The 134546-nt window shown below is 57.6% G+C and overlaps 14 protein-coding genes across 19 annotated transcripts; 11 read left to right on the forward strand and 3 right to left on the reverse strand.

The window, feature by feature from the left end:
- Window positions 1-780: 780 nt before the first annotated feature.
- On the forward strand, window positions 781-7238 carry NOTUM (notum, palmitoleoyl-protein carboxylesterase; the record flags this gene model as incomplete). The annotated part of the gene is made up of 11 exons (XM_079724819.1): window positions 781-1112; window positions 2236-2288; window positions 2370-2465; window positions 2992-3052; window positions 3302-3360; window positions 3758-3860; window positions 4531-4722; window positions 4837-4937; window positions 5480-5627; window positions 6654-6701; window positions 6932-7238. 11 exons carry the CDS (start codon window positions 781-783, stop codon window positions 7236-7238), a joined length of 1500 nt encoding a protein of 499 aa, XP_079580945.1.
- Window positions 7239-15460: 8222 nt separating this feature from the next.
- Window positions 15461-16384, forward strand: MYADML2 (myeloid associated differentiation marker like 2; the record flags this gene model as incomplete). Its single annotated transcript, XM_079724833.1, has 1 exon — window positions 15461-16384. The coding sequence occupies one exon, from the start codon at window positions 15461-15463 to the stop codon at window positions 16382-16384; it is 924 nt and encodes a 307-aa protein (XP_079580959.1).
- A 4073-nt stretch (window positions 16385-20457) lies between these two features.
- Window positions 20458-24477, forward strand: PYCR1 (pyrroline-5-carboxylate reductase 1; the record flags this gene model as incomplete). Of its 3 annotated transcripts, XM_079724830.1 has the most annotated exons (7): window positions 20458-20524; window positions 20792-20862; window positions 21588-21767; window positions 22005-22226; window positions 22406-22498; window positions 22653-22816; window positions 23650-24477. In XM_079724830.1, the coding sequence occupies 7 exons, from the start codon at window positions 20458-20460 to the stop codon at window positions 23813-23815; spliced, it is 963 nt and encodes a 320-aa protein (XP_079580956.1). In that variant the 3' UTR covers window positions 23816-24477. The 3 variants fall into 3 exon arrangements, with proteins under 3 accessions (XP_079580956.1, XP_079580957.1, XP_079580958.1); XM_079724831.1 differs by lacking the exon at window positions 22406-22498; XM_079724832.1 differs by lacking the exon at window positions 22005-22226.
- Window positions 24478-32280: 7803 nt separating this feature from the next.
- MAFG (MAF bZIP transcription factor G) lies at window positions 32281-34195 on the forward strand. The gene is made up of 2 exons (XM_079724855.1): window positions 32281-32340; window positions 32438-34195. Exons 1-2 carry the CDS (start codon window positions 32305-32307, stop codon window positions 32888-32890), a joined length of 489 nt encoding a protein of 162 aa, XP_079580981.1. The 5' UTR covers window positions 32281-32304; the 3' UTR covers window positions 32891-34195.
- A 3210-nt stretch (window positions 34196-37405) lies between these two features.
- Window positions 37406-43903, forward strand: SIRT7 (sirtuin 7; the record flags this gene model as incomplete). The annotated part of the gene is made up of 10 exons (XM_079724826.1): window positions 37406-37498; window positions 37569-37706; window positions 37788-37892; window positions 39575-39645; window positions 39735-39807; window positions 41185-41283; window positions 41358-41594; window positions 41736-41816; window positions 41994-42100; window positions 43217-43903. The coding sequence occupies 10 exons, from the start codon at window positions 37406-37408 to the stop codon at window positions 43413-43415; spliced, it is 1203 nt and encodes a 400-aa protein (XP_079580952.1). The 3' UTR covers window positions 43416-43903.
- Window positions 43904-44264: 361 nt separating this feature from the next.
- PCYT2 (phosphate cytidylyltransferase 2, ethanolamine) lies at window positions 44265-51559 on the forward strand (the record flags this gene model as incomplete). Its single annotated transcript, XM_079724825.1, is given in 15 exon segments — window positions 44265-44353; window positions 46209-46297; window positions 46880-47041; window positions 47299-47365; window positions 48034-48118; window positions 48288-48332; window positions 48569-48628; window positions 48630-48644; window positions 49056-49194; window positions 49449-49531; window positions 49781-49858; window positions 50036-50101; window positions 50267-50332; window positions 50608-50696; window positions 50782-51559. Coding segments are annotated over 15 exon segments (1245 nt in total). The 3' UTR covers window positions 50894-51559.
- Window positions 51560-53880: 2321 nt separating this feature from the next.
- NPB (neuropeptide B) lies at window positions 53881-54333 on the reverse strand (the record flags this gene model as incomplete). Its single annotated transcript, XM_079724849.1, has 2 exons — window positions 53881-54009; window positions 54091-54333. 2 exons carry the CDS (start codon window positions 54331-54333, stop codon window positions 53881-53883), a joined length of 372 nt encoding a protein of 123 aa, XP_079580975.1.
- A 2264-nt stretch (window positions 54334-56597) lies between these two features.
- Window positions 56598-61490, reverse strand: ANAPC11 (anaphase promoting complex subunit 11). Of its 3 annotated transcripts, none has more exons than XM_079724850.1 (3): window positions 61334-61490; window positions 60716-60836; window positions 56598-56945 (listed from the first exon to the last, which is right to left on the reverse strand). In XM_079724850.1, the coding sequence occupies exons 2-3, from the start codon at window positions 60822-60824 to the stop codon at window positions 56800-56802; spliced, it is 255 nt and encodes an 84-aa protein (XP_079580976.1). In that variant the 5' UTR covers window positions 60825-60836; window positions 61334-61490; the 3' UTR covers window positions 56598-56799. The 3 variants fall into 3 exon arrangements, with proteins under 3 accessions (XP_079580976.1, XP_079580977.1, XP_079580978.1); XM_079724851.1 differs by having other exon boundaries at window positions 61324-61489; XM_079724852.1 differs by having other exon boundaries at window positions 61358-61482.
- A 124-nt stretch (window positions 61491-61614) lies between these two features.
- On the forward strand, window positions 61615-65376 carry ALYREF (Aly/REF export factor; the record flags this gene model as incomplete). The annotated part of the gene is made up of 6 exons (XM_079724840.1): window positions 61615-61851; window positions 62310-62441; window positions 63923-64070; window positions 64640-64703; window positions 64801-64978; window positions 65072-65376. The coding sequence occupies 6 exons, from the start codon at window positions 61615-61617 to the stop codon at window positions 65084-65086; spliced, it is 774 nt and encodes a 257-aa protein (XP_079580966.1). The 3' UTR covers window positions 65087-65376.
- A 16265-nt stretch (window positions 65377-81641) lies between these two features.
- On the forward strand, window positions 81642-85609 carry ARHGDIA (Rho GDP dissociation inhibitor alpha). The gene is made up of 6 exons (XM_079724842.1): window positions 81642-81677; window positions 83208-83424; window positions 83548-83631; window positions 83895-83971; window positions 84052-84115; window positions 84243-85609. Exons 2-6 carry the CDS (start codon window positions 83235-83237, stop codon window positions 84440-84442), a joined length of 615 nt encoding a protein of 204 aa, XP_079580968.1. The 5' UTR covers window positions 81642-81677; window positions 83208-83234; the 3' UTR covers window positions 84443-85609.
- Window positions 85610-91073: 5464 nt separating this feature from the next.
- On the forward strand, window positions 91074-101993 carry P4HB (prolyl 4-hydroxylase subunit beta). The gene is made up of 11 exons (XM_079724813.1): window positions 91074-91261; window positions 92336-92542; window positions 94804-94937; window positions 95072-95209; window positions 98797-98901; window positions 99098-99223; window positions 99404-99604; window positions 99775-99895; window positions 99980-100161; window positions 100260-100346; window positions 101095-101993. Exons 1-11 carry the CDS (start codon window positions 91111-91113, stop codon window positions 101173-101175), a joined length of 1533 nt encoding a protein of 510 aa, XP_079580939.1. The 5' UTR covers window positions 91074-91110; the 3' UTR covers window positions 101176-101993.
- A 5029-nt stretch (window positions 101994-107022) lies between these two features.
- On the forward strand, window positions 107023-108068 carry PPP1R27 (protein phosphatase 1 regulatory subunit 27; the record flags this gene model as incomplete). Its single annotated transcript, XM_079724848.1, has 3 exons — window positions 107023-107212; window positions 107292-107442; window positions 107728-108068. 3 exons carry the CDS (start codon window positions 107023-107025, stop codon window positions 107849-107851), a joined length of 465 nt encoding a protein of 154 aa, XP_079580974.1. The 3' UTR covers window positions 107852-108068.
- Window positions 108069-109046: 978 nt separating this feature from the next.
- On the forward strand, window positions 109047-116593 carry MCRIP1 (MAPK regulated corepressor interacting protein 1). Of its 2 annotated transcripts, XM_079724601.1 has the most exons (5): window positions 109047-109065; window positions 114515-114570; window positions 114650-114768; window positions 115411-115512; window positions 115709-116593. In XM_079724601.1, the coding sequence occupies exons 2-5, from the start codon at window positions 114563-114565 to the stop codon at window positions 115771-115773; spliced, it is 294 nt and encodes a 97-aa protein (XP_079580727.1). In that variant the 5' UTR covers window positions 109047-109065; window positions 114515-114562; the 3' UTR covers window positions 115774-116593. The 2 variants fall into 2 exon arrangements, with proteins under 2 accessions (XP_079580727.1, XP_079580728.1); XM_079724602.1 differs by lacking the exon at window positions 115411-115512.
- A 5445-nt stretch (window positions 116594-122038) lies between these two features.
- GCGR (glucagon receptor) lies at window positions 122039-125915 on the reverse strand (the record flags this gene model as incomplete). The annotated part of the gene is made up of 13 exons (XM_079725502.1): window positions 122039-122260; window positions 122623-122664; window positions 122743-122881; window positions 123031-123119; window positions 123444-123513; window positions 123798-123858; window positions 123931-124090; window positions 124178-124334; window positions 124408-124514; window positions 124600-124721; window positions 124803-124910; window positions 125658-125760; window positions 125856-125915. The coding sequence occupies 13 exons, from the start codon at window positions 125913-125915 to the stop codon at window positions 122039-122041; spliced, it is 1440 nt and encodes a 479-aa protein (XP_079581628.1).
- Window positions 125916-134546: the final 8631 nt, after the last annotated feature.

The following is a 134546-nucleotide window of genomic DNA, read 5'->3' on the forward strand; positions in this document are numbered from 1 at the left end:
GAGCGGGGTCCTGGTCGCCCGTGGGTTGCTGTGGGCCTGGGCGGCGGGGGCGAGGGGACCCCGGCGGCTCAGGTGAGCGCTCCCCCTGTGCCCCCAGCCCGTCGGGCCGACCCGCCCCGTGGCGGACGGAGCTCCCCCCGCTCGGAAAAGCCCCGCTCCTTCCCCACCGGCTCCCCCACTCCGCCCCTTCCAGTCGCCCGGGGGCGGGGGCGGCGGCGCCGGGCTGGCCGCGATGAATGAGCCGCCGGGGCCGCCGGGCCGCGCTGCCCCCCACGGAGCCGGGCCGGGAGCGCCTCCGGCGGCCGCGGCGGGATAGTCCAGGCCCCTCCGTCAGGCTTGCGGTTTGGGAAGAAAAGGCGATGCCTCCGCCAAGAAAAGAGCGAGCGCGGCCCCCTCCCCCTCCGCCGAGCCCGGGCGGCGGCGGCGGCGGCACTTCTAACGCGCGGGCACCCGGGCCGCCGCGGCCCCCGCAAACTACGCCCAGGCTCGGCCCCCGCCGCTCATTGGCGCGGGCCGGAGCCAGCGCACCCAGACCCTGCGCTGCCCTCGGCCGGCCGCGCGCGGAGCCCCAGCTGCCCAGGCCGACGGCGCCCGGCCCGAGAGCCTCGACGCCGAGCCGCCCTCGCCTCCTCTGCCGGGCCCAACGCAGGGAGCGGGGCGAACGAGCAGGCGCGGCTGGCGCCCCGCGGCCCGGGCGCCCCCGGCCCGGCGCCCTCGCCGCCGCGCCGCCTCAAGGCCGCCCGCTCTCCGCAGGTGGCCGCGAGCCCGAGCAGCGCGGCCATGGGCCGAGGGGTGCGCGTGCTGCTGCTGCTGGGCCTGCTGCACTGGGCCGGGGGCGGCGAGGGCAGGAAGACCTGGCGGCGCCGCGGCCAGCAGCCACCCCCGCCGCCGCCCCCGCCGCGGGCCGAGGCGGCGACGGCGGCCGGGCAGCCGGTGGAGAGCTTCCCGCTGGACTTCACGGCCGTGGAAGGCAACATGGACAGCTTCATGGCGCAGGTCAAGAGCCTGGCGCAGTCCCTGTACCCCTGCTCGGCGCAGCAGCTCAACGAGGACCTGCGCCTGCACCTCCTGCTCAACACGTCGGTGACTTGCAACGACGGTAGCTCGGCCGGGTAAGGCCCGCACCCGCCTGCCGCGACCGGCGCGCCCCCGCCGCTGGCCTCGGGGCCGCGGGCCGCCTCGTCGCCGGCGGGTTCGCACCACCCGCCTCCCTGTCCCCGCTCAGACGCACGGAGTCTCTGCACTGGACCCTCCCTGCTGGCCGCAGCGGTGCTCGCCCACAGGGGAAAGGGCTCCCGTCGGGTCTCGGAGGCGCTGGTCCCGGGGAGGGTCCTGCTCGGAGGCTTGCCGCGCGGGGGGTGGGGCAGCGCTGGCAGCGCTGGTCGCGGGCCAGCCCGGGCACTGACCCCTCGGCCACTGGTACCCAGCCCCTGTGCTCGCGTCCTTCGTTCCCTGGGCGGGGAGATGGCAGTCCGCGAGTGGCCCTGGCTCCAGCAGGAGGAGGCGACACAGGGGGCGGGGAGAGTCCTGCCGTACCCCCACCCCCACCCCAGCTCTCCTCGCCCCGTCTGCTCCCTGCTGCTGCCGGGACTGCTAGGGAGCCCAGCCAGCCAGAGGGACAGGCAGGGGGCGCAGGTGGGACAGAAGGACCTGGGGTGCAGCATTCACCCCTCTCCAGACGGAAGCAGATAAAAAAGAATGCGAGGCTGAGGGTTGGGGAGGAGTTGGGGGCGCCCATGCCCTCAGCGACTCCACAGCCCGAGGAACTGGACGTTAGGTCGGGCCTCGGAAGGAAGGGTGCGACCCTGCCTCGGTGGCGCCCTCGCCCCTCCACGCGCGCCTGTCCTACCCCAGTGCCCCTGCCCCACGCACACTCCTCCAGCGAGAGTGCTTTTCACTCTCCAAGCGCCACTGCGCGTCCCAGGAGGATCCCGAGCCCCAGCGAAGACCCCCCACCCCCGCCCGGCCGCCGGCGCCGAGGTTACAGCGGGTCTCTCGCGGGGCGGGCCGTGGGGATTTTCCACGGACCACACAACCCCTCGCCGCCCTTCCCCGCCCCGCGAGCGCCACCTCCCGGGACTGGCTGGCCGGGCCGGGCGCGCTCTGCGGGGGCCTGGCCGCTGGCGCCCCCGTGCGGTCCGCGCGCGCCCGGCGACAGGTGGAATGACCCCTTCCTTCCTGGAGCTGGGCCCTGCAGCCCCAGCTGACCGCCCGCTCCGCCCACTTCCCTTGCAGCTACTACCTGAAGGAATCCAAGGGCAGCCGGCGATGGCTACTGTTTCTGGAAGGTGCGTCCTAGGTGCGGAGGTGGCGGGGTGGGGGTGGGGTCCACTCGGCACTGGACCCTGAGGTGGTGGCTGTGCCCGCAGGAGGCTGGTACTGCTTCAACCGGGAGAACTGCGACTCCCGATATGACACCATGCGGCGCCTCATGAGCTCCAAGGACTGGCCGCTCACTCGAACAGGTCAGCGTGCCAGGAACTGACCAGGAGCCCCCACGAGGCAGGGGGTGGGGGGTGTGGCACGGGAAGGGGCTCACAATTGGAAGTCCTGGAAGAAGCTCCTCCTCTTTCACTCCCTAGAGGCCCAGAGAGGCCCCACTCCATCCATCCCCCCCCCCAAAGTTAGGGATCATTCATTCTCACCTTTCATTCTTCTTCCACAGGTAACTTCCCAGGGCTCACCCTGGCTGTGCAGTACACAGCTGGTCCCTAGGTCAAAGTATCTGGTGGAAGGGGGGAGGTTCAAGGCCATGTCCAGATGTCACAGCCTGGCTGGTCATCCTGGCCATGGGGACTCCGTGGAGTAACTAAACCCATCCATTCATTCCCCACTTCCCCAGCCACCTTGGTTCAGGTGGGTGTCACCACCCACCTCCTTGCTGTGGCCGAGTAGGATGCCCCCACAGCCCCACACCTTCCTGTAGTCCTCACCCCTGCATGCCCCCCTCCCACCAGAAAGACCCACTGCCTCTGTCCTCCCCTGCCACAGGCACGGGGATCCTGTCCTCCCAGCCAGAGGAGAACCCCCACTGGTGGAACGCCAACATGGTGTAAGAGGGAGCCGGAAGGTCTTTCCTTGGGGGTCCTGTCCTTGGGGGTCCTTCCTGGAGGATCCTTCCTAAGAGGTTCTTAGGGGGGAGTCCATCCTTGGGGATCCCATCCTTGAGGGGGTCTGGTCCTGGGAGAGGTCTTCCTAGGGGGTTCCTGTCCTCAGGAGTCCTTCCTGAGGAGGGTGGTCCTTCCTGGGGTCCTCGGGCAACAGAGAAGCATGGCGGGCTCACACCATCCCTGTGTCACAGCTTCATCCCCTACTGCTCCAGCGATGTCTGGAGTGGGGCTTCATCCAAGTCTGAGAAGAGTGAGTCCCCTGCCTTCCCCCAACTCCCCCCCACCCCCGGCAGAGGCAGGGCAGGGAGGACGGAGCTTCTGGAGAAATACAGACTTTCAGCCTTGTAACTCCCTCTAACCCTTTGATAGTGTGTCCCAGGGTGCCTGCCCTCAGCACCCATTGCCTGGCTTGTCCATGGCTGGCCTGGCCCCGGGGGGTCCTCACTCCTGCGTGTTCCCTGCGGGAGGGCCCCCAGCACAGCCTTGTGCACCTAACCCACCTCCCTCTAGTCTACCCAGCCCCTGTTCCCATCCCCTCTAAGACCCTCCAGACCCCCAGCTATACCCCTCCTTCTGCCAAGCTGGGGGTGGGAGGCCTTGCTCTGTGTCCAGGCCCCCACTCGAAGCCACCCTCCTTCTCTGTGCAGACGAGTACGCCTTCATGGGCGCCCTCATCATCCAGGAGGTTGTGCGAGAGCTCCTGGGCAAAGGGTTGAGCGGGGCCAAGGTGCTGCTGCTGGCAGGGAGCAGGTGTGCTGGGCAGGGGCTGGGGTGGGAGTGTGGATGGAAGGGAGAAGATGGGGCTGAGCCAGGGCAGATGCATGACCGGGAGGCTCAGCATCACGGGGCATCTCAGAGGTTCGGCTCCCAGGTGCCATGTAGCTGGAAGCTGTCCAGGGGATGCTTCTGGGTCCATGGTTGTTGGGTGTGAGGGAAGCCTTGGACTGCAGTTACCTAGGCAGTTGGTTAGGGGTTAGCTGTGAACCCATGTACCACCAGGGCTGGGGTCCCTGTAGGCAGGATCACACCTGCTGGTCACTGTATCCCAGCAGGCATGTAGGGGACCCAGGGGACATCCAAGGAATGGACGGAGGGGCCTGGGCCACCTAGTTCATCTTAATTTTCAGATAAGGAAACAGAGAGCGAGAGAGAGGAAGGGAAGGAGGGGTGGGAGGAAGTGGGATGACCTGACACTTAGCGCTGCGTCAGTGCCAGGAGCTCTGCCAGTCCTTCTCTGCCTCCAAGACCTCGAAGGGCCCAGGGGACTTACACATGAACACAAAATGTGTTGGCAGCTCAGAATGCTCTCAGATCCCTGCCCGCTCGGGGAGGGGCTTGGGGATGGGCTTGGGGCTGGGCGGGCCCTGGTGGGTGAGTGTCCTCCTCATCTGCCTGGACTGACATCCCGCCTTCCCTGTAGCGCGGGGGGCACAGGAGTGCTGCTGAACGTGGACCGCGTGGCCGAGCAGCTGGAGGAGCTGGGCTATCCAGCCATCCAGGTGCGGGGCCTGGCTGACTCTGGCTGGTTCCTGGACAACAAGCAGTACCGCCGCACAGACTGCATTGACACCATCACCTGCGCACCCACGGAGGCCATCCGCCGGGGCATCAGGTGCCCTGGGAGGGAGGGCCCATCCTGTGCAGAGGGCCTGGGGTGTGGTGGCATCTGTGGGTGGAGAAGCTCATGGGGGGCCTGGGGCAGCCTAACCTGCAGCATGTGGCCTAGGTACTGGAATGGGGTGGTCCCGGAGCGCTGTAGGCGCCAGTTCAAGGAGGGCGAGGAATGGAACTGCTTCTTTGGCTACAAAGTCTACCCAACCCTGCGCTGTGAGTGGGCATATGGGGCGGCGGGGGGCGGTTTAGACTATCTGCGCCTGCTGGAAACCCAGCCTGGAGTCCAGCCCTCAGGGGCTAGGCCCAGAGACCACTGTCCCACCTGGGATGGGTGACAAAGTCATCTGGGCTTGGCTGGGACTTCCCTGGTCTCAGCACTAGAAGTCCACTTGGCTCGAGGCAAACCAGGATGGCTAGTCATGCTTTCCACGTCCACGGTGAGGAACGTGCTTTGGAGCTGGATCCCAGTGCTGCCCCTGTGTGGGGCCTTGGCTGTTCCCCCCAGCCCCACACTTGAAGGGACATCATCACCATGTTTTGGTCAAAGTGGAGTCCCTGGGAGCCAGGCCAAGGTGCGGGGAGGGAACAAGGCATCTCTTCAAGGAAGGGTGCTGGGGATGCTGGCGGCCGGCACCCTGCACAGAGAGCCCAGTTGGCCTGTGAGCCTGCTATGGAGCTGACTGCGGCCTCGGGCCCCTGAGCCTGGGGTGGGGGGCAGAGCACCGAGGCGAGGCCCATCTGAGCCGTCCCCCCAGGCCCGGTGTTCGTGGTACAGTGGCTGTTTGACGAGGCCCAGCTGACTGTGGACAATGTGCACCTCACGGGGCAGCCGGTGCAGGAGGGCCAGTGGCTGTACATCCAAAACCTGGGCCGTGAGCTGCGGAACACACTCAAGGACGTGCCGTGAGTGTGTTGGGGACCCCACTCAGCCCCCACCCCAAATATACAGTAAACCACTTGACTTAAAAAGAGAGGCCTCAAAGATGGAAAACAGGAAGCAGCCAAGGGGTCCTTGAGTACGTGACAAACTGTGGTCCATGTAGACAAGGGGATTTTACCCAGCGCTAGAAAGAAGTGAGCAATCGAGCTGCAAAAAGACAGGAGGAACCTTAAAGGCGTGTTACCAAGTGAAAGAAGCCAATCTAAAAAGGCTACATGCTGTGTGATTCCAACTCTATGTCATCCTGGGAAAGGCAAAACTACGGACACAGTAAAAAGATCAGTGGTTGCCAGGGGTTGGGGGAGAGAGGTATGAATAGGTGGAGAACAGGATTTTTAGGCCTGAGGAACTACTCTGTATGGTACCATAATGGTGGATACATGGCATTATACATTTGTCCAAACTCATAGAACGTACAACACCAAGAGTGAACCCTGATGTAAGAGTGAACCCTGATGTGAACCCTGATGTACAGACTCTGGGTGGTAATGATGTAAGAGTGAACCCTGATGTACAGACTCTGGGTGGTAATGATGTGTCAGTGTAGGTTCATTGATTGTAACAAATGTACCAACTGGTGGGGGTTGTTGATGATGGGGGAGGCTGTGCGTGTATAAGAGCAGGGGATAGATGGGAGCTCTCTATGCCTTCCATTCAATTTTGATGTGAACCTAAAACTTCGATTAAAAGCTAAAGTATATTAAGAAAAAAAAGAAAGAAAAACAAAATATTCACCTGTCCAGGAGAGCCCCCACTCCGAGCAGGATTTGGAGGCTGGAAGGGACAGGGGCTAGTAGGGAGCATGTGTGCTGGGGGGGACAAGGCCTGGGGGAGCCACTGGCTGGCACAGCGGCAGGAGGGAAGTAGGAGCCAGGCAGGGGACAGCCTCCCAGTAGAGGGGGCTGGAGCTGCTGTGACCTGTGGGCTTTGGGGGTGGGGAAGGGCTGAGGCGGGACATGGTTGCTCACAGGTTGTCTTCTCCCCAACAGGGCCAGCTTTGCCCCTGCCTGCCTCTCCCACGAGATCATCATCCGAAGGTCAGTGTCACCAAGCCCCAGGACAGGTCGCATCTGTGCCTCTCACTCCAAGCATCTGCAGTGCCCCCATCCCCAGCAGGCCTGCCCACCGGCCTCCCCGGCTCTGGCTTCTTTTGGGAGCTTTCAAAATCACTTAGACAACCCACTGTGTGGCAAGAATTCACTGGTAGCAATGCCATCCTCTGCTTTGGCCACACCTGAATGACCCCCACCTGGGTTTCTGTCTGCAGCCACTGGACAGACGTCCAGGTAAAGGGGACCTCACTGCCCCGGGCACTGCACTGCTGGGACAGAAGCCTCCACGACAGCCACAAGGCCAGCAAAGCGCCCCTGAAAGGCTGCCCCATCCACCTGGTGGACAGCTGCCCCTGGCCCCACTGCAACCCCTCTTGCCCCACCATCCGGGACCAGTTCACGGGGCAGGAGATGAACGTGGCCCAGTTCCTGATGCACATGGGCTTCGACGTGCAGACAGTGGCACAGCAGCAGGGCCTGGAGCCCAGTAAACTGCTGGGGATGCTGAGCAGCGGAAGCTAGGGCCCTGCCCACCTCCCCTCCAGGCCCTCCTGCCCTCCTAGGGCTGCAGGGCCCCGGCCATCCCCATCCTCGGTCTGGATGCCCTCCCCTGGCAGCCTTCACTGCCTCTTTCCCACTGCCTCTGGGAGGCCCAGCCTGAGATGGACCCACCGTCAGCCCAGCTGTGGCCCTGGGCCCCCTACCATCCCTCCCTCCTGACTCCCGCCTCCAGCCCACAGTGGGGAGTCAGAAGCACTGGATTCCTCAGCCCCGAGCCCAGAAGGCCCCCCCCAGCCCAGCCCCCAGCCTCGCCTGCCCTTTTGTATTATTTTATAAAGTGACTTTTTTTATTACTTTAATTTTTTAAAAAAGAAAAATAAGCAAGAAATATATAGTGAATGATATTGTTTTGTAACATATTTTTTTTAAATAATGAAGAAAAAAGATAACAAAAGAGCCTCACCCTGTAGATGTGTTTATTTGAGGGGGCACTTTGCCCACTTCACATCCCTCCCCCAACCCCGACTCCCCCCATCCCAGGGCGGCAGAGAGACTGGGGGCGACCACGGGGCCTCTTGCCCTTCAACCCCTGCTCCTCCTGTTCATCGTTTCAGCAAACAGCAGTGATGGGCTTGTTTCAGGCGAGCCCCCAGCAAGGTTTTAAGCTCCCTTTCCTCTTTACTTTGTTCTTGGGGTGACATTCACGCTGCGACCCCGCCATTTCTAAGTGCATGACTCAGCATTTGTACATCCACAATGTTTGTCTCCACCAGCAACCTCCACTTTCAAAACTTTATCACAAAACACTCCCTACCCAGCTAACACTTTCTTAGAAATTTGTGTTGTATTTATTTTCACTACGTCACACATGCACATATTCCAGAATTTGAAAGAAGCAAAGCTTTGGAGGGTGAAAATTCTCCCTCTGGCCAGCCCTTGGCTCTGCATCTGTGGCTAGTCCCAGAGGACCTGGCCTCCCATAAACACGTACACACACACACACACACTACTTTTCCTTCCACATGTGACTGCATGCCATACACTTGTCGCCTGGTTTCTACTTCCCATTGCATCTTGGGGCCGTGGAGAGCTCCATGCTGGCGGGACATTACCAGTGAGCAATGAGCTCTGTGCTTCATACCCTCTTCAGGTACGAAGGGTGCAGCGTGGCTAGCCTGTGTCAGCATCACTGCATGGGGCCGTCGTCTCTGGGGGATGCACCCCGAAGTGGCATGTGGGTCAGAGACAGTAAGCAAGCACCTGTGGTTTCAGTGACACACTGATAAGCTCCCCCCACCAGGTGGCCAGGTCATGACCCTCCATCAGACGTGGCTTCCTCAGCACTCCCTGCATTAAGTGCCCCACGCACATGGCACCGGGCAAGTAGGTCTTATTATAAAACCCCAATTTACAGATAAAGAAACTGAGGCCCAAAGAGGCTATGTGAAGGGTTGAAGGGACAGAGGGAGGATTCATGCCTGGGCTCTGCTCCCAGCCTCCGACCACCCAGCCTCTCTCAGGGAGTCTGCAGCCCCAGTCCCAGAGTGGGGAGAATCACAGAGACCCCATCATCTCACCTGCACCAAGACTGGGGGTGTCCCCTGAGGTCTGGTCAGCTCTGGGCCCACCTGCAGCCCACTCATCACCAATGTCAGCTTCCCCAGGGGGAGCTAAGTGGCCCAATCATGGTTTCCTCTGTGGCCACTCTTGTGGGAAGCCACGGAGTCCCAGTGGCCAAGGGAAACAGTGAGGTCAGGGAGGGGGGTGTCAAAAGGCTGGAGATGGGGCTTCCCTGGTGGCGCAGTGGTTGAGAGTCCGCCTGCCGATGCAGGGGACACGGGTTCGTGCCCTGGTCCGGGAGGATCCCACATGCCGCGGAGCGGCTGGACCCGTGAGCCATGGCCACTGAGCCTGCACGTCCGGAGCCTGTGCTCCACAACGGGAGAGGCCACAACAGTGAGAGGCCCGCGTACAGCAAAAAAAAAAAAAAAAAAAAAAAAGGCTGGAGATGAAAGAAGGGGTACCCAGGGGTAGCTGCTGGTTTGGGGGAGCAGCCCCATCCTTGGCCTCCCTGGAGGGTCATGGACAGGTCTCCCCATGCGACAGTGGGCTCCCAGCAGGAGAGGGGGCTGGGAGGACCTGAAAGGGGCCTGGGCTTCACCTACCTGGGGAGACTTGTTCAGAGGGAGGGGCCCACGCTTTGGTCAGAGCTGGGTGGGGGGCACCCCGGAGGCGCTGGCGCAAGACCAGTTCCTTGTGTGGAGAACGGCGGCAGGCAGTGACATCAGCACAGACAGATGTCTTGCTCTGTTTGAGGTGGGCTGAAAAGAGTCAGAGGGTAGCTTTTTGTGTCTCAGGCATGCCAGGCCCACTGAATGTTATACTTGTGGGTTAGGCCCAGTGGGATTTCACCAAATGAATAAATCCCTTCTCCCCATGTTCCTGACAAAGAAGGAACATGGGGAGAAAGGCCTACCTCCGGCCTCTGCTTTACCGTGGGGACTAGTGGCAAAATGAGCCCAGGACCCGTAAGGACAGTGGGTGATGCCAAACCTTCAGTGCTCAGTGAGCCATCGACATGACACACTGACTTCCTGACTTTTCTTTTTCTATTTTTTGTCCGTGCCACGCGGCATGTGGGATCTAAATTCCCTGACCAGGGATCGAACTTGTGCCCCCTGCAGTGGAAGCTCGAATTCTTAACCACTGGACCACCAGGAAGTTCCCAACTTTTCTCGAAATGTTGCTGCTTTACATTTTCCACATCACAGGCTTCCCGTAGCAGCAAAAATGCTCAGGACAGAAGCAACCAAGATTTCTATTCAGTGGATGAACGGGTAAATAAACTGCAGTCCATCCAGACAATGTACTGTTACTCAGTGCTAAGAAGAAATGAGCTATCAAGCCATGAAGAGACTGGAGGAACCTTAAGTGCATATTATTAAGTGAAGGAAGCCAATCAGAAAAGGCTACATATGGTGTGATTCCAACTCTATGACATTCTAGAAAAGGCAAAACTATGGGGACAGTATAAAGATCACTCGTTGCCACGGGTGAGGATGGGGATGAATAGGTGGAGCACAGAGGACTCTTAGGGCAGAGAAACAACTCTCTGTGTGGCCCCACAATATGGTGGGTACATGTCATTACACATTTGTCCAAACTCATAGAAGGTACAAAACCAAGAGTGAATCCTGATGTAAACTGTAGACTCTGGGTGATGATGACAGATCAGTGTAGGTCCATCGATGGTAAAAAATCAATGGTACATCACTCTGGTGGGGATGTAGATAATGGGGAGGCTGTGCCTGGTTAGGGGCAGGGAGTCTATGGGACTCTCGGTGCTTTCTGCTTGGTTTTGATATGAGCCATGTTGAGAGCACGGACCCTTAACGTGACGTGATGAAAACAGCAGCTCCAAGAGGACAAAGACTCTGGTCTCCCTTGTTCGTTGCTGTTTCTCAGTGCCTAGAACGAGGCCTGGCACTCAGCAGCTACTGCAGAAGAACTTGTTTAGTGAATGAAAACATTAATCAGAAGGAATAGAAAAAAAAGTAATAACACACTCCTGGAAATTTTAAAGCCACAGGGAGACGTGAAGAGAAGAAACCCAGAGGTTTTGGTAAAACCTGATATATGTGTACCACCTAGTTTTAATGACCTTTGCAAGCCCTTTTAGGAAAATTCTTTAAATATATTTTGAATAACACTGTTTTATTTGTACATACAAATACTTGTTACAATGTGTGAAAGTTTACCCCAGCAGCAATGAGCACACCTGGCACCCAGATCTTAGTCTCTTACACCATCTCCAATAACAGGAACCAGGGCTCCTTGGCAAACACCTAGCAGGAAACGTGCAGGATGAGCCCCAGGCATCTTGCAGTGCCTGCAGTGAGGAGGTGCCGAAAAACAAACCCCACCCCCATTGATGGGGGTATGTAAGGGGACACACGGAAGGCTTTGAGCAACAGAACAAAAAAATGTAGTTTGGACTATAACTCAAAGTATAAAATAAATGTCAGGCTTCCCTGGTGGCGCAGTGGTTAAGAATCCGCCTGCCAATACAGGGGACACGGGTTCGAGCCCTGGTCCGGGAAGATCCCACATGCCGCGGAGCAACTAAGCCCGTGCGCCACAACTACTGAGTTTGTGCTCTAGAGCCCGCAAGCCACAACTACTAAGCCCATGTGCTACAACTACTGAAGCCTGTGCGCCTAGAGCCCGTGTTCTGCAACAAGAGAAGCCACCGCAATGAGAAGCCCGCGCACCGCAACAAAGAGTAGCCCCCGCTCGCCACAACTAGAGAAAGCCTGGGCGCAGCAACGAAGACCCAGAGCAGCCAAAAATAAATAAATTAATTAAATAAATTTAAAAATAATAATAAAAATAAAATAAATGTCCTCAAGTCCATACTGATATAACTAAATAATTAAAGAAATTAAGTGGGGGAGAAAAAACAATCTCTTTGCAGAGTTCCAAATAATTTATGTCGATACTGTCCCCTCAAGGAGGTGAAGCATACACCCCCCTTAAGTGTGGGCCACGCATGGTGACATCCCACCCCCAGAGAGAACAGGATGGAAAGGCGGAGAAAGAGGAGCTCTCCAGCGGTGACAACTGACAGACACACCTCGGCCAGGTGACCAAGGGCACAGTCACGGTGAGGAGTCATGTTGAGAGCACAGGCCCTGAAGGGATGTAATGAGAAGGGCACTTTCCCTCTGTGGTCTTCCTCCCCCAAATCCACAAGCCCAGACGAATACCGAGAAAGACATCAGACAAACTAGCAGAGGGACAGTCTGCACATCCCTGCCCAGCCCTCCTTCAAACCGTCGGGGTCGTTCAAACCAGGAAAGTCTGAAAGACCGTCCCAGCCAAGAGCAGCCAGAGGAGAACGTGATGACTAAATGTCCCACGTGGGGTCCAAGACAAGTCCTGGAGCAGCAGGAGGGCACGATGTTAAAACTGAGGAAACCTGAATAAAGTATTATTCACTTTGCTTAATAATAGTCTATTAATAATGATTTATCAGTATTGGCTCATTAATTGTAACAAATGTCCCATAAGATGTTCCCAATAGGGGAATTCCCTGGCGGTCCAGCGGTTAAGACTCCACGCTTCCACTGCAGGGGGCCCAGGTTCAATCCCTGGTCAGGGAACTAAGATTCTGCAGTCTGCGTGGCGCAGCCAAATAAAATAATAAAGAGAATTAAAAAAAAAAAAAAAAGGTGTTCCCAATAGAACACACTGGATATGGGGTATATGGGAGCTCTATCAGTGCAGTTTCTTTTTGTATCTACAGCTGTTCTAGAAAATAAAGTCTATTTAAAAATTTTGTAAAAGGAAGGTTTTTTTTTTTAAATCTTTTTTATTTTTTTGGCCGCGCTGTGCAGCATGCGGGATTTTAGTTCCCCGACCAGGGACTGAACCTGTGCCCCCTGCAGTGGAAACTCAGAGTCTTAACCACTGGACTGCCAGGGAAGTCCTTTTTTCATTTTTTATTTTTATTTTTATTTTTATTTTTATTTTATTATTTATTTATTTATTTTTTGCGGCATGCGGGCCTCTCACTGCTGTGGCCTCTCCCGTTGCAGAGCACAGGCTCCAGACGCGCAGGCTCAGTGGCCATGGCTCACGGGCCCAGCCGCTCCGCGGCATGTGGGATCCTCCCGGACCAGGGCACGAACCTGTGTCCCCTGCATCAGCAAGCGGACTCTCAACCACCGCGCCACCAGGGAAGCCCCAAGCTGATAATTTTTAAATTATTTATTATTTTTTTTAAAGAATCAGTTTTATTTTTTTATTTTTGGTTGCGTTGGGTCTTTGTTGCTGTGCGTGGGCTTTCTCTAGCTGTGGAGAGCGGAGGCTCCTCTTCGTTGCATTGCATGCGCTTCTCATTGCAGTGGCTTCTCTTGCTGCATAGCACGGGCTCTAGGTGCGCGGGCTTCAGTAGCTGTGGCACACGGGCTCAGTAGTTGTGGCTCGCGGGTTCTAGAGGCCGCTGGTTGGGACACTTCAAAAAAATCAGTGTTATGAAATATTAAAAAAGCAGAGACTATTCCAGAATAAAGGAAAATGAGAGACATGACAGCCAAATGCAATGTATAATTCCAATCAGATCCTGGTGCAAAAATTAAAAATGCTATAAAGTGTAGTTTGGGGGCAGGTGGGGGAAACTGCAGGACTGTGTATTAGGTGATCATTCGTCAATTTCCCAAGTGTGGTTGCTGTGTTCAGGTTCTGTAGGAAAACGGCCTTGCTTTTAGGAGGTGTCTGTGGAAGTATCTAGGGGAGAATTGTCATATCTCCAGAATTAATTAATGTTATTATTAATTATTAATGGGGGGAGAGAGAGCACAAACAGGGCAAAGTATTAATAATTCTTTTTTTTTTTTTTTTTTTTTTTGCGGTACGCGGGCCTCTCCCATTGCGGAGCACAGGCTCTGGACGCGCAGGCTCAGCGGCCATGGCTCACGGGCCCAGCCACTCTGCAGCATGTGGGATCTTCCTGGACTGGGGCACGAACCCGCGTCCCCTGCATCGGCAGGCGGACTCTCAACCACTGCGCCACCAGGGAAGCCCCAATAATTCTTTTTTTTTTTTTGGCTGCAACCCGCGGCATGCGGAACTCCCCTGACCAGGGATTGAACCCTGTGCCCTCTGCAGTGGAAGCACGGAGTCTTAACCACTGAACCACCAGGGAAGTCCCAAAATATTAGTAATTCTTAAATCTGGGTGAAAGATATATGAGTGTTCATTGTGCTATTTTGCAACTCTTCTGTAAATTTGAAATTTTCCTAAACGAAAAGTTGGGGGAAATACACATAAGGCTGTATGTATAGTGTCAGAGGGGATTGGTTCCAGGACCCCCTAGGATACCAAAATCCACTGATGCCCAAGTCCCTTGTACAAAATGGCATAGTATTTGTGTATAACTTATGCACATCCTCCCGTACACTTTATTTTATTTTTATTTATTTATTTATTGGTCCAATTGCTTGGCTTGTGGGATCTTAGTCACCCGACCAGGGATTGAACCTAGGGACATGGCAGTGAAAGTCCCAAGTCCTAACCACTGGACTGCCAGGGAATTCCCCTCCCATATACTTTAACTTATCTCTAGGTGACTTATAATACCTAATAGAAAGTCAATGCTATGTAAATAGTTCCTGGCTCATGCCAAATTCAAGTTTTGGTTTTTGGAATTTTCTGGAATTTTTTCCCCCAACATTTTCAATCTGCTGTTGGTTGAATCCGTGGATAGGGAACCTGTGGATACAGAGGGCCAACTGTATACACGGGATGTTCATAGGGGTTGAATCTAGGAGATAGAATTACAGGCAAATTAATTACAGGCAGATTAATTACTGGCAATCTTTCTTTCTCTTTTTCTGTACTGATTGGGCCTGAGCACGTACTACTTTTACAGTCAGAAAAATTTCTTTTCCTTTTCAAAAACATTTCATATATTTTTAATTTTTAATATTTTAGACTAAAAATGGGAGAGTTGAGTTTTTCCTCAGTGTTTACATGTCTAGGAGGGACAAGTCAAGTGCTCCTTTATGACCCCCCCCAAATAATAACTAAAACTTAACTCCCCCAGGTCAGGCTGGGGGCTGTGAGAAGAATGAGGGTGGCCACCTTTGGGAGTGGGGCACAAGATCTCCACTGCCCTTTCCTACCACCTCCCAGGAATCAGAGCTGAGTGTGGGCCAAGGGACAATGCCAGTGGGGTCCTGAAACCATCTCAGCTCTGAACCGAGCCCTGCAGGCCTCCCAGATCCCCCACTGCCGCCCTCTCCTCCCTGTGCCCCTCCCCCAGCAAGGCCAACCTTGAAGCTGCTGGAGCTGGGTTGCCTGGTCCTCTCTGCTCTTCTCCCTCCCCCTCCCCCATGGGCAGTGGCACCCACTGACCGACAGAAGCAGGTGCTTTGGAGGTGGGGGCGGTGCCAGCAGCCAAGGGGTTAATGGTCCTGGCAGGGGCTCGGTGGATCACAAGGGTCAGATGTCCCTCCTGGATAGGGACAGGCACAGGCACGCAAGCTGCTATTCCGGGGCTCTGATCACGGTCACCTATTTATAGAGCTGGGGGGGCCTCGGCCCTCCCCACACAGGCAGTGGAGAGGCTGCTCTGCTGCAATGTCACCAGCGTCACTGCCACTGCAGGCTGCTGGCATATGCTGCTGCCGCAGGCTCCGGAGCCACTAGGCACTGTGTGAAGCAGAGACGCGGCCGGCCACATGGGCAGCACCATGGAGCCCCCCGGGGGTGGGTACCTGCACCTGGGCGCTGTGACATCGCCTGTGGGCACAGCCCGCGTGCTGCAGCTGGCCTTTGGCTGCACCACCTTCAGCCTGGTGGCCCACCGGGGCGGCTTCGATGGCGTCCAGGGCACCTTCTGCATGGCCGCCTGGGGCTTCTGCTTCGCACTCTCGGTCCTGGTGGTGGCTTGTGAGTTCACCCGGCTGCACAGCTGCCTGCGCCTGTCCTGGGGAAACTTCACAGCAGCCTTTGCCATGCTGGCCACGCTGCTGTCCGCCACAGCTGCGGTCATCTACCCACTGTACTTCGCCCAGCTGGAGTGCCCACCCGAGCCCGCGGGCTGCACAGCCAGGGACTTCCGCATAGCAGCCAGCATCTTCGCCGGGCTCCTCTTCCTGGCCTATGCCACGGAGGTGGCCCTGACCCGGGCCCGGCCAGGTCAGGTGGCCAGCTACATGGCCACGGTGTCGGGACTCCTCAAGATCGTCCAGGCCTTTGTGGCCTGCATCATATTTGGGGCGCTGGTGCACGACAGCCGCTACGGGCGCTACGTGGCCACCCAGTGGTGTGTGGCCGTCTACAGCCTGTGCTTCCTGGCCACAGTGGCCGTGGTGGCCCTGAGCGTGATGGGCCACACGGGGGGCCTGGGCTGCCCCTTCGACCGTGTAGTGGTGGTGTATACCTTCCTGGCTGTGCTCCTCTACCTCAGCGCTGCAGTGATCTGGCCTGTCTTCTGCTTCGACCCCAAGTACGGTGAGCCTGGGCGCCCCCCCGACTGCCTGAGGGGCAGCTGCCCCTGGGACAGCCAGCTGGTGGTGGCCACCTTCACCTATGTCAACCTGCTCCTCTACATCGCCGACTTGGCTTACTCCCAGAGGATCCGCTTCGTGCCTACCTTGTAGCCCGACAGGCAGCGGCCCACCCACCTCTGCTCTCCAGGGGCTCAGGCACCATGAGGGGACCCAGGTGAACCCAGACCTCCAGGGACAAGCCAGAGGGAGGCAGCCAGTGGAGCCATGACTGGGCTTCTGGCAGTGCTCAGCAGCTCAGCTCAGGGAGGGGCGGAGCGGGGACAGGTCACGGAGCCCTGAACAGGTCACGGGGAAGGAGTCTGCCAGGCAACTCCCAGCCCCTCTCTCTCCCTCTCTGTCTATCTCTCTGTCTTTGTCTCTCTCTGTCTCTCTCCATCTCTCTTCATTTGCTGGTACACCCTGCCTCAGTGCTGGCCACTGTAACACATGAGAAGACTTTGAAGCAGCTGCTGTTGTGACCCACTTTGCAGATGGGGACCCTGAGGCTAGGATTAAGAAGTTGGCCCCAAGCGTCCATAAACGTCTGGAGACCACATTTGGGCTGAGTAAACTAAGTAGTGTGGAAAAGGAGCGTGGTGAGCCTGCGCTTCCTCTAGCCTTGAAGGGGCAGTTCCTGGAACCCTGGAAGGACAGCTATCCAAGCAGGGCCCTGCTGGGGCATCTGTGCCAACTCGAGGAGGAGCTGGGAATCAGGACCCCGCCTTGCCGCCTCTGAGCGGCCACAGCTTTGGAAGCTGAGCAAGGACTCTGGTGTGGTCACACAGGGCAGTCTCATCAAGCTGGAGACAGTGCAGGCTTGGAGGGACCCATGGGGCCGGCAACACTGACAAGAGCACAGCATGCTAAGGAGAAGCTGGGTTCCCACCCAGGGAGGGAGCCACCACTGGGCCCCCGCTGTCTGCCCCGATGCGGCAGCTCCTGCAGTGCCTGCCATGGGCCCCGGGGGGACTGGCCTAGGGCAGCCCAGACCCAGGGGAGGACCAGCCTGGGGCAGCCACTGGGGCATGGAGCCTGGGCACCAGGCATCGCCCTGGTGCTCACAGGCTCACCACCTCTGTTCAAGTGTTCATTTGCCTGGCTGCCAACCACGAGGGCCTGCTGGGGCCATTGCCCTCCACACTCCAGGCAGCTTCTCCCACTCAAGAACCCAGACTGGGCCAGCCCAGAGCAGCGCACTAGCTGCCAAAGCACAGCAGCGGCTCAGCCCATAGACTGGCCCCTGGCCTTGAACAGGAAATAAACACCAACGCTGATTTGCATGGAGAAGTTTCTGCTTAGGGGGTGGTAGTCAGAGGGGGCGGTGGCCAGCTGTTACCTCCTGGGCCATCCACCAGCATGTTCCCAGAAAAGAGCCTAGACTGGGCTTGGCTGAGGAAGGAAGCAGCTGTGGGAGGGCTGGGGCACTCTGGGGGTAAGAGTGGTCTCCTGAGGAAGTAGTGTCCTCTCCCCAGGTGGGTGACAGCAAGGGGAGGATGGGGGCGGGGAGCTTTCGGCACTCACCACCACCGCCGGGGTTTCCAAGGGCCCTGGGCATAGCAGTGGGCAGAGGGGCTGCTACACCCGTGGCAGGAGAGCCCAAGCAGCTGTTAGGCACGGGGTCCAAGGGCTCCCTGTGCTGGCGCCATGCACAGTGTGAGAGAAGTGGCCCGCCCGCCCGCTGGGGAGGGCACACGCACAGGGGTCCTTTACCTGGAGAGGACTGTCTTCAGCAGCAGATCCCTGAGGGGGCAGGGACCCCTGTGTCCTGGGGTGTCCTGAGGGCCCTGCTGGCTGAGGGAGGGTGGGGGTTGGGAGTGTGTTACCAGGTGACAAAGGAGCATATGGACCACACCCTTCCCAGCTCACAGGGAGGCCTAGACAGTCTTCCTTTTCTAATCAAATTTCTGAAATGAGTTATCTGTCACCAACTCCCAATTTCCTCACTGTCCTATGGACTTCTGCCCCCAGAGCTCCACCCACCCTAAGTTTCAAAGATCCTGAGGGGGAGAGAGAGGAGGCAAGGGGTTCCAGGGCTCAAGATAAGCATGGCAGATGTCGTCTGGCCCCCCGGGAGGCTGCCCTGGGGATTGTCTTCATGCTGTTCTCTCCCTGGATCAGAGGACTCTTGCTTTTTGGAGGAAGGAGTTATTTGTCGTTGTCACTTGAGAAACAATACTTTTTTTTTTTTGCGGTACGCGGGCCTCTCACTGCTGTGGCCTCTCCCGTTGCGGAGCACAGGCTCCAGACGCGCAGGCTCAGCGGCCATGGCTCACGGGCCTAGCCGCTCCGCGGCATGTGGTATCTTCCCGGACCGGGGCACGAACCCGTGTCCCCTGCATCGGCAGGCGGACTCTCAACCACCACGCCACCAGGGAAGCCCGAGTAACAATACTTTTTAAAGGATGGACTCTGTTCTCTGATTATATACAGTCAGTTAAAATGGAGTGGGACCCCCAAGTTTGCGTCTATGGGTTTGAGTCTGGGCCACTCCTTGAACAGTCCACTTTGGACCGGATCTTACTATAGGTCCTCCCTCAGAGGGTGAGGACTGAACACCAGAATAAACATACGAGCAGGCCCGCACATCTGCCGCATACACACGCTCACTACACAGTGGTCTGGTGGTGTTGATGTTGGTCATTATGTCAAGGAGAACTCACAGCCCTGCTTCTGGGGTACAATCATCCAAGTAACACTGAAATTACATTTCAGAACCGTTTGTCATCACTTAAAGATACAGAACGGAAAAAATAAAGCAGCTCACCCCCTCCCCTGGTGGGGGGATGGGATGTCAATGATGATGCTTCTTACTTTGCTCTTAACCCTGCTGCTGACTGGGACCCCAGACTATCCTGAAACCCAAATGCAGACTCAGCTCAGATGAGCCCTGAGCACGTCCTCAGGGGGAGATGACTAGAGCTTTGTTCTTCGGAAAACCCAGGGTCAAAAAATTCCACGGACCCTTCAGATGAGATGTCAGGAGACATGGGTGCTCCGTGGGAACTGGGGGCACTAGGGGATCATCTTCCTCTATCTACTGGTTGACCACCACCCACCCTGAGAGCCTGTTTGAGGAGGTTCACGTGGTAACAGGCCAGTGGCCCCCAGTGTCATGCAGTTTTCAAAGGGCGCCTGAGCCTTAGAAGAGACTTGGAGAGCAGAAACCCCAGGTGGGAAGGAGGGGGTCCAGATCTCAGGGGGACCGACCTAGACCTCCCAGGTGCCTCCCCGTTTTGAGATTCTGAGAAGGTCCGGGCTATCTCTCCAGTTTCCAAACCCGAGTGAGGGCCACGCCGTCACGGACGCCAGCCTGACGTGTCCGTGTCCGTGTCCGTGTCCAACGACAGGGCCCGGAGAGAGGAGCCCTAGCCCAGGACCACTCTTTGAGGGCCCGGTTCCTGCCGCCCCTCCCCCGGCGCCCTCAGTCCTCAGGCGCGGTCACGGGGTGGGGGGGGGGGGAGGCGAGGGTTTCAGGGAGCTGGGGCCGGGACTGAAGGCGCAGGTTCGGGAGCGCGGGGGCGACTGGGCCCAGCGGGAGGGGGCGGGGGTGAGCGGATGATGAAACTGGCCCTCGGCGCCTCCCGCGCCCCCGGATTGGCCGGTTCCAGGGCGGCCGCGCCGCGGATTGGCTGGGGCGGGGCCCCGGGCGGGGCCCCCGGCCCTGGGTGCCGCGTGGCGGGCGCGCAGCTGCAGGGAGGGGGCAACTCGCGCCGAGTAACTGGGTAATTGGGAGCCAAGCTGGGGGTCGGGGTTCGGCTCGGGCGGGCGGCCGTGTCGCCGAGCAGAGGGAAATGCAAGTCCGCGCCCTCGCCTCCGGCGTCGGGGGGCTCGGACCTGGGGGAGCGTGGGCGTGCGGAGGGGATTCGGGCGTGGGGAGGGGACTCGGGCGTGAGGGCGTGCCCCTACCCCATGCCTCTTCCCGACCCTTTCCGGAGGCTGGCTCGCCTCTCCCTGCCCCCTGTCTGGGACCTTCAGGAGCAGGTCGGGACGCCGCGGTGGGCGGGGGCACCGGAGTGGGGGAGCGTTAGACCCGCTGGGATGGGGGTCACCGGTCGGCGGTGGAGTGGCCAAGCCTGGCACTGCCCGCCTAACTTCTTGTTCTGGATTCTGCCCCATCTTCCCGCAGCTGCTCCTGCGGAGACGGTGCCAGCTGTGAGGGCAGTGGGCGCAGGCCTCCAGACACCATGAGCGTGGGCTTCATCGGGGCTGGCCAGCTGGCCTTTGCCCTGGCCAAGGGCTTCACAGCAGCAGGTAGGCGCTGCGGCCAGGAAGAGGCCAGGCCAGGAAGGGGCCAAGCGTGAGAGGGTGGGCCAGTTACTCTTCCCCAGGCTGGGAGGTGAGGGTGGAGTCTGCATTAACGTGCCTCATTTGAGCACTGTGGGAAACGGTAGCCTTGGAAGGTTTGGGGTAAGGCAGGGGTTGCTGTCTTACCCTGGGTGGTGCGATTTCTGTTCTTCCTGAGTATGTGGTGGAGGGACGCCAAGACTGGCCTTGAGGGAGGAACTCTGTCTCTCACAGGCGTCCTGGCTGCCCACAAGATAATGGCCAGCTCCCCAGACATGGACCTGGCCACCGTTTCTGCCCTCAGGGTAGGTGCAGGGTGGAGGGTGACCGGTCAGTGTTTCTAGAGGCCAGTGTGTGATAGCCTTGACCCTGGAAGGCCAGGAGTAGGGGCCCCAGAGGGAGGCACCATGCCACAGTCCCCCACGCCAATGAGAAGAGGGTCCCTGGGCTGGAGTATCTAAAAGACCCTGCCTCCTGGCCTGCAGATGGGTCCCCTCCCTATGCTCTTGGGAACTTGGTGACCGGCACATGTGCCGCTGGTGGTCAGGAATGGGGTTCCCCAAGTGGAGCCACCACAGGGGATCACAGTATGGGGGCCAGGAGAGACCACCTGGGGGCTGAATACAGTTTCAGTTTGCCATAGCTGAGTGGAGGGCTTCATGTCCAAGGGTGGGGGCAGGCTACCAGCTTGAGACCACTATCCACACCACCACTCGCACTTGACGAGGTGGTCAGGGGTTTGGGGGCTGCAGCCCTAGGTGGGGTGGGCTGGGACTGTGGTTCAGATGCAGTTTCCCTTGTCCGCCCACAAAAAAAATACCTTCCAGATCAGGATGCTTCCTCCACTTTTGGGTGGGAAGGGCAGTTAGAGGGTGTCAGAGCCCCGTGCCTTGAGCCCCCAGCCCTGCCATGCCCACATTCCCATCATCCTCTGTGCTGTTCTACACGAGGGGCTCTTGGCCTGCGGGGATACTAAGGGGGCCAGCCAGCCACATACAGCAGGCTGAGCTCGCCTTGGCGCTCCCTGCAGAAGATGGGGGTGAACCTGACGCCCCACAACAAGGAGACCGTGCAGCACAGTGACGTGCTCTTCCTGGCGGTGAAACCACACATTATCCCCTTCATCCTGGATGAGATTGCCGCCGACATTGAGGATCGGCACATCGTGGTGTCCTGTGCAGCTGGCGTTACCATCAGCTCCATCGAGAAGGTGGGCACTGTGGGTCAGGGTCCAGCGGGGTCTGGAGATGGGGTGGAAGTGTGCACTGCAGAGGGCTCAGGAGCCCTGGCGTGCTCCACACCTGGTTCTCCATCTGTGGGATGGGTGTGTTTGCATAGCTCACAGAACTCAGGAAGCGTTCAGTTGGGTGAGTGTGTTCACGCCCTCACCCAGCACAGCATGCTGGGCAAGGGGCTGGGATGGACACACAGCCAGTTTCTCCCCCAGAAGCTGACAGCGTTCCAGCCGGCCCCCAAAGTCATCCGCTGCATGACCAACACGCCGGTCGTGGTGCGGGAAGGAGCCACCGTGTATGCCACGGGCACCCACGCCCAGGTGGAGGATGGCAGGCTCCTGGAGCAGCTCATGGGCAGTGTGGGCTTCTGCACGGAGGTGGAGGAGGACCTGATTGATGCTGTCACGGGACTCAGCGGCAGCGGCCCAGCTTATGTGAGGATTGGGGAGGGGCGGGGGCAGTAGGCAGTCCCCAGGACCTCAGGGCATGTCTGCCCATCTTCCACCCTCCTCCTTGCTCTGGGCCCCTGTGGGCAGAGCTGCTGGACTAACCACTACGTAGAGGAAATGGAGAAAAGACCTGGGACAGCAGCTTAGGTGCTTTCTCTCTGCAGGCATTCACAGCCCTGGATGCACTGGCTGATGGGGGTGTGAAGATGGGGCTTCCAAGGCGCCTGGCAGTCCGCCTCGGGGCCCAGGCTTTGCTGGTTAGTGTTCTTCCTGACCCTCTGGTGGGGGCCACTCCTTACCAGGACCAAGACTGGTGCTCTGGGGTGGATGGGTGGAGAGTCAGTGGGTGCTGTGTTGGTTGGGGCTGGGAGCAGTACCCTCACAACCTTCAGCCCCCCTCTCTGGCTTCAGGGGGCCGCCAAGATGCTACTGGACTCCGAACAGCACCCAGGCCAGCTCAAGGACAACGTCTGCTCTCCCGGCGGGGCCACCATCCACGCCTTGCACGTGCTGGAGAGCGGGGGCTTTCGCTCCCTGCTCATCAATGCCGTGGAGGCCTCTTGCATCCGCACACGGTGGGCCCCCGCTGCTGCCCGCCCACTCAGTCATTCACTCACCAGATGTTTATCAAGCTCTGGCCTAGCAGCGGGTAGGGTGCGGGGAGCCGCAGGGAGCCCTGAGGTTCCCTGGGGTGGCGGTGTGCAGCATCCCTCACCACTCTCCCATCATCCTGTGAAGAGGGGCTGCCCTCTGGGCCCACACTGGGCTCCGCACGTGATTTCACCACTTGTGGCCTTCAGACTGGGGTGGTCATCCAAGCCAGGGAGGCAGACCAGGGGGAACCTCTGTGGGGCTGATGATAACACCTTCCTCTTGGCCTTGCCGGGGAGACTGAGAGAGTTAGAAGCACAGGATGCGCTGGCACAACGACAGCACATGAGAGCTGAAAGAAGTCCAAAGAACAGGGGACAGACAGGCCTCCAGGATGGACAGGGCTCTTTCTCACCACCCTACCTGCCCTCCAGCCCAAGCCCACAGGCCTCTCTGCCACTGCCTGACAAGCTAGAACGCAGTGCTGCTCTCCTGGCACCAACCTGCAGGGGAGACAGATGAGGCATGTGTCCCGTGCTCAGGGCCAAGAGGGCTCAGTGTCTGGGGGGCTGCTGGTAGATTGGGTGACCCTGAGCTGGCTTGAAGGAGGTGAGAGGCAGCTGAATGGCAATCTAGGGGAGAGGTAGCTGGCAGCGGGAACTGCAGGGGCAAAGGCCCTGAGGTGGGAGTGACAGCACAGCAGCACCCTAGGCCGGCAGGTGCTGGGAGCTGTGGGCTTCTTCCCACTTCCCACTTGGACCCCTGGGCTTGGAAGGAGGCGGAGCCCTGGACACAGCCCTCCTCGCTGTCTCCCCAGAGAGCTGCAGTCCATGGCCGACCGGGAGAAGGTCTCACCAGCTGCCATCAAGAAGACCATCCTGGACAAGGTGAAGCTGGACTCTCCTCCTGGCACCTCACTGGCCCCTTCTGGCCACTCCAAGCTGCTGCCCCGCAGCATGGCCCCGGCAGGCAAGAAGGACTGAGGTGTCCCACCTGCCTGCAGGCCACTCTCTGCCTTTTCCTCCTGGGCTCGGAGCTCTGTGCTGGGAGTGTCTAGCCCCAGGCCTCACAGGATGTCCTCACATTGGCCCACTGCCCGTGGCTCTGGTCCACTTGGGTCAGTGGAGTTGTAGCCAGGGAGGGGGCACATCACTTCCCAGTGGGAACCTCCATGGTCCCCAAGTGTGTCCTGGTCCAGAACAAGGAAGGATTCTCTGATCTCAGCCTCCCCCTTCCTCTGTCCCCAAACTAGGTCAGGACCACCTTCCTCCAGAGCTCAGGAGGCTTGGGGGGTTTCAGCACCCAGTGTCAGCTGGCTTGGGCTTGAGTACCAAGGTCAAGGTCCCCCCCGCCCCGCCCACCCCAACCATGAAGGCCCAGCCAAGGAGAGAGCCTTATCCCACTCCTGCCCTTTCTCCACTCCACTCCTTCCTCAGTGTGGGAAGGGCCAGAGGGTCCCTGGAACCCAGCAGAAGGGCCCATGGTTCTTGGCCAGCGTGACATTTGAGGAAAGGGCTCCTCGGATGGTTGAACTCCCAAGGCCCCAATACACTCAGGCCATCATCTCCCATTCCTGGCCCGACCAACAGACGCTGTCATTTCTGTCTCTGACTTTTTAGGTTAAATAAATTGGTTTCCAGCCCCAGTGTCCTGACTTATAACTTTGTCACCACCTGTGGAGGGAAGCCCAGACCTGTGCCAGGGGGTCGTTGCTGTCCGATGTAATGTTGAAGGCTGAGCCAGCAGCCCACAGGCCCAGAGCCCTGCATTCCAAGGCAGCCAGTCTGGCTGGTGGGGCTGAGTCTCCAATGAGCAGAGGGGGAGGGGGCTTCTGGGGCCTCAGTCACTAGAGGCATGACTGGAAACTGGCACTGTAGGCTGGGCTTGGCAGGCCCTGCTGTGGGAGGGGCATCAGCCTCAGCACCCTCTGTGCTTCCTGGTTTGGTGGGGGCAGATGTCTCCCCAACTCACCCAGGTGAGGCTAAGGGCAGGTGAGGAAGAAGCTTCCTAGGAAGGTGTATTAGGGTTCTCCAGAGAAACAACCAGTAGGAGATGGCTTATATATATAAAACAGGGAATATAGAAACAAAAGAGATTTATTATAAGGAGTTGGCTCACACAATTATGGAGGCTAGCAGGCAGGCTGGAGACCTGGAGAGAGCCAATATTTCAATTCAAAGGCCATCAGGCAGGGAGAGCTGATGTTGCAGGTGATGTCTGAAGGCAGACTGATGGAGAATTCTGTCTTACTCTGCAGAGGGTTGGTCTTCTGTTCTATTCAGGCCTTCAACTGCTTGAGTGATGCCCACCCACATATGGAGGGCAATCTGCTTTATTGGTTAAAATGTTAATTTGGTCTAATATTGAAGTCTACAGATTTACATGTTAATTTCATGCAAAAACACCCTCACAGAAACAATAATATCTGGTCACCCCATGGCCCACAGGTTGATGTAAAATTAACCATCACAGGAGGCCCACAAGATCAAAGGAGCTGCTAGGTCAGAACCCTTTATGGGGCCAGGAGGGCTGACATTTGTTTGATCAACAGTTACTGAGCATAGAAACAGTAAGACACTCACACACACACACCCGGGTTAGTATATCAGAGGAGCGGGGCTGGGTGTCTGTAGGGTGTTGGCAGGGGGCACCCAGGTGAAGTGATGGGTCCCAGGAGGGGCAGGGGAGGGGACCAGGAGAGCCCCTGGGCAGAGGTTTTCCAGGAACTACATTGCAAGGTCTCAAGTCCAGTTCATTTCCTTCCCCTGGGTCCACTTAGAACCAAGGCCTGACGCAAGTGGGGTAGGGGGCGGGAGCACTCTGCGGACAAGGACCCGACCTTCCAAATCTACAGGAGACGAAAAACAGAGCAAGTGAGGGGCAAGACCACATACCCTTGCCCCTGCCAGGGTGGTCCAGGTCACACCCCATGTACCGACTGCACAAGGCCCTCACGGGGCCTAGAGTCCCTACAGGGCCCTCCTAAGGCATAAGCCCCTGGCACAGGCCACCATGTTGGTGGATCGAAGCTGGCATGAGGTGGGCTGTGGGCCTCCCCTGGCAAAGTACTTGGCAGTGCAGGGAGACCCTGGCACCCTCCCTCTGGGGAAAAGATGTCCCAGAAGAGATTGTCCCAAAGGCCACACATCTGCCCAGGACCAAAGCTTCCCCCTGACTGTTCCCTTAAGTCAAGGCCAGTCTCACTGTTTGAGTGCCTGCTGTGTGTGGCAGGTGCTGACCAATAAGACAAGGGGGGCATGCTGCTCCCACATGTGCCCTGGGTCTGGGGTCTGGAGGAAGCCAGGAGGTGGCTCTAAAGTGAAGAATCACACGTCACAGCCTGGGAGGAGGCACAGGAGTCCAGACGAGCTTTGCGGCGGGCTTTGAGCCACCCCGTGAAAAACACACTGGGTTTCAGCAGGCAGGAATGTGAGCCTTGGTCCCAACCACCAAAGGCCAGATGTGGGGAAGTGGGGCAGAGCCACACTGGCCTGAGAAGGGGTGTGATGCGGGGAGAAAGCTATGAGGTCTCTGGTGTTCTGCAGGGACTGACACCTGGGGAAACCCCTGCAAGTGTGAGCACAGACCTGAGCAGAGCAGGCCAGAAGGAGTCGGCAGCTGGTGGTGAGGATGCTAGAGATCCAAAAGGACCTCTTTCTTGGCCTCAGGGGCAAGTCTTTGTGATTTAGTACAATAAAAGTTGAGGGCTTGGGCTTCCCTAGTGGCGCAGTGGCTGAGAGTCCGCCTGCCGATGCAGGGGACACGGGTTTGTGCCCCAGTCCGGGAAGATCCCACATGCCGCGGAACGGCTAGGCCCGTGAGCCATGGCCGCTGAGCCTGCGCGTCCGGAGCCTGTGCTCCGCAACGGGAGAGGCCACAACAGTGAGAGGCCCGTGTACCGCAACAACAACAACAAAAAGTTAAGGGCTTTAGAAGTCTTGCCCTGGGCATATTAAGGCCCTATAGTCTGTGAGACTCGGGCTTCACCCAGTGCAGCGGGACATGCCCTGCCCTTAAAGAGCACAGGATGATAAGACAACCACATGCAACCCTGCAAAGCAGAAGATGACAAGGTGCTGTGGGGTTCAGAGGGAAGCTACTGGAGTCTGGCAGGGAGAGCTGCTGACACCTTGATGTCCCCTGGCTCTGGGGGCCTCCTGGGTTGGCCTCCATCATTCATTCAGTAGCACTGAATCCCCTTGAGGACCCAGCTCATTCAGTAGCACTGAATCCCTTTGAGGACCCAGCAGCCTGTCCCTCACTCCTCCCTCTTTCAGCTCACCTGATTTCTACTGACCTGCTTGGCAGGGTAGATCACCCTTCCTGCCTTTACACTTGAGAAGGTAAGTCAAAGTAGAAATTGGATCCCTTCAATTTCCCTTCTTTTCGTCACCTCTTTCTCTGGGAATTTTGAACAGCAGTGAGAACTCCTTATAGAAAGTGCAGGAGCAGACATGGACCAGTGACTTGAGTTCCAGGCAGATGCTGATGAAACAGGAAAGGAAAGGTGCAATTCCTACATCAACTATTAATTCAACAGATGTTTACCCCACACTCACCCTGAGCCGGACTCGTTCCAGGAACCGCCTGAGTCCTTGTCACTCATGTGAGCTCTCGGGATGTTGCGTGACGACAGACCACACTACACAGAGGATCTTGGAGGCGGCCTTGAGCAGACTTAAGTTTTGAATCCTGGACAAGCCCTTCACCTCTGGGAGCGTATGGGTCTCCTGTGTGCCAGGCCACTGTTCCTGGCAGGGACGAGACCCGCTCCAGTTACGTAGGCAGTGCATGCAGTCTGACAGGCGGCATCAGAAACACCATGAGAATCTTCTCCATAATGCGTGGGGACCTCGGGTCCGCACCTGCACCCTGGACACGTGTCCTTCGAGACGTCTACACAGAAGGCTCAGGAGAGCATTTGGGCAGGATCGCCAGGCCCCGCCTCGAAGGGGGCGTGGCCGGTCGGGAGCGCGCGCCCGGGCCAGTCCCGCGAGACCTCACCTACCGGGCGCGGCTTGCGTTGCCCAGGCGACGGCGCCCGGGCGCGCAGGCGCAGTGCGGGCGTGCCCCGCCCCCGCCGCCGCCGCCGCCGCGCCTTCCCCTTTAAGCCCCAGCCGGTCGCGTCGCCGCTTCATGAATGGAGCCCACGTGACCAAACATCATGTGACATCTGTGGAGCGGCGGCGGCGGCGGCGGCGGCGGCGGCGGCGGAGGAGGATCCGGAGCCCCAAGCCTGGTCCGGCCCGGCCTTCCCAGCGCGCTCGGCCCGGCCCGCGCAGGCGGCGAGCCCCCACTCTGGGCCCGGAGCCCCCGCGCGGCCAGCCCCGCGCGGCCTCGGAGCGCCCGCCCCGCCCCGCCCCGGCCTCGGCCCGCCGGGCCCGCAGTGTGGTGGGTGAGTGCGGCGGCGGCCGGGCCGGGGCCGGGGCCGGGGCCGGGGACCGGGGCCGAGCGGGGGGCGGGCGGGTGCTCCGATCTGGGGGCGGGTGCTCGCGGGGCCGCTGCTCCTTCCGGCGGCCTGTGGCCGCGTGGTCCGGGTGCTCCGGGCTTTGGGTCTGCCCTGTGCCCTGCTGGCGGCCCATGCCTCGATTTCCCTACCGGTCCGGAGCGGCTCCTGGTCCCTCCGCCGGGGGTGCTGGGGTGGGCGCGCGGGCCCGCAGGGGCGGGGTGGGGTGTGCGCTGGCCTTGCTCGGTGAAGCCGGGGAGTCCTGGAGGGAGGGACGGCCGGGGTGGCGGGAGGAAAGGGTGGGGTCGAGCGGGGCGCCCAGGGCTCCGTGGAAGAGCTCGGCGGCCCCAGCCTGAGCTGCTGATTCATCAGGTGTCTGTGTCAACGCCTCCCAGGCTCGGGGTCCTCGGCTGGCTAGGGGGAGGAAGCGGCACGTGGGGGGGGGGGCTGGGAAGACCCTGCCCGCTCCGGCTTCGCTCCGTCACACGCTTGCCAGAGCCCAGAAGGAGACTTGCTGAGTCATCAGCATGAGGTCACTCGATGCTCGTCCTGATGCCTGGGGGGATTAGAGCTAGGGGCCTGAGAGGCCGGGAAACAGGGGTAAGAGGGAAACCGTGGGGAGTGAGAAGGGGCCAGGCCCCGGGCTGGGGCGCCTGCTTAAGTTTGGGCTGATGTGGGAGTTTAGGGTAGGGTGGATGAGGAGTAAATGGAGAGGTCACGATGCAGGTTATCCCGGGGTAGAGGGTGAAGCCCCTGGCCTGTTCATCCCCTCCCAGGCAGGATCTTCTCAGGCTGCTGGTCCCTGACCCGCCTCTGGGACAGCTCCCCAAACTGGGAAATAGTTCTGAGTGAGAAGAGGGGAGGAGCTTAGGGGGGCCGTGCTTGCGGGCTGGGAAGTAGGCTTTCCCTATGACTGGTCTGGTTGGCCAGGCTGGGAAGTCTCCCGGTGGGAAGAGGCCGAGGCAGTGGGAGAAGGAGGGGTGCCTGTACTAGAGTCCTGGGTGACAGTGGACAGGGCAGAGGGCGAGTAGGCGCAGCTCTACCAGGAAATTGCAAATGAGAGGAGGCAGCAGGATTTAGACTCTGATCAGGGGAGCGAGGTGTCTGGTGAGCAGGCTGTGGCTCTCTTCGCAGCCTGGCCTTGGGGTCCGGGTTGAGGCTGCGGGTGGTGGTAACTTTGAGGGCGCCCAGCAGGTGGACTGGTGTGGATGGCATGGGTTGAAGAATCCCAATCACCCAAAAGTTGTTCCACTTGAGGTTGGGGCACAGTATTGTGCAGGTTAGCAAAGAACGTGGCCCTGATGGGTGTCAGGCCAGGTGGTAGGGACTCCTGGGGAGTGACAGCCTCAGGGTGGTGTGGCTTGAGCCATTTTTCCTGGGTGTATGAATGGTTCCTGGTCTTCAGGGGTGGGGAAGTGTTTCGTCTAGACCAGAGCTGACCATTCTTGCCCATGCGTTCATGGCTAGGTAAGGCTGACCTTGTAGTTTGTCCTCAGGCATTCCCTGCCACTGCCCTCTCCCCCATCCCTGAGCTTATAGATGCCAGATGTTTTAACACTTCAGCTGATCTTTTGGCTGGAATTTTATGCCCCAGGAAAATGCAGATTCCTGGAGGGATGTTTCTTCAAATCTTCTCAGCTACTTATGCTTTGGTGGAAGTTAAGTTTTAGACTTTTTTCAGAGGGCTTCTGGAGGAGGTGGGTCTAAAGGGCAGGGTGGGAGTGTAGCGGGCTAGGTGGGGGCTCCAGAGTGACCAAGGCCACACCTGCCTTGGCTTGGGAGGTTTGGCCACTGGGGTTTGCAGGACAGGAGAAGGAGCAGGGGCGGGCTGGCCGCTTGTCCTACTGTCCATGCCCTGGAGTTTGGGCCCAGGGGAAGGGGATGGAGTTCTTTCCCCTTTCTGGCTGGCTCTCACCTTGAGTGGGTGGCCCTGGGTACCTTGGTGGATCAGTGCCCTTGGGACCACCCATGCCTTCTCCACAAAATGTGCTCAGCCTCAGGGGGAGCAGAGGCGGGAGGAGGGCTGAGGGTTCTCCTTGATCCGGTCTCTGGGATCCCCTCCCTCTGGTTTCTAGAGGTGTCCTGAGCCATCAATCCCAGCCCATGCCCAAAGGCTGTCTCTGTCCCATCAGTGTGTGTCCCCAGGTAGTGGAGATAAGGCCAGGAGGCTGGAAGCATGGGGTTTGCTGAGACCCACCCCTCCCCCACCCGAGGACAAGCACACCTTTGATTAGGAGGCGATTGGCTTCACTTGTGCTGAGTTCAGGGCTTCTGTGGAGGGTGAAATCTGCCGAGGAGGCACTTTTCAGCTCCCAGCCGCCACGCTCGGCACTTTTCTGTGTGATCTCTTCAGGAAGTCACCGTGTGCTCAGCATTCGTGGGGTGGAGGGAGGATAGCGGGTGGGAAAAGCTGGTGCCAGGGCTTTTCCTTTGGACTGACAGTGGCAGGACCAGTGCAGTGACACTGTACCTGGACCTGAGGTTGGGGGAGCTCCTTCAGCTCTGCCTTGAGGTAGGCGTGGGGCCCTGAGGACCTTCTGGCCTCCAGCTCCTCTGCTCTGGAAGAACAGTGGGGCCGGAGCCTCAGGGCATGGCTGTGGGGAGGCGTCTCTGGCCCCCTTGCCTGCAGCCTCGCATCCTGGTGCAGGGCTGGGTGAGGAGGGGTCTCTATCCTGAGTGAGTGTTTGCCTCCACCTCCCCAGCCATACTTCAGTGACCTGATAGGGCTGAGAAGACCCCGCAGCCCCAAATTGCCTGAGTGCTTGTAGCTTCTCCAGGAGGGCAGCACAGTGCTTGTTAGGCCTCCGTTTACCTCCCTGCATCTAACCTGGAAGGTCATGGAGGGAGTTGGTGGGGGGCAGAGGGGGTCCAGCTGAGCCAGGAATCCCAGGACTAGGTGGGTAAAAATGTCCTTGGCAGGGCTGCGGAAAAGATGACCAAGTGGGTGGGAGGGGGGCCTCTGGTTTTTGTTCCTTGCCCTGTGGGTGCGGACCCTGAGCAGGGAGCCAGAGAGTAGTCAGTGGCCAGAGAGGGCTGAGCAGGCCGCTGGGGGGTCGATTGTGGGCACTCTTGTGAAATACCCTGGATCGGGTGGGGCAGAGTACAAAAGGCTGCAACCCAAAGCCACAGGATGGTTACTCCATCAGCAGCAGAGGTGGACAGAGAGGGCCAAGGGGCCTGGGGCCCGACTTCTCCGGCTGCAGTGTCTGCCACCAGTAGGTTTGGGGAACTCCCACCAGTGTTACAGACAGAGTCTGAGCTGGTTGGACAGCTCCGCTTGCTGCTCTTCAAAGTGAGCAGTCTGGGAGAATTGGCGCTCTCCTGCATCCTCCCCTCTGCCCGAGTCCCCAGTGGGGACGCCCCGTGAGCCTTCCTGGGAGCAGGGCTTTGCCCCAGACCAGCTTAGGGGAGGTAGAGCCCTGGAGTACACACTCACAGGGGCGCTGGCCCCGGCCCTCACCTGCTGTTGGCCAGGCTGGCCTTCGTTGCCCCAGCAGCTTGCTGCTGCCAGTCCCCTGGAGCTGTGTTGGCTGGCGGCCTTGGGGAGTGCCAGGCTGGTGAGAGAGCGGGAGCGATGTGCTGAGTCAGCATGACTCGCCAGGAACAGCCGTGCTCTGGGGCGCACTGGGGTTATTTTTAAAGCTCCCGGCTTCCTTCTAGGCTGGCCCCTCCCTCATCCTTCTAATCTCTCCCCTGGCCCCTTTTCTTGCCTCTGCCTCCCTAATAGCCCTTCAGTTCCCCTTCCCCCATCAGACCCTCCTGGTCTCCCACCTGGTTCCCTAGGGGCAGGGTGGACAGGGAGCAGCCCAGCTTGGGAGAGGCGAGGCTGAAGGGCGGTCCTTGAGGCCAGGTATCAGGGGAATGGGCAGGCTAGGGGTGAGGCTGGGGACTGGGTGCCTTCTCCTGAGTGGGCAGAGGCTGTAAGGGGGCTCAGGGCTCTGTGTGGACTGGGGAGGGGAAGGGTCTCCAGGGTCCTGACCTGCGCTCCCTGTCTCACAGAGTGCCTGCTTGCTGTGCCCTCGGGTTATGACGACCCCCAATAAAGGAAACAAGGCCTTGAAGGTGAGCAGATAGGGTGGGCAGTGTCTCAGGGCTGGGGTGGCACAGGGGCAGACTGCCCCCACTTGGCCTGTGACCTCGTGCGCTATGCCCTCCCCAGGTGAAGCGGGAGCCGGGAGAGAATGGCACCAGCCTGACAGATGAGGAGCTGGTGACCATGTCAGTGCGGGAGCTGAACCAGCACCTGCGGGGCCTGTCCAAGGAGGAGATCATCCAGCTGAAGCAGCGCCGGCGCACGCTCAAGAACCGCGGCTATGCCGCCAGCTGCCGCGTGAAGCGGGTGACCCAGAAGGAGGAGCTGGAGAAGCAGAAGGCAGAGCTGCAGCAGGAGGTGGAGAAGCTGGCCTCGGAGAACGCCAGCATGAAGCTGGAGCTCGATGCCCTGCGCTCCAAGTACGAGGCCCTGCAGAACTTCGCCAGGACCGTGGCCCGAAGCCCTGTGGCGCCAGCTCGGGGTCCCCTTGCTGCTGGCTTGGGGCCCCTCGTCCCCGGCAAGGTGGCCGCCACCAGCGTCATCACGATAGTAAAGTCCAAGACGGACGCCCGGTCGTAGGGACGCGCTTGCCCAGGCGGGTCTGCAAGGGGCCAGTAGGCGCATGGCAAATTCAGCAGCCCTGTCCCCTTCTCCCTCCCTCCTCTTCTTCCTCTTCTCTTCTTTTCCTCCTCTCCTACCTCCTCCCTTCCCTGCAAAGCACAACCTGCACCCCAGGGGCGCCGGGCTGAGCCCCTTTGATCTCGTCGTTGTCATCGTGTGTTTTGTACGTTGGGATTGGTCAGTTTGGTGGTGACGTGGGGTCGCCCCCGCCCCCTTTGTACCATGGGCAGGTGGGCTTGGAGTCCAGAGTCGGCCTGTGGGAGTGGACAGAGAGAAAGATTGACCGGGTGCTCTGGGGCACATGTGTCCCTGAGCAGGGAGGGTTGCAGGGCAGGAGAGAGGCTGTTCTCGCTGCAGAATGGCCCACAGGCTCTGACAGCCGCCAGGCTAGCGGGGGGCCGGGCAGTTCACTCTCAGCTCGGCCTGCAGGCATAGACGGGCACTGCTCTGCAGAGTAGGCTGTCCCTGAGGGCCCTGGACAGGCGGGCCACCGGTCTGGCGCTGGCGGGGATGGGGTGTCGTGTGGCTGTGGGCCGGGGGCCTTGGCACTCACACCTGACGTGTTGCACTGAACAAGACCAAATCACTGGTTGTGAGCGTACGTGAAGGGTGTGTCCAGTGTCCTGCGATGGGTCCCGTGTCACTGTTTACATGACCTATTTGTGTGGTTACATAGCCCTTTATTTAAAAGAGAGAAGTTCCTTTTACGAAGTTATTAAATTATATGTTTAAAAGCTAAAGAAAAAAAAAGCTGCAGAGTATTTATAAAACTGTCTTTTTTAAAAAAAAAAAAAAAAAGCGAGAACATTTGACCGTATAAACAGAAAAGGGAAGAAAGTATAATAGAACTTTGCTAGTTTAAAAAAAGAAAAAAAAAATCCTTTCTTGTAAACTTACAGACAAGTCTTTGTGGCTGTTGAAGTTTAGTTTTTATATACACAGAGTTATCAGACGTTATTTATAAAACTTAGTTAAAAAAAGACAAAAAAAAAAAAAGCCAAGCCGTGAGCGACCAGAAGGCGCGTCCTGACGTCCTCTTTGCTATCTCTTTTGCAATTGTACCGAAAGTGACTTACTCCTTTGCCCTTCCTGCTTCCGTCTCTTGCCGGTGCCGTGGTGTTGTCTGTGCCTGGTGAGGTCTTGTGCAGCGTCACGTGCTGGTGCTTCTGGTGACCTTTGACCTGTGGGTGTCACTTCTTGTGTCTGTTCTCCCGTGTTTGTTTTTTGGATTTGGTTGTGGTTTTGCTTCTGCTGGCTTGTCAGGCCTGGGCTGTAGTGCCAGGCTGCGCCTGCTCCAGTGGAGCTTGGGATGTCTGTGCCTCCAGCCCAGCCTCTTCTGCTTTGGCGCCCACCCCAAGCCCCTGGGGGGTCAGATGCAGGGCTCTGCCACACCCCTCTGCTGACCCTTGGTTTCGCATGTGTGTCTCAGGCTTGGGCTGATCCAGTGGCAGGGTAGGTGAAACTGGGGGTCATCCTGGGCCCCCTTCCCGCCCCCTCACTACTTCCTTGCCCACCGTCTCTGGCCCTGGGTGGGGGCTTGCAGGGACCAAGGAGTCACTGTGGGTGCCTGCCAGGCCAGGGCCAAGCTGCCCCCGACTGTCTTCCTTCTGGCCTCCAGTCAATGTGTTTGGGCTCCAGCCACCAATCTGGGGTTTGTTCCGGTGGGTTTTGTGTGGGCCTCAGCAGGGGAACCCCAGGGGCCCGCGGCCCACTCATCCCAGAACTGTTTCCATGCTGCGGGACGGTGCTTCCCAGGCAGAACCAGGTGGTTTCGGGGCCCACCTGGGGCAGCCCCTTCTCCTTGCCTGAGGGCCTGGGGGTCTCCACCAGTGCCAGACAAGGGCTACGGTCTCCAGGGCCAGGTCCTGTCCCCCCTCTCCCCCTGAACATGCTGGCAGCTCTTGGCTATGGGCCTTCTTTCAACTCCCTTTGGGGTCTGTGTCTTCCAGGGATCCACTGCTTGGCTTGTGGAGGTGCTTCCCCGGGGCTGAGCCCACCTCCCCGTCCTGGCCACTTGGTGAGGCAGCCAAGTCTCCCAGACTTGGCTCAGGCAGCTGCTCGTAGGCATGTGATGGGGCTGCCTGTGGTGCCTGCCCCCCAAGAGGCTACTGCCCTGGCTCTGGCCGTGTGGGGCTTGGCTACTCCTTGGGGTTGCTGGTTGGCTTCTCTGGGGGCCCTGAACCCCTGAAAAAGCACAGACAAGTGGGCTAATGAAAAGAAAAACAATGCGGCCAGGCAGGGTTTAACCTTGTGGACAGCAGAATCTTCATCCCAGAGTTTATGGTGTGCCCGTGGGATAGGAGGGAGGAGGTGCTGTCAACTTCTGTTGTCTTGATGGGCTGATCTTGGCCGTAGATATTCAGAGACATTCCTGGCAGTACCCAGGTTGGCCTGCAATGGAGATTTTGACCATTGACTCTGAATCACTTAGTGGCTTCCTTTGCCTCCCTGCAGTCTGGCTTTGTCTACCTAAGGTCCAGACGAGAGTAGTCGATGTTTCTTGTAGCAGCAAGTTGGAATCACATCATAAGAATCCCTAAAGAGAGATCATGCCGTGTCCTGGACAGGGGAAGGGACAGGCTCCCTGTGTCCAAGTATGGTTCCCACTTTTATCCTGGCTGGGAGGTGGTCCTCCATCTCTGTGCACCCCTGCCATGCTGTAGACCTAGAGAGAGGAGGGTTTGAGGGTGGGCATGTGCTGAACAGAAATTGCAGGTCCTTGGTTTGGTTTACAGACGCTTCTGGAGTTAGTGAAGCTATACTTCCTTTCGAGGTTTTTGGATTTGGAGCAACTGTTCCTCGGGCCTGGGGAGCATCCTGCTCCCGTCAAGCCAGTCTCTCTGGGGCTGCTCTGCCCCTTCTCCCCTTCACTTTGGTTATTGACAGTAGATCCTGTTTCCACATGTGACTGTTCGGCGTCTTTCCGATTCTCGTTAATTCGTTTTTCCTACTGTGAGCGTGTTGTGTTCTCTCTCCTCAACTTTTTGACACAGCGAATTGAGGGCTTTGGCCGAGGCCAAGTCTCCCAAACTTGTCCGCTAAGTAAACCGTAATGTGCACCTTCCTTCACACCTTGCCCTTGCCCACCTCCTCCCTATCCCAACGTGGACACTCAGATTTCAGAGGAGAACCCTTTGAGAACAGGTCAGCTCCTGCCCAGAGTATGGCCCCAGGGAGCCCTCCCCATGGCTCCTGGCTGCTGCTCCAGGTGGCACTGCGTTTGTGCAGGTGAGAGGTGGTGGCTGCTGTGTGTTGTGCTGGTTTCTGCCGGGTGCCAGGCCTCCCTGGAGGCTTTTCTACTCTTGGTCCAGGCTTCAGGTCTGGGCATAACCCTGATCAGCAGCAGCAGCCTCGATGGTCGGTGCCTGGGCCCACGGCTCTGATCAGCTGCAGCCTGCTTTGGGATGGGTGGTCGAGCCCCATCTTGTCCCTGCGACTTCCCTCTCTGGGGTGGCCGGTTGGCCAAAGCTTCCGTCCACAGCTGGGAAGCCACAGCCTGCAACACTGTTTCCGCTCTAGGATCTTTTAAGTTACTTTTTTAGGCTGTGGTTTGGTGAAAGGAACCAACACATTAACGATTTTTTCCCCCAGAAGCCACTGAATAATTCTTGCTGGCCGTTTTTCGCCTTCCTTTTGGCTGTCTGGTTTTGAAGCAGATGGGAAGAGGCAGGGGTGTGCCCTCGAGACTGATGGCTTGTCCTGCTCTGGCCCGTGTGTCCTGAGCATGTGCTGTACCTGTTGGACCAGTCGCACACATTTCCACCCCACTCTGCAGCAGCAGCCTTGGTACGTGGGTGTCCCTTCAGTCTGAGCTAGAGTGTAGGAGAGCTCGTCCCCGATGACCTGTGAAGGGGGACCCCTCTAACAGCCTCATGTCCCAGCCCCACCCTTCCCCACATCCCCTCAATCTGAAGCCTTTAACCAAACGGGAGTGGGTACAGAAAGCCTTCTCCTGGCATCTTAGGGCAGCAGGACAAGGGCTGTCCAGTGTGTCCAGCTCTGCTGCTCTCCTGGCGCTGAGAGGTGGGCGGAGCAGAGTTGATCAGACCCTGCCTGCCCTGCCTAGGGCTGAAGACAGGAGGTGGGGTGGGTACGCTGGGATCTGCCGGGGTGGGCGGGGGTTGTTGAAGATCCAGGTGGGGAGGGGCCCCACTGGAGCACTCTGGCTGACCTGGGTGGCGGCGGCCTCGCGCCCTCCCTGCCCTGTGCAGTATTTATTGCTAAATTATTGTCCAGGAGGGGCGGCACTGGGCCGGGCCCCGGGTATTTATTGCTGTACATAGTGTATGTTTGTGATATATAAGGTTTTCTTTATTTTGTATATGATCAATAAACACCTTTTAAAGAGACTGGCAGGTGCTTCCTTGGGGCGACGCAAGGGCGGGGCGGAAGGGCGGGGCGGGCCTCGCGCGCATGTGTCGGCGCGCGGCCTGCCGGGAGGCGGAAGCGGAAGCGCGAGTCTCCCCGGGAGAGATGGCCGCCGGGGGTCTGAGCCGGTCGGAGCGCAAGGCGGCGGAGCGGGTCCGGAGGCTGCGGGAGGAGCAGCAGAGGGAGCGCCTCCGCCAGGTACGGCGTTGCCCGCCCCGCGCCGCGCCCCCGGTCCGCGCCGCCCTCACCGCCTGCCCCGCGCCCGCAGGTGTCGCGCATCCTGAGGAAGGCGGCGGCCGAGCGCAGCGCGGAGGAGGGCCGGCTCCTGGCCGAGAGCGAGGACCTGGTGACCGAGCTGCAGGGTCGGAGCAGGCGGCGCGAGGGCCTGAAGCGGCGGCAGGAGGAGGCGAGTCCGGGGCGCGGGCGGGCCGGGCGGGGGCGCGGGCGGGCCGGGGCCGGCTCACGACCGGCTTCGGCGTCTCGGCAGGTGTGCGACGACCCGGAGGAGCTGCGGAGGAAAGTCCGGGAGCTGGCTAGCGCCGTCCGCAACGCCAAGCACCTGGTCGTCTACACGGGCGCGGGGATCAGCACGGTAAGGAGACGAGGCGGGGACGGCCGCGCCCCGGCTCGGCTCCCAGGTTGTGCGAAACACGGACCGCCGGGGGCGGGCGTGGGGCGCCCCCTTCTGGGTGTCGGACCCCAGCACCGAGCACCGTATTCTGTGAAGCAACAGTACCGATTCGCAAAAGCTCGCCTTAAAAGCACCTCTTGAGGGTCTTTCTTTTCTTAGAGAAACTCAGAATGACTCTTTGGAACTTCGCTAAGTAGATAAACATTCTTAAATGCTTGAATATTGTATCGTACCCAGTTAGAAACAGGAAAGGAAGAGGGATAAAAACGGGATGTCATAGTTTGGTGCTTGTCCCAAGGTTATATTGGCAGAGCTAAACCCCAAACTACCTTCTGATTCCCCATTCGTTGTGTGTCCTGAATGTTGAAGTAAGGTAAGTGGAATACAAGGCAGTATGCATTAGAGTGCACCAGGTAAGGAAGAGAAATGCTTTGGCTTTTGATACGTTTTATCAGGAAGCTACCTGGGTGGTAGAATGTGACTAGCTTTGACAGTGTGGATAGCACGTTGTTTAATTGCTGGGTGCAAGTTGAGTGTGACCTACATGTAGGCCCAGCAGAGGTGAATAGCAAGGATTTCTGTGGAGAGGTCCGTAGGTGATGATAATAAACCCTATAAACGAATGACTGTAATGTGAAGCTGGCTGTGCTAGGCTGCTAGAATAGAAATCCAGATACGCCCTCTGTGGTCTCTGAGAGCTGGGAACCCATCTGGTGGTTTTTTTGTGAGAGGTGGCATTGAGTCTGGGCCTTGAAGGGTGGGTGAGATTTTACAGACACTTACGAAGTAAGACACTCCATACAGGGATGACTGAAGAAGCCCAGTAGCGAGAATGTGTGAGGTGTGTTAACTGCTTTAACTTACCAACACCTGGAGCCCTGGCACATGTGAACTCTTGTCATTAGATTATGTAAAAGCAGTAATACCACCTTTTAAAGAACTGTAAGCAGCTACTAAAGCCACATGCTGCTCACTAATTTGCTCTGAGTGTTACTGTTTGAGGTTCCCTTTTTCCATGTGAGTCAGACCCACTGGTCAGGTGGGCATTTTTCTGAGCTTTAGCAACAGGGAAGAGACAGGGCTCCCTACAAGGGAGGTCACTCACACCTCAGGAAGCACAGGGCACCTTGATCCTGGCACACTCTCTGTTTTCTTCTCTCGGGGTGGCTCTGTTTCACTGGATTGGGAACTTGGGAAATTCAGTAATGTTTATCTCAGTGAAGAGGTTGGTCCGTGTGAAGGTAGGCCAGGAAACACTTACAGCATCAGGATGTGAGAACGTGGAGGGAGGTGTGCAGTGAGCCTAACCAGTCCTCCCTCTCAGTATGAGGACAGACATGGCCACAGAGCCCAGGCTGTACTACATGCTAGAGAGTCTCCCAGGGCGGGCAGGGCTCCTTGGAGCCTAGAAGGATGAGCTGGACCAGGTTTGGGTGCAGGGGTCCTGGCAGAGGGAAGGAGCCACAGGGGGTGCCCTCCATCTGGGGGGACAGGTTAGACTAGGAAATGCTCAGCCTGAGGAACGAATTGAGGCCAGTCTGTGGGCCAGCACTTCTCAAAGTGCTGGGAGAAATTATTGGGAATTCTGCCAGTGGCTACAGTGATGTCTTTTCACTGGGCTTATCTCTTTTCTGAATCTGCAGGCAGCTTCTATCCCAGATTACCGGGGTCCTAATGGAGTGTGGACGCTGCTTCAGAAAGGAAGAAGCATTAGGTAAGCAGCCTACCACAGCCTTCCCACCTAGTTGAGCAGGCACCTGACCTTGAAGCTCTCCAAACCTTCATTTCCCTTCTACCTGGCAGTGCTGCTGACCTGAGTGAGGCCGAGCCGACCCTCACCCACATGAGCATCGCCTGCTTACACGAGCAGAAGCTGGTAAGAGCCCAGGGTGGCTGGTGTACAGCCATCCTTCGGTATCCCCCTTGGATACCAAAAGCTGAGGGTGCTCAAGTCCCTTGTATAAAATGGCGTAGTGTTTGTATATGACCTGCACACCTCCCCCCATACTTTATTATTTACTTATTTATTTTTAAAATAAATTTATTTTATTTTTGGCTGCGTTGGGTCTTCGTTGCTGCGAGCGGGCTTTTCTCTAGTTGCGACGACCAGGGGCTACTCCTCGTTGCGGTGCGCAGGCTTCTCGCTGCGGTGGCTTCTCTTGTTGAGGAGTTCAGGCTCTAGGCGCGCAGGCTCAGAAGTTGTGGCGCACGGGCTTAGTGGCTCCGTGGCATGTGGGATCTTCCTGGACCAGGGCTCGAACCCACGTCCCCTGCATTGGCAGGCGGATTCTTAACCACTCACTACCAGGGAAGTGCTCCCCACCCCCATACTTTAAATCATCTCTGAATTAGTTGTAATACCTAATAAAATGTCAGTGCCACTTAAACAGTTATAAATACAATGTAAATGCTACACAGATACTTGCCAGCGTGTGGCAAATTCAAGTTTTGCTTTTTGGAACTTTCTGGATTTTTTTTCCCCGAATATTTTTGATCTTTGGTTGGTTGAATCTGTGGATGTAGAACCGTCGGATACGGAGGGCTGATTGTACTCACTGGGTCCACGGCGAGGACCGGGAGGGCCACCTTGGTGCCCAGGTGACAGCTGCATCCTACTTCCATCAGCTAGTGGACCCTGAGATGAGTGCCCACCAAGCAGTTTAGATTCCTGGTTTGAGCCTACCTCTACTCCTCCTGTGTTTCCTCTCCAAGAGTAGAGGGCAGCCTCTCCGCTGAATCATCACATAGAGGGTCCACACAGGCCCAGAGCTCGTGAGGGTAGCCCCTTCCCCTTGTGTTTCTCTTGCATTTTTCCCACAGACCTCAGGAGCCACCTAGATACAGGGGAGGCTAGTAGGAAACCTCTGGAGATCCTCTGCTAAGCACCTGCAACCGAGTGGGGAAGGGGTCGAGCCTCCTGGGCCTTCAAGGACCTGAAGCGTGATGACCCAAGAGAGCATCAGTTTGGGCCCCAAGCTCCTTTCCAGCCAAGAGGGGGCGGTGCAAACATTTGCCCTCCTGGGGGCTCCTAGGGCTTCTGAGTCGTTGGGGGCGGGCCCAGTGCCCTCCCCACCGGAGCCTCCTGAGTCCTGCTGGGACCAGCCTGCTGCCCTGGGTTTGCCTTCGATGCTTTGTGCAGGGTCGGAGTTGCCGCTGGTTTGGGGGCTCTGGGGTGGGCAGGGCTCGGTATGGTTTCACTCCTGAGTGCTGCTTCCCCCCTTCCTCCTGCTGACTGCCACTGTCGCCCTTCCAGGTGCAGCACGTGGTGTCTCAGAACTGTGACGGGCTCCACCTGCGGAGCGGGCTGCCTCGCACAGCCATGTCGGAGCTCCACGGGAACATGTATATCGAAGTGAGCGGTCCCTCTGGGACTCGGGGGCCTGGGCAGGCCAGTGGCTCCTGCTCACAGGGCCCTACTCTCCTCAGGTCTGCACAGCCTGCACTCCCAACAGGGAGTATGTGCGGGTGTTTGATGTGACGGAGCGCACCGCCCTGCACCGACACCAGACCGGCCGCACCTGCCACAAGTGCGGGGCCCAGCTCCGGGACACCATCGTGCACTTTGGGGAGAGGGGGACGTTGGGACAGCCTCTGAACTGGGAGGCGGCCACCCAGGCTGCCAACAGAGCAGACACAATCCTGTGCTTAGGCTCCAGCTTAAAGGTATGCGAATGGCACTGTGGATGGGAACAGGGGTGAGCCTGCCTGCAGCTGTCCAGCTCAGCCTTAGACCCCAGCTTCCTGTAGCCTCCTTCCCTGGTGTGTGTGTGTGTGGTCTGTCTGTCCATCCATCCGTTCCCGCAGGTTCTAAAGAAGTATCCACACCTCTGGTGCATGACCAAGCCCCCCAGCCGGCGGCCCAAGCTCTACATTGTGAACTTGCAGGTAACTCAGGTGCTCAGAGGTGCCTCCTTAGACCTGGGCCTTAGGAGAGCCAGCAATCCCTGGGACATTTATGTCCCACGCTAATGCACCACGAGGTCTGGCTGAGTAGGGGCCAAGGCCAGCAGGCCATTGGGAAGGAGTGAGGTGCTGTCCTCACTTACCTTCTCGTGTCCCCAGTGGACTCCGAAGGATGACTGGGCTGCCCTGAAGCTGCACGGAAAGTGTGATGATGTCATGCGGCTCCTCATGGATGATCTGGGCCTGGAGATCCCCCGCTACAGCAGGTGAGGGGGCACAGACACATCCCCCACTTCCCTGCCGCTGTGTGGATGGGTTGTGTCTGTTGTCTTTTGTGAGCTGAGTGTAGAGAAAGCTCTGAGCTGTGGCAGATGGCATCTGAGGCGTGACTGCAGTGTGGTGGCCTCTGCAGGGACCAGCCCCAGCATTGGCTGAGGTGTCCTGGCTGGCGTGATTCCTGCGGGGAGAGGGAATCTGCCAGGGCACGCCTGGATGTCCCCCTTCACCTCAGGCAGCCTGGACGGGAAGGTGCCTTGAAGGGATGTGCTCTCAGCAACTCTGCTCATCAGAATCTGGGTGCACTTGGCTTGGGGAGCTGGAATACTTTGGGGAAGCTTAAACAAATTGTGCCTTAATACAGAATTTGTGATAATTTAGATGTGGTGTGTGTATTGAGTGAAAAGTTTACACTTTCTTTCTCTGTGAATTTTCAGGGTCTTATAGGGGAAATCAATAACTTCTTTTAATCAAAGGGTTGGAGAATTAAGGATCCCTTCACCTTCTGGGCCTGGCAATTCTTGTATGTTATGTTTGTGGTGTTCTGTAATGTGGGCCTGTTGTGTACTGTACTTTTTTTTTTTTTTCCACATTAACTTAGCTCATTTTCTTTATCAGTGCTTATCTGTATATTAAGTTTATGATATGTGGTTCTACATCTCAGACACATGATCTCTTCACGGTGTAGTGTTTAGGCCGCGCCTCCCTAGTCAGCTTCCCTCCCGTCGAGTCCTGCAGTCTGGGAAGGGGAAGAGGGTCTGGTCTGCCTGTCCCTGGCCGTACAAGTGACAGGGGGTACCCAGAGGTGGCTAGTGACTCACCCCTCCTGGGGCTACTGCCGCCCTACCCCGTGTGTGCACAGCCCCCTCAATCACCGACGAGGACTGAGTTCTGCAGAGGCTGGGCTAGTCTGGGTGCTGGCCTTTGAGTTACTCGCGGAGCTTACCCCTCTCGCAGATGTTCTGGAGCTACCACTGAGCAAAGCCCAGCCATGGTTAAGACGTGGGAGGGACGCAGGGTGACCTCAGTCAGCTTTCCCGTCCTGGGGCGGGTTGTGATTGTGAGGGGCTCCCAGGCACGCCTGACCCAGCTTTCCCTTTGCGTAGGTGGCAGGACCCCATCTTCACACTGGCCACTCCCCTGCGTGCGGGTGAAGAAGGCAGCCACAGTCGCAAGTCGCTGTGCAGAAGTCGAGAAGAACCTGGGCCTGGGGACCGGGGTGCACCACTTAGCTCAGCCCCCGTCCTGGGCGGCTGGTTTGGCAGGGGCTGCACCAAGCGCACAAAAAGGAAGAAAGTAACGTAACCTGTTGCTTGACCGAGAACAATGATGGCACTTTGCAAATGGCCGGCACTCTTCTTCAGGGGCAAGTGGCACTGTTAAGGCCAGCACTGCCCCTGGAATTCTCTGGGGGTGACATTCTCACCCTGACATGTTTAGCCATTTGTCATTGTGGAAAGCTCCCTTGCACTGCTGTGGTTGCCCCCCGCATGGGCCTAATGATGGAAGACACCTCGCCCAAGCAGCCTCTTCTAAAGAGGTGGCAGCCACACCCTCTGTGAAAACAGGACTCGGGTTATTTCACACCTGGCCAGCAAAGAGGAAGCACACGGCTGCCTTACCTCATTCACTAGGCTAGTCTCAGGGGCCTCAACTCTATTTCTACCACTTCTTACTAAAAATGTTAAATTTATAGAAGCCTTTTTCTGTATTGGGTATGCTGCAAAGGAGTGGTTTTTGAGCCTTGGCTCTCAGCAGGCCTTTTTATTGTTATTAAACATCTCTGCACTGTCTTCCTCGTGTCACCGAGTGACTGCCTTTCTGAAGCGGTGGGTGGGAGCGGGCGCCTGGCGAGATTCCTGGAGAGGTGGATGCGCCCCACGTGGTCCTGCCCCCAACCGCCGCTCCAGGTGGGAGTTGAGGGCTGGTGGGCGCAGGCCATTGGCCGGGAGCGGAGGGGCGGGGCCCGGCCCGGGCGGGCCTCGCCATTGGCCGCGCGAGGGAGGTGAGGGGGCGGGGCTCCGTGCGCGGGGCGGGGCGGGGCTCGGCATTGGCTGGGAGAGGCGGGTGAGGCCCGCGTGACGGCGCGTGCGTGCGCGAGCTGCGGCGGATGGGAGTGGGGAACCGGCCGTGCTGTGCTGCCGGTTCGGGGCCATGATCCGGAACGGACACGGGGAGGCAGGCGGCGCAGAGCGGCCGGGCCCAGGGGGCAGGCGCGCCGTGCGGGTGTGGTGCGACGGCTGGTGAGTGCGGTGGGGGGCGGGGGGCGGGGGGGGCGGGGCGGGGCCACGGTGACAGCTGTGGTCGCCTTCGCCGGGGTCGGGCGGCCGGCTAGCGCGGGGCGGGCGGCACCTCGGCCGCGTAGGACGCCTGGAACCCGGGCCACCGCGTCGCCGCGGGCAGCGCGGCTGAGGGTTGCTGGAGTCTTTCTGCGGATCCCTACATGAGCGCCTTCCCCGGACGCTCCTTCTCTCACGTTTGCCTTTAAGCCGGAGACCCAGCCAGGCGGTCCCACCTGCCTAACTCGTGCACGATAGTGGCCAAAGTTGCGTGTCTAACCTTGATGACTTTAATCATTTTAGTGCCCTAGGAGCTCTCTTTCTCCGAAGGAGCCGTGCACCCAAAATGTCTTCCCAGAGTTCTCCCTGTCCGGCTCCCGGCTTGCCGGCACAAAACCAGGAAGGTTCTCCTAGGTATCTGGGCAAGCGTCAGCGCAGGCATTGCCCGATCTGAGTAAGACCCTAGTGAAGCCCCCAGGCTCCTGGGTCCATCTGAGGAGGGCTACAGTGCCCAACTGTCCTCTTTTCTGGCAAGCCAGACAGCTGGAGTGGTGTTGAGATAGGTTTGAGGCTGTCAGCAGACAGGAGGAAAGTGAACCTCTAGTGATAACTTGACGTCTTGGATGCTTCCTCAGACCTTATTTGATGGAAGCAGAGAAAGAAAAACATCTGGCTAGCCCAGGGCTTCAGCGGCCAGCAAGTGGGGCTGCCGTACTCGTGGGCCTGCACCTGAGTCACCTTGTGGAGGGGGCGTGGCTTCCTGTCCGTTGACTCTGACCTTGGCCCTGACCAGGCCTGGCCCCTGCCCCAGCAGGCCACAGCCACAGGCCACAGTGACTGGGATACAGCCTGGACCCAGGTCCACCCTGCATTCTGTGCCGTGCACCCTCCTTCTGCCCAGCCTGTCCAGTGGGCACAAGGGCCTGCCAGGCTCCTGAATTTGGACTTCGCTCTTCCCTTAGCCCAGGACCAGAGCCCTGTGCCCCACAGGCTTGTCTGCTGGGGCCTGATGTGCTGGGGTGGGGCTAGCAGGTGGTGCTGAGTAGAATGGTTTTTGTACACCTGGGTCACCTGGAGAAGCAGGGACAGCTCCACCTACTCAGAGGGCAATACAAGGCTGGGAAGAAGCAGAGTGAGCATGAGGGCCCACCTCAGGGCCCACAGAGAAGTGGAGGTCCTCTCCGCCACACATGGCAACCCGAGTGGAGCTGCGGTGCTGTGTGTGGCCTTCAGCTGAGAGTTCACTCTTAACCAGGCCTGGATTTGAGGATGAAAGCTCTAGAACCAGGCGATAGGGAGGTGGTTGTTGGCCCCAGAGAGCAAAGCCTCACTGAGTTTCCAGAGGCCTTGGGGAGCAGGCAGGGTTTCTAAAGCCAGTGACTGCCCTTGTTCATTGGCTGGACTTTGTTTCGTGTTGGCCCCCGGGACTGTCTGGCTGTTTCACGGTAGTACAGAGCCCAGTCCACCCCTGAACTAACATTGGTTTCTATTACCTCTCAAAGGGACTGCCTGTGACAGTTTGTATTTGGGAAGGGGAGGGGCTGAGGGCAGAGTGCTGTCCCAGGTGTGGGGAGCAGGGGCTGTTCTGTGCACTCACCAGGCCTTGTCCCCGGCCACAGCCATGCTCGCTCAGTTTGACCTTGAGCCCAGGGACCAGTAATGTGGAGAGCTGAGCACCCCGCCCCTCTGAAAGCCCAGGCCCAACCAGACCCTGGGAGCAGTTCCTCACTGGTGGCTTCTCAGAGGGCTTCCTAAGGACACTGCAGAGAAGCAAGACTGCACCCCCAACACTGGGATGATGGCCCTGCCCTCTCCACAGCTATGACATGGTACATTATGGCCACTCCAACCAGCTGCGCCAGGCCCGGGCCATGGGTGACCACCTCATCGTGGGTGTACACACTGACGGTAAGCCGGGCTGCCAGGCCCACCCTCCTCCCCCACGCTCGTGACAGACGGCACAGGTCCCCGTGGTGGGTAGGACCAGGCCCAGCCGTCCTCCCCAGAAGTGCAGCTCCACAGGCTCGCCCCAACCCCGGCCCAGGCCATGCCATCCAGAGCTTTCCCGTCTTGCATCCTGTCATGAGCTTGGAGGGCAGGGGTGGTCCAGTGGATCAGTCCAGGTATGCCGTCCACTTCCTACCCGCTTCCTGGCTCTCAGGGCCTTAGAGGACAGAGCACCCAACCATCAAAGGGAACCCCGGACCGTACCTGGAACTCTGGTTGGCTGCGGGTGAGGGGCGTGCAGTTACCCAGCAAGTGCGTCCGCAGCGCCTGTACCGGCTCGCAGAGGACAGAGCGGGGCTGCTCCTTGTGGTCCTGCCTCGTGGGCTGAGGCCCCGATGAGAGACAGCCTCCCACCGTGAGCCCTCCTGTGGCCGCAGACCCTGCTCGCTTCTGGGAGGGGACTTCTGAGGAGGAACCAGTGAGCCTGTGGCCAGCCTTCCAGGGGTCACCCACCTCGTCCTTTGCCCTCTTCTCTCTCCCTAGAGGAGATCGCCAAGCACAAGGGGCCCCCGGTGTTCACTCAGGAGGAAAGGTACAAGATGGTGCAGGCCATCAAGTGGGTGGACGAGGTGGTGCCAGCAGCCCCCTATGTCACCACGCTGGAGACGCTGGACAAGTACAGCTGCGACTTCTGTGTCCACGGCAGTGAGTCGGCAGGGCACAGCCCCCGGGGCAGGGCACTTGGGCAGCTCCAGACCTGACCATCAGAGGGGCGTCTGGAGGTGCCGGCCTCCTCACACTTTGGGGAGCACAGAGCCCTTTGAGGGTCTGAGGAAGCTCTGGGTCCTTCCCCAGAAAGGAGCGCACGCACACCAGGGCAGGCCTGGAGCCGGGGTGTGGGCCTGGAGGTCTTCATGGCTTTGGGTTAAGATTCTTGTTCTCGTGTGCGTGTCACCCCTTAGATGATATCACGCTGACTGTAGATGGTCGGGACACCTACGAGGAAGTGAAGCAGGCTGGGAGGTACAGGTAAGCTCTACTTGCTGAGTGCCCCGCTTTTCGAGGAGCGGAGCTCCCAGCTCCCATCGAGCTCCTTCTGCCTGTGAGGGCGGCGTCCGGGCCACGGCCTGTTTCTCGTGGCCTGGACTGGAGCTGGGGGTGCCATACATCTGCACCGCCCAGAACGGTAGCTACTGGCCACGGGCAGCTGCTAAGCAGGGGTAACATGGGGTATGACTGGGGAGCTGGCTTTTATTTGAGTCACTTTAATTGAAAAGGCCAGTGTGGCCAGCGGCTCGAGTGGGGCAGTGAAGCCTGGGGTTCCCTTGGCAGGGAGTGTGTGGTGAGGCAGGACCTGGGCGTCAGTGGACAGAACAGGACCAGAGCCACCTCTGTATGGCCTGCTCACCCCAACACTGTGAACTTGGGGCTTGGTGACAGCGTTCTTCTTTCCGGTCATTTCCGTTGGTTGATAAAATTTCAGTGGTCCCTCCACTCTCCTGGTCTTGGTTTTTTGTTGTGGCTGAGAGTGGTGAGGAGACGCCCGGGCCTGTGCACAGCATGGCTGGGGGCTGGGCCACGGTAGAATCAGCCACAAGCAGAGTTGCCCTTAGGTGGGGCAACTTAGGTGCCCGTAGGAGGTGTAGCCTTGCAGGTGTGTCCCAGCATGAGAGCCCCAACCCCAGCTCTTTTCCCAGAGAATGCAAGCGCACCCAGGGGGTGTCCACCACAGACCTCGTTGGCCGCATGCTGCTCGTGACCAAGGCCCATCACAGCAGCCAGGTGAGTCTTTGGGGGCCAGAGTGGAATCCCCGAGGTCCCAGGGCTGGGAGGGAGGGATCGCCTACCCCACCCTTGCCCCTCAGTGGGCACTAGGACAGCAAGCTTCGGTGTCCTGGGGTTGGTTGCGTCTGGAGGGCAAGGCCCCTCAACCCCCTGCCGTTCCGTGCAGGAGATGTCCTCCGAGTACCGGGAGTACGCAGACAGCTTTGGCAAGGTGAGTGTCGCCTGTGCTGTCCGGGCTGCTGCCCAACCCCCAGGCCACCCCTGGGGAAAGGTTGGCCTGGAGCCTTGCCCTCTACCCTGCTCCCCGCTTTCTGGACACTGACCGGGTACTGACCGCTGGTCTTGCTGGCTGGCCGGTCCCAGCGGCCACTGCGTGGAGGAGGAGTGAGGACTGCCCGCGAACGAGGGGTCTCTAACCAGGTGGCCTGGTCCTCTCTCCCTCTGTAGCTCTCTCACCCGACACCCTCCAGGGAGACACTTTCCTCAGGAGGCTCCTCCCAGGTGACCAGACGGTGGCCTCAGGGTGCCAGGTCCCCACGAGGGCCGTGTCCGCTGGCCTCTTCTTAGCGGGTTCGTTGCCAGGCCAAGGTGGTGTTGGCTGCAGCGCCTGCTGTGGCCATGGGGCAGAACCCCAGTACCACCGGCCATAGCGGCCCCGCCCAGCCTGGTGGTGGTGTGAACCAGGCACCTGCCAGCCAGCCCTCGGCATCCCTGCCTGAGATGTCTGCCTGGAAACAACAGCAGAGCAACAAGCGAGTGGCAGGTTGTGGCTAGGGGTTTGGAGTCCCAGCCTATAGCCCCCATGCCTGCCCCCGCCATCTCACACCTGTGCCACCCAGAGCAGACTGACAGGCGGATGCGGGCAGGCCCAAGGATGGGCAAGGGACGTGCCTGCGAGGCCTCTGTTGCTGACCAGGTTGTTCTCGGCTTACAGTGTCCTGGGGGGCGGAACCCTTGGACGGGGGTGTCCCAGTTTTTACAGACATCCCAGAAGATCATCCAGTTTGCTTCGGGGAAGGAGCCCCAGCCAGGGGAGACGGTCATTTACGTGGCTGGTGCTTTTGATCTGTTCCGTATCCTCTGGGACTGGGTGGGAGGCTGTCCCTGCCCCAGGCCTTTTCTGTGCGTTTCCACATCTGCCCCAGTGGGCTGTGGGGGCTAGAGGGGCCTCCCTGACTCTCGAAGGCCCAGGATTGGGGTGGGGTGCAGGGGTACCGCTATCAGCATGGAGAGGCATGAGCAGGTGGGTGGGAAGGTACCTGTCCGAGCCCCTGCTTCTGTGGGTGGCCGCTCCTCGTTAGTTCCTCGGTCCTTAACCTGGGTGCAGACATCGGGCACGTGGACTTCCTGGAGAAGGTACATGGCCTGGCGGAGAGGCCTTACGTCATCGCCGGCTTGCACTTTGACCAGGTCTCATCCCGGGCAGCCGGTAGCGTGGGGGCTTTGGAGGGGCTCCTAGGGTTGGGGTTGGGCACAGGTGAGGCATAGATGGCAAGCTTGGGCCTCTTCCCAGGGAGAAGCCCAGGGAGAGCCTCCCATCCAGGGCTTCCCCACACTGGCAGATGCCCCACGAGGGATTGCTGGGAGGGAGCACGGCCTCACTCCCACCCCAGCCCACCCCCGAGGTCACCGCCTGACCCAACCTTGCTGTGGCTCTAGGAGGTCAACCACTACAAAGGGAAGAATTACCCCATCATGAACCTGCACGAGCGGACCCTGAGCGTGCTGGCCTGCCGGGTGAGAGCAGGCGGGCAGGCGGGCGGGCCCAGCGGCGCCTCCTTCCCAGGCTGGAGCTGCTCCTCCCCAGAACCCTCCCCAGGGTACAGGAGTCTGGGGCTTCACCATGCTGCCTCTCAGCCCCTACCTGCAGCCTGGTGAGGTCCATCTAACCAGCTGTGCTCCCTTTCCGCCCAGTACGTGTCCGAAGTGGTGATTGGGGCCCCGTACTCGGTCACAGCAGAGCTCCTGGATCACTTCAAGGTGAGGACGGGGCTCCTGGCAGGCGGCTTCCAGGGAGGCTCTTGACTAAGTGGCGCCAGGCCAGCTCTCTGAGCCCAGGCTGCTTCCCTGGAGAGGGCCTTCTGGGGGCAGGGGACCATGGGGGGAGATGCTGGGAGGGCGCCCTGACCCCCGCCTCCTCCGCAGGTGGACCTGGTGTGTCACGGGAAGACAGAAATCGTGCCTGACAAGGATGGCTCCGACCCATATGAGGTGGGTCATGCTGGGCCCTCGACAGACATGAGGTGGCCACTGTCTGATGCTTCCCAGCCACCTAACGCCCCCACGCCTCATCATGCCTGTCTGGGAAATGGGCGGGGTGACAGCTGCCACGCTGATGGCCTCACGGCTTAAGGAGGCAGGTTGCTAACGGGTGGGAATAACTGCCCCCACCACAGTGGGGTGGGAACTCTCTGAGCCAGTGCAGCAGGGCAGTCTTCTTGGGGTCCAAAGGAGGGCTCTCACCTCCTCCTCCTCCTGGCCTCCAGGAGCCCAAAAGAAGGGGTATTTTCTGTCAGATCGACAGTGGGAATGATCTCACCACGGATCTCATTGTCCAGCGCATCATCAAGAACAGGTGAGTCTCAGCCAGGCTGCTAAGGGCACGGGGAGCCGCTGAGGCCTGGGTGTGGGTGCACCACTCATCCCCACCTGGCCCCCAGGCTGGAGTACGAGGCCCGGAACCAGAAGAAGGAGGCCAAGGAGCTGGCCTTCCTGGAGGCCATGAGGCAGCAGGAGGCGCGGCCCGAGAGGGAGAGCGACTGTGACTTCTGACCAGAGGGGAGAGGTCGCCAAGGGCCCCCCGAGTGCTGGCCCTGTCCCAGCCCTGCCTCGAGAGCTTGGCTCGGTTTTTAACAAAGTTGCGGTGCCCTCCTTTCCAACCACCCGGCCGTGGAAGGGCCGGTGTGGAGGACACTGCCTTTCACCCTGCCCGTGAGGTGTCCGTCTCGCAGCAGGCCCTCCTGCCCTTCCTGCTGAGCTGCACAGTGAGGGGATCCAGCACAGTGGAGCAGCCCAACAGGCAGGATGAGCAGGGGGCACCCTCAACAGAGGGGTGCCACCCTGCGTGCCAGGGAAGGCCCAGTTTCCATCCTTCCGGCTCTGCTGCTGCTCCCCATTCTGCCCCCAGGAAGCTCCTGCAGACCCTGGATGCCCCCCACCGCCCAGCTCGAGGCGGTGGCCTTCCTGCCCACCTGGCCTCCGTGGGAGCCAGCTTCAGGGAGCAGTGACCCCGGGGGCCAGCCCCCTTTCCTCCTCGGAGTGCAGACCATGCCGCCTCCCACGTGAGCGGCCTCTGCCCTGCAGTGTGTCCCTGGTGCCCCGGGGCCTGACGCCCGGATGCTGTGCCCCCCCTGCTTCCCGGGCCAGCCTCCCCACAGACTGTTCTCGGTTTTGTACCTGACCAGCTGGTGTGCAACCGAATAAACCTGCTGGGAGGTACTCTGCCTCGGGCTCTCCATCCTGCAGGGCAGGACCAGGAAACCCACCACCTCGGCCCTGCTCCCCGCTGCCCACCCAGCAAGGAGGGGGCCAGCAGGCAGCTTGACGGCAGTGAGGAACCCCCCCAGATCTGGGCCCCCAGACACCTCCAGCTGCCTCCCACGTGGCAGGTGACAAAAAAAGAGGAGAGGGAGGCAAGGACCAACAGAGAACCTTTGGCCCCAGGGTCTGTCATGGGGAAAATGAGAGGCTGACACCCCGCGGCCCACATAGAGCTACCTGATCCAGGAAGGAATTAGGGGCTGCTCCCTGGCCCGATCCACATAATCTCAGGGTCTTCTGCACCCAAGTCAGGGTACACTTGGAGTAGTGCAGTGGCTGCAGGGTGCTGACCCCGGTCACCTCTTGATGGGGTGGGGGGGGTAACAGTGGCAGTGGTTTATGGCTCTGTGGTGGTCAAGAGTGAGGACTGTGATGTTTTTTCAGTCCTCTGCCAGTTTCCTCCAAAATGGCCTCTGCCCTGCAGCTGCTGAGCCAGATGGGGCTGGAGTACCCTGTGGCCTGGCCCCATGGGAGCCCCTGGCCAGCGTTCACTCCTTCTGGAAGGTGGGCCTGTCCTTTCTTTTGGTCCTCAAGGGCCAGCCTAGAACCCGTGCAGGAAGCTGCAGTGGGGGACTGCGGTGCACGCACCCTGGCCAGGCAGCTGCTGCCCTGCTTCCTTTGTTCCCTCCTCGAGTTGGGGGGGAGCTCACTAAGCTATGAGAGGCACAGGGCCCTCCCTGCACCCCCGCCCCACCTGGGCCCGCAATTTCAGGAGCCCAGTGATGCCAGACTCCCACGCTCGGATCCCTGGGCGGCAGGGATCAGCCAGTCCCCTGTAGACTCTGATGTGAGGGTGGGACACAGGAGCGGCCGGAGGGTTCCTCTTGAGACTGGGGTCAGCCCTAGGCCTGCTGAGAACCCCCTGCTGGGTGGCACCGCAAGGTGAGGACTGGGGGACAGTCCGCAGCAGCAGTCAGGAAGCCCCAGGCGAGCCACGGAGGAGACTCAGGGCCTGTGGGTCCAGGAGGTGGGTGCCTCCAGAGACTGGTCCACCCAGGTGCAGCAGGATTGCGGGTCCCACCCCCAGCCTAAGTGGAGGGCCGGTGGGTCCAGCTCCCTTGGGCCCCCTGAGGCCCAGCTGGTAAGGCCCCATTGGGGTGGGGGACAGCACTGAGACAGGCTGCAGACCTCTGGGACCAGGGCTCAGGCCAAGGACTCAAGTCAACTTCATTGGGGGTGGGGAGGGCAAATCAACCTGCTAAGATCCCCACAAGTGAATTAGGGAATTAGCCCGAGTGTGAGGTGGGGGGAGGCTGGCACAAGGCAGCTGTGCTCAGGAACTTCGGCCCTACACAGCTCCTCCCTCCTCAAGGTGGGGCAGCACCCATTGCTTTGGGGATATCTGCTTCCCTGTGGGTCTAGGGAGGGCTGAACAAAGAGCTCCCAGGCCTGGGAGGAGCCAGCTGCCTGACGTCAGATTCAGGACTCGGCTGTGGTGGCACCCAGCTTTGTCATCCACCTGGTGCAGCCCCTCCTGGTCCTGGAGCTGCACATCTGGCTGCTCTCCCACTCCTGCTGGGCCCAGCCTATTCATTAATTCAATTCACTTGGCACAAGTATTGTCCTGTGCTGTGTACTTCGAAGAATTTTGGGGGGCTCCAAGAAGAGTGACCCCAGAGCTGCCCCTCTGGTAAGGGAGATCTTTGGTCTCAAGAAACCTAGGATTTGAGGCAGGAGGGCCTCCGGGTGTGGAGTGTTCAGGGGGAGCTTTTATAAGGCAGGACATTTGAGCTGGCCTAACAGACTTGATGGCTAGTGGGCAACCCAGGCACCACCTCCTAGGAGGATCCAGGAGCTGCGTGGACAAAGGCAGGGAGGTGTCGGGCAAGGGCTGGAGGTGGGCGACATGGAGAGCAGCCTTGCAGAGCCAGATGTGGGGCTCCAGAAGATGTCTGGGGCCAATACAGCTGGAGGCCCAGCAGCATTTTGCCAGCAGTGGGGTTTGGGAGCTCCTGTGCAGGTGTTTCGGTGAAGCCTGTTGGCCTGAGGGCTCTAGTTGGTGTCTGTGCTCCTAGATGGCCAGAGTCCGGTTTGGAGATTCACAGGTACTTGCCCACTCCGTCTGCTGCCCACCCACCCCCCACAGAGGCTGCGAGTCTCATTCATTAAGCCATTTACTATGGGGATGGGTGGGCGGTACTGGGTACCATCTGGGGCAAGGGCGGGCCCCAGGCTGTGCCCGCGGGAGCCAAGTGAGGTCCACGTTCCGGGGTCGGGGTTCACGTGCTGCGACAGTCCGCGGCGCGGAATGACAGGAAGACGTCGGCCTTGCACTGGAAGATGGCTCGGCCGTCGGGGAGCCGCTCGCAGCTCTGCAGGTTCGGGGTAACGTCCTCGACGCACACGGCCTGGGGGCGGGGGGAGGATGAGGGGGCGCCCGCACCCCTCCAGCGCCCCGCGCCCCGCACCCTCCAACGCCCAGTACTCACGAGGCTCCGCAGGCTGGGGCGCAGCTCCGGGAAGGCGCCAGCCCGTCCCGGGGGTCCCGTGCCCACGGGGGGCTCGGAGCGCCGCGCGTACGGCGACCTGCGGAAGCCGGACAACAGCCCCGCCGCGCGGCCCACGGAGTAGTAGCCCGGCCCCGCCGCCTGCTTGTACCACGCGAGGCCGGGGGGCGCCAGCAGCAGGCACAGCGCCAAGGCGGCGGCCACCAGCATCGCGAGCCCGGCCATGGGGACGCGGGTGGCGGCGGGCGGCGGGGCGCGAAACAGCAGCACCGGCGCCTTATATCTGCGGCTGGGCGGGGCGAGGCGCGAGGGCGGACGCTGGGACGCAGGGGCCTCCCCATCCCAGAGGGAGAAGCCCCATGGGGTCGGCGCCTATTGGGCACAGGGGCGCGCTGGAGGAACAGATGGTTGAGAGCTTGGTGGTGATGAGACGCCCCCTTCTCCCCCACCCCGGCCCACCTCCCCGTTTCTGACCCTGCCTGCTCTTACTGGGCGGCGGCCCCCAGGCCTCGCCCACCAACCTTGGTCCCTCCTGGGTCTGGCCTCAGTGGGAGCAGGGGCAGCAGTGCTGCACTGAACCCTCAACCAGTCCGATGGCGCCCCAGCCCCGAGTCACCCCCGGAGGTCCCCAGCACTCATGAGGCTGGAGAGGGAGCCACTGACTGCACTGTGCCCAGGGGACAAAGGAGCAGTTCCCACCCTAAAGGGGAACTGACCAGAGAACAAGGGCTTCTTGAGGAGGCACGGAAGTCTGGGAGGGCCTGGGGGCACAAGTCAGTTGCAACAACTGGTCTGGTCCTCAGAGCTGATGGCAGGACAGGCAGAATGGCTCACAGGAGAGATGAAGGGAAGCCAGGGGAGAGCATTTGCAAAGGCAGGTGCTGTGATCCTGTGCCACCATGGCGGAGAGAGAGCTGAGGTTATGGGATCCTGAGAGGACCTGGTGTGGCCCCTGAGCTTCCTGGGAGGGGGCAGATGGCTGGACTCTGGGTGTGTGCAGGGCCTGGCAGGCAGCTGTGTGTCCAGCTCAAGGGGACCAAGCAGGCCGTGGGAGGACTGGGCTGGAACCCAGGAAAGAGTGGAGAGGAGCCCACCTGGCAGGGAAGTGGCAGTGGCCTGCCAGGAGGACCATGTGACCTGTGGCAAGCTGTGGGCCCCTCTGGGGTGAGTGCACCTGTCCCAGTGCACGAAGGCTAAAAGCCTGGAGGCTGGGCTCAGGGTCTGGCACCCCAGGCATGTGGGTACTTCCTGTCACAGGAGAGCATTCCCCAGGGAAGGAAGAACTCCAGGGAGGGGAGGCGGACTGGGGGTAGGCCAGATGGAGGCCAGGCCCCCCAGTGGGATCCTCTACAGTTGCCATAGCCCACTTCCCAGTGAGGGCTGGTCTTCCTACTGGTCTGTGAACTCCTTGGTGACCCTGGATCCAGACACAGTGTAGACAAGCCCCTAGAGTAGAGGTGCTGCCTAGAACCTGGCAGCTAAATAGGAGCACCCAGGAGGCTGAACCCAAGGGTCCAAGATGGAGAGCACATAGCAGGTGACGTCAGCCATTAGGCTTACTCAGCCGCCCGTCCTCCTGCTGACACTTTCCAAACATCCTGGCCACATGCCTTCCCAGGACAGACACCAGCACAAGGGCCCTGGCAGTTGGGTTTCTGGGCAATGAGCACGTGACCTCCAGGTTCTGTGAGGGCTTCCTTTCCTCTGGGCACAATGTTCAGATGGGAAGCATGGTACCACATGGGTGACCATGCACTGCCCAGTCTTCTCGCCTGGGGACTGGGGACAGGTAGAGTAGTATAAACGTGCTCAGCAACCAGCTACAGGACAGTGGCCCCGAGGGGGGAGGTCATCGAGAATAGACTGGAAGGAGCCAGTGCTCACAAGACATGCAGCCTGCAGCAGTCTCCATCCAGAAGCTGCACAAGACCATTAGGTCTGGGACCGCTGCCCCCCAGGGGCCACCACCCCATGGGAGCTGTGGTGGAACAGAAGTGCTCAAAGATGTCCCAAGGGCTGTCCTTCCCTAGGAAGGGAGACCCTCAGACACCTGCGGACACATATCCTAATGTCAAGGACATCAGCCCTGACAAGGAGCTGGCTTTCAGTTGGAGCAGGGGGGAAAGGGATCAAGAAAACCCATCACAGCTGCTGCCTTGGCAGAGCCGTTTCAGCACCACCAGCACCTGCTCAGGGAAGGCCCACCGGCGGGAGGAACGACAGCAGTGGCCACCAGCTGTGTCCAGCCAGGGTCCTAACAACCAGCCTTAAGAGTGGTCCCCAGGCCTCCGCATGGCTAGGCTCTTCAAGCCGCTGAGCCCGTCCCTCCTGCCCCAGCTCCTCTGGCTGATCCCAAGCTCCTTCTCCTCCAGGGGATGTGACTCAGGGCCTCGCGGAAACACATCGAGATGTTTATTCATGAGACTTTTCATTTCGGCGCACACCAAGGCAGCCTCAGCACCAAGAAAACAAGCAACGGGAGGCCTCCGGCCAGGCTCATGTGGTTTAATGAGTTTTACTTATTGGATAAAAGTGTCAATGTTGTGATGGAAAAAAACAAACGCAGCTCCAGTCCTCATTTCAACCCTGTCACAGCCCAAAGGGGACTGTCCCAGTGAAGACCATGGCCACCCAGAGCCACTGTGGGGGTGGGGCCGTCTCAGGACGATGGGGGAGTAGGGCAGCGCAGCCTCACTCCTTGAACTTCCACTCCTGGCGGCACATGGGGCAGTGCTGCTGCACCTGCTGCGCGTTGAGCCACTTGAGGATGCAGTGCATGTGGAAGCAGTGCGAGCACTGGCCCCACACCAGCGGGCAGTCGTCACCTGGCACCTTGCCTGCGGGAGGGATGAGAGGACCAGTGAGTCACAGAGCTCGGGACAAGCCAGGTGGGGGATGTGCACCCAGGGTGGCCTCGTGTCTCAGAGAGGACAGGTTTCAGGAGTGAAACCACGGATTCTGCCACGCAGCTGCCCCAGGTAAACATCTGCAAAGCCCACCCAGGCTGCTCCTGCTTCCACTCCCCCCTCCCAAGGGGGCGCAGCTCAGGGAGCTCAGCGGCAGGAACAGCTCTGGCCTGGCCCACATCCCCGCCCGCTGGCCTCCCAGGGGCTGGGCCCATCTGCAGACACACCACAGCTCTGCCACTATCACCTGGCACCTGTGATGCCAAGGAGATTACATCAGTGTGTCAAGGAGCCCGCAGAGGTGACCCGCCTCTGAGCGGTGAACCATTCCTCTTGATCAAGGTGAAGTGGGCTGGGGCCTTGGGACCTAGACGGCTCCTTCCCTAGGCGGCAGGGACCCAGAGCAGTACCAGGGAGTGGGCTGGGGACACTGAGGTGCTTATGGCCCAGGCTGGTGGCAGCTGGGAGTGACACAGCACTACCTTCCATTTCCTTTCCGTTTCTAGCCTAAAAGGGTCCTATCTCCAAGGCCCAGGGTACCTGCTGCTGGCACTCCACCCCACACACCTGGAAATGCTACCTCCGTGGAGAGGGCCTGGCTCAGAGAGGACACGCTACACTGCCTGTCATCAAGAGAAATTAGCCTCTCTCTGATTTTCAAGAATCTAGAAAACCCCATCACGCAGCTGGTGCCAGCAGAGCACAATGACCTCCCCCAGCCTTGAGTCAGGTCCCCAAGGGCATTGAGAAGCTGCAGCTTGCTTCCTCCACCCTCTCTTAGGGGTGTCATTCCCCCAAATCATTGCCCTGGGGGCCCTTCACGCCTATCAAGCACGAGCTGTATCCAGATGTCACTAGTGCATAAACACAGTGGATCAGCCGGAAAAGCCAGGGTGAACAGGGTACATCTTGTCCACGAAGTGGTTCCTAAGTGCAGGTCTGGACCCCTGTGACCACAGGGCTGGTCTGGTCACCTGTGGTCCTGGTCCTCACTCTTGACACCAAACACAGGGACAGCTGACTGTACGATGCGTTAAAGAGGTAACACAATGGCTGAGCCTCATGATAATGCTCTCAAAACCTCATGTAGCACCTGCTCCGAGCTGCACAAGCGGCTGGGAACCTGGCCTGTGCTCTCGTCCAACCTCACGGTGCTCCCGCAGCCTCCGTCACCGGATCTGACAGACAGGAAGCCAGGGCCACACGACTCATGAAGGCAGATGCCACTGCCTGAAGGGAGCAGGCCGACCAGGAGGCTGGTATGGGTGCCAGGTCTTATATATCCTTCAACGTCTGCTGAAAACATGCAGCTCCTTCCCAATTCCCAAGCAGCCCCTGCCCCACAGTGATACCTACACCCCATGGAGTCAGAAGGGATGGGCACTTCCATCTTTCTACTCTTTGGTTTGGGGCAGTGTTCCTCAATCTTTAAAAAAAATCCTTTCAATATCGAAATGCCACGCCCTTTCTGAAACTTTTATGACAAAACAACCAGAAAATAATTTACTTGGCAAATACAAAACGATCTAACTCACTCTGCTTCCCAGGCCAGGGCGGTGGGGTGAGTAGGACTCTGTGCCAGGAGCCCACAGGGTGTGACACCTGATTTATATTGGTTCCCACCCACCCAGGGTCTCTCCAACCTCAGCAGAACTATGCTTGGAATCACCCCCAACACATTAGAGTCCTTACAAACAGTCTGGAAGAGGCTGAGCAGGGGCCAGCCAGCCCACTGGTGGGGGTACCCAGCCATCCTGTCCGTCTGAGGCAGGGCTCCTGGAGGCAGCCCGCCGGGGCATCTGACAGCACAAGTGCAAGCCAACAGTGACTCATGCCAGTGCCGGTGGAATCTTCTTAACAAGACTTTCACTCCCAAAACCCGGGGACGAGGAGCAGATTTATGACAGCCTGAGTCACTCTGGATTCTCCATAAGAGTTCCATTTCAGCAGAGAAACCCAGTGTCACTTGATCTGTATAGAAAGTGCCCTGGGCTAGCCAAACATTTTACTCATTACAACTGGCTCACTCTAACCTCATAACCAGCAGGTCCAAAGTTCAGACTCTAAACCCCCTCTTCCTAGCAGCCAGCACACGTGAGCAAGCACCGCACACTGGGATGCGGCCCCTGGTCCCATCTCTGACACAAAGGCTCACTGGCCCACATTAGGCCAAGGGCATGGCCACATAAATGCTTCCGAGGACTTTTCTGTTCTGAGGTCACAATCTGCTGCTGAGGAAGTTGCAAGTACCTACCCACAGCCTGTGCTGTACCCTTAGGAAGGGTGGTTTTAAATGGATTAAACCAAGCCAGACCTTGTGCTTCTACTTTCCTTCCCTGTTATGTAAAACCTCATCAAGTAGAGCCAATCACTGATTTCCTAAGATTATATCCCACCTGTTTGATTAAATCAGGATAGACTAGCCCCTGGGTGATGAGATTTCCTCTCAGGAGATGTAAAGATTAAGACTAAGATAAAATGATATTTGCACTAAGATTCAATGATTTCAATTTCATGGTAAGAAGCAAAAACCTACGATTATTCCAATGCTCACAGCCCCACAGTGACAGACCTGGTCACTGACTTCTCAGCAGTCCCCAAGTCCCACTTCTCTCTTGGGACCGCCCTTGTCCCCTAGGCAAAGCCTCAGATCCTTTCACTTGGGTCTGACTAAAAACTAAATTCACTGGTGCAAAAATCTGCTTCTGACCCAAATATATAACCAAACACTTTCACTTCACAGAATACAGTGGGGACAAAGGAATAATGCAAAAGACACCACCAAGAAGAAGTCTGATGAAACCCGAACGCAGGCATTCTGCAAGACAACACTTTCTGAAAGAATTAGATCTCTTTTTTAAAAAGGGAGAGAGAACTCGAAACAGAACTGTTCTAGATTAAGTAGCAAAGGGACAAAGTGATCACACCTTGGGTCCTGGCTCACACCACCCAATAATAAAAAGACATTTGGAAACAACTAAAGAAATCTGAACAAGGACTAGGAATGAGGGGCAACAGTTAAGAACTATCGTCATGTTATCTGATGTGACAAACAGTTGTGGGTAAAAGTCAGCACTACATTTAGAGACGCAGCTGAAGTGAGCGGGGTGAGGCTTCACATTTAGCATTAACTTTAAAACATCTGGGCAGGGCTTCCCTGGTGGCTCAGTGGTTGAGAGTCCACCTGCCGATGCAGGGGACACGGGTTCGTGCCCCAGTCCGGGAGGATCCCACATGCCGCGGAGCGGCTGGGCCCGTGAGCCATGGCCGCTGAGCCTGCGCGTCCGGAGCCTGTGCTCCGCAACGGGAGAGGCCACAGCAGTGGGAGGCCCGTGTACGGCAAAAATAAACAAATACGGACACATGTTACTCATTGCTCTATGTGCTGCATGGGGGATGACCTTATAACGTTACGTTTTTGTGTTCGCTTGAGAATTTTCAAATAAAAGGTTTTAACACAACTTTTTGTTCTACGTGTCTCATAACGACTTCCATCAGGATAGGAAGCTGTGCTCTTTTTCTTACAAAACTTTTGACAGGGTCTTTGTACAAATATGGGCCCAAATAGCCTGGCTTTTCTCTATTAACTTTTCCTGGGGAAAGGAAACCAAACCCCAGGGACGCTGTGCAGGTATTTCTAGGGACACGCCAAAGCCGGAGGGTAGGCAAAGCTCGAGAGAGAGCGGGCAGGGGGCACTCACAGTCAGGGCAACAGCCATTGAAGGCCATCCGGCAGATGCCGCAGTTCTCGTCGTTGGCCACCCAGAGCCAAGTGGCCACGCCGTTCCAGCACTTGATCTTCACCTTCATGGCGCGGGAAGCCTGAGGGGAGGAAAGAGACCACCACGCTCCGTTGAGTCTTCAGAGCTACAGCACTTGGGAGCCAAAGAAGGAGTGCCGCCCCGAGCCAGAGGGTCAGCGCAGGCAGGAGTCGCCGGCGAAGGGCAGCACAAGCTGTCTACAAGGGGGCTGGGGCTGGGACCGACTCCTCGGGAGACCGGGACGCTCAAGGCGTCTGGCAACACCTCACTTCTGCGCGGGCGTCCAGAGAAAAGCGCGTCGGATTCCGTTAACAATTGCAAAAACGTGCTCTGCGCAACTTCTGAAAGGGACATGACTGACGGGGTGAGAGATGGGGACCCATGCCCGCTCTCTATGAGGTCACGCCGTAACAACCCCGGGCCAGGTCGCGCAAGCCGCACCCCCTCCCCGCCGCGGGACTGGGGTGTGGGGTCTGAGTGCGGTGGGGGAGGGGCAAGGGAGGAGCAAGGGAGGGTCGGCACGCCCGGCCCCGCCCCAACGGCCTCACCCCCGCCGACCTAATCGCGCGCTGCCCAACCCGCCTTCAGTTGGCAGCGCCGGCGCCGCGCGGGAACGTAGGTAAACGACTGCGGCCGCGGCCCGGCAGTTCTCAGCGGCGCCCGCCGAGCCCCTTGGCCCAGCGCGCACGCGCCGCCTCGCTCCTCGCCGACACCACCGACCCACAGCCAATCCACGGCCGCTCCGAGGACGCGGCACCGGAAAACCCCGCGCGGCGCAGGAAGTGACGCCCCGACGTGCTGACGCGCGGGCTCCAGCCGAGGCCGATTCCGCGCCCGCCATGGCCGACAAAATGGATATGTCTCTGGACGACATCATTAAACTGAACCGGAGCCAGCGAGGCGGCCGCGGCGGGGGCAGGGGCCGCGGCCGGGCCGGCTCCCAGGGCGGCCGCGGAGGCGGGGCGCAGGCCGCTGCGCGAGTGAACCGAGGCGGCGGACCCATTCGGAACCGGCCGGCCATCGCCCGCGGCGCGGCGGGCGGCGGCGGCAGAAACCGGCCGGCGCCCTACAGCAGGGTGAGTGCGGAGGCCGGGCGGCGGGCCGCGGCAGGGGAACGGGCCGGCGGCGCGGCGCAGGGGCGGGCGACCAGCCGGCCAACCAGGCTGGGGGGCGCGGGCGCCGGCCGGCCGAGCGGACGGGGAGGTCGCGCGCCGTCCGGGCTCCAAGGAGGAGACCCCGGCGGCCTTTGTCTTGGCTGGTCGCCCGGCCTCGTGGCGCCGGGGGCCGAAGGGCCGTTGGCGCGACCGCCCGGGAGACGGGAAGTTAGGTGGAGGGAAATGAAAAGTTGCGGGACGTGTGGCCCCGACGGTCGGCTGCGGTCTGGCGTGGGCGGGAAGCGGGGGCTGCGGGTCTTCTGCGCGCCTTCCTTCCTGCCGTGATGGGGGAGGGTCTTGCTATGACCGTGAGGTCGAGGGCCAGCCCTGGAGTGAGACTCACGGGTCTCTTTCTGTTCTTCTCATTCCTTTTTCTTTAGCCGAAACAACTTCCTGACAAATGGCAACATGACCTTTTCGATAGCGGTTTTGGGGGTGGTGCCGGCGTGGAGACCGGTGGGAAACTGCTGGTGTCAAATCTGGATTTTGGAGTGTCTGACGCTGATATTCAGGTAAGGGACTGGAGCTTCTCGGTGGGCAGGTCACCCCGCACGGAATTGATTGTGGTGTTTGGGACGTAGCCCTGAATCCCCACCCACCTTAGGACAGTGAGCCCTCCCAGGCACCCAAGGGCTAGCCACTGTTCCCTGTAAGGGGCTCCAGGAATGCAAAGCAGAGGTCAAGCTAGAGTTGAAAGTCTGACCAGTGGGTCAGTTTGTGCTGGAAGACAGGCCCCCAGCTTAATCTGAGGAGCCGCTGCTCTTCGTTACTAAGACGTGTTCTGTGGATGAAGGCCCTTTGCCTGAGCTTTTCTAACAGAAGCTTGGTTGAATGTGTGTCGTTCCTGTGTTATTGAAAGAACTAGGCTATTTGCCTTGTTTACTTTGTGCCTGTTTTAACGGTTTGTTGGGAGGAGAAAGCCTTTCTTTGGTAGAACTGACAAAGCACAGAAGCAGGATGGTGCCAGCGTCACTCTGGCTCCATCTGCCTTAAGGCCTATGTCTTATATGGAATTTTGTTCCCTGTCTTATTCTCACTTATTTCCATTCCCTGGGTTTTGTTAGTGGCATGATTCTCGAACTCATCTTTGGTTGAAGCTTCGTTTTCTTCTTTCTTTTCTTTTTCTTTTCCTTTTTTTTTCTTTCTTTTTTTCCCCTTTGATTGAAGCCCAAAGGCATTTAAATTTGCTTTCTATAGTGGTATCTTGGGGGTCAGTCCAGGAGATGGCTGGGTCAGGGTACTGGGCCTTCCTGGGTTCAATTTCCCGGAGCCCAGCCACTTTACTTTACCGTGGGAGGACAGAGCAAGGCCGGTGAGCACTCACAGTGTCTCAACACTTTTTTTAAGGTGGTTTCTGGCATCCACTGGAAACCGCTTTTGGTGAACTCCACTTCCCGCTGTGTGCCTGCGGCCGGAGTAGCCCCACACTCTGGGTTCCCTCTCCAACTCCCAGCCTGCCTGAGGTCAGGGCAGTTTCCATGGCAGCGCTTGACTTCAGGCTTTGCGGCAGGCTTGAGTAGGAGGAGAGGGAAAGGTGAGCCAGAATCTGCCCTGGGGGAGGGGCTGGGTCAGGGCTCCCAGTCAGCGGGCCCTTGGAGCTGGTCCACAAGTGGATAGAGCCCCTTGCTCTGTGATCTTGACCTTTTGCTGCTTCTTGGCACAGTCCTTGGGTGTGTTGTAAATTTTCCTTTTTGAAGAAGATAGCGACTTAATCTTGTGCCCTTCACTGGTGGGCTTTGTGATCCTTTACCTGCATCGTGGTGCAGATGTCAGGTCCCCAAGTGGGCAGGAGCCCTCGGGCCCAGCTGCTCTTGGAAATTGTTGTCCCACCTGTCCCATCCCATACCCCAGATCCCACTACCACTGCCCTGCCCCCAACATGTATGTCTGCCTCCCAGGGAAATACCCCAAAGCAGTTCATACTTCCAGGGAGTGTCCCTGGGGCGCCAGAAGAAAAACTGCTTTGCTGACAACTGCTCTTTCTGACTCTCAGGAACTCTTTGCTGAATTTGGAACTCTGAAGAAGGCTGCTGTGCACTACGACCGATCCGGCCGCAGTTTAGGAACAGCTGATGTGCACTTTGAGCGGAAGGCAGATGCACTAAAAGCTATGAAACAGTACAACGGTGTCCCTTTGGATGGTGCGTTTGGGATCGGCCCAGAAAGGCTACAACACTGTAGCCAGTTTGTGGAGCCTGGGGCTGGCCCCAGCCCTGCAGGAGTAGGACACCCTGTACCTGAGGACACTTTGCATTCGCCCCTTTGTCTCTCTCTTCCATTCTGCCACTTCTCATGCTGCCCCGTACATCTGGACCAACCTCTTGTGAACCCCCATCCAGCAAGCTACATCCCTCCCCTCCTTCAGCTCCTTCCGGAAGATTCACTTCTGTGAAGCCTTCTCAGAACCACCATAGTACACCTCTGAGTACGGGGCTGTAGTCGTAGAGACAAAGGTACTTTTCCGCTTGTGAGCACCCCGACACCTGACACACCCACCTACACTGGGTGAGAAGGAGCAAGGAGGCGCCGGTGGGGCTGTTGTTGGCAACATTTCGTTCTCCCACCAACATCTCCAGGCTGTTGCTCTTGTTGGGAGCATTGAGATGCACAGCGCCCCTTTCTAGTGCTTGCATGGAGGCCAGGGTGTGTGCCACCAGCAGGCCTCAGAGCCCTCTAACAGGAGCTGGCCCTCTTGTGTTCTCTGCCACAGGCCGCCCCATGAACATTCAGCTCGTCACCTCACAGATTGACACACAGCGGAGACCTGCACAGAGGTGAGTTTGGGGCCTCTGGGCGGGGCTGGCCCGTGGGTGTCCACTTACCCCGCAGGCCTTTCCAGGCACGTGAGCAAGTTCCCTTTTTTTTTGCTAGTGTAAACAGAGGCGGGATGACTAGAAACCGTGGTTCGGGAGGTTTTGGTGGTGGCGGTGGCACCCGGAGAGGCACCCGTGGAGGCAGCCGGGGCAGAGGCAGAGGAACCGGCAGGAGTTCAAAGCAGCAGCTTTCTGCAGAGGAATTGGACGCCCAGCTGGATGCTTATAATGCAAGAGTAAGTCCCAGAGGAAGACTGGGTGGGGGCCGGTCAAAGACCAACTGGACGAGGACCTCATTTTGAGCGAGAACCTCTCTTCCTCTGTTTCAGATGGACACCAGTTAAACAGACCGGCAAATCCGTGCATGGACCAGGACCCGGAAGTCTCGTCCGTGCTCCCTGGTGGGAGGGGTGACAGACTAGGGCTGTGTGGCCAATGATGGATTTGTTTCTTTTATGTTTAAATATAGGATTTAAAATTCATGTAAAGGTTTCTTTTTTTTTTTTTTTTTCCTTTTTTTTTTTTTTTTTTTTCTTTTTAAATTCTGAAACAGACCTGTTTTGTACTGAGTTATTTTTGGGATAAATTTTACTGGTTGCTGTTGTGGAGAAGGTGGTGTTTTCACCTTTGCCATAATAAAATAGAAATGTGTGTAGAACTGGAACTGTTCAATTCATTTCACTCTTGGAGTCCTCACCTGGGCCAGAACTCTGATATGGTCTGGCAGGCAGGAGGGACACAGGATCTGAGGAGGAAATGGGGCAGGCCTGCCAGGCACATGGCACTTGGCCTGCAGGTTGGAGTTAGTCCTGCAGGAGGATGGTGGCTGCCGCTCTCCCACCTCTGTTCCCGCAGATCCGAACTCCTTTCTCTCCACCCCCAACCTCGGTAGGTGGGAGGATGTGGAGCAGTGGTCCTCCGCCTGCAGCTGCCTGTGCACTGCCTGCACTGCCAGGTGAGGGGCAGGGTGGGGAAGGGCGGGGTGCCCTGTGTTTCTGCCAGATTTCAGATGGCTTCTGGGTTGAACTGTTCCTTTCCTTCTGATGCTCTGGTTCTCAGAAATGTGATTTAGCGGTTCTGACTTTGCAACATAATCCCCTTGTGTTTCTCGTCTTTTGTGTCATCAAGGAAGGAGCACTGTGTTAGGGTGTTTTCTTAGTTACATAGTTGGTGATGTAGCTAGTGGGAGCTGCGGAAGAATATAACTTGATCGGCAGAGAACTGGAGGGGCTGGCAGACACGGGTGCCCATCTGGACCACTCCTGGGACAGAATAGAGCTGGACAGTGACGTCACATGCTCGAACGCCAGTGACTTGCCATGCAGTTTCTGTGGTTCAGGAGGGGCCGAGATCCCTGTGGGAGGCAGGCCACGGACACCCCTTTGTGCCCCCTCTCCTGAGGGCATGCCTGTGAGCTACTCACAGGGTCGTGGTTCTGTGGCTCACAGGTACATTCCAGGGTGGGGTGGGAGGGGGAACCTTTATCACCTGATGCTGGGTTGGTTAGAACATGGTGACAGCTTTTTGAGAATAGACTGTGGGGAGGGGTGGGTGGGGGCCTGCAGAATGGAGCTCAGAGTCACCCCAGCCTTATGGCAGCCATTGGTTCTTCCGGAGGCAGCTGCCATGGCCCGCAACTCAGGAGGCTTCCAGGCTTCCATGTTTGGGATGGGGCTGGAGTGAGTCACGAGGAAGGGGTGTGATTAAGGGGTGGCCCTCTTAAGTATCAGTTACCGAGCTATCACTGCAGAGCCAGCGGCTGCCACTTGAGGTGCCTGAGCCATGTCAGGCACTTAATGGAAAGATGGGTGAGGTGACTCATCCCTGCCCTCAGAGGAGCCCAGTCTAACGGGAAAGGGATCGTCCAGGGCCTGGCTTTAGGTGCCGTGGTCATGAGGGGTGGGTGTGGTAGAGGTCGGACCATCTGGGCAGAGCTGGGCAGCATCCCTGAGGAGGTGGCCTTGGGCTAAGCAGGCACGATCCAGGCAAGGAGACTGCTTTCTGGATGTTGGGAGAGGCGGTAGGACATCTTTCTCCGCTCCGCCTGGAAGCTGAAGAGCACCTGACTGAGGTGCGCTGGGCCCAGGCCAGAGGCTTTAAATGGGGGGACTAGTGGCCCCTGGGATGGGGAGCCGTGGGCTGTTGGCTCAGGTGTTTGGAGCTAGTGATGGCCAGGATTTTGGGGCTTGTGGGGCATCGTGAGAGGTGGCCAAGGGGTGCTGCATGGGAGGAGGATGTCGTTAGTGAAGAGAAAGTTTCAGGAAGAAAGCAGGCCAAGGACAGGGGCCGTGCTCAGTGGTGGGTCCAAGTGGGCAGAAACACCGGATGTGGGTAGGCGTCCAGATGTGGACCCAAACGAGGGTTGCTTTGAGCTGGATGTCTCTGACCTGGAAATTGGCTTGGGGACACTAGCTGGAGGCGACAGGAGTAGGGAGGGGGTGACGTCATGGTTGCTGGAGGCCTGTGGTGGGGAGGCGACTGAGTCAAAAAGCCTGTGTTTGGGCAGGGAGCTGAGAGAAGCCTCCCCATCACTTTAATCCTCCGTCTTCTTATTTGTGAAATGGGAAACTTCACATTACTTCAAGGGCTGGAGGACCATGTGCTTTGCTGTTCACGTAGGGATACTCTTGGAAAGAAGGGACTGGTGAGTGTGCAGGGGCAGCTTCTGTGCTCCAAGGCAAATCAGGCTTCTGGTCACTTGAGGGCAGTGCTGGGTGTCCCTGTGATAGCACTTCATCCCCCACAATACTGGTCGAATGAGTGAAAGGATGAAATAGACTTGGTGCTCTTGCACATTTTCTCCTTCACGTTCTTTGCTCAGACGCTGGATTGCAGTCTCACAGACCGGGTGGATGGGGCTCCCCCTGTTGCTGGGTCAGGCCCCCACTGGGATGCGCCCCAGCCCACCTCCCACCATGTGGTCTGAGTGGAAAGCTCAGTGATTGGTCCAGGAGTGGCGACACGCCTCACCTGGCTGGTCAGTTAGTCTTCAGGATTTTCAAAGGTGTTGAGAAGAAAGCCAGCGCCAGGTAGGGTGGCACACCCACAGGGACTGGGGCTTCTGGGCTCTGATGGGACGCTCAGGTGGAGAGGAGCCACTCAACTCCTGGGTGTGTTCCTGACGTTTGCTTGGTTGAGCAAAGATACACGTGGTTTACAGAGCAACGTGGATAATGAGGAACAGCCCTGTCCCTTGGCAGGTGATGTGAAACCCAGCAGGAGCCAAGGTGCCAGAGTCGTTGAACAGTTGTCACACTCAGACGTGGTTTGAAATACCGGAAGAGAAACGTTGCTGTGTCTGTGCTCAGCAGCAGTTCTCTAAGCAAGGGTTTTGTTCTTGCATGCAGGGAGCTGAGGCTCTAATACAGGAAACAAAAATGAGAAATTATAGTACAGTCTAACAACTACAATAGAAATAAGTGAAGCAGAACATAGAGCATTTCTGTTCTGCTGGAACGTAGATTCCAATGGGGGAAAGGTGGGAAAAGTGAAATACAGGATGTCAGGTGGTGACAAGGCTGTGTAAGAAAACAGAGCAGAGGGTAAGGAGTAGGGAGAGGCCTTTGCTGATGAGGTGGAGGTGTGAGCATCTGGATATTTGGAGGGGAGCCTTGCTGGCAGAGAGAAAAGCAAGTGCAAAGGTCCTGGGGTGAGAACGCCAGGACAAGCCAGAGCCTAAGTGTGGCTGGGTGGAGGGGGCAGAGGTCGTGGGGCCTCACTACTGGCTTCTGTGCTGGGCTTTGAAGGAAGTAGCCCTGTGGGGGCATCTACCAGAGGTGCAGCCTGGCCTGGGGAGGGGCCGCCAGGGCCTAGCATTTGGAGACTGACATGGGTGACATCCATAGACAATGGAAAAGCAGAGATGATGGAGTGGGCTTTTGTGTTTTTGTTTCAATGTGTATGGAATGTGAAGTACTCTTAAGAGCACTAGTTTTTTAACTGAAAAAAAAACACAGTACAAAAGGGTAATGATGTAAACAGTTGCCTTCCCAGCATTGTCCAGACGAGACCCTTGTTACTGCAGGATTTTTTTTTTTTAATGAGAGCTTTATTAACATGTAATTGACATACCATAGAGTCAACCCATTTACAGTAATTCTACTACATTCACAGAGCCACAAATCCACCACCACATTCAAATTCCAGAATATTCTCATTACCCCAAAAAGAAACCCATTAGCTGTTATGCCTCAGTTCCCCTCTCTCAGCCTCCACTTGTCCACTTTCCGTCTCTGTGGATTTGCCTGTTCCGGACATTTCATACAAATGGATTTATACAATATGTGACCTCAGTGTCTGGCTTCTTTACTCAGCATAATGTCTTTGAGGTTCATCCTTGTTATAGCCTGTGTTAGTATCCAGTCCTTTTTCTTGTCGAATACCCTATGGTGGTTATTTCACATTTTGTTTTATCCGTTCATCAGTTGATAGATATTTGGGTTGTATCTACTTTTTGGCTATTGAAATAATGCTGCTGTGAGCATCTATGTACACATTTTTATGTGGAGGTACTTTTCAGTTTCTGTGGAGTGGAATTGCTGGGTCATAAAGCAACTAAGTTTAATTTTTTGAGGAGTCGTGGATCTTTCCACAGCAGCTGCACCATCTTCCATTCCAAACAGCAGTGATAATTTCCAATTTCCCCACTTCCTTGCCAGTAGTTGCCGTCTATTTTTTCTATTTTAGCCATCGATAGGGTGTGAAGTGGGATCTCATTGTGGTTTTGCTTTGCAGTTTCTTTTCTTTATAATCTTTCTTTTTTAAATGTCTGGATTGCATAATAGTTATCATGGATAACATGTTCCTCCCTGGACAATTTGGAGGCCTTTCCTTGCAAACACTCATAGCCTAAATGGAATTGAATGTCCTGTTATAATCACCAACATTCATCACATTCAACAAAATAAAATCGTAAAAGGTTGATTTAGTTGAACATGATGAGTGCCTGTACTCCAGTTTTACAAAGATGAATACAGAGATCTCTTTATATTACCTGTATTCTTTAGATTTTGTAGAAATGCTCAATCAGAAATGATGTGATCTTCTTGAAATTGACATAGCTAGCATCTTCCGTAATCATTTCTATTAAAGTCAGCCTATTTCTCCATTTAACTGTGCATGTTCTTAAGTGTCATTTTGTAATTTTGATACTCAGATTTATAGAAAAGAAGTGAGAATCATACAAAGAATTCCTGGATCTTCACCCAGACCCCCAGATGGAACCCCGTTCCTCTTCATTCTCTGTTTTTTCTGAACTGATGGAGAGTAAGTTGCAGCAGAATGCCACTATACCCCTAAATCCTTCCACGTGTATGTCTTTAAAAACAAGGACATCATCTTACATCAGACCTTAACACTTGATAACAATACCGTTATCTGAACCACAGACCTTATTCAAGTTTAGCCAGCTGACCTAATAGCCTGTGTTGTAAATGCTTTCCCTGGTTCACATGGAAGAGGAATGCCTGGGCCACTGCCTTGAGCTAAAGATGTCTGTAGTCGTCTGTAACTGGTAGTACTTAGCCTTTTCGTGTCTTTCATGACCTTGACACTGTTTGAAGATCAGTCTCATTGGGGATTGTTTTGCTTCGTTATGATTAGTCCAGGGTTATGTATTCCAGGCAAGAATACCACTGAAAGTGTTTCTCATGGGGTACAGCATGGTGGTCTATCTGTCTCATTACCCATGCTGTGACCTTGTTTGTGTGGTTCAGTAGGAGCTGCCAGGCTTCTGGACTGTAGTGCTATCCTTCTCCCCTTTATAATCTGTAAATTTATTGGAGGAGAACTTTGAGACTAAATGAATACTTGTTTCTCACCTCATTTTGCCTGCTGATTTTAGCATCCTATGATGCAATAATTATTATTATGGTGTTTAATGGTGAGTTTTTTACATTTCCCCCATTCTTTCAACATTAATTGGAATTCTTTTCTAAGAAAGAGCAGTCCCTTCACCATTTATTCGCTTATGTATATCAGTATGGACTTGTGGGTATTTATTTGATTCTATGAGTCATAATCTGGTAACTGTTAACTCTTGCTCAGACTGTTAGGATTCCTCCTGTGCCCTTTTGACATGCCATGTCCTTTTTTTTTTGGCTGCGTTATACGCAGCATGTGGGATCTTAGTTCCCCAACCAGGGATCGAACCCGTACCCCCTTGCAGTGGAAGTGCAGAGTCTTAACCGCTGCACTGCCAGGCAAGACCGCCATGTCCTTTTTAAAGCACTTCCTGACTTTCTGGCCCCAGGAGAGGCTCCAGGCTCACCTTCTAGTCCCTGGCTCCTTTTATGAAGACTGGTATTTAGCAACCAAGATCTGGATATTGGGTGTGCTCATTGCTACTGAGCTGTTGTTGGTTCTGAGCCCTCTCATGACAGAGCTAGGAACTATATATACTAATTCATGCATACACATCTATATTCATTTCTGTATCTATTTAGCTGTATATATGCATTTTTAAAAACCATGAGTTCATACTGATATCTCTGATTCCAACCCAATTCCATAGGATTCCTTCTCATCTCCCCTTATTCGTAAATTCTCTCCCTGACAGTGAGAAACCTGGCTGTCATTATCAACATGATATTTGCTTATATGATGTAAATCCTTTAAGTGTCCACCTAACCTGATTTTAGAACTCTAACATATAGCCCCGTGAGAAGCATTTACTAACTAGGGTACAGAATTGGGTTCTTCTGTGAGTTGAGCTCAACGCATAGAAGAGTATCCAGTGAAAGTACTGGTTTCCAAAGTTGCTTATGCGAGTCCTTCTCTTCCACCCCCTTCAGTGTAATTTGTGTAATTTGTACTATAGTTAGTTTCTTTTGTTACACTTTGCATTCCATTGTGGCTTCCTCACATACCCTGGTTGATTTTTTTTTTTGGTAATTTACATATATTACTTGTCATGGAATTACATATGATTGTATAATTTTCATAAATGTTTATATGGCTTACATTAATTAGCTGTTATTATTAATGAGTCACCCTGGGATCAACTGACCATTTAGGGGAAAATAGCAATAAATAATATACATCATTAAAGATTTTAATATGAAAATAAACCATCAAAGTACCAGGAGGTAATCTCATTAGTTTTATTTTTTTAATTTATTATTATTTTTAAATTTATTTATTTTAGGGCTTCCTTGGTGGCACAGTGGTTGAGAGTCCACCTGCTGATGCAGGGGACACGGGTTCGTGCCCCGGTCCGGGAAGATCCCACATGCTGCGGAGCGGCTGGGCCCGTGAGCCATGGCCGCTGAGCCTGCACGTCTGGAGCCTGTGCTCCGCAACAGGAGAGGCCACAGCAGTGAGAGGCCCGCGTACCGCAAAAAAAAAAAAAAAAAAAATTATTTATTTTATTTATTTTTGGCTGCATTGGGTCTTTGTTGCTGCGCACAGGCTTTCTCTAGTTGTGGCGAGCGGGGGCTACTCTTGGTTGCAGTGCACGGGCTTCTCTTTGCAGTGGCTTCTCTTGTTGTGGAGCATGGGCTCTAGGCGTGCAGGCTTCAGTAGTTGTGGCACACAGACTCAGTAGTTGTGGCTCTCGGGCTCTAGAGCACAGGCTCAGTAGTTGTGACACATGGGCTTAGTTGCTCCCGGCATGTGGGATCTTCTGGGACCAGCACTCGAATCCATGTCCCCTGCATTGGCAGGTGGATTCTTAACCACTGCACCACCAGGGAAGCCCAATTCTCATTAGTTTTATTATTATTATTATTATTATTTTTTTTTGTGGTACGTGGGCCTCTCACTGTTGTGGCCTCTCCCGTTGGGGAGCACAGGCTCCAGATGCTCAGGCTCAGTGCCCATGGCTCACGGGCCCAGCCGCCCCACGGCATGTGGGATCTTCCCAGACCGGGGCACGAACCCGTGTCCCCTGCATCGGCAGGCGGACTCTCAACCACTGCGCCACCACGGAAGCCCCCTCATTAGTTTTAAATGCATCAGCTTGTGTAAGCTAGGCCAGAGTTAATTTTTATGTTATCTGTGTGGGTTGTACAAACAAATTATAAAATGTTTTAGCACGTTAATTAATTGTAAATTAATATCTGTATATAAAAATCCATGTGAGCATTCCAGTTTTTTTAAATGTACAAAGCCATCATAAACAAGCCATTCAAGTTACCATTAATGATTTCATAGAGTTAATATTTCTTCCTGGGTTGTTTTCTTTTTTCTTTTTTTTTTTTGGTCCTTGTCAAATATATAAACATCCAGGAGTTGATGATGATACTTAAAAAAATCTAATGTTCACCTTTGGAGATTACTTGGGCACTAATTCATTCTAAAAATTGGCAAATAAAAGCAAAGGAACAAATATTTAATCCATTTTTTTCTATACAAACTGTAATTTGAAGGGATTAAATAGCTGATGACTGGAAGTTCTTTTAAAAGAATTCCAGCTAAGAAATGCAGAAATGTTAGAAAAATCACCATTTTGTGATGCCTAATAAAATGATGCATGTCGGGAAGAGTCCTCAGCAGCTGATGTGGTGATGGATGATGGTGGGCCAGGCAGCTCCTGGAGCCTACTGCACCTCACTGCAGGTGGGACCAGCAGAGTGTGCCCTGAGATGAAGCATTGGGAAGCCCACAGCACCTCCCAAAATTGACCTGGGGCTCATCCCCCCTGAGATGTAAGGGGGATAGAAGACCACACCACACTACACCACACCTAGAGGATTCACCTAGCAAATCCACAAGTGCCCACAGGAAGTTCTCACCACAGGTGTCCTGGCTTCCTCCCCACCTAAGTGCCACAAGCATAGAAAAGGAGTCAAAAGTGACTGTGGTATAATAAAAACGTAGTAAATTGATCTTTGTCCCTGTTTCCTGGGACAGAGCTCCTAAATCCCTTGGAATTTCCTGAACGATAGGATCGTCTTTTGTTATTCATAACAAGGCCCTTTCAACTTATGTTAATGAATGACTCTTGGTGGCCCCTGGATAGTTTCAGGCTGGATGCTGGTCACCAGAAAGACCAAGACTTGATTATTGGGTTGGAACTCTCAGCCCCACCCACTCACTATCCCCTGACCTCTGGGGAGGGGAGAGGGGCTGGAGATTTGAGTTAATCACCAACATTCAATTATTTAATAAGAATCCGCCTGCCAATGCAGGGGACATGGTTTGAGCCCTGGTCCAGGAAGATCCCACATGCCATGGAGCAACTAAGCCTGTGCATCACAACTACTGAGCATGCACTCTAGAACCCGGGAGCCACAAACTACTGAGCCTGCGTGCTGCAACGACTGAAGCCCGCTCGCCTAGAGCCCATGCTCCGCAATAAGAGAAGCCACCACAATAAGAAGCCCCGTGCACTGCAACTAAGAGTAGCCCCCGCTCGCAGCAACTAGAGAAAGCCTTCACACAGCAATGATGACCCAAAGGCAGCCAAAAAAACTATATGATGCCATCATTTTAGGACATTAAATTGGCAAAGATATGTTCTTTTAAAAGATTAACACAAGCTTTTCTTGGAAAGGGTAAAACCAGGGATTTTCATAGGGATGACGTGATCCTACAGGTACAGAATCTTAAGGAATTACACAAACTTTAAGAACTAGTACATGAGGGCTTCCCTGGTGGCGCAGTGGTTAAGAATCCGCCTGCCAATGCAAGGGATACGGGTTCGAGCCCTGGTCCGGGAAGATCCCACATGCCGCGGAGCAACTAAGCCCGTGCGCCACAACTACTGAGCCTGAGCTTTAGAGCCTTCAAGCCACAGCTACTGAAGCCCGTGCTCTGCAACACAAGAAGCCACTGCAATGAGAAGCCTGCGCACAGCAACGAAGACCCAACACAGCCATTAATTAATTAATTAATTAATTTAAAAAAACTAGTAAATGAACTTAGTAAGGTTGCAGAATATAAGGATATAACATCAATACACAGAAGTCGACCAACAATTCAAAAATGAAATTAAAATTCTATTTATGTAAATAAAAAAAGAATAAAATTGGGACTTCCCTGGTGGTCCGGTGGTTAAGACTCTGCACTGCCAATGCAGGAGACATGGGTTCAATCCCTGGTCAGGGAACTAAGATCCCACATGCCACTCCATGTAGCCAAAAAAAGGAACAAATTTAACAATAGAAGTGCCAGACCTGCACACTGAAAACTATGAAATACTGCTGAGAGAAACTAAAGATTAAATAGATGTGTGGGGGTGGGGGAGGGACAGACTGGGAGTTTGGGGTTAACTGTTACAGAATGGATAAACAAGGTCCTACTGCATAGCACAGGGAAGTATATTCAATATCCTGGGATAAACCATAATAGAAAAGTACATAAAAAAGAATGTATATATGTGTATAACTGAGTCACTGTGTTGTACAGCAGAAATAAACACATTGTAAATCAACTATACTTCAATAAAAAAATTAAAGGAGTTCCCTGGTGGTCCAATGGTTAAGACTCCCTGCTTCCACTGCAAGGGGCGGGTTCAATCCCTGGTCAGAGAACTAAGATCCCGCATGCCGCAAGGCATGGTCAAAAATTTTTTTTAAATAAATAGGTAAATGCATAGAAATCTCATGCTTTGGGTTGGAACATTCAATATTGTTAAAATGGCAAATCTCCCCAGATTGCTCTATAGAGTCAGTGTAATCCCTATCAATAGGTGCTTTTGTAGAAATTGAGAACAGATTTTTAAGATTTATATGGAAATTCAAAGGACCTAGAATAGCCAAAACAATTCTGAAAAGAATAATAAAGTTGGAGAACCTACACTACCAAATTTCAAAACTTACTACAAAGCTACAGCAATCAAGAGGTTGTGGCATATAGATTAAGGAACAGAATTGAGTCTATAAATAAACCCTTAAGTTTATGGTGAATAAAATTTCAACAAACGTGCAAAGACAGTTCAGTGGGGAAAATTATTAGTCTTTTCAACTCTTGACTCGTGTTATACACAAAAATTAACTCAGAATGGAGTACAGACCTAAATGGAAGCTGAAATTATACACATTACAGAAGAAAAACTTTACAACTTTGGCTTAGGTAAAGAGTTCTTAGACACAACATCAAAAGCATTAGCCATGAAAAAAAATTGATGTTAGAATTCACTTAAAAGGTTTTGCCCTTCAAAAGACATCATTAAGAAAAAGTCACAGAAAATATATCTGACAAAGGACTCCCATCCAGGACCTATCAATAGTCTTACAACTGAATAGAACAACCAAACTTAAAAATGGACAAAAAATTTGATGTTTTACCAAAGAAGACTCTTCAACAGGGAAATGCAAATCAAAGCCACAAAGAGACACCATGTCACATCCACTAGGACAGCTTTAATCAAAAAGACAGACAGGGACTTCCCTGGTGGTGCAGTGGCTAAGAATCCGCCTGCCAATGCAGAGGACACAGGTTCGAGCCCTGTTCCGGGAAGATCCCACATGCCGCAGAGCAACTAAGCCCATGCGCCACAACTACTGAGCCTATGCTCTAGAGCCCGTGAGCCACAACTACTGAGCGCACGTGCCACAACTACTGAAGCCTGCATGCCTACAGCCTATGCTCCGCAACAAGAGAAGCCACCGCAATGAAAAGCCCACCTGCCGCAACAAAGAGTAGCCGCCGCTCGCTGCAAATAGAGAAAGCCCGCGTGCAGCAATGAAGACCCAATGTAGCCAAAAAAAAAAAAAAAAAAAAAAGACAGACTATGCCAAATATTGGCAGGGTGTGCCCAACTGGAACATTTTCACATTGCTGAAATGTGAAAAGGTGCATCCCCACCTTGGAAAACATGGGGAATTTCACAGTTGGCAATCTACCCAAGACAAATGAACAAACGTTCATACAAAGACAGCAAATGTTCACAACAGACAAAAAGGAAACCAAAAGTGCACCAACTGACAAGTGAATACAAACAGAATATGCTATACTTATACAATAAACAGGACAAAATGTGCATTCTATGCTGTAGATGGACTGCAAAACATTAGGTGAAATCACAAGACACCAGAAGACTATATATTGTGTGAGTCCACTTACAAGAAATGTCCAGGAAAGACAAATTTACAGATGCACAAAGCAGGACAGTGGTTGCCAGGGTCTGGGGGGGGAGGGGGGCTAGAGTGGGCATCAACTACAAATAGCTCAAGGGAAACTTTCTTGGCATGAGGATTATGCACCTCTACAAATTTACTAAAAAATTCTTGAATTGTAAACTTTCACTGGGTGGATTTTGTAAATTATACCTCAGTAAAGCTGCCTTTCTATGTCATTAAATATTTTTATTTGAATAATGTAAGAAGTTTTCATTAATCACAGGGTTTTTTTTTTAATTTTTATTTATTTATTTATGGCTGTGTTGGGTCTTCATTTCTGTGTGAGGGCTTTCTCTAGTTGCGGCAAGCGGGGGCCACTCCTCATCGCGGTGCGCGGGCCTCTCACTATCGAATCCTCTCTTGTTGCGGAGCACAGGCTCCAGACGCGCAGGCTCAGTAATTGAATCACAGGGTTTTTAAATTAATATATATTAATATTTACTACAGTGTAGATGTTCTGGGGCTGCTCAGTGATCTGCTCTGCTTTTCAGATCCCTGTTATGAAAACGTTTGATATTGTAAAAGTGCCAAAATAAATGTCCTTGCAACTAAATCTTTGCACACAGCCATGGTTCTTTCCTCAGAATTCTGTTAAGGTTCAAAGTGTACTTTCATAGCCCTCCCCAGCCCCGCTGGGCGTTCCAGGCATGGCCATGCATGTCACATCTCTTAGGTTCTTTGCTAATTTGATAAAAGGTTCAAAACAGCGTCATTCCTCCCTTGTGATGGTGCAGAAACATGTCACATTCCAAGGGGTCCAGTTCCTGCAGGTCCAACCTGCACCTACGGAAAGGATGAAGGGCAGGGACACAATGTCAGCACTGGGTATGGTGTTGCCAGCCAGTCCCAGTTGTGGGAGACTCTAAGGACCAGTGATCCTGGTCCTTCAACAGGACACTGCACAGAGCAGAGAAGATGATCCTATTAAAGAAGACCCTAACACAACTAATGCAATGTATGAAGCTCTAACAAAAAGTAAAAGAACTCAGTACAATCAAGGAAAATATTGGTTAGATCTTTAATGATATTTAAGAATTTGTCATATTTTCTTGGTTGGTATTCCAGGTACCTACTGCTCTTTAAATTACTCCAAAATGTGGTGTGAAACAAACACATTTTACTATGGTCACAGATTCTGAAGGTCAGGGAGTGAGACAATTGTTTCGTCTGGTGCCACAATGCAGGTCTTCTGGGTCTTCAGCCCCAATTTTCAGATTAAGAGAAGCCACACCCCCCAGCCTCACCCTCACCAGAGTCTTGACCAGAAGCCATGATGGGATGAGACTTCTGGGAGTCCTGGGAGGCAGAGAGTGTGTTTTACATGAGAGGGTCACACATCCTTTGCTTCTATTCCTATTGAGAGGTGGAATCTAACTCTGTTATGATGTGATTTCTGTTATGATTCCTACTCATCTTGTGTGAAACTTGTAGGATTTAAGCTATGTTAAGACATGTTATGTAGTTCAAAATGGAGTCACACTGGCCAACATGAACGTCCATGTTAATTGTTTTGAAATGTCTGTTGTAGCACCGTGAGTATCTTAAGTGATAAACTAAGAGTGTTACTTTAGATAAGAAGTTTGGGGCTTCCCTGATGGCGCAGTGGTTGAGAGTCCACCTGCCGATGCAGGGGACATGGGTTCTTGCCCCGGTCTGGGAAGATCCCACATGCCGCGGAGCGGCTAGGCCCGTGAACCATGGCCGCTGAGCCTGCACGTCCGGAGCCTGTGCTCCGCAGCGGGAGAGGCCACAGCAGTGAGAGGCCCGCGTACCGAAAAAAAAAAAAAAAAAAAAAAAGATAAGTTTGATGGCGCGCCTGCACGTGGCGCCGGGGGTCAGGCTGCAGCGCCAGAGCAGCAGGCGCTTACGCATAACTGGGGCCGTCTTCCCCCCGCGGCGGCGGCCCTTTTAACCGCGAGCTACACGGCGGCAAAAAAAAAAAAAAAAAAAAGAAGTTTGATGGATGATGTATGTCACTGGACGAGAAGGAACAACTGATAGAGTGAAGACCCCTCCCCCAGGGAGTAACTGTTGTTCCTTAAGAAGAGACCACTAAGCCCAGTGACTTGAATGGTTCATTACCCCCTTTTCCCTACTTTGTAACCATGTGTAATAAACTGAGTGATTCGTGAATTGAATGTTGGCTACTGTTCCCTACATCTCCATTCCTGATTCTCACCTGCCCTTCCTTCACAGTAAACAGGCCTCTTGGAACATTTGCTCTTGGAGTCCAGCGGCCAAAATCCCATGGGAGTTGTGTGGGCGGTCCTCGGGCCAACGGCCCAGGCTGTTGAAATGGGGCCATCTTGACGGCCAGTCTTCATAGCCAGTCTTTGTGGCTGCAGCACGACCGAGCTGATTACAACTGCACGAAAGAAAGCCCAGCCCTCAGCCCACAGAATAGGAGAGAACCATAAACCGCTGCTCCAGGCCACTGCGTCTGGAGTGGTTTGTTTTTAGGCTGCACCACGTGGGAATATGGGATCTTAGTTCCCCGACCAGGGATCGAACCCATGTCCCATGCAGTGGAAGCGCGAAGTCTTAACCACTGGACCTCCAGGGAAGTCCTGGAGTGGTTTGTGGGAGACTGTACTGCTATTATTTACTCCCAAAGGAACCTTTTCTTTTTTAATTTTCTTTTTTTTAATTAATTAATTCATTAATTTATTTATTTATTTTGGCTGCGTTGGGTCTTCGTTGCTGCGCATGAGCTTTCTCTAGTTGCCGCGAGCAGGGGCTACTCTTCGTCACAGTGTGCAAGCTCTCACCACATCGTAGGCTTCTCTTGTTGCAGAGCATGGGTTCTAGGAGCGCAGGCTCAGTAGCTGTGGCGCACGGGCTTAGTTGCTCCGCAGCATGTGGGATCTTCCCAGATCAGGGATTGAACCCGTGTCCCCTGCATTGGCAGGCAGATTCTTAACCACTGCGCCGCCAGGGAAGTCTGGATCCTTTTCTTTAGAAATAAATACACGCTGAAATATTTATGACATTTGACGTTTGCTTCAAACTTGCTGCACGTGTTAAGGGAATTAGGGCACACATGACACAGGATTGGACACGAGCTGGTGGGTACCTGTTGTAGCTGGTGATAGGTCCCCTGGGCTTCATAATCCCATTCTTTCTACCTTGGTCCATGTGGTGGGCCGCCTCCTTGTCCTCATGCTCCTGTGCTCTCCTCCGGCGCTGTACTGGGGAAGGTCCGTTTGACCAGCAGAAGACAGCAGAAGCGATGGCACTTCTGACACTAGGTTGTGAGGGACACTGCAGCTTTGTTTTTGGCACTTGCTGTTTCCCTGTCTTATGTTCTCTTGCTGCACGCAGGATCTTCGTTGCTGCATGAGGACTCTTAGTTGTGCATGCAGGACCTAGTTCCCCCACCAGGGATTGAACCCTGGCCCCCTGCATTGGGAGTGCAATCTTGCCCACTGGACCACCAGGGAAGACCCTCTGTTTCTGTTTCTGAGGCCTCACTTGGGGGACGCCAACTGCCTTATAGAGAGGCCAGAAGCTGTGGGCAGTGGGGAACTAAACCCTCCAGCCAACAGCCCGCTGCAGATCCTTGAGACCAGGTCCCAGGCTCACAGCTAACCACAACCTCACAAGACTGGAGCCGGAATCAGCCCGCAGAGCAGCTCCCTAATCCTCGTTCAAGATAGTAAATGTTGGTCGTTTTAAGCTGCTAAATTCCAGGGTACGTTTTTACCCAGCAATAGGTGACTAACATAACAAGTTTGGTATTTTTCAAAAAGCACTTGGGTTATGGGAAAGCAAACTTTTGCTCAACCAGCGATTCAGCAGTGCAGCAGGACGGCTGGCTCTAGCATCGCGGTTTTCAGTGGCAGGAAGCCTCAGAAGCACACACCGAATAAATACCATACTGGAATGCTCTGTCTTTGGTCAACTCAACTTCCTACACGTAAAGGGGACAGTGAGACTCTTAGATACAGAAAACTCGCAGATACTCATCAAAAGTTAAGACATTTCGAAAAGATACCAAGGTCAGTACTTCGCATTAAGTTCTATGGCCTAAAAGGCCCTCCTACGCGCAATCTAGGGGTGTGTGTTTGTGATGATTCTGGTGTTGAACATTTGGGGGCTCAGACCCCGCGAGGAGGAGGAGGAAGCGGGGTGCTCGGCGGGCATTGGCGGCGCGGGCTCCGCCAGGCCCGCCACATTGGTCACAAATCATGGACCCCGCCTGGAGCTGCAAAATGCTCCCGGGTTGAGCGCATGGGCAAGTGTCCGATACTCGCCACAAGGCTGGAAAACCCGGGTCGGCCGTGGCGTCTGGGCCAGGAGCTCCTGGCAGGGCGACCACATGCTGACTTGGTCTGGAAGGAGCGAAAGGCTCGGCAGGCGCACCGACACCCTCTCCTGGAATGGAGCGCTAGGCCGACACCCGCGGATGAACGTCCGGCGGTAAGAAGGAGGCGTGGCCGTGGAGGGAGACGCACCAGTTGACAGACGCGCGTTCCAGCACCTCGCGGAAATGCCACGCCGCGCCCACGTTCCGCGTGGGGCTGAGCGAGACTGTGACACTGCCCTGCCCCTTCAGCTTGCGGGCTGACCCCTGGGGATGCCCGGGTCCAAAAAATGCCTGGGGCAAAGGGCGTAAAACCCCCAACGGGATAGGCCTCCGCAAACATCCCCACCGTCGCACCGCCCACGCGGAACGCGCCCACGAGGCCGTGCCCGCAAGATGGCGGCGGCGCGCTGACGCCAGGCCCCGCGCGCATGCGCTCTCCGCAGCCCGCCCGTCGCGAGCGGAAGTCGCGTGACCCCGGAAGTGGCCGGCCGGGCGCGCGCGGGCGGGGCGGCAAGGTTCGTCATTCTGTGCGGGAGGGAGCGCGAGAGCGGCGAGGACGATCCTCCGGTGAGCGCGGGCGGCGGGGCTGGCGATCGCGGTGGGCGCGGCAGGCGGGGCGGCCGCGGGGGAGGAGGCCGGGGCCGCGCCTTTGTTCTCGCCGCCCGCCCCGCCCGCCAGCCCCGCCGAGGGGTCTTCGCCGGGCGGGGGCGGCATTGACAGCGGGCGGTGGCCCGGGCGTAGGGCGGGCCCACGTGCGGGTCGGGGGCGCTGGGATCCGGAGGCGGGGGCTTGGGTGCTGGGGGCGGGATCCGGGGGCTGTGCAGGCCTCTTTTGTGGTCGCCGCTCGTGCCCAGGGCCCCCTCCCCGCTGGTGTGCGCGGGCCCGGGCCAGGCCGGACGCCCCTTCCCTTGGGCGGTGAGGTCCCCGCGCCCCACCCCACGCACCGGGCCGCGCCCGGCCCAGATTGCAGGCCCTGCGGAAGTGCGGGCCGCGCCATCGCACTTAAAGGATCTTGTCGCCTGCGGCCGCGATTGAGTGGCGTTAGGGCGTGAGCCTTGTAGAGGAATTCCAGAGGAAGCAGCAGGGAGGTCTGGAAAAGCGGGCCGGCCCCACCCCGCCTGCGGCGGCCGGGCGGTTCCGGGTCCCTAGCGGCCCTTTGTAAGATCTGATCCTCGCGCGGATCCCGGCCTTGGCCTTGGCTATCTTCACTGGCAACTGGTGGCCCTGACCCACCTCCTGCACCTCCAGGTCAGATCTGAGCGGGTTTCAGATACTCCTCAGGGATTCTAGGGGGTGCGACGGTCATCCTTAGCGAAGGAAGCCCAGTGGCTGCCCCGTTGCTGCTCCTCGCTTTGTCAGCACTGCTGCGGGCTCTTCTGGGGCAGGGTCCGGAATGAGGGTCCTGAGACTACCACATGTTTGCAGCGGTTCGCAAATTCTAGGTCGCAGACCCTCACAATTGGAGATATGGTTGGCAGACACTTAGGGTCTCTCATGCCATTTTAGGACTTACCTGTGAGACTGAGGTTGGCCCTGTCATCTGAGCCTTAGGAGAGTCTTGTGTTTGAAGGGTGAGACAGAACTGACCCGTATCTTGCACAAAGGCTTGGTTTGCAGCTAGGACGTGTCCGAAGGAACTCTCTGGTTAGAGAGGACCCAGCAGGAGGGGTCCCTTGAGGCAAGGGCCTGGGCAGTTCAGAATAAGCAGCAGGACTTGGTCCTGATGTTGCCTGGTGGGACCAGGATGCTGCTGCTTCCTGGTCATCAGGGGAGCTGTGCCTGGTCTCCCCTAGGAGCAGGCTGCAGGTTCCATTTAGCTCTGGGTGCTGGACCTGTGGTCGGGACCCCTGAGGTAGGCAGGGCAAGGAGGTAAGTGTGGCCCCTCTGGGCCTCAGGAGCCAGTGTCTGGGGCCTTTTCAAAGTTCTGGCTGTCGTTGCTTTCCTGTTACAGAAGGTGCACCTCTCCTTGGGCCCAGGTGGGGGCTTGACCACCTGCAGAGATCGGATGCAGATCACCTGGGGGGCCTGCAGAGGGGCAGGAGGAGGAGCACTGTGGGTCCCTCCGAGATGCCACAGCCCATGCTACCCTGCCCACAGGTGTCCCAGACCTAGCTAGAGGTGAGTATGGCTGAGCAGGAGCCCACAGCCGAGCAGCTGGCGCAGATTGCGGCTGAGAACGAGGAGGATGAGCACTCGGTCAACTACAAGCCCCCGGCCCAGAAGAGCATCCAGGAGATCCAGGAGCTGGACAAGGACGACGAGAGTCTGCGCAAGTACAAGGAGGCCCTGCTGGGCCGTGTGGCCGTGTCCGCTGGTGAGTGGGCCCTGGTGTGTGTGTGTGGACACCTGTCGCTTTTCTGGGTGTTTGCTACTATTTCCCCCACTGGTGAAACTATTTCCCCCACTGGTGAAACTCTAACTTGCTGTCACTTTGCAGACCCCAACGTCCCCAATGTTGTGGTGACCCGACTGATCCTGGTTTGTAGCACGGCCCCGGGCCCCTTGGAGCTGGACCTGACAGGTGAGTGGCATCTCTGAGGTTCCTGGCTGGGGCTGCCAGGCGCCCTGCTGCTTCCCCTAAAAATAGTTTGTTGGGGTGCTGGCGCCCTCTTGTGGGGAGCACAAGAAGTGTAGCCAAGTGGTCTTAAAAGGCTCTGGCTTTGGTGTGGTCTAGGTCTGGGTTGCCGAGGGTTATGTGGGGGGGCCGGGTGGAAGGGGCACCCCACCAGGGCCAGAGGCTTCCCATGGCTGAACCTCCTAGTGTGGCGTTCCTCTCAAATGCAGGTGATCTGGAGAGCTTTAAGAAGCAGTCCTTTGTGCTGAAGGAGGGTGTGGAATACAGGATAAAAATCTCCTTCCGGGTAAGGAGGAGGCTCAGGGAGGTGCCAGGGGCTGGGGCTGGGGATCCTGGCTGAGCCCTGCTTGGGGTGCCTCCTTGCAGGTGAACCGAGAGATCGTGTCCGGCATGAAGTACATCCAGCACACGTACAGGAAAGGCGTTAAGAGTGAGTGGGGGTGGGCGCCAGGCCTGAGCCCCCAGGAGGGAGGTGGCCACCCAGGGGCTCAGGGATCGGGAGGGAGAGAGGAGACGCCCAGCTCTGCTCCCTGACCGACGCCTTTTCTGCATCGCAGTTGACAAGACCGACTACATGGTGGGGAGCTATGGGCCTCGAGCGGAGGAATACGAGTTCCTGACCCCCATGGAGGAGGCCCCCAAGGGCATGCTGGCTCGAGGCAGCTACAACATCAAGTCCCGCTTCACAGACGACGACAGGACTGACCACCTGTCCTGGGAGTGGAACCTCACCATCAAGAAGGAGTGGAAGGACTGAGCCGAGGCTGGGAGGTGGGCAGGGCGGGCGGACGGAAGGACGGACATGCCCCTCCCCACCCCTCCCGACCCCAGACCAAAGTGCTGACAGGGCCCGCCCACGCTGCCGCCACTCCCCCCCTGGTCTGCCTCCTGGCCGGCCTGTCTGTCTCTCCTCCACCCTTCCAGCCTGCTGGCCCCAGCCTCCTCGGTGGTCTAGTGTTGTTGCTGCTTCCGCCTGTGCTGTGGGGAGGGAGGTTTACACCTCCCCTTCTGTATCCCTTGAGGTTCCCCCACCGTCCTAACCCGACCTGAGGTCCTGGCAAGGGATCCAGGCACTGCAGAGGGGCTCAGGTCCCCTGGGCCTTCTCTGTTGCCCCACCTCGTGTTCTGGCACGCCCTCCTGGTGGGGGTGGGGTGTACCACGTGGGGCCTCGTTGGGCCGGTCGTCCTCCAGCTTTCACTTCTCCCCGGTCAGTCCATCCATTGCTGTCAGTAACCGTCTAACCATGATGCCTTAACATGTGGAACGTGTGCTGAGGGGGCGTCACTAATCTCCTAACCCCGTGTCTGCATGAGCATGTGGTCTCCCCCAGTCCCTGCCCCGTCTGTGATCCCCGTGGCCCGAGAAGGTGTGTGGGATGTGCTGCTGCTGCTCCCCGGTCTGCGTGGGCCTGGCCAGTCCCCCTCCCCCTGGCCAGGGCTGCGGGGACGGCTCCAGGGGCTTGGGAAAGCCAAATGCCAAACCTTGAGCAGCCTCCAGTCCCATCTGGGAGGCTGGGTGTCCTCACACCTCTGCCTTCTCTGTCCCGGTGGGCAGTGCCTAGAGCCCACGGCCCCAAGAGAGAGAGCCCTCAGCAGACAAAACCAGTGGCCAAGCCTTACCTGTCCCGCCTGGGCCTGCCGGCCTGGAGTCATGTGCCTGGCCTGTCGGTATTTATTGCCTCCATATGTGCCGTCCTCTGGGCCCACTGGCCTGCTGCCTCTGCCCCCAGGCTCGGTGCCACCATCCCCAGCAGGCCAACCAGGACCCAGCCAGGACAACTGTGGGACCAAGCTTGCACAGCTGGAGCCGTCCCCTGTGCCCCCCACCCAACCCTACCCCTCCCCGGTCAGGCCCGGGCCTAGAACGCACAAGAGCCTGTCCTGCTTCTCCTTTTCTGACCGGGAAATAAACTCGCCCTAAGGAGCCAGGGTGTCTGCTGGTCGTCTCCTGGTGGGAAAGGGGAAGTGGGGCCCCATTCCTCTGCTACCCCAGGGCACCCAGAGGCCGGCCAGGGGCCAGGTGCAGTCGCCACTGCTCCTGTGGCTGTTGAAGGAGAATGGGTTTAAAGCCCTTTCTTAGTCATGTCAGCCCGCGACGCCAGTGCTACCCTTTCGGTTCTTGTGGGTCCTGCAGGGAAAGGGCGGGGCACAGTCAGGCCCTGGGCCTGGTGGGGTGTCCAGAGTGACTCCCGCACCCTACTCATGGGCCCTGTCTGAGCCTCTGGGAGGGAGCGCTTTCAGCCTCAGAGAAGAGGAATCTTGCTGAAGACTTGGGAACACATGGGATGACTGGGTCGCAAGGGACCTGGGATAAGGACTCCAAGCTAGGTAGGAGAGTGGAGAAGTTGGCACCATGGGCAGCAGGGCCAGTGGAGGGTGACATGGAAGGCCGGCCGAGCCCCTGTGCCCTGTAGGGCCAGAGGTCCAAAGGTGGGATTGGTGAGGTGGGATGAATGGGAGGAGATGGGGACCCTCGCTGCATGGAGGTACAAAAGAGCACTTAGGGAGCCCTGAAGGACTGCCGAGGGCCATGCATGCTCCACAGCCAGTCCCGCTGACCATCAGGGTCTCTTCAGGACCTTGGGGTAGCAGGGACTGTGCTGCCTCAGAGCATCACCCCCAAGGGCACCTAGTACCTAACACGCCCTTTCCCAGCCCTGAGACAGGAAAGGGCAGTTAGGAATCCCCAGCTCCAGAGTGTTGGTTCCAGAAACTCCCTTTTATGGCTCAGTGCTGGTTGCAAAGTCTCCCTTTGTGCTCCGAGCCGGTGAGAAGAGTGCTGTGTGTCACACCTGGGCAGCCGCTTCCCTGAGCCCGCCTTGGCTGCACCTCCCACAGCTTGCCACTCTTCCCAGTGCTTATCAGTAGGGTGAGCCCTCCCAGGACCTTATCACCAGCTGGGGTGGACTCGGAAGTACCCTTTCACCCCCACCCGCAGGTCAGTGACCACATGTCATGCCAGGATGGCACCCACAGGGCTGGTTATCTCCTGGCCTTCCTTACCAGGGCCCTGGTGGGATTCTGGAGTCTGGGCGCTGGGCTGGGTAATGGGATAAAGTGCCACTTGGTGCATCAGCTGGCCCAGACGTAAATCCAAGAGCCATAGCCCCCAGCTCTGGAATCCACAGGGGTCAAGGACCCTAACCAGCCTCTCTCAGGACTGCCTGCCGGAGGCAGGGGGAGACAGACTGCACAGCTCTGGGTTCCAAGGCCCAAGGCCTTTCCCACTAAACTCAGACACAGCTATTTCTGAAAACAGCTCTACCTTTGGAGGGGAAAGGCTCCCAGGCAGTGGCTACAGGTTTCAGTCTGCAGGAGCCCTGGGGCCAGCCACAGCCGCTCTAGCTCTCCCTGTCCACCTCCTAAGAGGTCCAGTGAAAATCTTCAAACCTAGGGTCAGCCTGTGCTGGCAGCAGTTTGGTTTATTGGGCAAGGGCCTTCCAAGGCAAGCCAGAAGGCCTACTAGTTTTGCTCTTGGATTTTCCAAGCTCTGGTTTGATATGTGAACTCAGACCCCAAGTGCCAAGTAGTACAGACACGCTGCCAACAGCCAGGACTTTGTTCTGGTTCCTCCTCTGGTGAAGGATTACATGAGGTGGCACCTGCAGGACCTGCATGACGTGTCTCTCAGGTCCCAAGTCTAACCTGATCCTTCTGGTTCCACCCCAAACCCAAACCTGTCTGTACAGCTCAGTGCTGCTGGGCCTGGGCTCCCTGCCCTAGTGAGCCAGTGCCTGTGACCCCTCCTCTCCACTCCCTCCCTCTGTCCATGGCCCTAGTCATCCCCAAGCTTCTGCCTCCTCAGCCATCCCCTAGATGGACCCTTCTTCCACTGAGGACAGTGGCAGTGGACACCAGGTCAGCACCTTTATTGTGACTACTCACCAGTTATTGTAGTTTGCTAGAATCTTCTCCATGCCCAGCACTGTCATACTGTACAATCAGGGTCCACTTCAGTCCACCAGGGCCATGCTCACCACTGCACCTTCTTCCTATGTCCCAGCTCACCCATGTGCAGGGCTGTGTGGCCCATGGCACAGCCCTCGCTCCCCTGCTGCTGCTCCACAGTGGAAACCTGCAGTCAGGAGGACTTCCTGGGTGTCCACGAGCCTGCTGTTAACTCCCTCAATGCCTCCAATCGGGTTGAAAGGGAGTTGTTTTATTCTGAGAACTTTTTTTTTTTTAATTTTTGGCGACACCAGGTGGGATGCAGGATCTTAGTTCCCTGACCAGGGATCAAACCCGCGCCCCCTGCCGTGGAAGCGTGGAATCTTTTTTTTTTTTTTTAAATTTATTTTTTGGCTGCATTGGGTCTTCATTGCTGCGGCGCAGGCTTTCTTGAGTTGCGGCGAGCGGCAGCTACTCTTCGTTGAGGTGCGCGGGCATCTCATTGGGTGGCTCCTCTTTTTGTAGAGCATGGGCTTTAGGCGCACGGGCTCAGTAGTTGTGGCTCGCGGGCTGTAGAGCTCAGGCTCAGTAGTTGTGGTGCACAGGCTTAGTTGCTCCGCGGCATGTGGGGTCTTCCTGGACCAGGGCTCGAACCCGTGTCCCCTGCATTGGCAGGGGGATTCTTAACCACTGCACCACCAGGGAAGTCCCCAAGAACTCTATTTTTGAGAGTAGTCTTTATCAAAATGTTTTATCACTCAGTTGTTCAACCAGTGTTTAATGAGCACCTTCTCTGGGTGTGAGAGACCCCTGGAGGACATCCTGAAGCAGCTGTGCTGGGTTCAGAGAGATGCCAGAGCCACAGCCACTGGGGCTCTGCCCTCCAAAGGTGCACTCCAGTTCAGGGCACTGGTATGAGAGTGAACACGGCTCCATCGCCTCTTCCTAGAGTTGCCCATGAAAGGCATGTGAGTGGCCTTAGGAAAAAGACAGATGCTGGCCCTCCCCTCAGGGCCAAGGCCTGCAGAGGTGTACAGTGAACCTGGCCTGTGTCCTGGGGGGAAAGATGCACCCCTGCACCTCACCCAACTACTGACCAACCCCAGAGACTGGAGACCTGGGGCATCCCCAAACCTGGCCTCCCTCCAGCTTTCTGGGAACCCCACTTCCCTGCGGACGTGCTTTGAGAAGGTGCATCAATGCAGGCAAGGCATGAAAATACCGTGCCCTGCCCAGGCCAGAGCCCTGGTTTTCACAGAACGATGACTTGGCTGGGTCCACCTGGGTTGCAGAACAGTGGCCTGTCATCACCTGCATCAAGGTGTGTCCCAGTTGCCCTTGGCTTTGGCCATGGAGGCCCAGACTGAACCAGAGTGAGAGTCAACCACAGCCAGCAACTCAGATCCTTGTTGTTCTGCGTCTAGTCTGTTCTCCCCTTGGTCCCAGTGTTCTCATCTTTTGTAACTACTTTACCGTATGCTGTGAGGCTAAGCTGCCTCCAAACCATCACAAACTAATCAACATCTTGGTATCTCTTCACTCTGTCCCTATCAGATGAAAAAACTAAAGCCCCAAAATTTAGGCATCTGAACTCTGATTTCATGAGTGCCTCTGAAATCTAGACGTGGTACAAATGTCCCTTGCCTCAGACCCAAATTGTGGTCTGTAAATCGGGGTCATGGCAATCACAAAAATGTTGGGAGATAGGGCAGGAGATATGAGGTAATTCCCACCCACCCTTTCCCGGAGAGCAGAGGGTGCCTGTGATGGCTTATTTTGAAGCCCTGCCGCTCAGCGGGCCAGCACCCGGGCCAGGACCCCACCGAACTGGGGTGGAGGCCGCAGCTGCAGAGACACATGTTCATAGCCTTTCGTTGCCTGAGGCCCAGCTCCTGTACAGTGCGTGCTGTGAGGTAGACAGGCATCCCAGGAGCTACAACCACCTCTGCCTGACTCTTGTTCTACTGACCCTGGGGGAGGGGCACAGAGAACTTGGTCTTGACCTTCAGGAATTCATATTCTAGGTGAGGAAGTACCACAAGAGATGAGAAGACAGGCCCTCAGGAGCTACGTGTCAATAAATACAAACTCTCAGAAGTACAAAAACATCTTTTTTTCTATGTTTTACCATTTCTGAAATCAGGATGTTATTATATAGCCAACGTGTGCATTTAATGTGGGAGTGTCCTTTTTCCTGTCAAGTTATTAAATCTATGATGAGTGAAAATCAGTGGGGTTGGCATTTCACAACCGAGGAAGTGAACACAAATGAAGAATCGAGTGTAGACGGGGGTGTGGTGGGGTTAGAGTTAGGCTTTGAACTGTGAAGGAAAAGGAGCTGCTCAGTCCAGAGCCACGCCGCCCGACAGGAGCAACATTTGGGCCACGTATGTTATTTTAAATGTTCGAAAGCCACGTTAAAGAAAAAACCTGGGGAAAAAAAAAAGCTTTAATACTTTTACTTAGGTCATCGTATACCAAATATCCCAACATGTCAGTATAAAAAGGCATCAAGGGAATATCGTACACTCCCCTCCTGTCCTCAGTCTTGACGTCCGGTGCGTGTTACGCTCACTCCCAATCACGCTGCCCGGCCGCATTTTAGAGCTCGGTGCCCGCTAGCGACCCCCCTGGCAGACGGCACGGGTCTACCCGGGCGCCTAAAAGCGACCCAGAGGCTGCTTCGTGGGACTGGCAGCCGGTGGGAGGGAGGGAAGGTGCCGCAGGAGACGGTGCCGGCCCTGACCCTCTCAGCAGGCGGACGGCCCCATTCCGGGCCCAGCCGAGTCTTGCCGGCCCCATCGCGTCCTGCCTCGGTCCTCCCCGCACCCCCCGCGCGCTGCCCCTGCGCCTCGCTACGCCGCCACCGGGAGCGCCCTAACCGCCCGCCAAGGCGCCCGGGGCGACGCCCGTGCCGGAGCCCCGCCGCTACTGCAGGGGCCGCACGGGCCTCACGCGCGCCGGAAGCGCGTCAGCTCAGTTTCCAGCCTGAAGAGCTGGGGGGCGGTGTCAATTGGGGATACGCGGTCCAGTCAGAAAGCAACACGAGGGGTTTCGGAGGCGCAAGCGCGGCTCCGCCCCTCGGCTGGGGACTCCGCCCCACTGCCACGTTCGACGAAGGATAGCGCGCATGTCTCGGCCAATCAGGAGTCGCAGAGCCCAGGCCCCCGAAGGTAGCAGCCATTCCAGACCCGCTGAAGGTGTAGGAGAAAGCCACCAGTCACAAGGCCAGGGAGAGAAAGTTCTCCGCCAGGAGCCAATGAGAGGCCGGGAAAGAGTGCGAGCGCGAGCTCCTTGGCCAATCCTGGGCGAGGGCGAGGGAGGTGCCCGTAGCGATTCCGAATCCGGGGCCGTGGCCAGTGTGGACGCCCAATGCGAGAGCGGTGGAGGCGGGCCCCGGAGCCCACCGGCCAATCGGAGGTGGGCGCGGGCGGGCGCGCGCTCGGCGGCCTGCGTTATAAGGGCGGGGCGGGCAGTGCGCGCTCTCGTGGCCTGCTGTCCTGGCGGCGCCAACAGGAGCGCCGATCCCGTTCCGACATGCTACGCCGTGCTCTGCTCTGCCTGGCCCTGGCCGCGCTAGTTCGCGCGGGCGCCGGCGCCCCCGACGAGGAGGACCACGTCCTGGTGCTCCATAAGGGCAACTTCGACGAGGCGCTGGCGGCCCACAAGTACCTGCTGGTGGAGTTCTGTGAGTGCCGCCCGCTCGTCCGTCCGGGCCGGGCCTCGCCGTCACCGCGGCGTGGGGACGGAGTGGGGACAGAGGAGGGGCCGGGGTGCAGGAGCACTGGGGGGACAGAGGGACGGAGGGGGGCTGGAGGGTGGGGGGGCGCGGGGGTCCTGGGCGCCCCTCCCCACCCTCCCTCCCCCGGCCCCGCCAGAGGTGGGTTTGGGGGTCTAAAGGGCTGTCAGCTCTGCGGCCACCCCATGGATGCGCTGACTCCTAGCTCCTGGAGAGGCGCATCCTTAAGCGGAAACAGCCCACAGACCTGCTGTCAGTGTCCGTGCGCTGCCCGTGTCCTGGGGACATCCCTCCTGCCCAGCTGGACCCTGAGGGTGACCAAGGGCAGACAGCTTGGATGTGCTTTTATGCCTGAGGTCCACATGGCAGGATGTCTCTGTTAGCCTAAGTAAAACAGGGTCGACTGTGTAAGCTGCTACCTACGAAGGACCACGCAGGGTCCAGTCCCCTAATTGCTCGCCTGGACCAGTTCCCAGAGAACACTGCCCCTGCCCACACCACCTTCCACCAGGAACAGCTGTCTTCTGATTAACAGTGTTGCCAACCAGAATCCAGAACCTTTGTTTGTGTCCATAAGTGTTTGAGCCCTGACTATCTCAGGGGGAAATCTTAGGCCCAACACAGCTGCTAACCTGAGTTCAGAGAGAGTCTAAAGAACTCGAGTTAGATGTGAGTCTTGTACTCATGATTAGTCTCACTGAGTATACGGCTGCTGTGGCTTTAGCTGCCTAACTTCTTTGGTTCCTAAAGGGAAATTCCAGGGACTCAACTGCCCTGATCGCCTGCAGGTAGTAGGAAGTTACTAATCATGAAGACAAAAGCAGAGTGGGGCTGGTGGTTTGTCATTCATGGCCTCTATCCGATATTGCCCAAGAGAACCAAGCTATCAGCTCAAACTGTGCGTTCAGAGCGGTTATCTTGGTGCAAAGATAAGGATTTTATGGAGGGACGTACCAAAGGAGAAGGGAAGGGAGGCAATGGAGTGCGTCGGTGCTGCCTTCTAGGTCTTGCTTTCTCTCCCAGATGCCCCATGGTGTGGCCACTGCAAGGCTCTGGCCCCAGAGTATGCCAAAGCAGCTGGGAAGCTGAAGGCAGAAGGTTCCGAGATCAGACTGGCCAAGGTGGATGCCACTGAAGAGTCTGACTTGGCCCAGCAGTATGGCGTCCGTGGCTACCCTACCATCAAGTTCTTCAAGAACGGAGACACGGCGTCCCCCAAAGAGTACACAGGTGTGACCACGGCACTGTCCTTTCATTGCCTGCAGTTCTTGAAGATAGCAGAGGCGTGGAGGAGAACCCATTCTTAGACTGGGTTCTAGGTCTAGTTCAGACTCTGAGAGTTGTGTGAGGAACATTCTCATTCCTGAATCTCTCAAGTGGAGAGGGTCATCCCAGGGGGGTGGCTGGTAGGCTGAGGCTTGTCCTAAGGTTGACCAGTGAGGTGGTGGGGGAGGCTGAGCAAATGGAGCAACACGTCAGCCTTTGCTGGCTCTCTGGTGTGCCTGCCACCAAGGCGGGAGCAAGGGCCTTTCACAGAGGAGGGGCAAGCGGAGATCCGTGGGTACTGGTCTGGGGCTCGTGCCGGTCATGGCAGAGCTTGAATCCATGCCCGGCTTCGTCTGCGGCACAGGCCCTGTCACTGCTCGGCCGCCTCCCCTGTGTAGCCTGGTCGGTACCAGTGACAGCGGAGAATCATTGTCTGTAAAACAGGTTCTGTAGGGCTTCCCTGGTGGCACAGTGGTTGAGAGCCCGCCTGCCGATGCAGGGGACACAGGTTCGTGCCCCAGTCCAGGAAGATCCCACATGCCGCAGAGCGTCTGGGCCCGTGAGCCATGGCCGCTGAGCCTGCACGTCCGGAGCCTGTGCTCCGCAACGGGAGAGGCCACAACAGTGAGAGGCCCACGTACTGCAAAAAAATAAAAAATAAAAAAACAGGTTCTGTGGCTTCTCTGCTAGAATCCTTTAGAGCAGCTCATCTTGTTAGTTCTGATGTCAGCAGCTTTGGTCTTCTCAGTAGGCTGCTGTTTTATTGCTCCCACTTTTACTTATGTTCACTTTTGGAATGGAAGTGCCTTATGCAGAGTTACCATGATCCCGTCACTAACACTAAGGCTTTGTATATGAGACAACTCTTCCTGACTCCACCTGTAACTGATAGCACAGCTTTCACTTATTCTCTGCAGAATGCTTTTTTTTTTAAGCTATTCTTTAAAGATTTATCTTAAGTGTTTTGTTTCTTTTTTTAAAAAAAATATTTATGTATTTATTTGTGGCTGCGTTGGGTCTTGGTTGCTGCACGCGGGCTTTCTCTAGTTGCAGCGAGCAGGGGCTACTCTTCGTTGCGGTACGCAGGCTTCTCATTGTGGTGGCTTCTCTTGTTGTGGAGCACGGGCTCTAGGCGTGCGAGCTTTAGTCATTGTGGCTTGTGGGCTTAGTGGCTCCACGGCATGTGGGATCTTCCCGGACCAGGAATCAAACCTGTGTCCCCTGCATCGGCAGGCAGATTTTTTTTTTTTTTTGCTTTACAATGGTGTGTTAGTTTGTGCTGTATAACAAAGTGAATCAGCTATACATATATCTCCATATCTCCTCCCTCTTGTGTCTCCCTCCCACCCTCGCTATCCCACCCCTCTAAGTGGACACAAAGCACTGAGGCAGGCAGATTCTTAACCACTGCGCCACCAGGGAAGTTCTAAAGCTATTTTTTTAAAAATATTTTATTTATCTATTTTGGCCGTGCCGGGTCTTAGTTGCGGCACGCGGGATTTCCGTTCTGGCACGGGGGAGCCAGTTCCCTGACCCAGGATCGAACTCGGGCCCCCTGCGTTGGGAGCGTGGAGTCTTACCCATTGGACCACCAGGGAAGTCCCTAAGGCAGAGTTCTTTTAAACATGAGATTTGGCAACCCTTTCCAGGTTGGACTAGGTAGTCGCAGGAGAAGCAATTTTCTTCCTTTTCGTTTTATTTGCTTGGGTGGCGTGCATGGGCTGATCTCCTCCTGTCAGTCCCGGAGGCATGTGGGGCGAGGACACCTCACCAGCCTTGGCGCACGAGGTGGTAGGGCCCAGCCCGCTTTCGCAGGGGAAAGCTGGCCTTGAGGCTGACTTGCTAACCAGCCCTTTCTTCCAATCCTGCCACATCTCTGATTAAGACGAAGCCTAGTGTGAGACCACTGCAGGGAAAGTGCACGTGTGTTTAATGAATTTAAATGTCAAGGAAAATTTACAAAGGTATTAGTGGAAAAAAATGACTTGTAATCTGTTACCCAGAGGTAACCACTGCCTTTTTCTCCTTTAAACACAACCACAGTCTCCCGTATACCCAGAAACTCCTTTTTAGCCCTGGAATTTGGGCAGGTATGTAGACAGGATGCCTTTTCTGTGGCAAGAGGATGTTTTGCTCTGGTTTTGGCAGAGAGGTCGGATAAGGATGGGCGGGGAGGGTGGGCGCACCCCTGGTTTCAAGTGGACCCTGCATGTGTTTGGGTGCAGCTGGCAGAGAAGCCGACGATATCGTGAACTGGCTGAAGAAGCGCACAGGTCCTGCCGCCAGCATGCTGTCTGACGGGGCTGCCGCGGAGACCTTGGTGGAGTCCAGCGAGGTGGCAGTCATCGGCTTCTTTAAGGTAGAGGCTTTGGAACTTCATCCCGGGTCTTCCTTCCTCCTGCCGTGGCCTGGGCACCGCAGTCTGCCCTGTTGCTGACCAGGGCAGGGGTTCTCAGTTTTGTGGTGGCGGCCACCTCTGGTTCTCCTCTCCAGGACATGGAGTCGGAATCTGCCAAGCAGTTCTTACTGGCAGCAGAGGCCACTGATGACATCCCCTTCGGGATCACATCCAACAGTGACATGTTCTCCAAATACCAGGTGGACAAGGACGGGGTTGTCCTCTTGAAGAAGGTGAGTGGCCCTCGGGGGGCGGGTGGGGGCGGTGCTGTGCCGCAGGGCTGGTGTTGCCTTCGAGGACCTTGCCCGGGCGGTGCTGGCTGCTGGACTGAGGCCCACCTGTTATCAAGGCCCATTTTGCAACGTCAGGTTGTAGGAGCCTCTTAGACAGTGGCCTTCAGCCCTTCAGCCGTGGGCCCTTTGTTCCAGCTTCTGTGGTGGCCCCAGTGCAGTGTTCTATGGAAGCCAGGTGGCTTCGGAGTGTTAGCTTGTGAAAGGTAAGCTGTGGTGAGACGTGTACCAAAGTTTGGCATTTTAACCACTTTTAAGTATAGGATTCAGCGGCGTTAATTACATTTGCGATGTTGTGCAGCTGTCACTCCTGTTTGTTTCCACTCTGGAGTATTAGTGGCATGTGTTCCCACCCTGTTGGTAGAGCCTGGCCCCAGGGCTCCCTCGGGCTCCTCCAGGCTCCCCCAGCCCCGTGTCTGTTGTTCCTTCCGAGTGTCTTTTAACCACTCGGCGCTCTTGCTAGGACACAGCTGAGATTGGTGTGTGCATGGCATTACCCGAGTGGACGATGGGGGTCTCTCTTTTATCTTAGCCAGCAGACAGTGGGCCTGGGGCTGGCTGAGCACCCATGCTCTTGGGACACAGCTGTCCCTGGATGGGGTGCTGAGTGGAGGAGGAGGGAAGGCTGTGGGGGAGGGGCTGAGACTGGAGGCATGTCTTCAGGGGGTGGGGCTGGACCTTCGACTCCCGTCCTGTTTTGTCCCCAGGGTTAGAAGGTAGTTAGAAGTAGCGTTACAGCAAAGTTGTAAATCGCAGTGTTTGGGGGGCCCCCACTGTGTGTGCACTCCCGCTGGGGCACTGCTGAGCCTCCAGCACCTGGGGGTGGGGAGCATGGGGCGGCGCAGGCCTCCCAGCTGCACAGGGTTTTGGGGCAGCTTGCTTTCAGCTCTTTCTGAAGCCCCTTCTTCGAAAGAACTCAAGGCATTATATATGCTCCCTTTTCTTAGTAGACATCCTCATGATGTCTCCTAAAGGGAATAGAATTGCTAAATTAGTCAATTGTCTTCCCAAAAGTGCCCAGGAAGCTGTAATTAACAGCTGATTAGGAAAAAACCCTGCCGAGTTGGATGGAATTGAGTGGAACGAAGGTCCTGGGCTCACCCTGCAGTTCTGGGTGAGGAACTGGGAGACTCAGGCCTGCAGAGCTTGCAAATCCCCTTTCATCAGCTTGGTCCACACATTTCTTTTCCATTATCCTTGAGGTCTGGAGTGGCATCTGTCACACTGGATCGATGGTTTCGGTGATCATGTGTCCTTGAAGGTTAGCACGATTGTTCTTTGTTCTGCAAAGACTGTAGTGACGGTAGCTCATCTGTTCTTGGCCTCAAGTCTTTGGTGTTCACGCAGGCTGGGCACAGCCGACCCCCTCAGGTCTGGTGCCAGTAGGCGGGGCATCCCCTCTTCCACTCGTTTGCTTCCAGTGACTGTGCTGGAACGGCATGGCTTCCTCGGGCAGCTGTGAGCAAGAGCCTGGCAGAGCCCACAGGTTTTGTGTTGGGGGGTCAGTAGGGGTCACAACTGCAGTCAGACAGCTCCCCGGATGAGAGGAAGAAGATGCAGATTCCTGCCCGGCCTGTGGTCCCCATTCTCCGCCTTTACTTGTTCCCCTTCCTACAGGCTGTTCGCCTAGTTCCTCAAAGTTCGCTGGGTCTTCCAGTGGGCAGCCTCGAGAGTGGGACGGGGCTCCCAGGAACGGCCAGCTGCCACTTGAGAGGGAGGATGGCGAGGGTGGGGCTCCAGCAGAACTTGAGCCCGAGGTTCCCAGCTTGGGTCCCAGGTCAGCTGGGTTCCAGGTCGTTGGAACTTGGACCACTGGTTTGAGAGCTGATCATCCTGTGTCTTTGTTTGGTGTTTACTTTGTTTTTCTTTTTCATCTTTGAAGCTGGGGGCTTAAGAGTGGGTGTGGGGCCTTTTTGTGACATTCTCAATTGTGGTCTGGAGGGGTGGCCTTTGCCCAGGACCCCAGGCCTTCTGCAGCTGTCCCCACATAAACGAGGGCTGGCTGTTTGGTTTTTACCAAAGCAGACATTGAACATAGTGTAACATGGCAATATTACCTCGAAGACTAGGTCCCGGCAGAGGCACGGCAGTTTTGGAGGAGGGGGGATGGTGGCCTGTTTGCCTATAATGGGGGCTCCACTTTATGCCGGATGGTGCCCAGCCGTGGCCAGGCCAGCCTCTCGCCTCCATTTCCTTCCTGTTTCTCTGCACCTTCCCTTTGCGGGTGTGGGGAAGGCAGAGCAGGCTTCAGCTCCCTGGGCCTGGCCCTCTGTGTGGTCCTACTTAGCAGCACGTGTTGTGATCAAGCCATGTGTCAGGCTGTACGTAAGTGCAGTAGGAGTGGGAAGTGGCCACCTGCTTTTCTGGAAGTTACTTTAGGAAAACGCAGAGGGAAATGACCAGGAAGGGAAGGTGAGTGGTTTTTTTTCTCCAAGTCCCATTTGAGTTCACAGGGGTGATGGGAGGCTCACTGACCTGCTGGACAGGCCAAGGCACAGCTTAGCCTTCCTCACGAGGAGCTGTGTCTGCCATCCCCATCCAGAGCAGGGCCGCACCTCACGGCTCTGCGGCGGCAGCCCCAGGGCTTTGAAGCTCTTAACAGGTCACTGGAGTTCCCAAAGATCTTTTGTTTGTGTGGATTACACCTATCCATTTTTATTGTGTTAGAAGTGTTAGAAGTTAGAGCCGAGAAATTTAAAAAAAACCAAATAACTTGTTCATTCTGAAGTAACAATAATAAATGTTACATGTTATCAAAACTGACATTTTGGGGGAATGCCCTGGCGGTCTAGTGGTCAGGAATCCGCACTTTCACTGCAGAGGGCCTGGGTTCAATCTCTGGTTGGGGAACTAAGATCCCACAAGCTAGATGGTGCGGCCAAAAAAAAAAAAAAAAAAGATTTTTGTGAAAATTAATTTTTCCCAGACAACAACATTTTAGGGGTAAGAGTGGTATTTTAGATTTCTGCTGGTCTCTAATGTCTGCCCAAACAGAAGACAGCTGGGTTCTCCTGTTTGCCTTTAGTCTGACGTAATGTCATGCCGTACTGCACACTCCGGGGGGGAAAGGGTGACAAGGCACCTGCCGTCTGAGCATGATTGTGAAAATCACTCTGACCTTGCATCCACCCAGGGAGGGCCTTGGACCCACAGGGGTGAGGCCCGCACTTGGAGAGCTGCAGTTTTAGGGACTTGGCAATGAGGAAGTCCCCTGGCACCCAGGACGTGGGGTTCTCGTGGCTTGTCAGGAACATGTTGGGGCAGGGTCTGGGTCAGCTGCTGCCATCCTGGCACGTGGGAGGCTGTGTGCGCTCCTAGTGACCTCACTGTTGCCTGGTGCCCAGAGGATATGTCCCTGCAGCCGTCACCTGGTTTTGCTTTGGACGGAGGCACGTGGGTCCTGCCCCCGACTGCGCTCAAAACCCAGACAGGAAAATGCTGCAGACTGCGTTCCTAGCCAAGTCCGGCCAGCCGGGGCCACAGGTGGCTTTGTGGGGAGCCTCGGGATCCACACCTTTCTCTCTCCACAGTTTGACGAAGGCCGGAACAACTTTGAGGGGGAGGTCACCAAGGAGAAACTTCTGGACTTCGTCAAGCACAACCAGTTACCCCTGGTCATCGAGTTCACTGAGCAGGTGTGGCTCTGTGCTGCTGGTCCTGCCCCTGGTGGGGGGAGGTTCGGGGGGTCATGGTGTTTGGTCGTGGGGACCCCCACTTGCAGAGCCCCTGCTGTTGTCCAGGCTTGTGGCGGCGTTGGGGCCATTGAGAGAATAGCCTGTGTCAACAGTTTGGTTTGTGACTCAGACCAAGTAACTTGCGTTTCTGACACAGACAGCCCCGAAGATCTTCGGAGGGGAAATCAAGACTCACATCCTGCTCTTCCTGCCGAAGAGCGTGTCTGACTACGAGGGCAAGCTGAGCAACTTCAAAAAAGCTGCCGAGAGCTTCAAGGGCAAGGTGAGCGCTCCCGGTGGCCTGCGGGTGGCTCGGCCCCAGGTTGAAGGCTGGTCCAGAGTGTTCTTCCTGCCTCAGGACAGCCTGTTTAGTCTCGGGGTCCCAGCTGTTGGGAGTGGGCAGCAGGGAGGCAGAGGGAGCGCTTGTCCTGCAGTGCCGTCAACGTGCCTTTTCTCCCCCAAGATCCTGTTTATCTTCATCGACAGCGACCACGCCGACAACCAGCGCATCCTGGAGTTCTTCGGCCTGAAGAAGGAGGAGTGCCCGGCCGTGCGCCTCATCACGCTGGAGGAGGAGATGACCAAGTACAGGCCAGAGTCGGACGAGCTGACGGCAGAGAAGATCACCGAGTTCTGCCACCGCTTCTTGGAGGGCAAGATCAAGGTACAGGCCGTGTCTGGGGGTGGGCGGGGGGTACTGCTGAGGATCCTGGTGGCGCATGGAGCAGCCCGGCCTCACAGGCTCACCCCCTCCTGAGGCTCTGGAAGCAGCTCGGCAGCGGAGGGGTCCCTGGGTGACCGCGCATGCCTGACCCTGCTCTACCTGCCCTCTAGCCCCACCTGATGAGCCAGGAGCTGCCTGATGACTGGGACAAGCAGCCTGTCAAAGTGCTCGTCGGGAAGAACTTCGAAGAGGTCGCTTTTGATGAGAAAAAGAACGTCTTTGTGGAGTTCTGTAAGTGAGGCCCTCCAGCTCCTCAGGGCTCGGTGGGGCAGGGCACTTTCCGGCCGAGCGAGACTCAGAACGGCTCTCTTTCAGATGCCCCGTGGTGCGGTCACTGCAAGCAGCTGGCCCCCATCTGGGATAAGCTGGGAGAGACGTATAAGGACCACGAGAACGTCGTCATTGCCAAGATGGACTCCACAGCCAACGAGGTGGAGGCGGTGAAAGTGCACAGCTTCCCCACGCTCAAGTTCTTCCCCGCCAGCGCCGACAGGACGGTGCGCCCGCCATCGAGGGCTGGGTGGGAAGGGTGTGCAGGGGCAGCGGGGGGCTGTCAGGTGGGACCGCTTCCCGCATCTCATTCCCCTCCCCACAGGTCATCGACTACAATGGGGAGCGGACACTGGACGGTTTTAAGAAATTCCTGGAGAGCGGCGGCCAGGACGGAGCCGGGGATGACGATGTAGGTGGTCACCGGACCCCGCGGCCCATGGGACATGCTTTCTCAGTGCTGCCGGGCAGCGCTACACGGGGGTGTTGGAAGGGTTTTTAGGTGCCGGTGTTTGCTCAGGAATCTTCTCAGGCTCGTCTGGCACGTTCCCTGTTGAGCTGAGGTGCTCTGCTGGGTGTGAGCTCAGGCCTGTCCACGTCAGCTAGGGTCAGCTGGGGGTAGTGGAGGGGACGTCAGAAGTGCCAGGCCAAGAGGGTGTGGCAGGGTGGGCGTGGTGCAGGGAATGGTCAGCTGAGGCCGCAGGGCCCGCCCGGAAGCGCAGGGATGTGGGACAAGGGGGCAGACCTGCTGGGGGGTGGGCAGGTGAGGAGTGCCAGGGCCGTTTGTGCTGCTGTGGTTGATGGGCTGTCACTGGCCTCTCAAACTCCAGGGTTACAGGGGTGGATGTTACACACCAGCAGTTCCCTGCTTGGTCTTCACGCTGGGGCAGCCCCTGCACTCACCTGCTGGACGGCGTGGGCTGGGCTCCCACAGCACCAGCTCTGCTTCCACCCTGTCTTGTGGGCAGAAGTCCCCATGCCTCGCTCTCCTCGGGAAGCCCACCCCACATATACGCACATCTGCTCACAGAGACCAAAGTTGGCTGCTCGTGTCCGAGTGGCCAGCTGGTCCCTGGCGTACTTGGCATGCGTGTGGGGGCCTCAGCATGCCAGCTTGGCCTGGACCTCTCATTTCCCTTCCTTTTCATCCTCCATCCCAGGACCTAGAAGACCTCGAAGAAGCAGAAGAGCCTGATCTGGAGGAAGACGATGATCAAAAAGCTGTGAAAGATGAACTGTAACACAGAAAACCAGACCTGGGCACCCAAACCTGGCACCTCCCAGTGGGCTGCACACCCAGCAGCACAGCCTCCGGACGTCCGCAGACCCTCCCGGAGAGGGAGCGTCGATCGGAAATGCAGGGAACTTTTTTGAAGCCACACTTCACTCTAACACACTTGTAAATCTAAACCCGTCTTCCTTTGCTTTTCAACTTTTGGAAAGGGGTTTATTTCCAGGCCAGCCCAGCCCATCTTGGTGGGCCTTTTTTTTTTAATTGTGATGTACTTTTTTGTACATGGTTCTGTCCAGAGTGCCCGCTAAAATGTTTTGGAATCTCACGCTGGCAATGTCTCATTCCTGTTAGGTTTATACTATCACTTAAAAAAAAAATTCCATCTGTGGGATTTTTAGATGTTTTTGGAAGTCAGGGTGTCTGTTCCACCTTGGCCAGGCCTCCCTGGGACTCCTGTCCCCTGTGTGGGGCGGGACCAGGCCGGTCTGGACAGGTCCCTCACCTCATGCGGTGTTGCCATGGTGGAGCGTGGCTCCTGCATCGTTTGGTTAAATGGTGACTTCAGGTTTCTGTCACAGGGGCCCCCCCATGACTGGAGGGTGCAGCTGCAGCCCCCTCCTTCCCCAAGCCAGGGTCCTCATTGCTCTGTGACATCCAGGGTGGCCTGAGGCCTGCACCAGGCAGAACCAGGACCCTCTGTTTCCAGGCTGGGAGACGGCCAAGGATGCTTGCTTGAACCGAATCACATGTTGACAGTTCTTCAGGCATTTCTACCACAATATTGGAATTGGACACATTGGCCAAATAAAATTGAAATTTTCTGCCTGTTGTTGCCTCTGCCTTACAACCTCCAGGCACGGGGAGTGGGGCTGGAATTCCAAGTTTCTCGGGAGAGGAGGTAGGCTTGGTGGGGGCCGCTCTTGTTGAGACATCTCTTTCTTGGAACGCAGCAGAGACGCAGAAGCGTGCACAAATCCTGTGGGCACAGTGTGCGGAGCTGTCACCGTCATGACTGGGGGTGAGGGGTGCCTCTTGGCCCTGTTCCTCTGCCGTCAGGCTGGCTTACCTGTGATGTAGTTGGGCAGCTTTACCCGCTCTGGGCATCCAGTGGTCACAACATGGATTCTGCCCATGTGTCATGTCAGGACATGATGGGCAGGGATGCGTGACTCTAACCTTAACCCTATAGGGTGGGGAGCGGCCCCTCCCCACCACTGCCTGGAACCACTGCAGCTTCTGATGAGAAATCAGGGGCGTTCAGACTTCAAGAATGCTGTGCTCATCACCAAGCCGTCATGTAAAAAAGAATCTGGAGTTAACGTAGCAAATCTCTAGTTTTTAAAATGTAATTTGACTTCTAGAACCTCCGCTTACTCATAGTTTACCTAGGGAAGAGTATTTCGATTGATTTTTTTTCCCCACAAACTCAAAAGCTGCCAGCCTGGCTGCAGTGCTGGGCTGATGGCACCTGAGCCTGGATTGGTGACACCTCTTGGGCCTTGGGGAGAGCTCCGAGTGGGAGACCCACAGGGGGCCAGCCGGGCTCAGGTGGGTGGCTGTCCCCGGCCAGGACAGCCCTGCCCAGCCCGGGGCTTCCCGTCTGTTGCTCTGTGCACACATCTGTAGCCACAGGTAGGACAGCAGGGCTGTTGATGACGTTATCGGAGGAAACAGGTGGAGATCCAGTCCACTTTGGGAGGTCAAGGACAGACCAAATGCGGCTAGGTCTCTGAGGAGCCCGGCCTGTCACTCCACGTGCTCCAGCAGTCCTTCCAACTTGGCTGCCTGGAGTAGGAAGTGTGCATGCATTACCTGATTCCCAGCCCCGAGCTCTGATGCTCCTGGGACCTTGGAGGTGGCAGGGGCAGGTCCAGCAGACGTGACCATGAGACTTGCTGTGAATACGGTTCCCTTGGTGGTCTCAGCCCATGGGGAGGTGGGTGTGTCATTTCCCCCATGACCACAGCCACGCTCCAGCCAGAGGCCCAGGTGTCTGCTCTTGCCCTCACAAACCCCAGGACTGCTCCTGCCTCTCACCTGGGCATGTGGTATACAGCTGGTGTCCAGGGAGAACCTGGCTTGTCCACATACTCTGGCATCCAGGTACAGCTCCCCAGCTCAGCCCATAGCTGGACTCCCTTCCCTGGTTCTCAGGTGGTCTGTGCCAGGGCTGCTCCAGGGTCTGTGTGTGTTGTGCCTCGGCTGTGCTGACACAATGAGACGTGTATCCGTGAAAGAGTGAGCTCGGGCACTTGGAGCTTCTGTGGGAGATCGCTGGGGAGATGTTAGCTCTGCCTTCCTAAACGTGCGCGGGTTCCCCAGGGGTATGCGTGTGGTTTCCAGAGGAGGGAACCCAGGGTGGGCTGAGAGCAGGGCTGTCAGGAGTCACAGCTGCGAGGGGTGGGCTATGCCCCGTGACAGGCGTGGGTGACCCTGCAGACCAGTTATGTGGAGCCTGGCCCTCTGCATAGAAAGCTTGGGACCAGGTGTCGCTGCCCGGAACAGGTCATGTGCTCCTGGGAGGGGGAGTGAGTCACCGATACCTTTCCCCTTTTGCCCAGGCAGCTGATTAGCACATTCCTGGGTCTGGGTTTGCTGGGACGTGGTGGTTGGAGTCCCAAACCCGGCAGCGCTGGTGGATTAGCGAAGTAACTTTGCAGGCTATGGGGTAGGCAGTCAAGGCTTAACAGCCTGGGGTGTCCCAATCTCTCTCTTCCTCTGTCCAGCTGGTAGGAAGCTGTTGGCCTGGAACTAAAAAGCAACTGCTGGGCCTGTGTACTGGACCCTCGAGGTCTGGCTTCTGCACCTGCCAGGAGGCAGCTGAGTGGGCCCTGCACAGACTCCTCTCCAGGCCCCTGGCTTGTTTTCTGCTAAATGCAAAGCTTTGCTAGTTGAGTTTCCTCGGACTTTTCAAAGTAAGAGGTGTTTTTTTTTTTTTTTTTTTTTAATGAATTTATTTATTTATTTTTGGCTGTGTTGGGTCTTCGTTTCTGCGTGAGGGCTTTCTCTAGTTGCGGTGAGCGGGGGCCACTCTTCATCACGGTGCGCGGGCCTCTCACCGTCGCAGCGGCCTTCTCTTGTTGCGGAGCACAGGCTCCAGACGCGCAGGCTCAGTAGCTGTTGTACACGGGCTTAGTTGCTCCGCGCCATGTGGGATTTTCCCCGACCAGGGCTCGAACCCGTGTCCCCTGCATTGGCAGGCAGATTCTCAACCACTGCGCCACCAGGGAAGCCCTCAAAGTAAGAGTTTTGCCCTCAATGTTTCACTTGCTTTAGTTCTCCAGAAGGCAGAACCTTAAAGTTGTGCAGACCAGGTCACTTGAGAAGTTCACACGGGCAGAGGCTCAGGGGCAAAGCTGTGTAAATACAGGTTTGGTGCTGGTGAGGTTGTGTGAAGAGCAGGTTAGCCTGCTCACGGCTGGCTTCTGCCAAAAGGCTTCTAAGTGAGTTGCTGTAGGCCGTGTCCATGGCTTTGAGGACGTGCTGCCCAGGTCCTGAACAGAATGACTTTCAGGCATCTCTCCCTTCTTTGATCCAAATATCCAAACAGAAACCCCAAAGCCGAGATCCTGAGCTCTCTCAGCTTGCCTCTAGCAGGATAGAGCGGGAGGGTCGCTCTTGGGGTCGCTAACAGACCCACCCTGATGGTTTGCCCCGCCTGGCCTAAGGCCTGTCACTGGTGGGAAAAACCATGCTGTTGGTGGCAGCTTCATCGGAGTTCTTTCATTTGATCCTCTGAGCGGGGCAGGCAGACAGAACTTTCCACAACATCAGAAAAGGCAATCTTCACATCAAAGGAAAGTTCTGTTTCTGTGTACAGCATAGGACTTTGTCTCTGGGCTTCGTGTAAACAAGCCGGAAGAAACTGTACCCAGTTCCTCCTAAGTGACCAAGAGTTAGGACCACCCAGCACCATACTCTGAGCCCGAAATGCAGGAGCACTGGGAACCACCCCTCCCTCGGGGCCCCTGCAGGGCCTGAGTCGGGTGGAGTTTCCCATGGAACATTAGTGGCAACAAGGCAGGCACAGAAACCCTGTCAGGGCAGGGAGCCCACTGTGGGCAGTGGCCTATCTGTAGCATTTGGCCCAAGGCTTTGCACCTAGGGTGCTGATGCATTTGTTGATTTGATTTTGTTGGATCAAGATCAGCCTGGTGATACAAGGACTTCTGATGCCCAAGTCCCTGCCCCACCCCCCACCCCGCCCCGTGCAGAGCGCTGACTAACCGTGGACCTGTCAGCATCCAGGCCTTCAGTGACTGCCCGGAGGATCTTGCCAATGTTAGGGGCCGAACCGCACCCCTCAATATTCGTGTTTTGAAGTGTTAACTCCCAATACCCCAGCGTGTGACCTTATTTGGAAGTGGAGTTGTTGCAGATATAACTGCTTAAGATGAGGTCATACTAGAGTAGCGTGGGCCCTAATCCAATGGCTGATCTCCTTATTAAAAGGGGAAATTTGGACACAGACACCTACTCAGGGACAGCACCGTGTGAACACGAAGGTGGAGATGGGTGATACGGCTACAGGCCAGTGAACATCAAGGACTTGTCACCAGAAGCCAGGAGATTGGCCTGGAGCAGATTCTCCCTGGGAAGGAAACAGCCCTGCCAGCACCTTGATCTTGATCTCCAGAACTGTTGTTTGAGATCCAGAGTCTGGTATTTCGTTACAGCAGCCCTGGAAGAGCAATACAGCCAGCTTCAGGTGCTGCAGGGACTGTGTGGACCCCACAGGCCCAGCTCTGCTCCCAGGGCGTGTCCCCTGTGCGCATCCATCCATTGGCTCTTGTCTCGCACTGAAGCCTAAGCTCCACCTCAGACCTTGGCCACCGCACTGAAGGCAGCCAGTGCTGGCCCAGCCTGCTGGGATATCTCACAATTCCACTGGTTGTACTCCTACAGGTAAGTATGCTCTAGGTCAGGTGCAGAGGGCACACACCGCCCAAGACGTGACAGCTATGGCGTCACGGTCCTTGGGTAGCAGACTAGATACCATGTTAAGTGTGAGCACCTGTGTTCTTGGCAGGGAGCAGCAGGAGCCTGGAACCAGGAGGAATGGAGGGGAATGGGAAGGAGGGGAATGAGGACCTGGGGGTGGAGGGGGCTGGGGGGGGTCGCAAAGTAAGGTCGGATGGGTTGAGTGGGAGCTGAGGCATTTAGATTCTAATCTGGGAGGTTTCCAAGCAGAAGGGCAGTGCCACTGAAGCCCACGTTTTGGGAAAACTGCCCTGAGAGTGATACGAGCCATGATGGAAGGTGACAAGTGACAGGGAGATGGGTAGGGATGGGCCTTCTCCACAGCAGGACCCTGTCCTGTGCTTCCTCAGGTGTGGGTGGCCCCCTTGCCTTCCCAGGAGGCAGAGGCAGCTGTGCTCACCGCGCATCATGCCCTTCTCCCCAAGTTCCCGGGACTGTAGGAGACCCTGACCTCGGTACCTGTTTGCCTTCCTTATGGGCCCTGCCCTTCTAGCGCCTCTCCTGCCCTCTGTCAGGCACCTTCGAGGTCCAGCTGAGGGACAGGGAGCAGTGGCCAGGAAGGATCTGACCCCTTTGGCCAGGAACAGTGACAGGTGGGCTGAAAGATGAACCACTAAACATGATCCCGAGGGCACGGCTGGAGCGGCTCAGTTTCAGCCCCTCGGGTGTAAGCATGACTGCGCAGCTTTATATAGCTCTGTGGGCCCTATATAAGCAGGAGGTGCCCTGGCCAGCGGGAGCACGGAGAGCACTGAGGTGGCTGTGCTGGAGGTTATCATCAGCCAGAAGAGCCTGCACGCCACTCTGGTCTGGGCACCTTCCTCCCCCAAGCAGGAGGGTCCCCACAGGGGTGGCCCACACCATAGCTGCCAGGATGCCCAGCAGAACAGCCCGCTATGCCCGCTACAGCCCGAGGCAGCGGCGCCGGAGGCTACTGGCTGATCGCAGTGTGCACTTCCCTAACGATGTCCTGTTCTTGGACCACATCCGCCAGGGCGACCTGGAGCAGGTGGGGCGCTTCATCCGGGCTCGGAAAGTCTCCCTGGACACCATCTACCCCTCAGGTGAGTGCCTGTGGGGCCAGTGAGGCTCTGTGGGGCGGCAGGGGAAAGCCTGAGCCTTGACCCCTCCTGTCCTGTTCAGGTCTGGCTGCCCTCCACGAAGCAGTGCTTTCTGGAAACCTGGAGTGCGTGAAGCTGCTAGTCAAATACGGGGCGGACATTCATCAGCGAGATGAGACAGGCTGGACACCCCTGCACATCGCTTGCAGCGATGGGTACCCTGACATAGCCAGGTGAGAGGGTGGCCTCCAGGATGTGGTCCCCCAAAAGGTGGCCCTGCTGGTGTAGCTAAGAACCCTAAGGGCTTCTGGAATCTCCTTTCTGCCCTGTTGCCCTCCCAAGAGAAAACTGCAAAAGTCAGCCATAGTTTCCAAAGGGTCTGGTTTCTTCCTCCTCACCTCACCTGGAAAAATAAAAAACAGGTGGACCTCAGAACCCCAGCCTGCTACCCTGGGGCAGGGGTGAGCATCCTGCAGGCCACCTCCCTTCCTCAACCAGGGATGCCCTTTGCACCCCAGGTACCTCATTTCCCTGGGGGCAGACAGAGAAGCAGCCAACGACGATGGTGATCTGCCCTCGGACCTCATTGACCCTGACTTCAAGGACCTGGTGGAGTTATTCAAAGGGACTAAGATGGACTGAGCCCAGACCCGCCCTCCTAGGGCTCTAGCCTTCCCTGGAGACGTCAGGTGCCCACCTCCCCCAAGTGCCAGGAGTGCCCCACCAGCCGGGCTGGGGGCCGCCCAGGCTGGCCAGGACCCCATACTTGGGCACAACCCTCGCCCCCCGACCCCGGCCTGGCTCTTCCTCCAGGTGAATTTTTTATTGCGACACTTTCTACTTTTTCAATAAACCTGATTCCCAAGCCCGTGGTGATGGCCTGATTACTGGGGACCGGCCCGTCCCAGTCCTTCGGCTCCGGCTGCTCCGGTGGTCAGCGGACCCCGCCCTCCACTCTGGTCTAGGGGTCCGGCAGTGCCGGAGCAAGCAGCCAGAGCCCCGCGGCTCCCGACCGCCAGTCCCTGCAGTTCGTCGACCCCGCCGCTCCCCGGCCCTGTCTGTCCCAGGACCCCGACCCCGCCGGCCCGGACCCCCCAGAACCCCGCTGCCTCGAGAGCCCGTCACCTCCATCCCCCGGCCCCCGCCAACTCCACAAATCCCACGGACAGAAGCCCCTCAGTCCCAGCCCTCAGTCTCCGCCCCTACCCTGCGCGCCGGCGGTCACGTGGCCGGCGCCCTCGCGCGTGCGCGGCGCGCGCGTCACTTCCGGCCGGGCCCCTGGCAGCTGTAGCGGCGGCCGAGAGGGCGAGGTGAGGCGGTGGCGGCGGGGGCGGGGGCGAGGGCGGCGGGGGCGGGGGCGAGGGCGGCGGGGGCGGGGGCGGGGCGGGCGCGGCCGGGACCCGCCCTGACGCGGCGGCCGCGAGGGGAGGGCCCCGGGCGGGGTCGTGGGGCGCCCGGCCCGCCGCGGCGGAGGATAGGGAGGGGCGCGGCGGGGCGGGGAGGGCCCTCCGGGCACGGTGCTCAGAGGGGGCAGCGGGCCGCCCTTTTCCGTCCCTGAAGCTGCAGCCGCCCCGTCATCCGGGGAGCAGCCCTGATGATGCTTCCTGACCCCTGAGCGCGGCCGGCCGGGCTCCCGCGGTTCGCCTTCCGCCGCCGTCCAGCCTGTCCCAAGCTCCTGGCCTCTGAGCCAGGCGGGGCGGTGCCGGGTGCGGGGTGGGAAGGGGGTAAGAGGCTGCCCGCCGTCGGGGAGCTCACCGGGCCCCGGGGGCTGCCGGGGTGGGCGGGAGCCGCAGCGGGGAGGCCGCAGACATCAGATTTCCAATTACAGAAGCAGCCCAGGTTGTGAGAAACTTCAGGTAACGTGGAGGCGCACAAGTCATGTCCCCGACCTGTCCCAGGGAGACTTCCCAGAGAAGGTGGTCGTTAGCCGGGCCCCCAGGGACCAGCGCGATAGTTCTGGGTAGACAGGACATTTTGAGCAAAGGCCCTGAGATGTCAGTGGGGAGTGTCCAGAGCTTTTAGAGAGGAGTGCAGGTGGGGAGGGAAGGGGGCAGGAGCTGAGTCCTGAAGGAGGAGGCTTGATTTGGGGTGAGTGGAAGGGCTAGCGATATTTCCACGTGAGGAGGGAGGGGGGTTCACACACTGGGGTTTGTTGCTCGGGAGGGGAGCTGCTGTTGACACCCAGGAAAGTGGGGGAGGGGTGGTGCAGTGCTTAGAGGCTTTGCCTGGGGGACTTCAAGAGACTGCCAGGCCCATTTGGCATCTAATACGACAGTGTTCTGCTGGCACTTGCTTGGGTGGTAGATTGTTTTCTAGAAGTCTCATTGGTAGAAACTGGGCTGTTGAGAGCCCCAAAGACCCCGAATATAAAGGAGAAGTGGAGTCTAAGAAAATTTGAGTACCTATCAAAAATTCTAAAGGAACACAGAGTGGCTGCAATTGCATCATTGATTCTAACTCCAGAATATCCACTGTCACTTTCCCAGACCACAGAGTGTCATCTCGCCCAGTCCTTAGGCAGATGGCTGTGTGTGGGGAAAGAGTTCAAGACTGGGGGCCTGGAGACGGGGCTTTGGCACCCCCTCCCCCCACGCCTCCTCCCAGGAGGTCTCTGAAGCCCTTTGTTCCCATGGAAGAGCAAGGTGCTACATAGATCCATCCAGGAGGACTCCCTCCCTGTCTCTGAGCAGAACCACATCAGTGCCAGGGGTCAGGGACCTGCCAGGAGTACAGGCAGGGGTGGGGGCAGGCTCTCGGGTGCTCAAGCCAGCTGAGCCATCTTGACCTAGCCCTGACTGCTGTGGCCCTGGAGGCCCAGAGGTTGGGAGGCCCTTGGGGTCCAGACCCCATTCTGCTGGGTGGAAGGTTGCTTCACCTGTCAGGCCTCCAGAATGGGGGTTATCGGGGTTCTACCTGGCTCAGTGCAGCGGCCACCCTACAATTGGCCCTTTTGCCAAATGTTTGCCGTGGCCGGCGGTGCTGCTGCCCCGTCACAGTGTGCTGTACGTTTGTGGGTCTCCACCATGCCTGAGTGGGCTGTCTCTGCATTCAGTTTGCCCAGGGCTATCCTGGCTCACGCTTCGTAATCAACAGCAGCCCTTTTACTCTCAGAAGTGTCTAGCTGGACAATACATTCCTTCTCATTGCCCTGTCCACCATCATATTGGATAAGCAGCCATGGAGACCTTGTTTGAGACGGTGGCTTCATGTGGCTATACTTGGGTCCCTGTTGAGCAGGAAGGCCTGGTGAACATTCTTGGGGAATGTTTTGGCTCAGATGGGGATTCTGAGGCCCATAGAGGGAAGAGACTTGCCCAGGGGCAACAGAGCAGGGATGGACAACCGCCACTCACAGAGTGTTTCTGGACTCTGCCAGGTGCCGAGCATGCAGCCCGCTGGCCGCTATGGGCTAGTCAGCCGTGGACAACAGTCAAGGCCTGCAGAGCCCACTCGGGGGCAGTGTATGGTTCTCCGTGGCGCCGGCAGCAGCAGAGGTGGCTCTGAGGCACAGGCTGTTTGAGGGGGCGGCCCAGTAGCTGGTGACATCTGATGAGATAGATTGTGGCCAGACTGAGGGCTTGATGGCAGTAGAAGACCCTGGTAGTGTCCGGGTGGGGAGTGACTTGGCAGGGTGGGTCTTGGGAAAATCGTGCTGGCATGACATGTACCGGGGATGGAGAATAGTGCAAGATACTGTCCCGACACAGAGGTTGGAGGGTGAGCAGTGGATGTTGGACCAGGGGTGGGTGGGAATGGGAAGAAGTAAACTGAAGAGCACATGGGTGGAGGCTTGAGATCTGTGGGCCGAGGGGAGACTCGTTGCATCATCAGATCTAGGACCTCAGTGGTGTGAGCTGGGCCTCCGTGGTCCGCTGAGAATGGAAAAATGCTGCTAACCTTTGTGCTGGCGATTGCCAGATGCAGCCCAATTTCAAAGCTATTAAAATAGGAAAAAAGTTTCTCAGAGTTGATGGCATATAGGAAATGTGATGAGGTTTTGAGCTCCAGTCTTGAGGAAATAATTGTGCCTGATAATCACTGTGAGCAAAAGTCGGAAAGAAAACAAAGGGAGGGAGATGTTTGCGGAAGTGGATGCTCCCTCCCTGCTGGCCAGATGGACTTGAGGCTCCAACCTCAGTGGGACTCTTGTGACCTGCTCGGCCTTTTTAGGCGTCCCTGGCACTTTTCCAGGCATGCCATTCTCCCCAGCCTGCTGGTCACCTGGCCCCTCCACACCGGCCTCTGTAGTGGCCCTGCTCAGCACTTTCCCTGGGCAGTAAACGTGCTCGGGTTTCCCTCCACTTCACCCCACACGCCACTGTCAGCCCAGGCCTCGCACCTCCCTTCGCAGCCAGGGACAGGCAGTCTTGGCTGATGGTCCCACTTCCTCCCCTCGCTCCACTGAGACCCTTTGTGCTAGGTCGATGGAGATTTTGTCATGCTGGTCCAGCGGTCACCTCTTCGTCCAGGTCTTCCTGAGTCCAGCTGCCCCCTTGGTCATCTCTTCCCTGACCTTGTTCTCCCTCCCCCATCCATGCCTTTGCGGCTCGGCCCTCTCTGCTGGAGCAGCCGTGTGTCCCCAGGCTTCTGTCTTTAACATCAGTGGTATGACTGGCCCACTGTTGCTGTGGCTCGTGCTCGAGGCTGTCACCTTCTGTAGTGGAAACAGGCCCCGTGTATATTGGTCCCTTTCAGTGGCTCTTCCCTCTGGGCGCTGACAAGTACTGCTTCTCTGGTCACTCCGGTGCACCTCTCAGTGGCCACGTGGCCCTTTCCCTTGGATACACACCTAGGACTAGAATAGCTGTCATGGGGCGTGCATATTTGTTAGGTTTTTCATGGAAATTTCCTTTGGGATCAGCATGGGGGCCCAGCTCCCTGGAGGAGCCCCAGGAGGTGATGAAGGTGAGCGAGTGCAGCTCACTGTCCCTCTGTCTTCAGGGGAGCAGCAGGGACCTGGCCTCTCGGGAAGCTGCTGGTACACCCAGGAGAAGCCTTGGTGTCCCTGCGTCCCGCCAGGTGGCAGGATCTCAGCGGGGGCAGGGCAGGGCCAGCACAAGGTTCTGAGGAGAAAGGCCCCTGGAAGGAGGCTGAGCTGCTGGGAGAAGACGGAGGACTCGGGGGTTCCTCACATCTAGGAAGGCCAGCTGGTAGGACACAGGCCATTAAAGATGGACCTGGTTAGGTGTGACCTCCCCCATCGAGAGGAGGCAGACGGTGACTCCTTTTTAAAGAGTCATTTTACTCGTCCTTCAAGTCCCAAGGACGTGAGAGAGTGTCCAGCACCTGGCCGAGGTGCTTCCCGGCCACTCTGTCCAGGGCACCAGAAACCTTGTAACTCAAGTAGCACATCTGTATGGGCAGGCACCCAGTGACAGGTGCACAGCTCTGTGGTTTATGGGGGACACTAGCCTCTGGTCGGGAAGCCCAGCCAGTGGGGGCAGCGAGGGGTGGGTGTCCACTGTGGAGACTGAATGCTCCAGGGGTCCGGGGCACAAGCCTCAGGACTTCAGTGACCAAGGGGAGCAGGTAGGTGCCCAGAGAACCCGAGAGCCATGTGTGCACGTGCATGTGTGCAGGCAGGGCGATGGTAGCCGTGAGGGTCTGGCACCTGAGTTAGGCCTGAGACTGAGCAGGGGACCCTAGGCCAAAGGCATGTGCCCATAAAGGCCAGGCAGCCCCCAGAGGCAGTGACCAGAAGAGGCCGAGGCTGCCCTGGAAGGAGAGGCCCCAGGGATGGGCAAGGCTGGGAAGGCAGGTACCCTGAAGAAGTGGCCACTCAGGTCCGAGAGGACAGACTGCAGGAGGGCTGAGGGGGCCTGGGCAGGAGGGGCCAGCCTAGAGTGGTCAGGGGCTGGCTGGTCCTCCAGGCACCTTCCTCCTGTTGCGTAATTGGAGCCTCCCACCTCATCCTGCTGCCCACAGCCCCTTGGGACTTGAGCGTTCTTGAGCCCTTTGAGTGTCCCCATGGCACCCTCAGGCCAGAGAGGGCTTTCCCTCTGTGCTCTGGTGTTCGTGGAGCTGGTGCCTGGGCAGGAGAACCATTGGCAGCGAGATCCCCCGAGTCCAGGAAAGAAGTCACTTTGTGAGGAGCTGGGCCTCTCCCCTGGGAGGGCACAGGGTTCCACGTGCCCCCCCAGGAAACTGGCTTTATGCTTTTTTGTTGTTGTTGTTGCCTAACATGTGGGCTGTGTTTACCTGTGCAAGTGTGTTTTTTTTTGTTTTTTTTTTTCCAGCCGCGCTGTGCGGCATGTGTGATCTTAGTTCCCCGACCAGGAATTGAACCCGAGGCCCCTGCAATGGAAGCACGGTGTCTTAACCGCTGGACTGCTAGGGAAGTCCCCCTGTGCGGGTGTTTAAAGGCCAAGGGAGCCCAAGAAGAAGTACCCACCGTGTCTCATCCCCCTGGCCCTTCAGGAGGGGCTATGGCTACATGCTCTAAGCATTCTGGGGCCCCTCGGCTCCAGGGGTGGGTGGGGGAGGCACTTGTGCTCAAAGGCCCTTCCCAGGCTTCCCCCCACACCCCCAGCACCTGGGGTTGCCCTGCTCTGGGGCAAGGCCAGGCCTGGGACTGGCCCTGTGCAGCCAGCTTCCTCACCCTGTGGTGTGTGTCCTCAGCCAGAGAGAGCACATTGTCCAACTGGCCAGTTTGAGAGTGAGCCTAAAAATAGACCCCCATCCAGGGCTGTACAGTCCCCTGGGCTGAGAGAGAGGCTGTAAACAGCACACACCCCAGAGTCTCGGTCACTAGATTGGGCCTGGCGACTTCCTCCAGGCTCACAGCCCTCCCCCAGCCCTTCCGTCACACCCCGGGGACCAGGAAGCTGGACAGGCTCTTCTGGGCTTCTCACCATTGGGAAGCACATCCCCATTTTACAGATGGGAAACTGAGGCTCAGCAGAAATGACACACTAGGCCCTGCAGACAGTGAGGGCACTGGGACGACCGCAGGCCTTCCCCATAGACCCACGCTCTGCCGGCAGTGGTGTTCTGAGACTTGAACTGGGAATGTCAACAGAGCTGCCTGACTCTGGGGAAGGTGCTCCCAGGCAGCAGTGGTCCAAGTGCCGGGGCCACTCGGAGCTCATGCTGCTCTGACTCGTGCATGTCGCTGGCCCAGCCCCATCTGGCTGACCCTGCCACACCCTTAGCCAGCTGGATTGTGGCTAGACCCTGTCTCCTTGAAGGCAGGGAGGCCACAGCTAAAGGGAAGAGGCAGTTGCACCCCACACCCTTCCCATCTCTGGAGCCCTTCTGGAGAGGGTGGTCTCCGTCCCATTGCTGTGTCGTGGGCTTCCCTTCCAGAGGCCGAGGGGATCCGGCAGCGGAGTGTGAGGACCAGACGCCCCAGCGATGACCAGGTGGGTCTTGGGCAGTGGAGTGGCCTCCAGGGGGGAGGGGCCTGCCCCCAGCCCCTCCTCACCGGCCGGGCTCCCCCAGTTCCCCTGTCTCCAGAGTCGTCTACAACGGCAAGAGGAACAGTAGCCCCCGCTCTCCCCCCAACAGCAGCGAGATCTTCACCCCGGCCCACGAGGAGAATGTGCGCTTCATTTACGAAGGTACACGGGGTGCCCCCAGCCAGGCCCCCTGAGCCCCTCCTGCCCCTGTACCCTCACTCTGCCCCAGGCAGGCGGGGGGACCCAGCTCTGGTCATGGGAGGCGGTCAGCACTATGGTGTTCCTGACAGGGAGCACCCCAGAAGAGGCAGTATTTGGAGCCAGTGGTGTTTGCTCGGGGAGAGGGTGGCCGTGGAAGACAGTGCACCCTGGGAAGCCTGGGGCATCCTGGAAGTGGTGTGGCTGGGGTGTGTGAGCACAACATTTGTGCCAGGAGGTGGGGGGCGGAGGAGGCGGGAAAGATGGGGGCCTGCCTGGAGGAAGTGCTGTACCCCAGTGGGTCTCATATGCCACTGTGACCGCAGCTCTGGTCATGGTACCATGAGGCTGAAAGGGGCATGGTCTGGGCAGGGCTCCCCGAGGGAATGGGGATGTGTTGGGGACAACTTCAAGTCAGGAGCAGGCTAGGCCAGGGGGCCAAAAGCTGTGAAGCGGGAGTTGGGGGCAGGGGGCCTGCGGGGCCGCTCTGATTGGGGGAGAAAGGTCAGGAGAGGGTGTCCTCCAGCTTGGACACTGACTGGGCCGGACTGCCTGATGCTGCAGGCCTGGGGGTCTAGAGCCCCTGACCACCCCTGCTTCCTGCAGCCTGGCAGGGCGTGGAGCGGGACCTGCGCAGCCAGATGTCGGGCAGCGAGCGGGGCCTGGTGGAGGAGTATGTGGAGAAGGTCCCTAACCCCAGCCTGAAGAGTGAGTGGGGCTGGCCTGGGAGGGAGGGGCCGGCCAGGGGGTTGAGCTGGGGGCAGGAAGGCCCACCTGCTTCCTGCTTCCAAGACAGCTTGGCAGGGTGGGCTGGGTCCCAGGGCTTTCAGAGACGGGGGCAGGACGAGGGACACACCCTGCCTCTCCACCTGCGCCCACCGCTGACTGCTCTGTCCCGTGGCAGCCTTCAAGCCCATCGACCTGAGCGACCTGAAACGCCGGAACACGCAGGACGCCAAGAAGTCCTAAGGCGCGCCGGTGCCCCTCCCCTGGCCTCTGGGAGATCTGGGTGCAGCCTGCTGCTGGCCTCCTCCTCTCCTGTGGGCCCACCTCCTGGGAGGGGGAGGGGGCCTTGCTCCCAGTGGGCTGAAAACCCCAGGACCAGGACATGATGGATGGCCGAGGCCTGCCCCCTCCTCCCTGAGCCCCCTCCTTTCCTCTTGGGGGATCTCAAGCTACCCCCGACACCAGGAGGGCTTGGGCCCTGCCAGCCCCTGCCCTCCTGTGGGCCTAGGTGGCTCTTTCGAGCTGCCTGGCCCTGCCTGCCCCCCAGGGCCTTGACCCTGACTCCCTTCACCTTCCCCTGCCCCCACCCCCCTACTCCTGGCCACTTCCAGGATCAGGAGGGAGACGAGGGGGCCTTTGTTGTCTCTTGTGCTGGTGGGATTGGGCTGGGTTAGCTCCTGAGGTGGCCAGGAGGCGGGACAAGGGTGATCCCACCAACCCCTGCTGCGTCTCTGGCCTGGACACAGGGAGTGTCTGACCCCTCACCCACTCTCCAACCTGGCCCCTTCCTTCCCTGTGTCAGCTTCAGGATGGCACCAGCTGCCTGGGCCTGGGACACTGCTGGGTGCCCCCTCCAAGGGTCTTGGGCAGCCAGGCCTGGCCCCCCCTTGGGAAGGGGCATGGGGCTGGCCTGAGCTGGTGAGGCTGCCCAGTGGGTCCTGCCCTGTGCGGTGAGTTGGGAGGGTCTTCAGGGCAATTTTTTCTTCCTGTGCCCTCCAAATCCAAGTGTCTGACTGGAACCTGAGGACGAGTGAATAAAGGCGGGGTGGCATTGGCTTGGCCACTTGGTCTGTGAGGCCCCTGTCTCGGCTGCCCACACAGGGCTGGAAACCCAAGGTCATGGTCCAGGCCCAGAAGTTCCGTCTAATCCCTGGGCTCCACCAGGGGGCTTGGGCCTCCTGGGGGGCAGTGGGAGGTAGAGGTGGGGGCCCTGGAAGGTAACACGTCCCACATCCCTCTGCGGCACTGGGTCCTTGGGGAGCGGCTCCTCTGCTGTCCGGATGGAGGAGTGGCTGCTGGGCTCAGAGCGCCCCAAGTGCACTCAACCTTCAAACCTGGACATAGCCCTGGCAGACAAGCCAAACCGGAATTTATTTCGGGAACACCCTTTCCTGTTAGAGTATTCTGGGGCTCCAGCAGCCCCACAGGTGGCTCTGGGAGGTGTCTTTTCCTGGGGGGAATTCCCCAGGGATGGGGGTGCAGGAAGGATGGTTCATGAATAAGCAGCAGCCACGGCTCGCTGCCAGTGGGTGCTGGCTGGTGCCAGGCCCTGAGCCAAGTTCCTGTAACCACACAGGCCTGTTTGCTCCCCAGGGACCTGTGGGGCATCCTGCCAAGGGTTTGCGTGCCTGCTGGGCTGGGTCATCCAAGCAGCCCCCCGTCTGTGGCTGGAAGGGGGTGGGCGTGGCCTGCCTGGGTGCAGGGACCTGTGGCCAGAGGCTGAGTGGGCACACGGGCACACATGCCCTCCACCCAGTGTGTGTCCTAGACCACTAAGGATGGGGTGATGTCCAGCCAGGCCACTGCTGCACTTGTGGCATTGAGCAAGTTGCTGAGTCCGCAAGCATCAGTTTCCTCAGGTGGAGGTAGGTCAGCACCTGCCTCCTGGGTGGCTGCCCAGTGCTAGTGCTTGCTGCCACTATTAGTCACCTTGTGGATGCACTTGACAGGGCACTCAGCCACAAGACTTCAGCGGGGCCTGGACTTCTGCATTCTGGCGGCCGCAGTCATGGCCTTGCTGTGAGCCCTGGGGCACGTCACTCTCCTGTCCCCCCCTCAGTTTCCCCGTGTGGAGTGAGGGTATGGGCTGTGGTGGTTCAAAGGCCTCTCTCCGAAGGGGTGCTGGAGCCCCCTGGCAGCACACCGGGGAATGTCTAATATCTTGCTGCGTTGGTTAAAAATTGACTTAACTTTGCTCCCAGCCCTCTCTAGGTCATTCCTCCCTCCTGTGGGGCTGGAAGGTGGGATTGGGGCCACACTGGGCCCCAGCATCTGGGTCTCCCCTGCCCACAGCCACCCTCCCGCTAGCAGTGGTACCTTGCCCCTGTGTGGGTGGGCCCATGGGACACCCCGCAAGGCCTTTTCATTCCCACTTTCCCCGCCAACTTAGATTTTCTGAAATGGAGGCCCTGGACCTGGAGTCTTTGCCGAGAACACCTTGGAGGTGGGAATGTGGCTAACAGGCTGTGCTGAGGTGGGGGGTGAGGAACTCGGATGGGGGCACTGGAGATGGAACCCTCGCCAGCACAGTGGGCTGCCTGGCTGACCATGAGTGGCTGGAGACACCTCTGTCCCCCTCAGACAGTGAGGGTAGAGGAGACGAGGGGAGCATCCTGGTGGAACAGGAGTGCCCAGTCCTCCCTCATGTTCTACCCTTGGTGGCGCTCATATCACTGTCTGCTTTCATTCAGTGCTGACAACTCGGGGGGCGGGGGGTAGAGTTTATTACCCTGATCTTACATATGAGGAAATGGTGACCTCTTGTAGGAGACTGGCCTTAATCTGATTTTTAAGCTTTTACTGTTATCAAAATCTGAATTTAGTAAGTACTTCCTGAACATGTACCCTGAGCATGTTCATGTATATTGAGCATGAATAACACCCAGTCCATAGTCCCCTAGTGTGTAAAAGAATATATTCCACATGGGTTATAGACTCAGAATAGAAAGGCCAAGTGCGTCGGCTGAATCTGCTTGATGCATCCCTTAAGTCTTTCTTAGTCACAGTACCTCCTCCCACATTTCCCCTCCATTTATGATTGGAGACCCGCTGGATACTTGATGTTGGAGTTTCCCAAACTCTGGTTTTCACTGGTTGCATCTTTGTAGTGTTAACAGACTCCTTTGTCCCCTGCATTTCTCTAAACTGAGGCGGGATATGGATGCTTGATGGGATTCACTGGAGGAAACTTTGGGCGTAAAGGTATCGCTCTGGTTGCTGTGTTGAGAACAGGCTGCAGGGTTCAGGGTAGAAGCGGGGAGACCTGTCAGGAGGGCTACCTCAAGTGAATCGTGGGAGGAAGAAGCTGGGTGAGGGGGCAGGTAAGGAGTTCGCTATGGACTGTGGAATTTAAGTTGCCATTGGATGTCTGAGTGGAGGTGCCAAGAGGGAAGCTGAGTCTAGAGTGGATTTGGGAGGGCCTCAGAGGTTGGAGATACAGTTTGGGAGTAATTTGAATATTGGTGTTTTTTTTAAGGTTGATAAAGAAGGGAGGAGGGTGGGACCTGATCCCTGGGCACTGCACTCAGGGAGAGGAGGAGGAAGCAGGACCAGGGACTGAGCAGTAGAGAGCAAGGTCAGAGAAAGGGCAGGTGGGGGAGGACCTGGGGCCGAAGGCTGCCGCAGTGTCCAGGAGGAGGCCGAGACAGGCAGAGTTCGGCTAGTTGCAGCCCTCAGACTTCTCCGCCCACCCTCTCACCTAGAGGCAACCATTTTCAACTTTTCTGCTGATTCTTTGGTTTGTATTTCTCTTTCTAAATAGCATACATGGACTGTTACTTCCTGGCTTTCCCATTTCATTCTGTCCCCCACTCCCACTACACACGTGCTCTCACCATCCGCTGTCCTCCCTAGATCTTTCTCTCGTAACTTTGGTTACATCAGTGTTGAGTATTTACATTACGATGTCTATGTATTTAGAGATGAGCCTTGTGGTAAATTGTGGTTTTCTGCCCAACTTTTTGTTTTCCTTGAAGTTATTAATTGCCTTCTTTTGTCATTTGCCCAGTTGTCTATGTACTAACACTAAGTCCTGAACTCTCCACCAGGTCATCTAAATCTCCTCTCAGTGTGTTCAGTCACTTTGATCCACTTGAGGGTGTCTCTCCTGTACTTTTGCCCTGCTTGAGGCTCCCTCCCCCCAGTGACCCACTCTGCCTGGCACACAGCTGCCATCCTGGGGATGCCCCTCAACTCTCCTGGGTTTGATCAGTGTTTATTGTAGTCCATGTTTTCCTCTTTCTTGGTCTCCACACTCATTTTAGTAGCATGCATGTGGGGAGACACACACACACACACACACACACACGTACGTGCTGGGTGGTTCCCATGCATTCTTTTAGGGGAAGTGCCTGAGATTTGGACTGGGGTGGAGGTGGGAAGGGGAGTAGAGACGGGGAAGGGGCAGAGAGCCTGGAGTGTCCGTCTTCCCGCACGGAGGGTGGTGCTGTGTGGGTGCTGGGCCCTGCGTTAGAGTCAGGTTCCCCCACCATCCCACCTGCAGGACGGCCTGCTCAGAGCCACTGTTGATTGGCTGGATGAGCCCAGCCCCTTCCAGGCCTCCACCTCCACTCCTGACTCCACCAGCCTGCTCCAGTTCCCTTGGGGACAGGGACAGGGTGAAGGAGGACAAGGGCGGGGGAGTCAGGGCGGGGAGGGCTGGCAGGAGGCCCCTAGGTGAGCGGCACGCCCGCAGGGCAGTCACCAACCCTGAGCTCAGCTGGCGTGAAGGAGAACTTGTGCCCTCCCTGTGCTAGGCTTCTGGGCATGGAGGGCTGGCAGGGGTGCCCCTGTGGGCAGGGGCTCAAAGGAGCACTAGGGCCTAGGGAGCCTGGGGGGCCCGGGATGAGAAGTGACCTGAAGCCTCAAGGGCAGGGGTCTCAGGTCCTCAAAGGTGCAGCCAGTCACACTGCCTCCCTGCCCTGCAGCCCCCACCGATCATAGTGACATCGCACCCCACCTGGGCCGCAGGAGAGCCCAATCTACCTCAACTCACCTCCTGCCCCTCCCTCCCCGCCATATCCGGTGGCACGAGGTGAGGGCCCCCTCAGGAGGGCCCCAGTGCCTGGCAGGTGAGTAATTCTATTTACCTTTCCTGAGAGGCCTCCTGTCCTTTCATTTGCTGCAATTAGCTCAGCTCTGCCTAAGCAGCTCCAGCCCACGTGGCCGGGCAGGGACTGTGGACACCCCCTCCCCCAGGTCCCGGCAGTCGCCCCCCACCGGCTCCTTGGAGCAGAGCCGCCTGGCTGGCCCATTTGGCTTGTGCCCTTGGCTTCTGTGGCCCCTTCCTCTTTTGACAGTGCCCCTGCTCCTCCCCCCCTCCACGCACGCCCCCCACCAGGCATCATGGCACCGGACACAAGGGGCGCTCTTGAGGGCTGACTACAGTCCTCGCACTGCTCCTGCACTTGCCTCCACCCTGTGCATCAGATGCACCGCGCCCTGGGGGGCAGCTTGGACTCAGGGCGCACCACCTGGCTCTTCCTGCGTGAGTGCCAGCCCTCGTTGACTGCCAAGCAGGGTGCCCACCCACCAGGCAATGGGCAGCACCCTCGCACACAGCTGCCCTTCCGCATGCGCTTGGAGCAGCAAGGACTGCAGTGATTCGCTGTGGTGGGCTGTGCCACAGTCTTTGGAAAACTGCTGCGCCTGCGCTTGGACTGTCTCCATTTTGGGGGTCCATCTCTCCCCGCTTCAGTCGGCTACATGGGCTGCGGATTGCTGGGGTGGCTAGAGTTGGGATGAAGCAGAGGCCAGTAGAGGACATCCAGTTCTGGATTATCCAGTGATGCCCTTGCTGGGCCTGAGTCCAGCCCCAGCTTCAGCTCTAGCAGGGAGCCAGGGGTGTTCATGTGGGGTTGGTAGAAGGACTGTGATGTCGGTGGCTTCCCTCGGCCATTGACGCCTTTCATAGCCCTCTGCGGGCGAATGGTGTCACTCCGGGGGTTGAGGGGCTGAGACTGAGTGGAGCCCGTCCACTCTGGCCCGGGGTGGGCGTGAGCCACCCCCCCCTCCGGTGCAAGGGCTGGGGACGGCCACCACCAGCCATGACTCACACATACCCTCAGGGGTTCCAGCTCCAATTCACCTGTATGATGGGGCAACAAGGAGAAGTCTAGAAGGAGCAAGCCAGCACGGGCCGTCCATGGCTGCTCCTTTCTCACGGGGAGGCCCTGGGCCCAGCCGGCCCCTCTCCTCCAGCCCAGCTCTCCACCCAGGGTGAGCACAGAGCTCTTTATTGTCGGAGGACATGTTTTCTCTAACTCAGACACACTAACACACAGGGGGACACGTGGGCATGCATTCACAGAACAGCTTCCCCGCCACACCCCCTCCCCCACCCCTTGGCACAGAGCAGGTGCCCCTCAGATCACCACACTGGGGGACATGTGGACAGCGAGGCGCTGTCTGGCTCCCACGCTCTTGCCTCTGTTGGGCATCAGTTATGGATTGTCCAGTGATGCCCTCTCTGGGCACCTGAGTCCAGCCACAGCTGGAGTTGCAGGGGGCTTCAAAAGGGGTTCTCAGCCAATCCAGGGAGGCCGCCAGCCAAGTGGGTCTCCGCAGAGGGGTCCTGGCTAGTCCTGTTGCTGCCACTGCCCCTTGACAGCAGCAGCTTCTCACTGCGGGGGCCACCAGTGGGCCTGGCCGTGTGGCTGCCGACATGGCGCTCCTCCTGCAGTGCTTTGCCCTCGCGCCAGCGGTGCCAGCGCCGCAGCAACTCCGACTGCACCTGGGGTGGGCAGGTGGGTCGGGCCAGTCCCAGGGCCTGCCCGTGCCACCCTTTCAGGACCCCCAACCCCCTGGCCTTGAAGGGCTATGTGGCGCCCTGGGTGTGGAGCCAGGCAGGCTCTGTCACCACAGAACGCTGGGGTCTGGGAACACCTGGGGACCCCTTCACCCTCAGGTGCACTCCCTGAGGACGGGATGAGGCTGACCCATCTCAGCAGGCCTGATACCCAGTGTCCTGGAAACTGAGCCCAGTAAGTGCAGGTGGACACGAAGGGCTCACACCCCTGAGGGGTGGGGCCAGGGTGTCTATACTCCCCCTGACCCCAACCCCAGCGCCGGTTCCAGACCCACCCCCCCACCTACCTCCTTGTTGAGGAAGCAGTAGAGAACAGCCACCAGCAGGCCCTGGAGAGATGGGGGAGGTCAGGGCTGCACCCAGGCTGGCCTGGGGGTTGGGCGGTTGGTTAAGGGGCGGGCAGGCACCTGGAAGGAGCTGAGGAAGAGGTCGAAGAAGAGCTTGGCGGAGCGCAGGGTGCCCTGGGCATGCTCGTCGGTCACAAAGGCAAACACCACCTCATGGACCCCCAACAGGGGGATGAGGGTCAGCGTGGACTTGGCCAGCCTGCGGGGGCAGAGACTGAGCCACCAGCCCAGCCCCCCACCCCGGGGCTCTGGTGCCTCCAACCCCACCTACACTCCCTCTGGCCCCCCCGGGGGCGTGCAGGTCCTCAAGCCGCCTGGTGCCCTCCCACTCCCAATGCCCACACGCACCGGAATTTGTAGTCAGTATAGCGCATCTGGTGGGCTCGCAGCTTGGCCACCAGGAGGTGAAGGATGCGGATGAAGATGAAGAAGTTGATCTGTGTGTGTGGGGGACACAGCTCAGGGCAGCTCTTGGCCCCCACCTGTCCCTCCTGGAGGTGGGCCTGGCAGCCAGACAGACCCTGGCTCCTGGGGCCCTGGGGCTGTGGGCACCCAGTCAAGGATGGACAGCCTGGCCCAAGGCCCAGGGCGCCAGCCAGTGTCCTGGGTGAGTGCCAGGCCTCCCTCCCTGTCCACCCAGGCAGGATGCTGTCTGTCTCCTCGGGCTGCTGCAGGCCGATGAGGAAGGAAGGGGCTGGGGGGCCAAGTTCAGCAGCCTCCCGGCCCTCCCTGCGGTGCCAGCAGGTGCCTCATTTCCTCACCAGGATGGCCAGGAAGACAGGGAAGCGCAGGATCCACCAGAAGCCCATGTTGTCATTGCTGGTCCAGCACCTGCAGGGTGGGGCCTGCTCGTGTCCTGGCAGCCTCGCAGCCCCCCGCCCCCTGATTCCTTGGGATCTAATTAGTGCCTCAGGAAAAGAAGGGAGATAATTACCAATGACCTCCACCCCCGGGGAACCAGGTTTGCTTAGTGCCCCCCACTGCCTGTGGCCAGAGACCCGTGAGCCACTCCCACACTCTGAGCCACATGGCCATTTCCCACGGGGCCAGCCCAGCACCTCCCAGCCAGGAGAGGCGAACCCCCCTGCTGGCCCACCCGCCAGTCAGATACTCACTGGATGTTCTCAAACAGACACTTGACCACCACCCAGGGGGTGACGAACAGCATGGGGGCACCTGTGGGGGAGAACAGGTGTGGTCCCGTGGCCCCGGCCAGCCCGCCGGCCCCCCACGCACCGGCCCACTCACCCCAGCCGATGCCCAGGTAGAGGGGGAAGCAGCTCCTTTCAGGGATGGTGGCGAAGCCCAGCAGGCTGTGCAAGTACACGCCCTCCACCAGCAGCCAGCAGTAGTTGGCCACGACGCCGTACTGCATGAACACCGCGGCCACACGGCAGCCGGCCACTGCCTGGCCGCGGGGACAGCATGAGTGCGGGCCTCCCAGCTGCCTGCCGCCCAGGGCCTGGAGGCCAAGAGGCCGGATCTGGGAGCTCACCCCGTCACTCAGCCAGACGCTCACGCTGAAGTCGTCCCCAATCCTCTGGCTGTAGCGGGTCTTGAGCAGCGTGTCGATGACCAGCACAGAGCTGGCCTTGAGCATGAAGGACGCGAACAGGTTCACGTGGATGTAGTTTCGGGTGCAGTGCAGCTTGCTGTGGGCACAGCGAGTCAGTCTCCGCCCACCCTGCCCACTGGGGCCCCCCATGAGCAGGGTGGTGGGCATACCTGAGGCCCAGCAGGATGGCCAGGGCTAGGAGCAGGGCCCCCAGGGACAGGGAGTAGCCCACGGTGTACATCACCTGGAAACTGCTGTACATCTTGGCCACCTCCTTCTGCAAATCGCAGTGGCCAGTCAGGGCTGGAGAGGGCCATCTTGCCCCTTCCCACAAGCCCCCACTGCACCTGCCATGGGCTGACCTGGACCTCAAGCTCCTTGTCGTCCATCTGGCACTGGGATGCATTTCGCCATGGCTGTCCCCGCGGCCCACGTACCCACTGCCCATCAGGCCCACACCTCTTGAAGACGAGGCGGTGCTGCACTGCGGGGGCAGGCTCTGGTCAGCGCCCCGCCCCTGGGCTGAGCCCCCTCTGCCAACCCCCCACATCCCTGCTGTGGTTACCTTTGTGGTGCCAGGGCAGGTACCAGGGGCAGGAGATGTTGGCTGTAGTGTTGGGAGGGGTGTCCGGCCAGCAGGAATATTTGTCAAAGGTTCTATTACAGACCAGCTCTGCAGAGGCGGGGACAGGGTTGCTCCTCAGCAGGGCCCAGCCCGCACAGCCCCCTGTTGCACGCTCTCTGTGTCCCAGGAGGCAGCCTCCCAGGTCTCCCTGACCATCCTGCCTGCCCTGGACGCCTCTGTCCAGCCTGGTCCTGAGCTCCAGCTCTGTCCGGCCACCTCCCCTCAGATACTCCGCATCTCCACCCAGGGTCTTCCCTCTTCCTAGTGCCCTTCTAGTAGCACTTCCATCTCTGGAGGCTGAACCCCAATTCTGTTGGCATCCTTCTGGGCCCAGCACCGGCCCCCTCCCTCCCCCAAACAATGGCTCGGCCTCCCAGGCAGCTCCTCCCGCCCCAACCTCTCTTTGCACCTGAGTAATCTTCAGAACTTGTCCAGAAAGCTGTACCCCAGTCTGCCTGAGCACTCCAAATAATGGCCCATCTCCTTCCCCCTCACCAGCCCTGGTGCCCTCTGCCTGCCCCTCTCGGTCCACCTCCCCTACACACTGTCTGCCTCCTGGGCCACGAGGCTTTGCTCCATGGGAGGAAAGACGGTGTCCAGGCCCTGGGCCTGAGGGGTGCCCAGCAGCAGGGGAGGGTCACGAAACACCCCAGTTCTGGGCAGTTCTACCATTTCTTAAATGTCCTGGTCTGTGGCCCTGGGCTAGTCACCAGCTTCTCTATGGCTCGGTTTCCTCACCTGTAAATGGTGGGTGGGGGTTGGGGGGACTGGACTCGGGCCGAAGGCGGGGCTCACCAGTTGGGGGGGGCAGCAGGCTCAGGTTGTGGAGACACTGGTCGCCATAGAGCTTCCACTTCTCAAACAGGAAGTCCATCACCTGAGCGGAGGGGGCCTGCGGCTGGGGGTACAGATGGACGGACAGAGGGGACAGACTGGCGTCGGCATGAGGGGCAGGCAGGCTGGTGGGACGGGAGGACTGGCAGCAGCGCTCACCTGGCAGGCCAGCAGTAGAAGCAGGAGGAGGCGGGGGCAGCGTGGCAGGATGGGGGGCATGCCTCTGGGCAGCTGCCCCCCACATCTGGCTGGGGTTGCACAGCTGGGGCAAAGAGGTCCTCGTAGGTGCACACTCCTCTGGGGGCTGCTGAGTATCAGAGCAGCAGGGTCTGTGCAGGGACACCCAGGAGTGAAGAGGCCCCGCTGGTCTCCGTTGTGATCAGCAGGGTGTCCTGCTCCCCTAAAACCATCCCTTTGAGTCTCCGGATCCTACTGACGAAGTGGGAGCTGGGAGGGAGGGGATGCCAGAAATGGTCACTCTGCCAGTGGCAGGTTGGGGGTCTGGCCCTGCGCCTGGGGGTTCTGCCCAGGGTCCTGGGAGCTGCTCCATCTCACAGCCCGTGGCTGTCTGTGTGGTGGCTCTGACAGTCCCAGAGCCCCTCTCCTACATGTTGGTTAAGCGGCCCCAGTCCTGCCTGGTACCAAAGATGTCAGAGGAGGGGGCAGCCTCCCTAGCTGCCCAACTCCTCCCTTCGGCTCTCGCTATTTTTCCCACCTATTCTTAGCTCCTGGGAAAGTAGCATGGCAGGCTGGGGCAGGGTACCAGGACCATCCATCACTTGGTCCCCAGGGGCATGGTTATCAAGGTGGCCCTGGGCCAGCTCCCAGACTTGGCAGGGGTCAGGAGTGCCAAGCATATGCTTAGGGTGGTTCCTGTCACATCCATGCCCCGTTGCCCAGGACTGGGGTGTTTAGGTGCTCCCTTGGGCCCCGCCCAAGACTCCAGCCGGGCTTCCTGGGTCCCATGGGCCATAGCATGCAGGCAGCTGCAGCGCATTCCTTTGAGATTAGCACTGCCAGCTGCCGGGGGCTCAGACACAGGACCCCTGCCCTCGTGGTGCCTGCAGGGGGAACCTGGTCCTGTCCGGAGCCTGCGTTTGGGGCATCAGCAGCCCCGTAAGTCATCGTGTCACTGCTTCCAGAGTCCGTCTTCTGATCCACTGAATTCCACAAGGGCAGTAGGGAGGGGCTTCCCTTGGGGCCTAGGGGTGGGGCCCCTAGGAACGACTCATGCAGCCCCCTTAGGGCTGTGGATGGCATTCTGCCACAGAGTGAGCATGTGATGGACCGATGGATGGACAGATGGACGAAACTGGCTGGCTGGAAGGCAGTGCCTGAGAGAAGCCAGGGAGAAGGTGGGAGGAGGGATGCAGGCTGTGACTGAAGGTGGAGGGCTCCTGGACAGCCCTGGATCTCAGCCTCCTCCCATCAGAGTCCAGATGGGCCCTCATGGGGCCAACTCCCGTGGGCTCCTCTGTGATTCACCCCTCACCCCTAACGGGACCCTGAGATGCCACCACGTGGGGTGGGCACCTGGACCATAGCCTGCTGTGGGGCTCCTCACCCTGGCCCTTGGGCCACAGTGCAGGTCAGGCCTGGTGAGGCAGGGCCCAGTAGTCGCTGGTCCCCAGGCCCTGGTCCAGGTGGAGGAGCCAGAGTGGCGGGCCTTCTCAGGGGAGTAGCCCACAGGCGGGTGGAGGACAAGGGGCAGTTCAGGTGTCCCCAGCCCGAGGGGCCTTATCTCCTGATTCTTATCAAACAGCCCGGTCTTCTGCCCTGCCCTTGCCCACCGAAGCCATGGAGCCAGGTGGCTGAGGAGCACTGTGACCAGCTGCTGGAGGACGGGAGGTGGCTGGGGAGGCTCAGGGAGACAGGGGCAGCCTGAATGGCTAGAGGCTCTGGGGGCAGGGCAAGGGGAGAGTGACAAGGGATGGCTGGGGTGGAGTAGACAGTGGAGATGCAGGCGGGGAACACGGGGAGGAAGGATACTGCCCCCTGCCCAGAGGCCCTGCAGCCGGTGGTGAAGGGAGGATGAAGCTGCGGGGACAGTCCAGCGAGGAGCTCCAAGGCAAAATGTCAGCCCCTCAGAGTCCAGCTGGGGTGTGGTGGCCAGGCTGTGCCTCAACTTTCCCATCTGAAAAGTGGGAGTTCACCTTGCTGACCTCCTAGGGCTGTTAGGAGAACCCAAGGTAGGCGGGGCCTCACCCAAGCAGCCTGCCTTCCAGCTAAGGGTCAGTTAGCCTGGGAACCACAGAGAGAAGCTGAGCCCCCGGGGTAGAGGGGAGAGAGGGATGGGCTGCCCTGGGGCCCCTCCTTCACTGCCCCTCCAATGGCAGCCAGAGCAGAGGAGGGGGGAGGCCTTTCCATAACCCCTACTCCCATCCCTGGTCTGGTCTGTGGGGTTGGGAATCCTTGAAGATTTACCCCACACAGTTCAGCGCCTACAGATCACAAGCTGGTACCCCAGCTCAGAGCACCGGTGGCCCCACGTCCCTAGGGATCAGGGCCTCAGCAGCCCCCAACCAATACAAGAGGCAGAGGATGATACCTCTCACTAAGTCTCTGATAGAAACACAAGAAGGGGCAAAAGTGGATGAGGCTCCCATGCCTGTCAGGGGAGTATGGGCAAGATATCTAGACACTTCTCTGAATGAGGACTGGGCAGAGTGTGGGGCTGTGTAGAGACTTTCAGCTGTGCAAGGCTGAGATTCTGAGGTCCCTGCCCTGAGCACCCAGGTGTGAGGCTGCCGCCACAGGAGAGGGTGACATTGCAAGGCCCAGTTCTGGTCCCGGGAACAAGGGTAAATAATTCAACTTCTCAGAGCCTCGGTTTCCCTACTTGAAAAGTCCCTGCCTCCTCAACACCGTGGAGGACAATGAGATTTGCCACTTGAAGGGAAGGACAGATTATAACGTGCAGGCCCCCTCCCTTCCATGGGGGACACTGCAACCCCAGAGGCAGCCTGCCAGCCCCAGGGATAAGTATTTGTTGAATGAATGAGGACTGAGACTGGGACGCGGAGGTGCCGCTCCAAGCCTCCCATTGGCCTTGGCATCAGGGCTGCTGTTTTCCACCTTATTACCCTCCTGGCACGGCACGGGAGCTGGTGGAGGCGGGGGACTACCAGCCAGGGACCAAGCCTTCTCCCTTCATGGACCTGGAGGCTTCGCTCCCTCTCTGGCCCTGGACTGCACCTGCCCAGCACAGATAGCTCAGGATCAGAGACTCTGGCGGAGTGGGAAGGAGGGCCAGCTTTCCCCCGGCTCCAGCTCACCCCCCGCCTCTCTTTCCCAACCCCCTCTCTCCACCATGGGCGGGCTGGCTGGTGTTCTGTCTCCCCGCCTGGCAGAACGCACCACTCCTGGGTGCTCAAAGCTCAGCTGTTTCCCCAGTTTCCCCTGGGGATGCCCCAGGACTCCCAGACCTGCAGCTGGGGGAGGGGACCCCAGGATGGGTGGATCTCCATGGAGGAGAGTGGGACGCTGGTCACCCCATCTCCTCCCAGGATCTGAATAGGTGTGGTTGAGGCCTGCCAGCCTCTGATGGGTATGGGGGTGGGGGTGTTTGTGAAACCAGAGCAAGTAGCGGAAGGTCATGGCCCCAGGGCGGGATCAGGGGCCACAGGTTGTTGACAAAGCCTGATTCCTGCATCCTCCTCCCACTCTGTGGGGGCAGGGCGGGCCTGGATGTGGGCCAGGGTGCTACTCCCCCACCAACCCTCATCCCCCAGCACAGAAGGGCCGAAAACAGCCCGGACAGGTCCTCGGAGGATGCGGGCGCCCAGACCTCAGGAGTCAGTCCGTTTCTGGTGGGGGCAGAAATCCTGCGGCCCAGAAGTGTGAGTGGGGGCCGCCGGAGAGGAAGGAGCAGGCAGGGCAGTGACCTGCCCTCCCTGCGGATCAAAGTGACAAGTGTAGGCTCCGCGGATGACGCCCCTCGGCCCCTCCGGGGAAACCCGGGTAACCAAGATACAGCTGGGGAGCTTTGGGAAGCAGGGGCCCGCTGGAGGGAAGCAGGGCTGCCCCCCGCGCCTCTGGGGGTGTCTCCGAGGTTCTGTGTATGCGCGGGGCGGGGGGGGGCGGGGAAGCGGGGGTGCTGGAGGGAGGAGTCGGGAGCGGAGAGGGGCAGCAGGACAGCGCGCCTGGCACTCACAGACACCCCACCCTTCCCCCCCCCCCCCGAGACGCGCTCCCCAGGGAGGAGAGGACGGGGGAAGCGCTGAGACCCCCAACCTTCTCGATAGTGCGGAACCAGGTTGACCGTCCGAGCTGGAAGGGCGCATCCTGGGGTTGGGAGCGGGGTGTCCGACGGGGATGAGGACGGCGACACCCGGGGTCCGAGACCGCCCACCTAAGATAGGGGTCCACGCCGGCCAGTCCCGCGCTCCCGCCTTCGGCCCCCGGCCGGGAACGTGTCCTCGAGCCTGGCCCAGGTGCTCACCGCGCGCCGCTCCGGCCGCTTCGCGATCCCCGCAGTCCTCCGCGCGCACGGGTCAGGGGCCGGCCGCCGCTCGTCTCCACGGCGCTGCCAGATCAGGGTCGGCGCCGGCACCGCGCCCGCGCCCCGCGCCAGCCGCTAGCAAACTTTCCGGCGGCTACGCTCCGCGGCGGCGGAGGGACAGGAGGAGGGGGCGGGGGCGGGGGCGGGAGCGGCCCGAGGGTCCCCGCCCGCGCCTCCGCCCTCCTGCCGCGCCTCGGGGAGCGACTGCGGACCCGGGAGCCCCTGTCCGCAGACCCCCTCCCCGCGCTCCCGTGCCCGACTCCTGCCTTGCGGACTCCTACCCCACGGGGCCCTCCCCGCGGACCCCGCCCCGGAGAACTCCCAACCCAGAGCTCACTCGGCAGACCCCCGCCCGGGCGACCCGGGCCGGCAGACGGCAGCTCCCCGCGGGGACAGCAGCGGTGGATGGACAGGTGCGGTGTGTGGCGGGCGCGCGGCCAGGGGTGGGAGCTGTGACTCCACGCCCCTTCCTCTCGTCTCCTCCGCGTTCCCGGGCCCTCACAGCTTCTTTCCCGGGTACTGATTGTCGGAAGGACTGACCCCCCACTTACCCCGCACCGTGGCTCCTAGGCGACTCTCCCACCGCGCCCAGAGCAGGCTGGACTGGAGTGGGGGGCCAAGGCGGGGAAGGGCGGCCCCTGGGGTGCCTCTTTAAGCCCAAGGGTCCCGCGCCATCTCCCTTAAGCACCCTCCAGCACCGTTCATCCAACAGCACAACCCCTCCCTCCGGGCGCCCCCCCGCCCCACACACCCCAGCAGTCAGCCCCCAGTGACCGCAGGGTCACCAAACCCCACGCACACTTTGGGGCCTCATCTTTCCTGGCCTTTCAGTATCTGGGGAAATTGATGGTCATGCCCTCCTTCTGGAAAGTTCTCCCATGGCTCTGGCTTCCACGCTGGCGTTCCCACCTCCTTCTCTCTGCATTCCCCTCCACTTTCCCTTGGACAGTTCCTAACGTTCCCACTGCCGGATGCCCAGGGCCCCACCAGGACCCCTGTCCCCTGACCCGCTCCCATCTCCTGAATGTACTTCCCCTGCCCACCCACCTGCTGGACTCCTGGCAGGGATCCTGAGGTCTCCGGCGCATCACCAAATCCTGATTCTCCCTCTCGCATTTCTCTGGAATCTGTCTGGGCTACCTCTCCACTGTCAACCACTGTCTGGCCACCATCACCCTGGGATGCCCTCCCTGGCCCACTGGGTCAGCTCTTTTGTTAGATGCTGTCCTTTGTCTTTGGGGCCTTTCTCCCTACTTCTGTTTTGGGGGACATTGGAACCCGTGGTTCTCCCCTACCCATGGCTCCCCCCTCCCTCCAGCCCCCAGAGCAGAGCTGAAGCTGGTCCCAGCACCCTGTGACATACCCACAGGTAGCTGGTGCTTGGTAACCTGACCTCCACACACCTGCCCTGCCACTGTCTGAAGGCTCAGGAGGAGGGGAATTTCTGGGGGTGCCCTCCAGACCCCCATTCTTACCAGCCCACCTGGAACCCTGTCCCCAGAGCAGCGTGTTTTGGTTCAGGCAGTGGCCAGAAGGCAAAGGTCAGAAGCAAAGGTCAGAAAGCCTGGCTCTGCTTGCATAGGGCTGAATGTGCAAGTGCTGGATGCAGGTGCTGGGGGAGGGGAGCTTTCCGAGATCGGTGCCCCCAAACCCCCACCCCCCATCCTCCTCTCCCCTTCCCTTGCACCCCTCTTCCAGCCCTCCTCCCACTTCTCTTGGGGCAGGGCACCCGTACAGGCACCAGAGATCTGCATAGGTGCCCCCGACTCTCCCTACAGCTGTGATCTTGGGATCTTGCTTGTGATCTGGGTGGGCTCCTGCCTGTGAGCAGGGTCGCTGGCACCACTCTGGGTGGCGGTGAGGCTCAGGGGAGAAGCTACAGGTTCTTCCTGGAGGTGGGATAAACCTGAGGAGCTGGGAAGGTCATCCCTGCTGTGTGACCTTCAGAGAGGCCCTTCCCTCTCTGGAACTTATTTTCCTGAGGAAATTCTGGTTGGGTGGAGGCCCAGCAGTCTGGGGGAGGGGCTGGGTGGCCCGAGTTGGGTTCTAGCAGGAAGAGATGTGAAAGAATAAATGTAGAGTTTTTTCATAAATGTATGAAATGGGGGGGGCATACCTGAAATGTGTGGACACAGTGGGGAGCAGAAGGGGGAGGGAGAGGGAAGAGATGGGGGAGGGGGTGCCTTCCTGGGCTGGGCCACCTTTATTTACATAACTGAATTCATAAGACATAAATAGAGCAGAAACTGGGAATGAAGGGGGCTGGGCCTTCCCACGGAGCGTTGGAGGCCTGGGGAGTGAGGAAGGGGTCTGTCCATCACTGAGTCCCTGAGGGTCCCGATGGGGGTGGCACCCTGGAAGTGTGCTGGCTCCTGTGTGCCAGGGCAGGCCAGGGTTGGGGGCTGCCCTCCACAGCCACAGGAGTGCTGTTCCGTCTGTCTGCGCTGTGGGCTCTGGAGAGTACCCCAGCAGAGCTCAACTCAGGCATCTGGCTGAGTGTTATGAACTGGTACTGCGCACAAAGCCTGGCAGGGAGAACCAGACACCCCAGCATCGAGTTCTGGGCCGGAGATGTTGATAAGTGGCCAAGAAAGAGGTGGCCAGATTGGGTGGTGCTGGGCAGAAACCCAGGGCAGAGGAACCCCCCAGAGCATCAGGACCCAGAAAATGTGGAGCTGCAGGAAAGGATGCAGGGGGAAAAGAGATGGTGCCGCCAGACAGAGCTGCCGTTAATGTCGCAGGGTGGTTCCTTTCAGGTCTCTTTACTGTTGCTTTTTAAAAATTACTTACTTACTTAATTAATTGTTTTTGGCTGCATTGGGCCTTCGTTGCTGCGTGTGGGCTTTCTCAAGTTGCGGTGAGCAGGGGCTACTCTTCATTGCAGTGCACGGGCTTCTTATTGCGGTGGCTTCTCTTGTTGCGGAGCACGGGCTCTAGGCGCGCGGGCTTCAGTAGTTGTGGCTCGCGAGCTCTAGAGTGCAGGCTCAGTAGTTGTGGCTCACGGGGTTAGTTGCTCCGCAGCATGTGGGATCTTCCTGGACCAGGGCTCGAATCCATGTATCCTGCATTGGCAGGCAGATTTTTAACCACTGCGCCACCAGGGAAGCCCCTGTTTATCTTTTTTATATGTAGTAGTTTATCTTTTTTATATATAGTATCTTTTCTATATGTAGTACTGTTGATCCCAAACTCCTAAATTTATCCCTTACCACCCTGATTCCTTGATTATTTAACTGCATGATATTCCAGCATCCAGGGAAAACCCACCTGCTTTGTTCATGTTTCTGTTGGAGGACATTTGGCTTTCTTCCTCCCTGTCCCTCTTCTCCTTTCTTTTTTTGACCATGACAATAGAGCTGCAAGGAACATTGCGGGACAAGCCTTTGGTGCATGCAGTGGGCAGGGTCTCTCCCAGGGGTGCGGTGCTGTGAACTGCTGTGCTATCAGGGGGTGCATATCTTCACATCTTCAGCCTCACTAGATATTGACCAACTGTTTTTGGAAATGATGAGCCCATTCACCGTCCCACCAGCAGGGTTTAAGAGTTCCCGTACATACACTCACTAAAACCATATTTTATTTTCAAATACACATATGTATTAATTTCATAGCATGTGTTAAAAGTCAGGTTTATTGAGGCATGATACACTCTTGAAAAATGCACAGTTGAATGAGTTTTGACAAATATATAGTCATGTAACCACCACAGACAAGATATAGAACATTTTTGTTGCCCCCAAATTCCCTCAGGACCCCCTGTAGTCTGTCTTCCCCCCGCAGGTCCCTGGCCATCACCCACCTGATTTCTCTGCCTATAGATCTGCCTTTCCAAGAATACATATAAATGGATTATGTAGCCTTTTGTACCTGGCTTCTCACTTATTGCAAAGCTTCTGAGATCCATTCATGATGCAGCTCGTAATAATGGTTCCCTCTGTTTATTGCTGAGTCCTACTCCACCGGGTGGGTGGCCCGAGGTTTGGTTATTCGTCCAGTTGGTGGACATTTGGGTTGTTCCCAGTTTTTGGCATTGTGGATTCTGCTGCTCTGAACGGTTGTGTGCAGATCTTTGTGTGGACACGTGTTTTCCTTTCTCCTGAGGAGACAGCTCGGAGTGGGACTGTGGTTCCCAGGCCCTTGACTAACTTTATAGGAAACCGCCAAGCTCTCGTTCTGAGCAGCTGCACTGTCCTGCGTCCTCCCTCCCCACCCCGGCCCCTCGGCTCTCTCGGGATCTGCAGGATTTTTGGTTGTTGATTCTGAGTTTTTAGCCATTCCACTACATATATAGTGGTATATTGTGGTTTTGGTTTGCATTTCCCCAATAACTAATGATGGTCAACATCTCT

This window comes from Hyperoodon ampullatus, assembly GCF_949752795.1.
Source record: "Hyperoodon ampullatus genome assembly, chromosome: 19".
Classification (NCBI taxonomy): Eukaryota; Metazoa; Chordata; class Mammalia; order Artiodactyla; family Ziphiidae; genus Hyperoodon; species Hyperoodon ampullatus.

Bases quoted from the DNA above. Each gene is read 5' to 3' on its own strand.
- MCRIP1 (XM_079724601.1), top strand. The intron at 114,769-115,410 runs GTACACGGGGTG...TGCTTCCTGCAG, and splicing joins TGTGCGCTTCATTTACGAAG to CCTGGCAGGGCGTGGAGCGG. The intron at 115,513-115,708 runs GTGAGTGGGGCT...GTCCCGTGGCAG, and splicing joins CCCTAACCCCAGCCTGAAGA to CCTTCAAGCCCATCGACCTG.
- P4HB (XM_079724813.1), top strand. From the start codon at position 91,111: ATGCTACGCCGTGCTCTGCTCTGCCTGGCCCTGGCCGCGCTAGTTCGC. The intron at 94,938-95,071 runs GTAGAGGCTTTG...TCTCCTCTCCAG, and splicing joins CAGTCATCGGCTTCTTTAAG to GACATGGAGTCGGAATCTGC. The intron at 99,224-99,403 runs GTGAGCGCTCCC...TTCTCCCCCAAG, and splicing joins CCGAGAGCTTCAAGGGCAAG to ATCCTGTTTATCTTCATCGA.
- MAFG (XM_079724855.1), top strand. From the start codon at position 32,305: ATGACGACCCCCAATAAAGGAAACAAGGCCTTGAAG. The intron at 32,341-32,437 runs GTGAGCAGATAG...TGCCCTCCCCAG, and splicing joins AAGGAAACAAGGCCTTGAAG to GTGAAGCGGGAGCCGGGAGA.
- ARHGDIA (XM_079724842.1), top strand. From the start codon at position 83,235: ATGGCTGAGCAGGAGCCCACAGCCGAGCAGCTGGCGCAGATTGCGGCT. The intron at 83,425-83,547 runs GTGAGTGGGCCC...GTCACTTTGCAG, and splicing joins CCGTGTGGCCGTGTCCGCTG to ACCCCAACGTCCCCAATGTT. The intron at 84,116-84,242 runs GTGAGTGGGGGT...TCTGCATCGCAG, and splicing joins GTACAGGAAAGGCGTTAAGA to TTGACAAGACCGACTACATG.
- ANAPC11 (XM_079724850.1), bottom strand. From the start codon at position 60,824: ATGAAGGTGAAGATCAAGTGCTGGAACGGCGTGGCCACTTGGCTCTGG. The intron at 56,946-60,715 runs GTGAGTGCCCCC...TCCCTCCCGCAG, and splicing joins CAATGGCTGTTGCCCTGACT to GCAAGGTGCCAGGTGACGAC.